This window comes from Microcebus murinus, chromosome 11, assembly GCF_040939455.1.
Source record: "Microcebus murinus isolate Inina chromosome 11, M.murinus_Inina_mat1.0, whole genome shotgun sequence".
Taxonomy (NCBI): domain Eukaryota; kingdom Metazoa; phylum Chordata; class Mammalia; order Primates; family Cheirogaleidae; genus Microcebus; species Microcebus murinus.
The window spans coordinates 58,082,041-58,226,219 of NC_134114.1; the positions used below are offsets into that span (position 1 = coordinate 58,082,041).

Consider the following 144,179-nt stretch of genomic DNA (forward strand, 5'->3'; position numbering starts at 1 on the left):
AGGAAGATTAATATTTCTGTCTTCATATTTCAGTTGGATTTACATGTTTAGTTTTAGGACTTCGTCACAAAGAAAGAAGAACCTAGGAGAAAGACTTTTGGGTATGCTTGATTCTGAAAAATATTCTAAGCAAACTGACAACCAAGATACCCTCCAAAATATCTTTAAGGTGCTAATAGATTTAATTAATATCTTTCCTTTCTTCTTGTTAGAGATTATGGCCAAATATTTTCAGCCTTGGTAGAACATCTGCTCCACCTCTATTTGCTGTCCTTGTAACTCACCTTATTCATGCCTTTATAATGGCCTTCCTTATCCCTGTGGAGATACCTTCCACCGAATTTATCTCCTCAAAATGCTGAGTGCTTTCTCTGTTTTCCAGCCAAAGTTCTGCAAGACCAGATTGAAACCTCCACATATGACAAGAGATCTTCCTTAACAAATGCCAGCTGCTCGTCTGTTAGTTATTATTGTTTTTTTTTTTTTTTTTTTTGAGACAGAGTCTCGCTTTTGTTGCCCAGGCTAGAGTGAGTGCCGTGGCGTCAGCCTAGCTCACAGCAACCTCAAACTCCTGGGCTCAAGCAATCCTCCTGCCTCAGCCTCCTGAGTAGCTGGGACTACAGGCACGCGCCACCATGCCCGGCTAATTTTATATATATATATTAGTTGGCCAATTAATTTCTTTCTATTTTTATAGTAGAGACAGGGTCTCGCTCAGGCTGGTTTTGAACTCCTAACCTTGAGCAATCCGCCTACCTCGGCCTCCCAGAGTGCTAGGATTACAAGCGTGAGCCACCACGCCCAGCCTGTTAGTTATTATTGTTACTAACTTATTCATTTATTTATTTTCAGAGACAGGCTCTCTGTCACCCAGGCTGAGGTACAGTGGTGCCATCATAGCTCACTGGTCTTGAACTCCTGGGTTCAGGAGATCCTTCTGCCTCAGCCTCCCAAGTAACTGGGACTATAGGCATGTGCCACCACATCCAGCTAATTTTCAATGTTTTTTGTAGAGACAGAGTCTCGATATGTTGCCCAGGCTGGTCTCAAACTCCTGGCCTCAAATGATCCTTCCACCTTGGCCTCCCAAAGTGCTTACAGGCATGAACCACTGCACCAGCCTGCTTGTTTATTCTTTTATTCTTTATGAAGTCATTATTTTTATACTCAACTCATAATTATACCACCTTGTTTGTCTAGCTTCTTAAAGCTTTTGAGACACTTCCACGTACACTGGTCATTTCATCTTTACAACAATCCTGTTAAGTAGGTATCATTATCCTTACTTAGCAAATGACTAAACTTAGGCACAGAAAGACTCATTATATCAACTTATACTTATCCCTAGAAGGATTCAAAGTTGCTATTTGTGCACATATAATTATATATATATTCCAGATACATGTGTAGATTTATGTATATAATTCATATATTCATTCTCCTAAACTATATTTAAGATTCACTTAATCAAAGAGATATTGTCTTTAGTTCCTTTTCTTAAATCCTTAATAATATGTAGGGATATGCCTGGGAAATACTAGATACCTAATTATTTATATTGATTGACAGTTTAAGGAATAAAAAACTAAAAATTATGATGGTAAGCTATACAATATTTTTTGTCTTAAAATGGTTGTACAGTTTATGGTTTACTGATAGGCCCATATATTTTAAAAATTTCTGTGCATGTTGATGGATAATATAGAAGGGGTTTTGGCTAATCAAAATAAGTTAGTCTTTCTTTCACTTGAATGCTTAGGCTAAAAAAAAAAGAAAATAAATATAAAAAGAAATAAAATAACTTAGTCATTTGCTCAGGCACTAAAAGAAAAATAAAATAATGCAAATAGAGTAAAGCTCAAATTGGGGCTGGGCACGGTGTCTCATGCTTTATTATTTATTTATTTTTTTTCTTTTTCTTTTTTTTTTTTTTAATGAGACAGGGTCTTGTTCTGCAACCCTGGCTAGAATGCAATGGTGTCATCATAGCTCACTGCAACCTCAAACTCGTAGGCTCAAGCCATTCTCCTGCCTCAGCCTTCAGAGTAGCTAGGACTACAGGTGTACACATTGGGTTGATTTTTCATTTTTTTGTAGAGACAGGGCCTTGCTATGTTGCTCCAGTCTCAAACTCCTGACCTCAAGTGATCCTCCCACCTAGACCTCCTTAAGTGCTGGGATTATGGGCCAGAGCCACCACACCCGGTCCCATGTAACAGTAAGTCATGTAAACCATTTATTTTGTTGTGGTGCTAAATAGACAGATATTTAATTGGCATTAATAAAAACTGAAAGCCTAGCAAATAAAATTGGCTACATAAAAATTCTCCATTAAATTGTGGAAAATAAGCTTGACTAGATATTAAACTGTAAGAATCGGTAAGTTTTTATTAATTTCAGCAGTATATCTAGCTAAATCAATGGATTAAAATATATTGTACAAGCATATACTAAAATAGTAGGAGAAATGGAAAGGTGTGGACAAGACTTAACAATAGAGTGGATGTGGGGAATGAGGCAAAGTGTACTCAAGGATAATTTCCAAGTGTCTGATTTAAAATATAAGAAGACCTAGAGGAGTTGAACAAGGGGAACAAGAGGAAATCAAGAATTTGGTCTTGTACATATTGAATTTGAGATGTGCTTAGAATGTGCAAGTAGGAACAGAATTCCTATAATTTTTCTAATCCTGAATTTTCACGTTCACTCATAGACATTCAGGCATTTAAAAGTATGATTTTGGACTGTACATATCCTTATAGGACACTGCAGGTTCTTAGCAAAAGCTTCCTTTAATCTACTCAGGCAATTTTACCTTCTTATACTGGGATTAAGAGATTTATTTCTTGTTTTACATTTTAGGAAGAGGAATCACTTGTTGATAATATAGCAATATCTGATATTTATTTTGTGTCTGCTCTCTGCTAAGTGTGATTCCTAAATGCCTTACATAGGAGAACAACACATGGGAACTGATTAGAACTGAGGCCCTGAGAAGTTAAGAGTCAGGGTCATATACCACACCTAGGATCAAAACAAATCAGTTTGACTCCAGAGCATGTGCTTTCACTACTTACATAAGTCCCAGCAATTGCTTACATTTTTCCTCTCTAGCTTGGGTTTTACCATCCACAGTTTCAAGTTGGGATATGGTTGTCAGGGAAACGGAACTTTTCAGTTTGGGGCCTCCATTTCATTTTATTATGTTACACATTTTGTTTAAGAGGATTACCCACTTCGCTAAATGTTTAATTTGGGTATATTAAACCACTTGCTTCAGCTAAATACCTTCCATTATTGTAGCAATTCAGCAAAATGAGGTAGCTTTTTGGTAACTTCTTGCAATCTGGTTTCACTTCCTTTTCTCTTCCACTAAAATTGCTCCTTTGGAGGCAGTCATGACTCTCTTCTTCACCAAACCATGTGACCATCTCTTAGAACTTCCCTGGCCCTCAGTGATCAGTCCTTTTTCCCAAAGCCCTTTCAGCCCACTCTTTCTGAGTCACAGTGTCTTAATCTGTTCCTGCTCCTATAACAAAATACTTCAGACTATTTGCTGCATACCAACAATGTCTTAGACACTATGATAGACCCTAGATAACAAAGATTAATAAGACACAGTCTCTGATCTCAAACACTTCACAGTATAGTTTGATAATAATTTAAGAGAAAAAAATACTTCAATTCCTGTAAAATTCAACCTATTTTGCCTTCTCTTGTCTCCATGACCTTATTTTATCAACTATATTCTTTATTTCCTAAACCTTAAACCTCTTCCTCTTCACTGGGTCTTATTCATTAACCCCTTAAATTATATTAACCCCTTAAATTATAAATAAACTTGTTTTTCTAGCTTTAAAAAAAAGGAAACTAAGCCTAACTGAATTTAGGAAACTAACCTAAACTAAACTAAACATCCTAAACTAAACAATCTAGCTCTATTATGAAAACAGTAATATTTGCTCAGTGTTGTTACCTTCTCACTATTTTTAAAATTAGGAAACATTTTACCAGAATAATGCACATGTATGTTAAGCAATTTAAAAAGTAGCAATATTAACAGTAGTGACTATTTATCGAGTTTTTACTTTGTACTAGGCATCGTTTTCAGCCTTTTACAGAAATTGTCTCATTCAATCCTCACAATCCTTTAAGGTAAGCACTATTATTGTAACCACTTTATCAATAAAGGAACTGAATTTAAAAAATTATAATAAAAGTAAACAGTCCTCTGCCCCAACTTTTCTAATTGCAAGCTATTCTGTCCAATACTTTTAAAGTGTCTGTCCCTTGTTAGTAACCTCCATATTCATAAATAGTATGCTTATGTCTTGATTTGTCAAATTTAGACATTGTCTTTTGACTTGATGATATGTTAGATGAGGATTTTTCTCACTTAATACCCCTGGCACAAAACTCTGTATGACCCCTTCTCCCCATCCCTGAAAATATGGTTATTCATTATTCTTAAATTTTCCACTAATGGCCTTGACAACTTCAAACGCACGTAAACCTGAATTCCTGATCCATAAACTATAAAACTATTATTTACTCCCTAGTGTGTAAGAGGAGGACTGTTGTTGTCTCTCCATCCATTTCTTACCTATTAATTTTTTAACCTACCACATTCTAGTCCCCTCTTTAAAATTCTTCTTTCTTAGGTTACCAGGGACTTCTTAGGTGTTAAATTCATAGATACTTCATAAACTTTTACAGTGTAGGTAAAAGTATAAGCTCTAGAGATCTGGCACATAGAAAGCTCCCAATATATATTAGTTCTTCTACTTATTATTGATCTCCATTCAGAGTTCAATACTGCCTATTAATTATTTTTTCCATGATTATATTGATTATATTCTTAGTCCCTTCTTCTCCTTAGGTGATTTTTTTTTTTTTTTTGAGACAGGATCTCACACTCTGTCGCCCAGGCTGGAGTGAGTGTTGTGGTTATAACTCACTGCAACCTTGAACTTCTGGGCTCAAGCAATCTTCCTGCCTCCGCCTACTGAATAGGACTACTGGTATGCACCACAATGCTCAGCTGATTTTTTATTTTTTTATAGTGATGGGGGTCTCCCAGTATTGCCTAGGCTGGTCTCAAACTCCTAACCTCAAGTTTTCCTCCCACTTTGACCTCCCAAAGTGCTGGGATTACAGGTATGGGACACCACAGTTGGCCTTCTTAGGTAATCTTATCTCCACCTAGGACTGTTGCAAACCAGATAAGATACAATGATTGTCTAAGACATATTCAGCGGTGATGCAGAATAGGACGTTTAATCATTTGACAAATATTTTTGAGTATTTACAATATGCCAGGCACCATCCTAGGTGTAAGAGAAGCAATACTTAAAAAGCAAACAAACAAAAAAACCAGACTCCTTAAAAATATCCTGCTCTTATGGAGTTTATTTTCAATTAAGGTGATGATATCAAACAAGATAAATAGGTAAAATATATAGGATGCTAGATAGTGATCTAAGGAAATAAAGAACTAAGTTGGAAAGAGATATGTACAGTGCCAGGGTTAGGGGACAAAGTTAAATTTTTAGATAAGGTGCTCAGAAAAGTCTCACTAAGAAAGTGCCTTTTTTTTTGAGACAGACTCTCACTCTGTTGCCTGGGCTAGAGTGCCGTGGCGTCAGCCTAGCTCACAGCAACCTCAAACTCCTGGGCTCGAGCGATCCTTCTGCCTCAGCCTCCCGAGTAGCTGGGACTACAGGCATGCGCCACCATGCCCGGCTGATTTTTTTTCTCTCTATATTTTTAGTTGTCCATCTAATTTCTTCCTATTTTTAGCAGAGACAGGGTCTCGCTCTTGCTCAGGCTGGTCTCGGATGCCTGAGCTCAAAGGGTCTGCCTGCCTTGGCCTCCCAGAGTGTTAGGATTACAGGCGTGAGCCACGGCGCCCAGGCAGAAAGTGACTTTTGGATTAAAAAGCCAAGAGAAAGTGGACAAGAGCATTCCAAGCAGAGGGAAGAGCAAACACAAAGGCCCTGACACTACAGAAAGACTGACCCATTTGCAGCACATGGAAACCATCCTGGCTAGAGTGGAGATGGTAACCTAGAGAGAGCAGTGAGTAGTTGAGATCTGAGAGAGAATGAGAGCTAAGAAAGCAGATCATATAGGACCATAAGCCATAGTGAGAGGGCTGGGGCCTGAGGATTTGAGAATTAATTAGAGACATGTTTAGGAGAAACTTCATAGGACTATGATGATTAAGCGCTGTGTGTGTGTGTGTGTGTGTGTGTGTGTGTGTGTGTGTGTGTATGTGTGTGCGTGTATTAGGTGCATGAGAGGTAGTTTGGGATAAGTAGGCCTAGTGGATGACTCCCAAGTTTCTGTCTTGAGCAAATGAGTACAGATCACTGATATAGTGAACACTGGAGGAAAAACTGGAAACTGGTTGGGTAAAAAAAACAATGACTTAAGATTTTGATATGGGAATTTCTTTATTTCCTTTGTGTCTCCCACAGAGCACAACGTTATTAGAGTACATAATATACACAAAAACGCTAAGTTCATAAATGAAAGGAAATTCTATGTCTATCTTTTTAATAGGACTACTTAAGTCTATTTGTCAATTAGCTCATATTTGTTGAGTTTCTATTATGTAACAGACACTGTGCTAAGAATATATTAAGTTCTTGTGACAAATATAAGTAAAAATAATCAGTAATCCATTGGATAGCTCAGAAAAGGGATCTGGGAGTCTTTTTTTTTTTTTTTTTTTTTTTTTTTTTTTTTTTTTTTTTTTTTTTTTTTTTTTTTGAGACAGAGTCTCGCTTTGTTGCCCAGGCTAGAGTGAGTGCCGTGGCGTCAGCCTAGCTCACAGCAACCTCAAACTCCTGGGCTCGAGCAATCCTTCTGCCTCAGCCTCCCTGGTAGCTGGGACTACAGGCATGTGCCACCATGCCCGGCTAATTTTTTTTATATATATATCAGTTGGCCAATTGATTTCTTTCTATTTATAGTAGAGACGGGGTCTCGCTCTTGCTCAGGCTGGTTTTGAACTCCTGACCTTGAGCAATCCACCCGCCTCGGCCTCCCAAGAGCTAGGATTACAGGCGTGAGCCACAGCGCCCGGCCAAGGGATCTGGGAGTCTTTAACACGTGGTGATAACTGAAGTCTGCAGAAGATGAAGTCATCTATGTGTAGTAGTGGTGGAGAGGAGAAGGACTTAGAACTGAGCTCCCAGGCAGAAGATCCATCACAAAAAGCTTCTGGAAGAGCCTGGTGTCACAGAATCCAATGGTAGAAAGGGTTTCAAGAAGTAGGAATTGTCAGCTTTGCCACATGCCAAGAAGCCAAGGAAGATGACAGAAATACACCCGATTAATTTAGTTTTATGTAGGTCGATGGTGTCCTTAGCAAGAGCAGTGGAGAATCCATTTTGGAGAAAGTTGAAGATGAATAGCAGGTGAGGAAATGGAATTCTCACTGATCAGTGAGAATCAGTGAGAGATTTTCTTTGTAAAATTGTGACTGTGGAGGGGAAGAGAAAAACTGATGGGAGGAGAGGGAGCTTTCTTTATTTGACTTTGAAGATTATACCCTGACAACGTAAACATCATTGGTGTGTTCAAGTGTGACTGATAAAGCAGTCTTTTTTTTTTTTTTGAGACAGAGTCTCGCTTTGTTGCCTAGGCTAGAGTGAGTGCCGTGGCGTCAGCCTAGCTCACAGCAACCTCAAACTCCTGGGCTCAAGCGATCCTTCTGTCTCAGCCTCCCAAGTAGCTGGGACTACAGGCATGAGCCACCATGCCCGGCTAATTTTTTCTATATATATTAGTTGGCCAATTAGTTTCTTTCTATTTATAGTAGAGACGGGGTCTCGCTCTTGCTCAGGCTGGTTTCGAACTCCCGACCTCGAGCAATCCGCCCGCCTCGGCCTCCCAGAGAGCTAGGATTACAGGCGTGAGCCACCGCGCCTGGCCAAAGCAGTCTTTATTTGGGAGTTGCAGAGATCATGCAGAGCCCACCCAGGTCCGTGCTATTTAGTGAAATATTACTGTGTTTTGGAACAAGAGAGCTCCTAATGACACCATGGTTCAGAAAGAGTGTGGCAGCAACTGCTATTTCCTCCCAATAACCATTCTTCCATTGGAATTCTCAGCTTGGCACAGGGCTTCTCAAAATAAAGACAATTTCTCCATCTTCCTTGTGATTATATGTGGTCATGAGAGTGAGTTCTTTTGTTGTTGTTGTTGTTGAGACAGAGTCTGGCTCTGTAGCCCAGGCTAGAGTGCTGTGGCGTCAGCCTAGCTCACAGCAACCTCAAACTCCTGGCTCAAGCAATCTTCCTGCCTCAGCCTCCTGAGTAGTTGGGACTACTCAGGCGTGTACCACCACGCCCAGCTAATTTTTCCCCCCCTACTTTTAGTTGCCCATCTATTTTTATTTTTAGTACAGACAGGTCTCACTCTTGCACAGGTTGGTCTCGAACTCCTGACCTTGAGCCCACCTCAGCCTCCCAGAGTGCTAGGATTAGAGGTGTGAGCCACCACGCCCGGCCCATGGGAATGAGTTCTGACCAAAGGATATAAGCAAGAGTGTCCTGTGACAGCTCATGCCTCTTTCCTCCTTCCTGCTGTGGAAGTATGGACATGATTGCTGGAGCTGACATAGCCATCTTGGACCATGAAGTGACCTTTAGAATAGAGGCCACAGATAATAAAGCAAAAAACTAGAAGGATCCAAAGTTTCTCTTGACTTCAGACAAAAAAGTTCTATGGCACCCTTAGATTATCTACATTTGGATATTAATGCAAAAGAAAAATAAGCATGTAGTTTAAGACTCTGATACTCTGGGATCTACTGATGTCTTTTGCCAAATCTAAAACTAACTAATACATAAAAGGATAGCAAGAAAAGTCCATATTGTAATAGATATGATAAGCCATCATTGAAATGAAAACAAATTAAGAGCACTGAAGGAAATTTGATTTAGGAAAAAAATAATAGTGTTAATTCAAGTCCAGGGATCCTGTCCAGGAGTCCTTGATGTTAGGAAGGAAATGGTCAGGAAAATAACCCATAATAAAGAGAAAATGCCATATGATGAAATGTGAAATGTGGTTCCATATTATCCAGTCCCCTTATATATCACTGGTTAACCACAGCAGACACTCTTGCAGTGGCTTAATTCAGGGGTTGGGAACCTTTTCATGCCGGAAGGCCACATTAATTTAGCTGTAATCAAATAAGGCAACATTCAAGGAACTTCAATTAGTTATAAATGTACATTGTTTTGTAAAAATCTAACTACTATGTACTTAATAATTTCAAAAAATGAAAACTATTTGTTAATTTTAAAGTTAACTAACCTTTTAATGACTTTGTTGTGTCTGCTTTTTGTTGGAAAGCATTTGAACATTTGGTTGCAGCATGGAGGTCCACAGTTTCAGTTGATCAGTCATTTGTCACCTGAAGGGCATCTTGATTTAGATGAGGTAGGAGAATGTAGATTCACAGTAATAAGTGGTTGAAGCAAGAAAGCGTTTTTTTCGAACATGTTGCCAAAGGCATGGGCATTCTACTACATTTTCCCGTATTTCAACGGACTCTTTCTTAGCATCAAACAATGACTTTAAAATGTCATCTACTGAGAGCTCAGTCAATTCCATCTGCAGTTCTTTAGGTGCCTTGAAGATATCAACTAGGTGAGTCTGAAACGTTAATTTGAGTGTATTGTCATGATTCTCAAAGTATGTGAACCTTTCGTTAACCTCCAATTAATAGGTCTATAACAGCTGCATATTCTTCAAATGATTCACATATATCATCCTGCTGATCAATGACCTTTGCTAACTGGGAAAATGTTCATCCAAAATTTTCTTTTGAAGAAGAAGGGTTTTGAAAAAAGATAGCTTTTTTCATGGATTTTTTTTTGCCACATATCATCTATAGACTTAGTTTTACCTTGCAAATAAATATTTAAGTCATTTTGATTTAACATGATATCACACAGAAATCGTGCATTCCTATAGAAATCTTCTTTCGATAATTTACATTACTGATTCTGTTCTTCATAAAATTTAACTATCTGTTCTCACAGAGGTACATTTTGGCTAGCACCTATCCCTAATATAGCTAATGCATTTTAGAATTATACTGCAAATCCACACACTGAATACGTCATCTTTCAACTTTAGCATGTCATGAAATTGAAACGCCATGTTGCATTTGCATGAATATAATTAAAAATAGGTATAACTTATTGCAAAAAGTAACTTAAAATATTAGCTTTAGCACAGATATTTTGCTGATGCAAGATACAATAAAAAGAAATGAGAGTATCTGGATCTATTAATACTTTTTAAAAAATCTGTGCAATAAACCCTTCATGTTTTCCTGTCATGGAAGGTGCAAATTTATCAAATTCAATCCAACTTCATGACATTTATCTTGAAAGTTGTTGAAGATATCTTTTCCCCATATTCTGTTCACAAGAGTACTCAAAGCAAGTAACTCTTTGTAGCTAAGAAAATATTCTGTTATGACCTGAATGAAGTAAAACCTACACTGAGTCAGTAGTATCAGTGGATTCATCCAAAGTGATTGAATAATATATATTTTCCACCTGAAGTATTGCATGTTGTTCTGTTAAGTTGAAACCTGATTCATGCTGCCAATCAGATAATGGTTCTCCTTGAAAGAAGTAGTTGTTTGTACTTTGAAATGGTGCTGGGGTCCAAGCATCCTACAACTTCAACAATGCATTTTTTCACAATTTTTACATCACTGAATGGCTTCCCTTTTTTTCCCAAGTATATAAGCTACTTTATAAGTTGCTTCAGTGGCATTAGCTCCAGATCTTACTGCTGCTTGAAAGAATTGTCTTTGCTTTTGCTTTTCACCTTTCAATTTCTTCAATATAACCTTTTGCACCTCTCTCTCTAATTCAAAATATTTGTGGTCCTTATGAGTGCTATAATGCTGATGAGCATTGAATTTCTTTAATATTGATATTTCAGCATCACAAAGCAAGCAAATCATCTTTAGCAGAAACAAGATAATATTGCAATTCTCAATCCTCATTTAAAAATGTTTTTCTCCTTCAGCATTCTCTTGGTCTTCTTTGACATGATGGGCTGTTAAGCAGACAGAATTAAAAAATAGTAACTGTGCAATTATTCACAAAATCCACTTCAAACAGAAGCACAGTGCACTGTTATCAAACGCTGATAACAGACTGGCATACTCGACCCCCATAAACTCCCTCCAACCAGCCTCATGCAGTAGGCACCAATCAGGTAGGGGGAGTTAGAATTAAATCATGAGCATAGCAGCTGTCAATTTAGCCCTATGGCTGACTCATGTTCTAATTATGCTGATCAATCTGGGAGGATTATTTCATTGAAACTTATTTTCTTCTTTGGTATTTTAAATGCACTTATTTTAAAAATAAAATAAAAATATAAAATATGAACAAAGATGTATTAATACAAATAAAAGAATTTGTTCTGTAAGATTTGGCTTCAGTCAGAAGGCTGCACTTAAGGATCTTGAAGGCCACATGTGGCCTTAAGGCAGTAGGTTCCCCACCCCTGCTTTAATTCAAGACAATAAAAGATACACATGATGATTTTTTTCTATTTTGTTCATACTTTCTTTTAACTTGTTTAACTATATATATAATTTAATGATATATGTATATATACTTTAATTTTTAAAAAACTTTTTTTTTTTTTTTAGTGATGGGAGTCTTGCTAATGCTGTCCAGGCTGGATTAGAACTAATTTCTAGGCTCAAGCAATCTCAGCCTCCCTAAGTATGTAGGACTACAGGCATGTGCCACTGTGCCCAGTTAATATACTTTAATTTTGGTTGTAAAAGTGTTAGATCCCAAATGATTCTGGGTTTTTTAAAATATTAAGGCAATTATAAAGTATACAGAAAAGATTCTTTTGGTTATCACTATTTATTCTTCTTGATTTGAAGGTATAAGTCAAATAAATTTTGTATTAAAAATTCTTTTGAACTACCAAATCTGTTACAGAAAGAGCTGATTTAAAAAAAAAGCTGATACAAAAAAGCTGATGAGAGATTTATTATGAGCTCTTATAATAGAGGACAGAATTTTCATTCTATTTACTGTACATACTTTTTATTTATTTATTTTTTGAGACAAGAGTCTCACTGTGTTGCCCTGTGTGGAGTGCCGTGGCATCAGCCTAGCTCACAGCAACCTCAAACTCCTGGGCTCAAGCAATCCTACTGCCTCAGCCTCCCGAGTACCTGGGACTACAGGCATGCACCACCACGCCCAGCTAATTTTTTCTATATATTTTTAGTTGTCCAGCTAATTTCTTTCTATTTTTAGTAGAGATGGGGTCTCGCTCTTACTCAGGCTGGTCTCGAACTCCTGAGCTCAAACGATCCTCCCGCCTCGGCCTCCCAGAGTGCTAGGATTACAGGCATGAGCCACTAGTGCCTGACCAGTACATGCTTTTTAATTGAGATATCATCATTATAAAACTACACATAATGGGCATGAATTTTATTCCACAATGTCAAGATATAAGAAATATCACATTCCCTTATTTCCTAAATCAAATATAGCCTGTTCTGAGGCTGGAGAGAAAATTCAACCAATCCTTTTTGGGACTTCCTTTTCTCCCTTGGTGGGGTCCTGCAACAATCCGGGGTTTCTGTAATGTTAAAATCAAGAGATTCAGCTGGTCCCTTGTTCTCCGTGATTGGTGCCTTTCTCATTGCTCTGTTGACTCCAGAATGCTGTTGTAGAGCCTGGAGCCTATCTCTTGGACACTGACGCTCTAGGTAGGTGCAGAAATAAACCTCTCAATAATCTTCCCACTGACTTCAGGCTGTGACAGCCACAGTCAGGTCAATAGAGGGTCACTGCATGCCTGAGAACTTGGTCTATATCACCCTGTGATGAGTTTCTTGTCTTCTTCCCAGCTGAAGAAAGCTAAAATTCTTTCTTGAGTATAGGTAAGGAAAGGAGATTATAACCCCAGTTCATTTTTTCTCCCAATTATGCACAATATTAAACTTATATAACTCAGAAATGATGTTAACGATGTTTTGAGCTTGTTCTCACAAAATATCATTGTTAAAGTGACTAACAAGTAAAATATTTAATTTCACTTCTCTGATTTGAACTTCAGTTCCCTTTCTGGCTCCAGTGTATATGCTGACAGTGGAATTAGATGACCAACAGTTGGCTCTTCTCTCTACAGATTGCCTGATATTGTGAATTCCATCTTAACACATTTGAGCTCTGGCGAGTTCCCTTGTGCCAGCTTCTAAACATAAAATCAATATATCTGTATACTAATATGACATGCTTATAACTTTGGAATTTTTATAGAGGAATTCACTTATGACAATCATTAAATATATAAAAGTAACTAATAGCTTTGCAAAGTTCTCTTATTGAAATTGTTTTATGACTCAATAGGAAAGTGGGAAAGTAGAAATCTAACATTAGAATTTTAACTAAATTCTAAACTAATCTGACTTAACTAAATCTGTCTTAAATTTAATTATGATTCCTTTGGCCATTTAAATATTTTTTTAGTGTTATGATTTTGGCAATGGATGTGACATGTTTATTACAGTATTAGACGTTTGGATGAAGAATGGTTAAGATGCTAAAATTTGTTTACAAAAATACCAAAATATCTAGAGAACTGGTTTAGTATCATAATATATACAAATGTTTAGTAATAGAGATATATGTATGTATATTTAAATTTACATATATTAACCCCACCACCATGACCATTGGTCTCTCTTGTATCCTTGGGAGGATACAAGAGCGTTAACTCATTGTTTTGAAAATTGTCAAATTGTCAATAAAAGGGTTATTTAACTTCTCTTTCTTGTGTGAACTTTATTTCAGGAAAACTAAATGGTTGTTGAAGGAATTTTTTTCTCTATAAAAGAATTCCAGTCAATGAATAAAGAAGAAATAATAGATTAGAATGTCACTATTTGCAAATCCTAAATCAAAGAATGGATCCAAATAGTGCTTATCAATGGTTGTTAATATCACTGAATGAGAGTCACAGTATCAAGTCTCGCATATGGCTACACCAGCGGGAGATTAGGCTCTGAAGGGTCTCACACTGGTTAGTAAGAATCCAGTCTGGCCAGGCCCAGTGGCTCACATCAGTAATCCCAGCCTTTTGGGAGGCAGAAGCAGGAGAATGGCTTGAGCTCAGGAGTTCAAGGCTGCAGTGAGCTACCATAGTGCCACTGTACTCCAGCCTGGGTGTCAGAGGGAGATTCCAGGAAAGGGAAGGAAAGGGAAGGGGAGGGAAGGGAAGGGAAGGGAAGGGAAGGGGAGGGAGGAAGACAGGGAGGGAGGAAGACAGGGAGGGAAGAAACAATTCATTTCCCTTAATAAGTTACATGACCCTATTCAACCATAAGGGAACCAGGAAGTACACTGTCATCATTATGCCCAGAAGAAAGGAAAAGCAAAAATATTTGGCAAACAATTCTAATGACTTCCTTAGTAAGAGAGTCTGTGGTATAATGTTGAAGATATATCATATTTAAGGCTTGAGAATGACTGTACCTTGTTGCCACCTCTAAGACAGCAAATGGACACAAGTGCTCTTCTACTCCTTTAGGTTATTTGTGCCTTGTGACTCACAGTCATGCAAAATAGTGTATGTAGAGAATGCATAATGAATGTGAGGTATTACGCTGACTTAATTATGAATTCAGCAATACTTTTTAAAAGAAAGGGTTCCATTATTAAAACATTATGTTCTCAGAAAGAAGGGGGATCATTCATAAATTACCACCCAAAGATAATCACAGTTAATATTTTAGTGGATTTCTTTTCATACATTTCTATGAATTTTTTAAAAAATTAGTTCTCATAGCCACCAAAACTGTAACTATTTTTTTCATTAGTGATTGTCTGTTTGTGCTGCTATGACAACATACCTGAGACTGGTAATTTATAAAAAACAGAAATTTGGCCAGGTGTGGTGGCTCACGCTTGTAATCCTAGCACCCTGGGAGGCTGAAGTGGGAAGATCGTTTGAGCTCAGGAGTTTCAGACCAGCCTGAACAAGAGCGAGACCCCATCTTTACTAAAAAAAATAGAAAGACATTAGCTAGACAACTAAAAGTATATATATATATTTATATATATATGTATAAAATTAGCCAGGCATAGTGGTACATGTCTGTAGTTCCAGCAACTGGGGAGGCTGAGGCAGAAGGATTGCTTGAACCCAGGAGTTTGAGGTTGCTATGAGCTGGGCTGACACCATGGCACTCTAGCCATGGGCAACAGAGTAAGACTGTCTCAAAAAAAATAATAAAAAACAGAAATTTTATTTTCTAATAGTTCTGGAGGCTAAGAAATCTATGATCAAGGTGCCAGGAGGCTTCATGTCTGATGAAGGCCTATTCCTTATAGATGGTGCCATTTTGGTGACTTCACGGCAGGTGAAGAGAGCAAACCCAAGCCCTTTTATAAGAGCCCTAATCCCATTCCATGAGGGTATACTCTCATTATTTAATCATGATATTGCTTCAAACAGCTAACCTTGATGGCCACAGACCAGCAGATAATTTTAACAAGGGTCTTACCTTCTTAACAAAATGTCTTAGTCCTTTTCCATGTAATATATGTGTTTTAACATGTTTACATAGCACTTAGATACTAATGGTTAACTAACAGTTTCAGGTCACATTCTGTGTTTGGGGACAATGAATCACTAATTCTAAGAGTGCTCGCTAGTATAAGACCAGCCAAGAAACAAGAAAGAAATGGAAACTTGTAATACTGTAGTTGAGTTTCATTTGCTTCTGGTATTTTCTCCACTCAAGTTACCTAAAGGGAACAGTTTTGGAAGTTTATATTACTGTGGAATTTAAGCCTCTTAAAATCATCAATATTCTGGTTTCCCTTCAAAATAATAAAAACTGTTGATGATTCAAGGAATGACTGGTTAGTCTAGGGAATAAAATGGCCAAACATGTTACAATTGGGATGATTACCTCAAATGCATAAACCATTTAGTTATATCCTGAGCTCTTTATAGGTCAAAGATGATACAAGGAATTTTTCAGCAATTATAACCTAAATTTGTCCAGAGATTCTTTTTCATTAATATTTTGACACTGCATATGATGTGCAGATTTCGTCTTCATTTTAATCAACAAAGGAAATCACAGCAAATTTAATTGAACAAGAATCCACACAAAGATCTTATAACTGTGTCATCTTCTATCAATCTCTCAAATATTTATGTTGGTAAATAAAAGAATGACACAGTGGATTGTGAGCTTCTTCAGGGAAAAACAATGAATTATTCTATTCACCTTTGTAATTCTTTCAGCTCCTAACATAATGCACTGCACAGAGGAAACACCCATAAACAAATAAATGTGAAACAAAGTATAATTTCATTTGTATGTGAAAGGCATTTAAGTGTTTAGTAGTTTGTTTACTTTTTATTCAGTCCAGAAGTCACAAAATAAGACAGCTACATTTCTTGAATTTAATATTGACAAAATAACATGAATTCACAAACATAGCTACATGTTACAAAATAACATGAAGCCTGAACTAACACGGCTACAGTTCTTGAATGTAATATGTTAACAAAATAACATAATCTAATATGTTAGAAAATAACAAAATTGATTTTTTAAAATAATTTTTTAAAATAATTTACCAAACATTTCTTTTTGTTTATTAAGTATATAAGTAGAGAGGAGTTAGACCAGGTTAATTGAATTAACTTTCATTTAATAGAATGGTTAAGGAAATCACCTTAATACAACACAATTTAACTCTAGAAATGTATGCAATTTTACCTCTACTTTCTTTGCCAAGTCAAAAGCACTGCAAGATCTTGAGATGAATGATCAATAGTAAAAACAATGCAATTATGTTCCATAAACAAATATTTGTTGAAATGAACATCAGTTATTTCTTTTTTTAAAGTTGTTGATATAGAAAGTTTATAAGATTTATCAACAAATAAATGTTGCTAGGAATTAATGTATTATTTGTTTCTTTGTCATAGATTTAAAAATGTACTCAGAAAAAAAATTTAGTTATCCAACTAAATTGTTTGTTTTAGAACTTTAGTTTAGTTTCGTTTTAGAACTTTAAGTAAATACAGCTACTGTGTTACATCCAAGAATCTATAGTGATTGTCTTTTGGGTACTACAATTATAACTTTCCTTAAAGAATGGAAAAGCAGCTCTCATAAGAACCAATTCTAAATTATAGCACTTGGTACAAAAGGAGAATAGGCTATTGATAGAGCGTCCTTCAGTTTGCTGTTATGATAAAGGCCTCCATCAGTAAGTGCTACTGTACTTAATAAAGTAGTTATAACAGAAGGGAGAATTCCTGAACTTCAGGTTTTGTTCATAGATGAGCAAAAATACCCATACTGCAGGAACATCTGATTTACTTATTAAATAAGGGTTGAAAAGCAGTTGGTGATCAATAAATGACAACTATTTGTAAAGTATATCTTAGTAATAAATAAGTCATTATGTGTGTGTCTGGTGGAACTAAGTCATAGTGATGAGGCACTGCTCTCTGTCAGGGTACAATTGACCAGAAGTCTGCTCCATAAAAATGGTCATTGTAGATTTCCTCTCTCTAGTTAACTGCTTTGTGTACTGCTTCCCTTATGTAGGAGTTCAAAACCTCGCCTGGAGCTTCTGAACTCATATTTGTGCTTGTGGTCATCAAAGAAAAAGGGAACTGCTTACTAGGAATTGGAAGAAATACATTATTAATAGCTTTAAACCACTCATTGACTAAATCAAGGTTTCTCAACCTTGACACTATTGATATTCTAAGCTGAAAAATTCTTTGTTGTTAGGGGCTGTCCTGTGCTTTGTAGGACATTTAGCTGCATCCCTGGCCTCTTCCTGCTAGACAATACCAGCATTCCTTCAGTTGTGAGAACCAAAAATGTCTCCAAACATTGTCAAATGTTCTCTGGGAGGCAAAATCATCCCACCACTATCAGCATTGAGAGCTACTGGGTTAAATTAGTAGTCATTAATTTAAAGTTTGGTTAGTTGGTTGATTTCATCTCCTTTTTACTACTCCATGGTTGAGAAGTTTTATGGAATCCAAATTAAATACTCTCCTAAGGCATAATTGGGAAAGGTTGCTATACTTATAAAAATCTACCAAAACTCTTGCAATTGGCTTTTGTTAGCTTCAGAACTAGATTCTCATCATTAAAAGATAATCAAAGGCTGTACATTTTATATGGAGAAATATAATACTTCTCCTTTAAAAAAAAATTGCAGGTTTTCAGAAGGCGGCAATCACATGTAGTGCCCTGTGTTTTATTCTTGGTTTAGTAGACTAAAATTTAGTTTCAAAATATATTTGAAGGTAATTGTGCTCCAGGGAACTGATGTGCATTAGCCAAATTCAGAGGATACTGATATAAAAACATGAATATAATCGATCAATTTACAAAAAGAAATACAACCATGAAGAATAACAATATTCATTTATATTGAATGCCCCATTTAAGCACTTTACGTGGATTATCTCATGCAATGTATTAGTTATCGCATCACACTATAGGAGCATCTAAGCTTAGCCAATTTTGGTCACACTGCCAGTAAGTGATGGAACTAGAATGCAAATTCAGGCAGTCTGACTCAAAGACCATATACTCTTAACAACAGGGGTACTGGAGTCTTTTTTAGGTTCACTGATCAACCTATCGTATCTGTTACATCAGAATTTTTTTTCCAGAATAAAAAGGTAATACATATGCATTGTAGAAAATTTAGAATGTCCAGGATAAAAAAAATCTATATTCTAATCAGATACACATGACCACTGTCAACATTTTAATATACTTTCTTTACTCTTTGACACATATTGTATAAGTGTAGCTGACCTTATACTACATAAGCAATGTTAAATATTTTTATTATATTTAAAATGCTTTTCATGAGGTAATTTTCTTGTCATTAAGAATTCTTTGTAAACATAATTTTAATAGTTTTAATCATATGTGTGCAATAATACTATTCTCTTAATGTTGAGTTTATATTTTTGTCCATTTAAAAAATATAAATATTGCCATAGTATCTTTTCATTTAAATCTTTGTCTTCTGTAATATCTCCTTATAATTTTCAAAAGAGAAATTATTGAATTAGATCATGTGAACATTTATAAGGTTCTTGATATCATTTGACAAATAATTTTTCAAAATCTTTGTCCTAATTTATATCCTCACCAGTATATGAGTGTCCACTCTCCTGTCACCAATGGAGTTTATTCACATTTTAAACAAATTGGCTGATTAGATCCATGGGAAATAATATCTCTTTTGTCTTCGTGTTATTATTGAGTTTGAACATTAGTAAAATGTGTAGTAGGCAATTAAATTTCATATTTTGTGAATGGACCATTCATGTGTATACTTTTTCCATTTATCTATGTTTTATTTTTCTATTTCTCTTCTCTTTGTCCTCACACTGTACTACATAATTACTTCTGTCCCCAATATGATTTTGTATACGAGTCTCTTTTACTAGACTGTGGTTCCATAGAGCAGTGGCTCCATTTTATCTGCGAACAATACCTAACACATAATGGGAAAAATGCATACTGTATTTCGTAGAATTATTCTCAGGATTAAATGACATAATGCAAGCAAAGCATCTAATGCATTGTCTGTCACATAGCACAACCTCAATAAATTACTTTAGTCAATCAAAAGTTTCGCTATTGAACTAAAAGCGCACAACTCCACATGGGAGCTTAGGAAAACCAAGATTAGAGATTAAATATCTCTGAAAGATCAGGAACTATAGTTGTAAATTACAGATTTAGGATGTGATCCCTGATTCTCAAATGTTTCAACACAAATCACATGTGACTGGAATACTCTTCTACTATAATTCTTGCAAGTTTTGAAAGATCAGTATGAACTTTGAGCTGTTAAAAACCTTTTGGGAACTGATATTTTCCCCAGTCTGTAAAAATAGCCTGATCCTACCCGGATCTCTTTCCTCATTAAATTTATAGGAAACCTGTGGTAAAATAGCAAAGCTAACGAGCACAGATGTGCATCACGTGACACGTTACGCCTCCATCAGAGAAGTTGGCTGTTGTCTTTAGACAGGGGAGGGAGCTGCTCTAGTGGCCACTGTTAGAAAAGCAGAACTAAATCCAGGAAGGGAAGGGTCGCAGGGAACGGCCAGTCGGCTGGAGGGCTTGGAGCCCAGGATTGGGATGGGAGCTTTTCATCACCGCCGGGCGGGGGAAAGGGGGTGTGTGTGGGAAATCCGGGGTAGTGTTGCAAAACCAGTTTGAAGTAAAAAGTTCGGTTTTCGGGAGGCCAGCAGCGCGGAGAACAGGCCAGGTCCGCCGCCAGGCAGACGGGCTTGCCCAGCGCAGACCCAAGGCGGGGAAGCGGCGTCTAGGTCAGCGAAGGGCAAAGGAAGCCAGACACTGACACCAGTCGCCAACCGATCCCAGCATCTCGTGGGAAACCGAGTCCCGACCCAAGGCCGAACCCTCTGGCGTCCCCGTCACCCTAGAACCTTCTCAGGCACTTCCGGTAAGAAGCCGGCGACCCGGTTCGGACGTCGCGTCGCAGCGCCAAAGCGCCCGGGGCCTGGCGGAGGCCGCGGACGCCGAGGGAGGGGGTCTGTGGGCCGAAGGGAAGCAGCCTCTGCGCCTGCGCCGTCGGCTAGTCCCGGGTAGGCGAGAGGCGGGGAAACCAACCCTGAGCCGGCGTCTCGCACTCCCGGGGCTCCCGCCCGGGGTCGCTCTTCACTCCTCAGCGTGGCGCAGCGTCGGTCCCCAGAGAGCTCTGCAGGGGCGTGGGGAGGTAAGAGCCCCCAGTGACAGGCCGTCTTGGCCTCTCCTCACCGCTCTGCCTTCACAGAGGCGGCGGGGTGGCCGCTCCGGGTCTGGCCCTCCTCTTCCTCTGGGGACCGAGCCTGGGCCCCCTACCCGTTCCTTTTCCGAGCTCCCGGCGCTGGCCGGGGAGCCCTGGCCCTCAAACCTCTTATCCCCACCGGACCGGACCGGTCCAGACCGGGCCGGGAGGGCAATCACGGCAGCTGTTTACCCGGTTCCACCCTCCCGGGTCGCCGGAGTGGCCGGCGCTGCTAGGGGAGCAACCAGGGATCGCCTGTGTCGCCTGAGGAGGGGCTGTGACTGCAGAAGGCGACTGTAGTTCCCCCGCGGTAGCCTCTGCGAGGCGAGGACTCAGTCCCCGCCTACGAGTCTGTGATCGCTGCCGGTGCTCTCGCAATGCCCATTCCCGCACCAATGCACTTTCTTACCATTAGGGACCAAAAGGATGCCGCGGCGTTCTTTCCCACTACCTTTTCTTTGATACCTTTGAGGAAACTCTAGGAGATGACCTTGCTTTTAACTCTTATTTGTTCTAACGTGATTGCAAATCTTATATTCCAGACTATAGGATGTTCTTGTTAATTTGACTTGTATAAAAACTAGCCTAGGGCCGGGCGCGGTGGCTCACGCCTGTAATCCTAGCACTCTGGGAGGCTGAGGCGGGCGGATTGCTCGAGGTCAGGAGTTCAAAACCAGCCTGAGCGAGACCCCGTCTCTACCATAAAAATAGAAAGAAATTAATTGGCCAACTAATATATATATATATATAAAAATCAGCCGGGCATGGTGGCAAATGCCTGTAGTCCCAGCTACTCGGGAGGCTGAGGCAGGAGGATCGCTTGAGCCCAGGAGTTTGAGGTTGCTGTGAGCTAGGCTGACACCACGGCACTCACTCTAGCCTAGGCAACAAAGCGAGACTCTGTCTCAAAAAAAAAAAAAAAAAAAACAAAAACAAAAACTAGCCCATATATTTGATATTAAGTTAATCTTTTTTATTAAAAAAAATAGGCAATTTGTTGATTGAATCAGATTCCTCCATTTAGTCATTTGAGTTTGTCATCTCTGGAGTAAGCAGAAGTTTAGGTGGTTTGATCCAGTAGAACTGTATATAATTTTTCACCTGATTTCTTCCCCTTTTTCTCCCCTGGATGTTAAACTTCATGCTTAGTTAGCAAAAATCTGAAAAACATAATAAAGAATGAGGAAAAATAATCAACCATAATTCCACCATGTGAAGGTAATCAACCACTGTTAATATTTTCACTTTTTTCCTTCAAGTCTTTTTTTCTCCTGTGCATTTTCTTAATTGAGATGAGATTTTATTAATAGTTGGATTGTCTGCTTTCCTTGGCTAAAATCATATTTTAAGCATTTCCCCATATTTTAAAACTTCATAAGCATAACTTTGTGACTTTTTGATTATACAAGTAATACATAAGCAAAGTATTTTTTTGAAACAGTTATATTACAGATGAAGCTAAATTCCCATTTAATTATTATCCCCAATCATAATTTTATGTGATATAATAGTAACACAGTTCCTCTAACATTATGATTGGGGATAATCATACTTAAAGTTATTGAAGACCACAACAGTTTTTGTTTTCTAATGCAGTATACTTAACCATTTTGGAAATGTAAACTCAGAAAGTTTTAAATGTTTTATTTATTTGTTGAAAAATAACATTAAAACTACTATATATTAAATAAAATAATTTTTGAGTGAAACTATTTCTAAAATAAAACTTAAGGAGAAGGGTGGCATTGTTTTACATTTTTGCAAATCACTTTAAAGTCTGGTTTTATAAAGACAGCTGGGTTTTCATATTTGCTCTTCTCCTCAGTTTGGTGTGCTATTTTGTTTAGGTTGATGCATATGAAGAAACTCCAGCTTTGCACAGATATGTTGTTTGAAAAGGGAAGATCCGGCTGGTCCGATGGTAGTGGGTTATCATAACTTATTCACATTAGTGTCACTAAAGTTGGTATTCAACCCCCCACTGCTAAATTTGACTGGCTTTTAAAAAAAAAAAAAAAAAGAAAGAAAAGGGAAGATCCTTCAGGCCCCCTAAAAGGTTCTTAGGGACATCTGGGGGTCCTCAGACCACAGTTTGACAAAGCTGATTTAACCATTCTTGGATTGATGGGCTGTTAGGTTGTTTAAGGTTTCACACTATTACAACCATTGCAACATTGACAGTTTTTTTGTGTTCTTTTATATAAGTGCTAGTGTTTTTCTATAAGGAGGATTGCTATGGCATAGAATACTTTTTTAAAAGTTTGATAAACATTACTTTTGATACCTATGTAATTTTCTATGTAATTTTCTATTGAGCACTAATGTTGGTATTAGGATTGTTTTGACTAATGATTTGGTCAAATGTCTTTGCATGTTTTTAGTTGTTTTGAATTATCTTTTTTTCTTTTTTTGGAGGCAAAAACTAGACACCTGTTAGATAAATTCTAAAAGAGCTGTAACACTGGGATTATTTTCTCAAATTTCTAAAGAGAATTGTTAGATCAAATATTATGACTCTTTTTGAGGGTATTGATACTTTGTCACATTGTTTTCCTGAGAGAGATTGTACCAGTTTGCTTTCTGTCAGCAGTGTCTGAGATGTTTTATTTAAAGTCACATTTACCAACATTTAGTACTTTTATGATTAAGAATGTTTGTTTAGATTTAATAGGCAATAAATGGTATGTGTTCATATTCTCATTGCTTGAATAGTACACTGAATATTTTTATAATCTTACCAGTTGTCTGTTGATATTATTTGCCCATTTATAACCCAAGTGTTTTTCAAACAAATTTTGATCTTTTTATAGTGTAAGGATACTGCTATAATTTTTTTTTAGGAAAAGAACAAAATTATTTTTTTCTGTTTACAGAAGTATACACTTGTTTAAAAAAAGTAAAATAGTATAAACACATAAGGTAGTACTGAAAAGCTTATGTAAACCCATTTGATGTTTGTTTCTCCATATTTTTTTTTAAACTAGGCCTTAGCTAATACTATTTTTTTACATCCTATTTGTAAAAATAGGTTTATGCTGTGTAGAAAATTTTGCGATTTGATTTTCTTTCATTTAACATTATATATTGGTTGTTTTTCTATAGAAATACATAAAATTCTGGGCAAAGTTTTATCCAGTGTTATTTTAGGAACATGAATTGTTATCTTTAGTTATCTAATGGCAGGCTCTTGTCCTCTTCTATATTCCCTTCATAGGTGATCTCATCCATTAACAGCGGTGTGTTGCCAATTCTCAAATCTTTATCTATCTCAGACTTCTCTCTGCATTCCAGATTCTTATATTCAACTGCCTATTGGATATCTCTCCCAGGATGTTCTCAAGGTACTTCAAATAGTCCAAAAGTGAATTCATGTCTTTCCTTAAACCTGCTCCTCTTTGTATTTCTTGTCATGGTCAGTAATACTACCATCTGCCAAGTTACCCATAATGGAAACCTGGTAATAATCCTAGCTTTCCCCTTTGCTTTTTCACTCTCCAAAGGTTCTCATTCTTTAGCCATTTTTATATCTATTTCCTTTTCATCTCCATTGTATTGTCTCAGCTTGGGCCCTCATCATCTCTCACCTTAACCATTTTAGGAGTCTCCTTACTATTGGTTTTGTTGGTTTTCTGATTAATCTTCCATGTTTCTGCCAGTTTTTTTTTAAATCATGAAGGTATTTTTTTTTTTTTTTTTGAGACAGAGTCTCGCTTTGTTGCCCAGGCTAGAGTGAGTGCCATGGCGTCAGCCTAGCTCACAGCAACCTCAAACTCCTGGCTCAAGGAATCCTCCTGCCTCAGCCTCCCAAGTAGCTGGGACTACAGGCATTCGCCACCATGCCCGGCTAATTTTTTGTATATATTAGTTGGCCAGTTAATTTCTTTCTATTTATAGTAGAGACGGGGTCTCGCTCTTGCTCAGGCTGGTTTCGAACTCCTGACCTTGAGCAATCCACCCGCCTCGGCCTCCCAGAGAGCTAGGATTACAGGCGTGAGCCACCGCGCCCGGCATGAAGGTATTTTTAAAAACTTTTATTGTAAAGCAAATATTGTAAAGATTTGTTTGTAAATCTAAGAGTACATAAATAGCCAAGTGAGTCAAAATACTACCTACAACAAGTTATCCTATGTGTACATGAGTAAACTTCTTTAGAACAGGTACTTTATCTTACATTTCTATTACGTTTTCTACTGAACGTGGTAGATTGCTGGCACAAAAAGTACATCTTGACTGACTGAAATGGGAAATGTATGCAGCTTAATAAGATTTTACATTAAAAGGTTTCAGTATACAGTACATTATCATACCTTTTACCAATTATTGGATTATATTATTATTATCCTACCTTATTTGTGTCTTTCTAAGCACCTTAAATAACATAATGCTTAGTAGGGCATTGCTTTACAGATATGTTTTGTAAATAGATGTTATTTAATGAATTTCATAGTTTATTTTGTAAAAATTCTCTGGCTTTTGTTAATGAGAAACTAGTTTTAGACTTTTCAGTTCCTGTGCTTTATTTTTTAAGTACATGCTGTACTCAGAGTTCCTTTAATTTAATATCATTGTTTATCAAAGGAATACCTGCACATAACGAGTCAAATAGTACAAGGTTTAGAATGAAAAACAATAATCCTCTGCCCCAGTTCTTCTCACCCTTGAATAACACTCTCAGGAAGCAACCATCCTTAATCAGCATTTCCTGTCTGAATCACTGAATACGGAAAATAATTGAGCAACTATTTTCTCAGGTTTTTTAAGGATGGATGGTACATAACTTATTAATAGTAACATACTAAATGCATAAGAGAGAAGTTAATTTATCTCATAAATTGGATGCCTTAGGGCATTAAGGAGTAATTCTCTTACTGAACCCTTATTGAGAAAGGCTCCTCCGGAGTTAGTGACTTCAACTCTTTTTCACCTCCAGTTTTTTAAATAACATGTTTAGATACACAGCTATATCTCCACTCGCACCCTACCCCAATTTTAGGTATCATTTACCAGTTTCCTATTATAGAAAATGGGAATTTTGGTTTGTTGCACCAACTCCTACCTTTAAAGACTGCACTGCCTTTCTCTTCCTCTCCATTCTATATTCTCAAATAAGTTATATGTTAACTTTTAATTATTAACTGTTTATATTGTTTTAACTGTATAAATATTGTATGCACCTGAGCCAGTTAAGTGTGGTATTATTCCCTTTTTTATATAATTTTTTGTTTTTCCTACTGTTAATAATTGTATATATACCATTCATATATCTTTATAAATACATTTTATATCTTTTTAATGTATCTTTTGTATTGTTTATTTGATCTATTAACCCTTCAGACAAGATACAGCAGTCTCCTCTTAGTAAATTCGGTTATATTTGATAATCTGTTTTGCAACATCTTCCTATGATGATCAGTTACCCTGCTTCCATCTTGATGGGATGCTCTCTGGGCCTGTTGCACAGCTCTTTTCCTCAACTGTCCTTTTATAATCACTGTGAATTCCATTCATCTCTCTCCTGTGTTGGATATCCTATTTCCTGGATTTCAGGTTTTTCTTTTTCTTGGTGCCTCCCTCATGTTGGTAGAGCGTATCTTTCAGTAGCTTCCTGAGAAAGACTGAATGGAAGGCAAATTTTGGGGGTTCTTACATGTCTAGACTTTTTTTATTCAACCCTCACATTTCATTGATAGCTAAGTATAGAATTCTAGGTTGTAAATCATTTACTTTTAGAATTTTGGAAGCATGACTCCATTGTTTTGTATTAAAGTTTCTGTTGCTATTGAGAAGTCTAACGTAGATATAATAACTAGTTCTTTGATTGTGACCTGTTATTTCTCTCTGGAAGTATTTATATTTATTCAACAAGTATGTGTTGAGCACCTTTTATGTGCCACGCACTGGTCAAGACACTTTTTTTTTTTTTTTTTTTGAGACAGAGTCTCGCTTTGTTGTCCAGGCTAGAGTGAGTGCCGTGGCATCAGCCTAGCTCACAGCAACCTCACACTCCTGGGCTCCAGTGATCCTTCTGCCTCAGCCTCCCGAGTAGCTGGGACTACAGGCATGCGCCACCATGCCCGGCTAATTTTTTATATACATATCAGTTGGCCAATTAATTTCTTTCTATTTATAGTAGAGACGGGGTCTTGCTCTTGCTCAGGCTGGTTTTGAACTCCTGACCTTGAGCAATCCGCCCACCTCGGCCTCCCAGAGAGCTAGGATTACAGGCATGAGCCACCGCGCCCAGCCTAAGACACTTTGAATATATGAATGAACAAAAATATCCTATCCTTATGGAGCTTAAATTCAGAGAAGGGGGAATTGTTACAGATGATAAACAACCAATGTAATAAATAAATTATACAAAATGTTAGAAGGTTGTAAAGTAAATAAGTACTTTAGAAAAGAGAAAAGAAAGCAGAATAGGGTGGGGAAGTCAGTAGTGAAGTTTTAGATTTACAGAATTATTGCAGGTAATAGAGTTTCTACATACCTCACAGCCAATTTATTATTAACCATATTATTTAATATGGTACATTTGTTAATGATTAGTGAACCAATATTGATACATGATTATTAACTAAAGTCCATACTCTATTCACACTTTCTCACTTTTCCCTAAAATGCCTTTTCTATTACAGGATCCCATCCAGGATACCATATTACATTGAGAAGTCATGTCTCCTTAGGTACCTCTTGGTCGTGACAGTTTCTTAAACATTTCTTGTTTTTCATGCCCTTGACAGTTTTGAGGTTTACTGGTCAGATATTTTGTAGAATGTCAATTGGGATTTGTCTCATGTTTTTCTCATAATTAGATTGGGATAATATGTTTTAGGGAGGAAGACAAGAGAGATAAAGTGCCTCTTTCATCATATCATGTCAAGCATACATGCTATCCACATGATTTATCACTTTTGATGTTAACTTTGATCACCTGGCTTGAGGTAGTGTTTGGTAGGTTTCTCCATTGTAAAGTTATTTTCTTTTTTTCTCCCTTCTGTACTCTTTAGAAGAAAGTCACTATGTATAGTGCACACTTAAGGAGTGGGGAGTTCCACTTCCTTGAGAGCAAATAATTGTCTTAAATTATTTGGAATTATTTTTGCAAGGGAAATTTGTTGCCTTCCCAAATTTTACTTATTCAGTCATTTATTTGTGTCAGGATAAACCCATGGATTTTTTTTATACTTTGGGTTATTGTACTACTACTATTTTATTTTGTTTCAGCTTTGGCCATTGGGAGCTCTTTTACTTGGCTTCTGTATCCCTCTGACATATTACCATCATGTGTGTGCACATACGTGTGTGTACATAAACTTTTACTTTCTAGCATTGCAAGATGCTCCATGCTCATCTTGCTTATTTCCTGCTCCAGTCTTAGAATCAGCCATTTCTGCAAGGAACCCTGATTACTTTTGTTGGAGAATGGTATTAGAAACCAAAACGTGGGTGCTAAGTATGCTTGTTTTCACTGGGATGCCATTGCTTCTAGGCCTTCTCATCTTACAGAACAAGGAGATATATATATTTATACTAACGTGTATTACACATTCATATAAATATTTTTACACAAAACCATTGGTATCCATATTAAGCTAAACATGAGTTTATATTGATGTCTTCAACTCAATTCCGTTACCACATAGATCATTTTAGCCACCTCTCCTTGTTATCTATAATCTTCTCCTTCAACATTGAGAACCCTGGCTTCCACCATCTGCCATGCATGTATTTAATTGTTCAATTCCAGTATACAGATATAGCAGTCTCAGAATTGTTAACTTCACCATGGAAAACACCTTTATCAACTAGAATATAGTGCCTGCTTCCCTTTGCTCTTAGTTTACTCATTTATAAAGGTCAGCACCTTATTCCTGCAGTGAGGTATTTCATACATTTGGAATAAAGTTAGGCTCTTTTGTCATGTTCTTTTATTCCATCCTGGGATCCCCTGACCTCCTACATAATTTTTTAGAATTTGCACACATTGAAGTTTATTCTTTATGGTGTAAAGTTCTGTGGGTATTGACAAGTGATTATTGTCTTAAATTCACAACTACAGTATCATACAGAATAGTGTTACTAACCTAAAAAAAAATCTATGTTTCATCTATTCAATCCTTCCCCCTCCATACCACTGGCAATCACTGATTTGTTTACTGTCTCTGTAGTTTTACCTTTTCTAGACTGTCATATAATTGGAATCATAAAGTATGTAGACTCATACACTTGTATATATTTAAGTTTCACCCATGTCTTTTTGTGGCTTGATAACTTATTACTTTATATTACTGAATAATATTCCATTGTATGGATATTCCATAGTTTTAGGACATCTTAGTTGCTTCCATCTTTTGTCAGTTATGAATAAAGTGCTTTGTATGCATTCACATCTAAGTTTGTTTGGTTTTTTTTTTTTTTGGTCTTTTTTTTTCAAGAGACGAGGTCTTACTCAGTAGCCCAGGCTGGAGTGCAGTGGTGTGATCATAGCTCACTGCAGCCTCAAACTTCTGGACTCAAGAGAGTCTGCTGTCTCAGCCTCTCAAGTGGCTGAGATTACAGGTGTGCATCACTACACCTGGCTAATTAAAACAATTTTTTTAGAGACAGGGTCTCACTGTGCGCCCAGGCTAATCTTTGAATCCTGGCCTCAATTGGTCCTCCTGCTTCAGTCTTCCTAGTTGTTGGAATTACAGGCATAAGCCACCACACCTGACTCACATCTGAGTTCTTGTGTGAACATAAATTTTCAAATTAAATAAGTTAATATCTAGTAGCATGATTACTGGATTATATGGGAAGACTATGTTTAGTTTTATAAGACTTCCAAATAGTCTTCCAGAGTGGCTGTACCATTTTGCATTACCACTAGCAATAAATGAGAGTTCCTGTTTTTTGGTATCCTTACAGCATTTGGTATTGTCATTTTTTTTTTATTTTAGATATTCTAATAGGTATGAAGTGCTATCTTGTTTTAATCCACAATTTTCTAAAGCAAATAATGTCGAACATTTTTTCATATTCTTTTTTTTTTTTTTTTTTTTTTTTTGAGACAGTCTCATTTTGTTGAGTGCTGTGGCATCAGCCTAGCTCACAGCAACCCCAAACTCCAGGGCTGAAGCAATCCTGCTGCCTCAAGTCTCCCGAGTAGCTGGGACTACAGGCATGCACCACCACGTGCGGCTAATTTTTTCTATATATACTAGTTGGCCAATTAATTTCTTTCTATTTATAGTAGAGACGGGGTCTCGCTCTTGCTCAGGCTGGTTTCAAACTCCTGACCTCGAGCAATCCACCTGCCTTGGCCTCCCAGAGTGCTAGGATTACAGGCGTGAGCCACCATGGCCGGCCACATTTTTTCATATTCTTATACTCAATTTCAAAAATAGATACAGGCTTCTGGATTATTTATTTTTCCTTGTATGAGTTTTGGTAGTTCATGTCTTTTGAGGAATTGGTCCATTTCCTCGAAATCATTAAGTTTGTGGGCATAGAGTTGTTCATAATGTTCCTTTATTATCCTTTTAGTGTCTATGGCATCAGTAGTGATGACTCTTTTATTTCTGATATTGATAATTTGTGGCTCTCTTTTCTTGATTAACCTGATTTATCAATTTTATTGATCTTTTCAAACAAATATTTTTTGTGTTATTGGTTTCCTCTATTGTTTTACTGTTTTTAATTGTATTGATTTCTGCTCTAATTTTTATTATCTTTTCTTCTAAATTTAGGCCTCTAAATTACTCTTCTTTTTCTAGTTTCCCAAAGTGGAAGCTTAAACTATTGATTTACATTTTCTTTCTTTTTCAATTTATGCATTTAATACTGTTAGTGTTCCTGTATATACTGTTTTCCTTGCATCTCACAAGCCTCCCTTGAATTTTAAGATTTCTACTATCAATTTCCCTGATTTTTTTTTGCTTTCTGTATGTTCCTTATTTATGGCTTTCTGTTCCTGTTTCATGGTTGCATTGCTTTTTTTTCTCTCTGAGAATATTAATTCATTTCTTTGAAGTTTTCTTCTGCTTCATGCATTGTCTTTTTCTCCATATTCCTTTTTTTTTTTGGTGTCTGTGTGTTTTTTACACTCTTCTATATAGAGGTTTAATCACAATTTAAAAATATAAACAAAAAAGTAATATGCTTTATTGAATTAGAATACCTTACCATTGTTATTGAAAATTTTTTTGAAATGTACTTGTTGATATTTAGTTTGTTGCCAGCATAATTATTGTTCTTTTGAAAGTGACCTCTCTCTGGCTACTCTTTAGGGTTTAAAAGTTTGACTATAGTGTGTCTAAGTGTGGATTTCTCTTTATGTTGTTTGGTATAATATGTTACCTGTGTCTGTTGAGTTGTGTTTTTTTTATCAATTCTGGAAAATTTTCTAGCATTTTCTTTTTAAATATACTTGTTTCATGCTGTCTTTTCTCTTTATGGAACTCCATTCTCATTCTATCAATATCTCTTAACCTCTTTTTCATATTTTCTTCTTCCTGCTTTCTCTGGGCTTTATTTTAGGTAATTTCTTTAGATACATCTTCCAGTCCATTCAGTTCTTTCTTAAGCTCTGTCTAATCTCTTAAATCCATCTTTAAATTGTCTCTTATTTTTTTCTGGATCTCAGGTTTCCTTAGTTCATGACACATAATCATAATTAGTTCTTGTAAAGCTCTTTCATTTGTTTGTTGTCTTTTATCCTCAATTTCCCACTCCTAATCCCCACTCCAGGCAACCATTCAAATGTGTTTAATATGTATATCTTTATGTTTGTATTTATTATTACAAAATTTGTATTATTTTATTGTGTTTTACAAAAGTAACAGTTTGTAAAAGATTGTAAGTTTTTTTTTTTTTTTTTTTTTTTTTTTGAGACAGAGTCTCGCTTTGTTGCCCAGGCTAGAGTGAGTGCCGTGGTGTCAGCCTAGCTCACAGCAACCTCAAACTCCTGGCTCAAGCAATCCTGCTGCCTCAGCCTCCCAAGTAGCTGGGACTACAGGCATTCACCACCATGCCCGGCTAATTTTTTGTATATATATTAGTTGGCCAATTAATTTCTTTCTATTTATAGTAGAGACGGGGTCTCACTCTTGCTCAGGCTGGTTTCGAACTCCTGACCTCGAGCAATCCGCCCGCCTCAGCCTCCCAGAGAGCTAGGATTACAGGCGTGAGCCACCGCACCCGGCTAAAAGATTGTAAGTTTAAAGACAGTAGTCATTCACCATAGACAGTTTGAGGAACATTGCTATAGAGTGTTCTACCTTCTGGATTAGCTTAGTTGATTGCTTTCTTTTTATGTCATTTAACTTTTCCTTTATGCTTGAATTTCCTATAAACATGAAATTAGTTCTAAAAGTTTGATTAGATTCAGGGTTCGTTTTTATAGTCAGGAATATTTTTTAGTTGATGCGATCTTCCACATTAAATGATGGTGAAATTGATTGCTGGATTCAGATGTGTTGACCTGATTCCACCATTATGAAGCTCCCTGTCAACATTTTCCTCTAACATTTTTAACATCCAGTTATAGCCATTGTGTGATCTATTTATTGCCTTAGGGATTACAAAGAGATGGTTTTTAAAAATTTTAATATCCCTCTGCATTTATTAACTGGAATTCTTATCTAAAGAATTTTCCCTCAGCAACTATTTAATATTTTGTTATTCTAAAGTATATTTTGTAAACAAAGGGCAGGGTAAATTCTTGGCTCTTTTCCTTTAATTGATCAATTTTCAGAGTAATTGGTTAATGCTTTAGCAACCCTTCAATGAGTAGTATAGTTTGTTTTTAGTGTCATTATAATCTCTTAGTTTTTTTAAATCTATTTTATTTCTGTTCAGTCCTTTTCGGTCTTCATTCATTTGATGCTCTATTGTCCCTTTAAGCCAGTGAGAATCCTTTCAACTTGGCTTATGTCTTTTTTATATTATCCTGTTAGTTATTGATAGATTCCTGCAAGATTTCTCAGGCTTATTAGGTGGAGTTTCTGCCTCAGACCAGAGGTTCATCTACTTTATTCATTTTTTCATAAAACTAACTTTTAATTTTCTTGTACCTCTCTCTTACATGCTTTTTAAAAATTTCTTTAGTTTCTGCTCTTAGCTTATTTTCAATTTTGTTTCTTTTGTAGTATAAACATCTAAGGCTGTAAGTATCCCTTGAAGTGCCACTTTTGCTGAATCCCACAAGTTTTTATATGTAGTGTTTTTATTTTTATTTATTTATTTTTAATATGAAGGGGAGTGAAGAGGGATGTTCAGTTCCCTTTTTTTTTTTTTTTTTTGTGAGACAGAGTCTCATTCTGACCCCACAAGTAGAGTTCAGAGGCATCATGGGTGCAGAGCCCAACATCCCTGGGCTCAAGCAATTCTCCTGCCTCCCTGCCTCAGCCTCTTGAGTAGCTGGAACTACAGTTGTGCACCATGACACCTGGCTAATTTTTCTATTTTTAGTAGAGACCAGGTCTCACTCTTGCTCAGACTGGTCTCAAACTCCCGAGTTCAAGCAATCCTCCTACCTCGGCCTCGGCCTCCCAGAGTGCAAGAATTATAGGCATGAGCCACTGTATCTGGCCTATCTGCATTATTTTATATATATGTAGAATAATTTATTAATATATTATTTGATATTTTGTATTTATAAGTAATTTTAGCTTTCCATTATGAATTATTTGACCCATGAGTTTAGTGTTTTAAAATTTATAATAGTTTATATTAATATATGCAAATGTTATATTGTTAGAGTTGGTTTTCATGTCATTTTTACATATAGACAGGCAATTTCCCCAACTAAACTGTAGATTCCTTAAAGAAGGATTCTGAAAGTTTATTTCTGTATCTGTTCCTTGACCATGTTTCCTGGTGTGAAATAAATGGCATAATATTTATGTTATAGAATTAAATAAAATATCCTTTTTATTTTCTAGGCATACAAGAATTAAATTCTGAATAAGTCTACAGGTAGGATGGATAGTTATTTTAAAGCAGCTGTCAGTGACTTGGACAAACTCCTTGATGATTTTGAACAGAACCCAGGTTTGTTGGTTTTTCATTTTTGCCATTAATGGAATTTTTAAATGTCTGTAATTCACTTACTTCAAGTATAGAGTAGCAAAATTTATTTCAATTTTGGTCACATTGTTATCTTCTGAAAAAAGTTCACTTATTTAATAATAACATTAATTTATTCTTATGTTGAATGGACCAATAGCTAGAGATAGAAGAAAACTAGAAGGTTTTTTCTACATGCAAATTAGCTGTAAGAAAGGCCTTTGAAACCAGTATATGAGCAAGCTAAAAGCAACTCATAAGCTCTACATAAATTGGTATTTCATTACTATGAGAGATGGTATTTTCCTCAGAATGAAGACTAGGAAACTGGAGGGCAGAACACAGAAGCTAGATCGTTTTTCAGCTCTTCCTTAGTCTGATTTTTATAGCACAACTGAGTTATTTTGAGTGGAATGTCTATCACTTTATGACATCTACATTCAAAAATGAAAAACATCAGAAACAGGGAAATTCTGAAAAAAAAAAAATGAAAAACAAAAAATATTTCAAAGCCAAATAAAAATAGTTTTAGAGGTTATTTCCATTTTGTAAAAGGGTAATTTATCTATGGTCTTTAAAAAATTTTTATTTAGTTTATAAGTCTTAGGAAATGTGATATCTTTATAACTTTTATTTGACTTGGGTTGCCTGAATAACGGTGTGTCTCTGTTTTTAATTAGATGAACAAGATTATCTCCAAGATGCAAAAAATGCATATGATTCTAACTACTGCTCAGTTTCTTCAGAGTTGGCTTTCTCACCATTAACTTCACTGCTACCAAAGGACCAACAATGCATTAGTAGCTGTGCCTCGTCAGATACATTCTATGAAACAAATGAGAGTTCCCTAAATGATAAAACACTTGGGGGACTAACTTCTATACAAAATGAAAAAAATGTAACAGGACTTGATCTCCTTTCTTCTGTGGATGGTGGTACTTCAGATGAAATCCAGCCTTTGTATATGGGACGATGTAGTAAACCTGTCTGTGATCTCATAAGTGACATGGGTAACTTAGTTCATGCAACTAATAGTGAAGAAGATATTAAAAAATTATTGCCAGATGATTTTAAGTCAGATTCTTTGATTGAATTGGATTTATCTTCAGTGTCAGATACTCTTTGTGTTTCTTCAACCGACCATGATAGTGATATTGTCAGAGAACAACAGAATGATGTCAACTCTGAATTACAAAACAGAGAAATCAGTGGAACCAAAGAATTAGGTATAAAAGTAGATACAACAATTTCAGATTCTTGTAATTATAGTGAAACAGAAAATTTAAAGGATAAAAAGATCTCTAATAAGTTGGAACCAATTGTTGATTTTAACATGTCATCTGCTTTGACTCAACAAAATTCCAAAGTGTTTGATGCCAAAAACAACTTACAACACAAGAGCCAACCATTTGAATTATTAAAAGATGATGGCTGTTTGGTAAAAGAAGAGGTCAATATGGTAGTTGTAACCGCTACAGAATGTTTAAAAGAGGGAGACAACTCAAGTGCTTTGTCTTGCAGTCTTCCAAAAAATAAAGGTTTATGCTTAAATGATTTAAATTCAAGAGATGAAAATTTCAAATTACCTGACTTTTCCTTTCAGGAAGATAAGGCTGCTGCATTTATAAAACAATCTGCAAAAGAAGACTCAAGAAATGTAGACCTTAAAGATAGTAATGATAAAATACAAGGTTCCTCTTCAACTTCACATGTTTCAAGTGAAGATGTACAGTCCTCATTGTCCTGTCTTCCAGTATCTGGGTCTTTGTGTGAATCATTAATTGAAAGTAAAGCACAAGGTGATTTTTTACCTCAGAATGAACATAAAGATAATATAAAAGAGGCAGTGACCATGCATGAAGAAATACAGAAGAGTATTATTTTAGGTGGCGAGCCATTCAAGGAGACTGATTTTTTGAAACCGGAAAAATGTAAAAACATATTTCTTCAGCCTTTAACTGAAAAGATGGAAGATACAAAGGTAGATCCTGACCAGAAAGTAATCAGTGTTGAATCTTTGGATTACCCTGATAACACCAGTTCTTCTACAGCTACAGAAGCTCAAGTGGAGGTTTCTGACACTAATGTCCCAGAGTCTCCTGGTTGTTGTGAAGGTTTCACTTTTTTAAGCAATGATATGGATGGGCAAGACTTAGGTTACTTTAATATTGATGAAGGCACCAAAAGTGGCACACTAGTTAGTGATGCTGAACTTGATGCCTTTCTGACAGAACAGTATCTTCACACCACTAACATAAAGTCTTTTGAAGAAAATGTAAGTGACTCAAAATTGCCAATGAATCAAGCAGATATAAAAGGCTTAGATGATGGAAACATCAATAATATATATTTCAATGCAGAAGTAGGAGCTACTGGGGAAAGTCATGGTATTGCTATGATTTGTGAAACAGTTGATAAACAAAATACAGTAGAAAATGGTGGCCTTTCTTTAGGGGAAACAGGCACAATTCCAATTGAACAAGGGTTACCTACTAGTAAGTCTGAGATTACAAATGAATTATCAGTCTGTGATATTAACAGTCAATCTATTCATGTTGGAGGGGCCAGACCTAAGCAATTGCTTAGCCTTTCATCAAGAGCAAGGAGTTCAAAGGACCCAAATAAGATGGAAGTCCCAAATATGCCAGAAAGTGAATCTAGCATAGCAAATACCATTGTTTCAACTACTTGTAGTACAGATTCTACAATTGATCCTCAGGTTAGCTTCAATTCTAATTACATTGATATAGAAAGTAATTTTGAAGGTGGATCCAGTTTTGTAACTGCAAATGAAGATTCTCTACCTGAAGACACTTGCAAAGAAGGGTTGGTTTTGGGCCAGAAACAACCTACATGGGTTCCTGATTCAGAAGCTCCAAACTGTATGAACTGCCAAGTCAAATTTACTTTTACAAAACGGCGACACCACTGCCGAGCATGTGGGAAAGTAAGTTATAAAGATCTTTAAGTTTTTTATTCTTTTGAGATATTCTAAACAAAATCTACTGTGACAGAAAAGATCAATGCTTTTCACCTGCCAATCATAAAAACATATAAAGGACTGTCATTTTACAGATTTCTTGATGGTTAAATAAAAGTTACATTGTCATGAGTATTAATTGCATGCTGGGAAATGAGAAACATTTAATACTTATTTTTGTGAAATTTGAGACTATGTGTTCTTATCTCTCTGATATTGACATATCCCATGTTCCAAATTCAGTTCTATCTCCCTTTGTCCTTGAATACTTAATTCCAAGACTACTATGCAGTTAGTGTTGTGATGAATGTCCAGGGAAACACTGAAAAGCAAATTGGCTTGCACAAGGTTCAGAATCCTGAAGCTGACCTCATTTGCATTCAAATTTGGTATTTTATTTTGCGTTCTTATAACAGTCAAGATAAAAAGATTGTCTATTGCTTGATACAAAAAAATAAAAGGAAAAAAAGATAGTCTACAAACTCTAAGGGTTACCTATAGAAATACTATTGCATTTTTTATTTAGAATTTTTCAGTAATATGTTAGTTTCAGATCAATTCTAATTTAGGAAAATAATCTTATGCTTTAGAAAGCTTTAAGTAAAGAGCTATAGAAGGCTTTCTAAATTATAAATTTATTCCATTAAAGAAAGTTTTTTTTCTCTTTCCAATTAACAGAATTGATTTAAAGAAATTCTCCTTATCAGAGATTTGATTTTAAATTGCAGAAACCTCATTTAAGTAAAAAAAATTGTTTAAGAACTCTACCTATGATTATGGTGATTAGGGAAATGATTTATGTAATAAGAAAAGCGAGTTTTGGTTAATTATGTTTAGGACCTCCCCTCTCCATTCCTCTAGTAGATATAAGTGTACTTGAAACAAAAAAAAATTTGATATTTTTTCTTTGTAGGTATTTTGTGGTGTCTGTTGTAATAGGAAATGTAAACTACAATATCTAGAAAAGGAAGCAAGAGTATGTGTAGTCTGCTATGAGACTATTAATAAAGGTGAGTATTGACCTGACACATTTTTTTCCAGTGATTGAATATATCTTAAAAACAATTGGATTGTGACAAAGATAAACTTCTTTATTTTCTTAAGGCAAGGACCTAGTGTTGACTTATCTGGCTTAGGTGGGACATACCAAGGCTTGGTTTCTCTTCTTTTTGTTCCACTCTCACAATTAATACTACCAGTCTGGAAAGGAAGCATTCAATTTCTGGAGTGGCAGTTCATTAACTTTTAACAGGTACCAAGTCCCTAAATGCTGCATTTCATCTGCCTATTTGTTTTTGTCATCATCATTGTCATCATCATCATTAAGATGATATCACCATCATCTTAATCTAAACATTTATAAATTACCTACCAATAAATAGTACTTAATATGATCTATTAATATCATAAGGCAAGGTAATAGTTCCTACCCTTTAGAGAATAACAACATAAAATGGCAATAAAACATAAGGTAGTAATATTTATGATTTTATAAATTCTTAGGACTGCCACACTATTTGCACATTTTTGTCTCATATATATTTTTCCCTTCTCAACTTTAGAATTTTGTATGTGTGTACTTCCCATTGTTTCTCTGGCTCTCTAGCTAGCTACAATTATTAGCAGTAGTCTTGGTGGTCATCTTTGGGTTCTCACAGGTTTGTGTGTGTGTGTGTGTGTGTGTTATGTTGTGTTTTTCCCCTCCAAATCCATGTTTGTTCTTTTGAGTCCTTATTGGCATTTTCAAAGATTTATTGGCAGTTTAATTTCTAGCAAATATTATTTGGGCCTTTTTTGACCAGACCTGTGCACTAGCTCAGGCACTGCTTCCTTTAGACAGGAGAATAAATACCTGATAATAATTTGTTTTTCTCTTTTGAATGAAGATAAATTTTTTCAGCAATTCTCCAAAAAGCTCTGATGTGAGTCTGTTAGCCTGAGGTAAGCTGCTTTTACTCCACGCTGTTGACCTCTGCTCTGGAAGATAATAGAGTGTAAATCTTTTTATATTTCCACGTTGTTTATGAAGAGGTTAGTTTAAGTGCTTATGGTCATTTTGTTTTGTTTTTTTCTTAAGTTGTTTCAGTAGCCTAGATGACTCCTGATGCTGTTAGCCAAGGCAATCTGCTAGAATTCAGAAGTTTTAGAGCAAGCTCCCACATAATTATCTCCCTCACTTTAGAAAAAATGAAACAGATATGATTTGAAATATTATTTAAGTTGACAGATCATATATTTGGGTGAGCATTCAGACATATTTTGACTATACGGGTTCAGGAGGAGAGAAGATATAGTCATTAAAGAGGCTCAGTACGGTACTAAGATCAAGGTTTGGTTTGTCAAAGAAGATATTGTAGAATGAGTTTATCTGTTTTAATTTATTTTGGTTTGATATCTCATAGCACATAGTTTCCTTTTTGATGCTATTTGTCTTTAATTTGTACACCACAAGAAAACATAAATAAAAGTTATTTTAACATCAACTTTATGGTTGAAAATGATAGAAGTGATCATTTAAAATAATGTTATCACATAAGAGGAGAAAGATGGTTCAAGATGGTGAGACACAATCCATGAAGGAATGGAAGAAAAAGATAATTTGACTAGAGATTATGGATTAGAATTTGTGCTGAGATTATATGAGTTTCAAGGAAACATGCATGTGAATGCCAATAGGTAGATTTGGGACAAGTTGGAAACTATTATGAAACCCAGAGAGTAAGATGTTTGGATTTCACTTGGTTAGTGAAAGTCATTTTATAATAGTGCCATCATTCAGTGGCACTTGAGGAAGATTATTTTAGCAGGAGCAGCAGATCAGTTTGGAGAAATGCTGAAGGAAGAGCTACCAGTGTTGTTCCTTGCTTTTTGGATGAAAAATCACTCAGCAATATTCAGGTACTATTCTGTGTAGGAGCTCAAGCTGAGAACAAAATAGATGACCTATTCTCATGGAGTTTATGAGTGGATAGTAAGCAAAGAGAATATCAGATGGTGATAATACCCTAAATGAAAATTTAAAAGTATAAAGGAGATTGTAACAGATTAGTGGCAAGAGGTTGTAATTTTTATAAGGTGGTCAAAGTAAGGCTTTATGATAATTTGACATATGAGAAGGGCCTTGAAGGAAATATGAGCATAAAGCTATGTGAGTACCTAAGGGAAGAACATTCTAGGCCAAGGGAATAATAGGAGCAAATACCCTAAACTAGGGGAGTGCTTGTTTAATTTGGTGAAGAATAAGGAGGCCTGGGTGGCTGGATCATAGAGAGCAGGTGGGATTGTAGTGAGAGATGAGGTCAAAAAGGTAACTGGGGAAGTGGAGGAGGTAGGGATGCAGATTATGTAGGGTCTTGTGAGCCATTGTAACAACTTAAATTTTCACTCCAGTTTAGGAAGCTATTAAAGGATTTCAAACAGAGGAATGATGAGATATGATTGATGTCTGAAAGAATCACTCTGAGCTATGTCAGGAGTAGACTCTTGAGGTACAAGGGCAAAAATGGAGTCATATAAAATAAGGATTATTTTCTATAATAGACACACATGTACCCCAAATATAATACTGAAATAATTCATTGGTAGCTTATCAAAGTGGAGTGCTGCCAAATAAAGTAAGGAGCCTGTGCTGACTACTCAGACAGTATCTTTGACAAGTGCCACTTCTTTTTTTTTGTTTAGTCATTTATTTCTTTCTCCTTATAACTTGAAAAATAGAGTATTTATTGTAATTTACTTTGAAGTTCAAAAACATCTGAGATTTTAATACTATTGTTTTCCCCTTTATAGCTCAGGCATTTGAAAGGATGATGAGTCCAACTGGTTCTAATCTTAAGTGTAATCATTCTGATGAGTGTGCCACTGTCCAGCCTCCTCAGGAGACCCAAACATCCAGTATACCTTCACCTACAACTTTGCCAGTCTCAGCACTTAAACATCCAAATGCTGAAGGTAACTAGAGGAAAATGCTGTGTTGTAGACTAAAGATAAATTATTGAAATAGAAGTTATCTAGTGTAGCCAGGATCTAGTCGGGAAAGAGAAACCAGACTGGATATCAGAAGGGATTTAATACAGAAAATTGGTTACACATGTATCTTGGAAGGCTGAAAGAGCAAAAAGTACATGCTTAAGTGCCTCAGAGATTACTAACTGCATGGAGCAACCACCACAGCTGGGGTTGGGGAAACAAAAGGGAAGAGGCAGTAATACTAGGGCTTGGTGTAAGGGCACCAGGAGGTGCTTGGTTCTCAGACCTGGGACTCAAATGTCGGAGCACCACATGGCTGGTGCTGTGACCTGTGGGGTAGCTCAAAGCGGCAAATACTAGAACCATCAAGTGGTCTCAGAGTTGGTGCTCAGATGACTGAAGGAGAGTTCAGGTTTGAAGTTAGGATCATTGAAAATCATGGGACAAGCAGTTATATCTGGTGGTGGTGCTGCTGCAAGGGTCCTGGCAGGAACTAGAAACTTCTGTTATCTTCCCACCTTCTGGTCTTCCCACCAGTGCCTACCATTGGCAAAACCTGAACAAAGCCAGTTAGCAAGGGAATCTGGGAATTGCATTTTCTAGACTTCTAGCCTGGCATCAAAGAGCATAATGTAGAGGGTGAACTTGGATTTGAGAGAGAATAAATAACTGACCTATCTCCTTTTCCTTAAAAATCTATTTTAATTGTATTTTTTTACTACAATAATAAAAAGTTTTTTAAATCTATTTTTAATTCTTTGAGTTATCTGTTCTTTTTTACAATCTGTTGTCATTTCAGATCTTGAGTAAAGCTCATGTACATTTTTTAAATGTAAACTATTAAGTCTGTAACGTAGAAAATAATTGTAAAGGTCAGTTAGAAGCAAATTTGGATCCTTCTGACAATTATTTTGGATTTCAGTTTATCATTCAGGAATGATTTTCCATTTATGATAATGAAAATAAGGAGAGGCCGGGCGTGGTGGCTCACGCCTGTAATCCTAGCTCTCTGGGAGGCCGAGGCGGGCGGATTGCTCGAGGTCAGGAGTTCAAAACCAGCCTGAGCAAGAGCGAGACCCCGTCTCTACTATAAATAGAAAGAAATTAATTGGCCAACTAATATATACAAAAAATTAGCCAGGCATGGTGGTGCATGCCTGTAGTCCCAGCTACTCGGGAGGCTGAGGCAGGAGGATTGCTTGAGCCAGGAGTTTGAGGTTGCTGTGAGCTAGGCTGACGCCACGGCACTCACTCTAGCCTGGGCAACAAAGTGAGACTCTGTCTAAAAAAAAAAAAAAAAAAAAAAAAGAAAATAAGGAGAGTCAGCATATATGGCTGTATATTATAGCTCCAAAGATGAATAAATTTATGTTTAAAAATATTTATGTATTTTTATGTTGACAACCTAAATGGTTAAATTACAAAATATTGCAAATACGGGAAATATATTTCATATGTCTACCTGTATTGCAAAGCTATATATATAATTCCAATTTTTTCAGTGTTATCTCTATTATGTTTTTGAAAGTAGACATCAAAGCTTTGATTTTTTTTTTTTTTTGACATTGTTCCAAAATTATCTGGCAGAGATTTTCATAACCTTTCTCTGTGGATGCTTTAATAAGAAAAAGAGAAAATTATTTATGCTGGATCTAATTATTTCCTTCAAATTTGGAAGGAAATATCAATAAAGCTCAGTATTCATATTATCAGAACAAAAAATGTTATGCTTCTCTTGTTCAGTAAAAGTAAGAAATGACCTCTGATGATGTACAAGTGACCCTGTTTCCTTTTTTTTAGGTATTTTATTTCTCTTTCTATTCTTATTTATTTATTCTGCTTATCTGCTATGCTCTGATCTACTCTACTTTTTGCTCCTGTGCCTGAGTCCTCAAATTTTATTCAGTCTCCACACTCAAAAACTTAGCTTCAATAATGTAGGCCTTAAGTTTTCCCCCAGTGTCTAAGGTGTAATCTCTCAGGTCTACTCCTTTTCAGAGTATGTGATTCCCAGGGCCACCTCTGGTCTAAAATGCTCCCTTTGTATGAATTAGATAGAAACAGACTCCACTCAAAGTAGATGAATCACAAAACAACCATTTCTTTATGCCTTTGCAGCCCTTGGAATTCAAGGCTTGCCAGTGGATAACAGAAAGCTTTGAAAAGATTTCCTGACCTATTTGGTATTAATTCGTTGTAGTATTGCCAAATTAAAATGCTTTACTTTTTCAAATGATTCTAGGACTGAGCTCCAAAGAACAAAAGAGAGTATGGTTTGCAGATGGTATATTGCCCAATGGTGAAGTTGCAGATACAACAAAATTATCATCTGGAAGTAAAAGATGTTCTGAAGACTTTAGTCCTCTCTTACCTGATATGCCTATGGTAAGGAATCTAAAAAATAACTTAATAAAATTTGGTTTTGTAGGTAATTCCTTATATGCTTGTTAGAGTAGTTATCTTTTTAATGCTTGGAGCTTCCTAAAATAAGAAATGTATTGACGTAGTGAATATATTGTAGAGTTTACTCTTAATGTCAGTTTAAGGGAATGATTCTCAAACTTTAGGTGTTGGATGCCTTTTTACTCTTAAAATCACTATTGAGAACCCCAAAGAGGTTATATGGGGTTAAAATTGAGAAATATAAAAAATATGTATTAATTACAAAATAAACACTTTACATTAGCAGAATTATTTTTATGAAAAATAATTTTTTGAAACATAAAGTTTAGTGAGAATAATGGCATTATTTTACATTTTTGCAAATGCATTTAATGTCTGATTTAATAGAAGACAGATTCTTACATCTGCTTCTACATTTAGTATATTGTGATATGTTATTTTCATTGAATTATATGAAACAAGTCTCTGGACCACATTTTGAAAAGCACTGGTATAGGAAAATGTAACTGAGATATAGTAATTTAATTTAGACTAATATTTAATGATTTTTTTTCTTTTTCTTTTTTCTGTTTATTTTGAATATCTGGGTGCAGATGGGTGGGGGCCAAAAAGGTGTCCACCTATTTAATGATTTTTAAACATTCAGAAAAGTATCTGATAATGATATTTATGTTTGCATTTATATAAACATGATAGGTGTTAAATAGAAGGTACATAATACAGAATCCCATGCCACTATGAACTCTCATTGTAAAGTAGCAAAATACTCATAGAAGCAAGAATTATTACATGAATTAGGAATGTTTTATTCATTAAACAGATGTTTATTAAGCATCTGCTCTGTGCCAGTCACCTGGCTGATCAGAGGTACTACATACATTAGACAAGATGGATACTTACCAGCTCTGTTGGAGTTCACTACTGTATAAAAATATGCTGTTTGTCAGTAAGAGTTCATGAACTAGATTTGACAAATAGCCATAATTATCAAGGGTGTGTTTCTTAGCACCTACTGTCAATCAATATTTTAACAAAATGAAAGTTCTAAACAGGTTAATAAATATTACTTGATGGCCGGCGCGGTGGCTCACGCCTGTAATCCTAGCACTCTGGGAGGCCAAGGCGGGCGGATTGCTCAAGGTCAGGAGTTCAAAACCAGCCTAGCAAGAGTGAGACCCCGTCTCTACTATAAATATAAAGAAATTAATTGGCCAACTAATATATATAGAAAAAATTAGCCGGGTATGGTGGCGCGTGCCTGTAGTCCCAGCCACTCGGGAGGCTGAGGCAGTAGGATTTCTTGAGCCCAGGAGTTTGAGGTTGCTGTAAGCTAGGCTGATGCCAGGGCACTCACTCTGGCCTGGGCAACAAAGTGAGACTCTGTCTCAAAAAAAAAAAAAAAAAAAATATTACTTGAGTTCATAAATGGTTCTCATTTAATATTGATTTTGGCTAGTCTAAAAAGAAAGGAGCTTTATTGAAGCTGACTTGATGAGCGGTTTATTCCAGGTGATTACTATTATGGAATGTATCTAATACTCTGCTTCCTAATGACTTCCCTCCCCTTCTTTCTCCCTTTTCGCTTCTCTCTACCCACCCAAGGTTATTTTGGCTGTCATAAGAAGGGGAGAGGTTTGAATTGAACTAAGCTTGCTCACTGTGGTATGGTATAGGATTCTGAAGTTCTTTTTGCCTCATTTTTTCAGTCTGTGATATTAAAGTCATTAATACCTACCTGAGCATGCAGTAAAGCTAAAGCCTTATATGCTCCTGAATTTAAAGCAAAATGATACGGGTTATTTTGTTTTTTAATTATTTTATTTATTAAAAAGATATGTTTGGCTATAGTGATCAACATTTCACAACTGAATAGAGAGTATGAACTGATCTTTTTTTATTGCATATTTTACAGACAGTAAACACAGTGGATCATTCCCATTCTACTACACTGGAAAAGCCAAACAATGAAATAGGAGATATTACAAGAAACGAAATAATTCGGAGTCCTATTTCTCAGATTTCATCAGTGGAAAAATTGCCTGTGAACACAGGAAATGAGGGGTTACCTACTTCTGGTTCTTGTACATTAGTTGATGATGTTTTTGTAGAAAATGAGGAACCATCCAGTCCTACTGGTGTCTTAGTTAACAGCAATTTACCAGTTGCTGGTATTTCAGATTATAGGTTACTGTGTGCTATTGACAAGTCTGTTTGCAATAAGATTAGTCTTCTACCTAATGATGAGGACAGTTTGCCCCCACTTCTGGTTGCATCTGGAGAAAAGGGATCAGGTAGGATAGCAGTTATTTAAATTTACAGAGAATTTTTAAAAAGAATGTACTAATGGATTTTGTCTGTGATATATGAAATGCATTTTTTAAAAACTTAGTTTGGTTGTAATATGTACTAGGGCTGGTAACTTTATTTTACAAAAAGTCTTATTTAAAAACAAATTCTAAAAAGATTGGAACTTTTATGATTTATTTATTTCATCTGTGTCCCTGATTTAGAATATGGCAAAGTCTGATGTATTAGGGAAACTCAGACTTTTAGCCCCAAGAAATGTTTCCACTGTATTAAAGTTTTGACTCTGTGTCATTTTTTTTTCAGGAACATGGTACATGAAGAAAACAGTATTAGATTTGATGGCAAAGCTAGAAATTTTAGTTCCTTATCTGCTATTTATTACATATATAACTTGCAGCACATTATTTAATCTTGTTGGCCCTTAGTTTTCTTTGAAAAGAAGAGAAACTAGGTCATCTCGGAGGTCCTTTTCAAGCTGGAGATTGATTCTATGGCTAGCTCCCACTTCAGAGTTCTTCCCCAGGATAGATACTTGTCACCCCAAGCATTATGTTGCATCCCACAACATGAAATGGTAGTTCTCTACATGATAATGTAGAGGAGTAAAGCCTAGGATCCCTGATCTATGAGTAAGAGCCATTTCATAAACCTCACTATAGTAGCAAAAATACATTAAGCCCTGTTCGTTACATGCATGCATGTTTTTCTAAGATCTTGATTTTCAAGATCTTTTTTTTCCCGCTTCTTGTCACTGATATAGGCATATGGTAGCAAGCAGCATAAATAACTAGACTATTTTCACAGACTTGTAAATTTCAGAAATTATAATTGGAATACCTGGCAAACTGGAATTCACTTTACAAAAGTGTTTGTTTTAAAACTTTGAAGGAAGGCCGGGCGCTGTGGCTCACGCCTGTAATCCTAGCTCTTGGGAGGCCGAGGTGGGCGGATTGCTCAAGGTCAGGAGTTCAAAACCAGCCTGAGCAAGAGCGAGACCCCGTCTCTACTATAAATACAAAGAAATTAATTGGCCAACTGATATATATATAAAAAATTAGCCGGGCATGGTGGCGCATGCCTGTAGTCCCAGCTACTCGGGAGGCTGAGGCAGAAGGATCACTCGAGCCCAGGAGTTTGAGGTTGCTGTGAGCTAGGCTGACGCCATGGCACTCACTCTAGCCTGGACAACAAAGCGAGACTCTGTCTCAAAAAAAAAAAAATAAATAAAACTTTGAAGGTTTAAACCTTCAAAAATACAGAAGAAAACCTTTGAAAGTTATAATATTATATAAATATGCTGCTTAATCAATATATTATATGTACTCCATGTAATATATATTGGGATTTTTATATGTTATAGTATTAATTTTTACATGGAGAGAAAAGTAAAAGTAAGTTTTCAATAGTTGTTCAGGGTGTTGATTGATTTTAGGAAACATGTTTGCTTTTGTTTTTAAATTCTGTCAGGCCATTGTGGATTTATATTTTTTTCATTATAAGTATATTTAACAGAATATTTATCCTAATATATTACTTTCATCATTTAGTGCCTGTAGTAGAAGAACACCCGTCTCATAAGCGGATCATTTTGCTTCTTGAAGGAGAAGAATTTCGTCCTGTTACATTTGTCCTAAATGCCAATCTGCTTGTGAATGTCAAATTAGTATTTTGTAAGTAATGATTTCTCTTTCTTTACTTAATTGGTAAGCAGAATTTCTGATGCAATTATATCTTCAGGTTAGATTTTGACTGACAATGGTAAAAAATAAGCAGCATTAGATATTGGTTTTTCAGCCGGATATGAGTATAAATAAATTTTGGGGATTTATATTCAGTAAGACTTGAAATATGAGTTTCCAGGTTTTTATTAGCATCTCTCATTAATCTTAGGTTAAGGTCATGGGCTTATAGCTGAGCTATATTTTGATGCTCATGATAAAATTGATTATGTCTGCTGTAAGCTTTTTGATAAATTGAAATTTGGTGATTGAAATAAGGAGGAATCCTGATTTAGTAGCAATAAAGACAATTTTAAAATAAGTGACATGTGACCTAATTAAAAGTAAAGAAGTAAATAATCCTTAATAATTAATAATCCTCACTACTCAATAGTGCATTTATCAGCTTTTCATTCTCTTTGGAACTAACCTAATTCTTACACACTACATTTCAGCATTTAATGAACCTTTTATTTTAATGTTATTTATTAATTAATTCCATAAGATAATCCTTTTTCAATTTTTATATAAATCTTATACAATTCATTTTAAAGTTTTTGTGAGGAGAATTTGGGGAAAATGAGGAATTTGAAAAGTTTTGCATCATGTAAAAACAATTATTTTTAGTTGTTTTGGTTAATAGAAGTTGAATTTATAGTTGTATGCTTTTATCACTTAAGATTCCTCAGACAAATATTGGTACTTCTCTACCAATGGATTACATGGCTTGGGACAGGCAGAAATTGTTATTCTCTTGTTACGTTTGCCAAATGAAGATACTATTCCTAAGGACATCTTCAGACTATTTATTACCATATATAAGGATGCTCTAAAAGGTAAAGCATTTTATTTTGAACTGTTCAAACTAGGAGATGGATAAATGAGTTAAAGGCATTTATGCTTTTGGTTATGCAGACTATACTAAAGATTTATTTTGTGAAGAGATTGCTGATTTCTTAAAATATCTTAATCATTTTCAGTCTTCTTAAAATCTAGCATTTTAGGTGATTAGCGTCTACACACAGATTTTTTGAATTTAAAAAATGGAAATATATTTGCCTTGATTTTTTTAATGGGTCTATATAATTTTCTTACATCTGCAAATCTCTAGGATTAACTGAGTTTTGTGTGCAGAAGATATTCATAGATGTTTCTTTAAGAGTGGAAATAAAAAAGAGTGGAAATAAGAAACAAAAATTCTACATTGCCTTTACTTAAGAAGGTTTATATTGAAATATTCAAACTCAGAACGTTTCTTCAAAACAGTAGCAAAATAATTTAACATCTTCTTATCAATGATTTTATTTCCAGGAAAATATATAGGAAACTTGGACAATATTACCTTTACTGAGAGTTTTCTCAGTAGCAAGGATCATGGAGGATTCCTATTTATTACACCTACTTTTCAGAAACTTGATGATCTCCCATTACCGAATAATCCTTTTCTGTGTGGAATTCTTATCCAGAAGCTGGAGATTCCGTGGGCAAAAGTTTTTCCTATGCGTTTAATGTTGAGATTGGGTGCAGAATATAAAAGTAAGTTTAGAATATAATAAGTTAATATAAAGATATTTATATACTTAATATAAAGGTAAGTTTTAGAATAGTAAGTTAAATTATATATTTTCAAATATATTGAATGTAAAATAAGAATTTCAGGGAAATCATTAAAATCAATTTTTTTTTCTTTTGAAACAGAGTCTCACTCTGTTGCCCAGGCTAGAGTGCCATGGCGTCAGCCTAGCTCACAGCAACCTCAAACTCCTGGGCTCAAGCAATCCTCCTGCTTCAGCCTCCCAAGTAGCTGGGCCTACAGGAATGCGCCACCAATGCCTGGCAGATTTTTTCTATGTATTTTCAGTTGTCCGGCTAATTTCTTTTTTTTTTTTTTTTTTTGAGACAGAGTCTCACTTTGTTGCCTAGGCTAGAGTGAGTGCCGTGGCGTCAGCCTAGCTTACAGCAACCTCAAACTCCTGGGCTCAAGCAATCCTGCTGCCTCAGCCTCCCAAGTAGCTGGGACTACAGGCATGTGCCACCATGCCCAGCTAATTTTTTACATATATATTAGTTGGCCAATTAATGTCTTTCTATTTATAGCAGAGACGGGGTCTTGCTCTTGCTCAGGCTGGTCTTGAACTCCTGACCTCGAGTGAACCTCCTGCCCTCGAGCGAGCTCCCACCTCGGCCGCCCAGAGTGCTAGGATTACAGGTGTGAGGCACCACGCCCCAGCCTAAAATCAATTTTTAATGGATTAATAGAGCTACTTTTGGTGAACTTTTAAAATTACAAAACAACGTTCTTCTATATACAAGTTAGTCTAGATAGCTGTGGTATGTCATGAAGTTTGTAGATGTTTATAAATTATTATATTACTTTACCTTACATTTTTTTTTTTTTTATGTCAGAACAAAATAGAAAACTTTGATAGAACCAGTTAAATAATCCCTATCTGAAATTCTTTGGAACAGAAGTTTTTTTGGAATTTAGACTTTTTTCAGATTTTAAAATATTTGCAGAATACATACCAGTTGAGTATCCCAAATCCCAAATCTGAAATGTTCCAGTGAACATTTCCTTTGAGCATGATGCTGGCATTCAAAAATTTTCAGATTTTAGTGCATTTCAGATTTTTAGAATAAGGATGCTCAACCTGTATTTTGCTAAAATTTTCTTAAAAGCATGTACTATTGGGAGTTTATTATGTTGCCTACGTATTAGGAAGGTAAATTACCGCCCCTTTCAATTTGTCTGCATCATAAAGCCAAGCATAAAGGATTTTTGGATTATCAGAGCTGCTGATTCAGTTACTGATTACAATCAAGAGTTAACTATTTTTATGTAAGGTGGTACTTAAAAATAGTGGTTGTTATTTTTCTAAGCTTGATTTTCTTATTTTTATATTCCTGATATTTATAACTCAAAAGTGATGTAGACTGTATTGCTTATGTATATGTATACATGTGTGTATTTACATATCTACCCTTGATACAACTGGAGATTTTAAAGCTGTTGTGATGGTCTAGGTTTATGTATATTGTTATTTCAAAGTCAAAATCATTTCTAGTATTAAATTCTTTTGAATTCCTCCCATGTCTTTTATCTCTGACTTTTTAAAAGAAATAATTTATTGCAAGTGAATACATCACATTTAATGAAATTTTAGGCATTTGATTCTAATACAATTTAATAGATATTTTCTTGAAGGAAAATTAAATGTAGGGAAATTTAAAAGTGTTCATTACTATTTTAGAATGAGCAAATTCAGTGAAAGATATTCATTTAAATCCCTCTACTTGGCAAATTTTATTAAACTCTGTGATTTTGTGGGGTGGTTCCTTACCATTTAAGATTTAAACATGTGATGCTATTAACTTGTATAAAAAGTAGCAAAATTTAACTTTCACCTCAGGTTTTATGCTGTGTGAACCAAAGAGCTTAAGAAGTTTCATTCTAAGCTACATTTCCTCCAGCCCAGTATTTTGTCTCTGATGTTAATATTTGAATGATGTTTTTATGGAAGATTAGGGCAATATACTAGCTAATCAAATAATTATGGAACATATAATCTGTAAATATGGCCAGTAGCATGTCTAGATAGTAAGTTTGGTTTTCTCACACTAAAGGTTGGAAAATCACAGAGCAGTATGAGGGACTTCTCAAAAGAACACAAGGGTTGAAACTGCAAAGCTCTGATAGCTGTTTGTTAGTCATAAGGGAAAATCATCAGTTATACATAGAAGTTAATTAGTCCCAGCTGTTTTCTGAATTCTTTATGTTCTGCTCTATTTTAGATAGACTGGTACCCATGCCTCTTTAGATATGAACTTGGGTGGGGGTGTGTGTGCATTTTGTTATTGATGTAATAATGTACATATGAAAAGCTAATGGCAAATGTTAAGAGTCCCAAGATTAACAACTGAAGATACCTGGCTCAAATTAGTAATTTTCAAATGTTTTTGAAAATATCTGTGCTTTAATGTTGAGACCACTTGTTTTGAATATCATTAAATGCTGGATTAGATAATTTATGAGGTCCCTTTGTAATTGCTAATATGTCATTCTAAGCTATAACCTATTGAGTGCTTTAAATAAAATTACCTCTGTCAGATTGCAAAGGATGCTCCCTCATCCATAGAAGGATGAGGTAAAAAGTTGGTATTTACCTTAATCATGTCCTTTATCATTATGATGTCTTTTAACACTAATGTCTAGACCCTCTGTCCCCCAAATAATTTAATCGCTCATTTTAGAATTACAAAATATGTTTGTACTGTTAATGTGATTACTTTGACTTAGGTCTTTAACATAGATGTTGGGTATGTGGTGTTTTCTTAGAATTTTAAGGGAGTATATTTTTATAATAGGTACTAGAGAGGTTAGTTTGCTTATGACCTAAGCTGAGAACTGAAGGTTAAAAATGTGTCTGCTCTTTATCATCATAGAAATAGTCTTGCCTCCCTTTTTTCACCTTCCTTTTCTTTCAGAGTGCCTGCTACATTGCCAGCATGGTATCTCTTTCTTTTTGGTGTCTAGTATTTATAGTGCCCTAAAGAAAGAGAAAAGTTATTAGGTAACAGACCCCACATTCCTTCCCTTATTCTACGTGGGTTTCTCTGACTCTCTATGTTCCTTTTATCATGCTGAACCAAGAACTATAAAAGTTTACTACCGTTCATAAATTAACACAATTGGATATTAACTATAAATGCCTCAAAAATCTTTAAATCTTTGTATATCTCTTTACATTATCAGAATTTTATAGGAGCCTAGCCCATTCTTGTAGTTTTCCACCCCCCCCTAATTTTATGGAAACATGTATAATGAAAAGATTAAATGCTCTGGAATCAGGGGAGCCTAGTTTCAAATCTGTTTCACCAATTATTAACTTAGATACTGTGGTCAAATTTATTAATTTTTGCATCTCACTGAGAAAGTTCTTCATTTAAGAAATAGATGTAGACACATTTACTCATTAGGTTGTTGTTGGATTTAAATGAAATAATTTATGTAAAGTTTTCTTTTCAATGTAGCATCTAGGAGATATATAGTAAGGGTTAATGCCATCTCTCACTTTTCCCTAAGAACTGTTTGGGTGGTATTTATATATAATATTTGTTTGAAAAATAAGAATTAAAGATAAATTCAAGAATTTTTTTGGTTTTTGTTGATAGTAACCAATTTTCCTTTCTTATGTATAGCATATCCTGCTCCTCTAACAAGTATCAGAGGCCGTAAACCTCTTTTTGGAGAAATAGGACACACTATTATGAACTTACTTGTTGTGAGTATTGAACTATTTTATTAAAGTATCTATTATTATGTTAGTATTATTTATACTATTTAATATAAAGTATGTTTATACCGTTACTTTAAACGTTTATTTGGCAAGTTTTACACATTTATATTTTCTTAATTTAATTTGGCATATTTAGTATTGTGAAAAGTTGATTTATAATAAATCCTAATTCATTTAACATAAATGGACTCTGTTTTTGATGAATTGCTCTTTTTTTTTTTTTTTGAGACAGAGTCTCGCTTTGTTGCCCAGGCTAGTGTGAGTGCCGTGGCGTCAGCCTAGCTCACAGCAACCTCAAATTCCTGGGCTCGAGCGATCCTTCTGTCTCAGCCTCCCGAGTAGCTGGGACTACAGGCATGCGCCACCATGCCCGGCTAATTTTTTATATATATATCAGTTGGCCAATTAGTTTCTTTCTATTTATAGTAGAGATGGGGTCTCGCTCTTGCTCAGGCTGGTTTTGAACTCCTGACCTCTTGAGCAATCCGCCCGCCTCAGCCTCCCAGAGAGCTAGGATTACAGGCGTGAGCCACCGCGCCCGGCCTGAATTGCTCTTTTAAAACATAATATCTCCTCATTTATGTATACCTGATTCTCATTGGCTTTTGATTCATTCTGCTGTAGTTCTTACATGTTTAGGTAATATAAGATGTCTAAACAGACCTCTAGTGTTGTTGAAGCTTTAGTAAAAGTGTTAGTAAAGTCAGTCTGGTGATTTTGAGCAAATTATAGCCTTAGTTTCCTCATTTATAATAGGAAGTATTGGATTAGATGATATTTGAGGTTCCCTTCCACCTATATTTTTTATAATTTCCTGTTTATCTGTTACCATAGAAAAACATTTCAGTGGATTCACTTTTATTTATCCATGTCTGTTTTGAAGATCTTTTCTATCTTGGAAGATCTGTAACTAAGAAGTAGAAATACACCCAAATACTACAAAATTCTTCCTGAGAATGATATTCTTTTTTTTTTAATTATTGATTGATTGATTGACAGAGTCTCACTCTGTTGCCCAGGCTAGAGTGCCAAGGTGTCAGCCTAGCTCACAGCAACATCAAACTCCTGGGCTCAAGCCATCCTCCTGCCTCAGCCTCCCGAGTAGCTGGGACTACAGGCATGCACCACCACACCCGGCTAATTTTTTCTCTATATATTTTTAGTTGGCCAATTAATTTCTTTCTATTTATAGTAGAGACGGAGTCTCACTCTTGCTCAGGCTGGTTTCAACTCCTGATGTTGAGTGATCTGCTCACCTCGGCCTCCCAGACTGCTAGGATTACAGGCGTGAGCCACCGTGTCGACCAATATTCTTTATTACTGTTGTGGAGGAGCTAGAAGGATTAGTTGTTCTTTTAAGGTGGTATTGGCTTTCTGGGTGGCATTTTGATGGTTATGTATCAGAACCATTAAAATGATGGATGCTCAAGCCGGGCGCGGTGGCTCACGCCTGTAATCCTAGCACTCTGGGAGGCTGAGGCGGGCGGATTGCTCGAGGTCAGGAGTTTGAAACCAGCCTGAGCAAGAGCGAGACACCGTCTCTACTATAAATAGAAAGAAATTAATTGGCCAACTAATATATAGAGAAAATTAGCCGGGCATGGTGGCGCATGCCTGTAGTCCCAGCTACTCGGGAGGCTGAGGCAGCAGGATTGCTTGAGCCCAGGAGTTTGAGGTTGCTGTGAGCTAGGCTGACGCCATGGGACTCACTCTAGCCTGGGCAACAAAGCGAGACTCTGTCTCAAAAAAAAAAAAAAAAAAAATGATGGATGCTCTTTAAAAAGGATTTAATGGATGGGTAAATGCTTATAGACAGTTTAAGGTTTATGGAAATACTATTTTTATAGGACCTTCGAAACTACCAGTATACCTTGCATAATGTAGATCAGCTATTGATTCATATGGAAATGGGGAAAAGCTGCATAAAAATACCACGGAAAAAATATAGTGATGTAAGTATAATTGTTTTATTCAAATTTTAGTGACAGTTGTTGAACATTAGAATTCCTTAGAATTGTGTCAAATTTTCTGTTTCGAATTAGGCTATCTCATGTATTATAATAAATATTGTTTTTGAAATTGTAGAATTTGTTTACTAGTAAGTAATTTATTTCATCTTATTTTTTCATCTTTTTTCTTACTGTTTTATCTATGTATTGATTGAGGTGGTTTTATTTTAAAACATTTGTTTCTATCACATTCACAGGGAATTGTCCAGACCAAAGCTTGATAATTACAAAGCTTATCAGGATTGTGGCTCTTAGAATAGGCATATAATGTTAAATGTGTTTCTAAACAAATGGTATTGTTTTCCAGGTAATGAAAGTAATAAATTCTTCTAATGAGCATGTCATTAGCATTGGAGCTAGTTTTAGTACAGAAGCAGATTCTCACCTAGTCTGTATACAGAATGATGGAGTTTATCACACACAGGCCAACAGTGCCACTGGACATCCTAGAAAAGGTGAGCATCATGGTTCCTTCTGCTAATTTATAAAACAACTTCCATTAATAACAGTTCAAAAGGAAAAATATACATATTTATTTATTTGTTGAATTGACAGTGATAAAATAGCTCTTTTTTTTTTGAGACAGAGTCTCGCTTTGTTGCCCAGGCTAGAGTGAGTGCCATGGCATCAGCCTAGCCCACAGCAACCTCAAACTCCACCATGCCCGGCTAATTTTTTCTATATATATTAGTTGGCCAATTAATTTCTTTCTATTTATAGTAGAGACGGGATCTCGCTCTTTCTCAGGCTGGTTTTGAACTCCTGGCCTCGAGCCTCCCAGAGTGCTAGGATTACAGGCGTGAGCCACCGAGCCTGGTCTGACAGTGATAAAATAGTATGCTTTAAAATTTCAACTACACAAACAACAGATTAAAAAATTGTTTTTAACTTGTGTTTTTCTCTCTAGCTACATTAGGCTTAAAAACTTGGAAACTGTGTTTTTGATATTAGGTTTAGTGCATCCCATAGGGTGTTGTGTCTTTCTTTGAGTAATTTCTCTCTGGAATGAAGTGTTTTTGTTTTTTTTTTTTGCTACATTCTTCACATTTGTAAGGAATGAAGTGTTTCTTTCACATTTGCTCCAGCTCCTCTTAGTTGGGGGAGCATAGGGTGGATAAGGACAAAGAATGATTTATAAACTGTAAGTGTCTGGGAATATAAAAATGATAAAGATGGTGGAGTGAGCAGCATCTGTAAGCAACATTACTCTCAGGTCTGGCTGAATGGCCTTAATGACTGCTGTGATTACCAAACCCTTGTAGTAGAGGGCCTAACAAATTGAAAGTGAAATGGAAGTGGTGGCTCATGCCTGTAATCCTAGCACTCTGGGAGGCAGAGGCCGGAGGATCGCTTGAGGTCAGGAGTTCGAGACCAGCCTGAGCAAGAGCGAGACCCTGTCTCTGCTAAAAAGAGAAAGAAATTAGCGGAACAACTAAAAATATATATAAAAAAAAAAAATTAGCTGGGCATGGTGGCACATGCCTGTAGTCCCAGCTACTTGAGAGGCTAAGGCAGAAGGATTGCTTGAGCCCAGGAGTTTGAGGTTGCTGTGAGTTAGGCTGATGCCACAGCACTCTAGCCTGGGCAACAGAGTGAGACTCTGTCTCAAAAAAAAAAAAATAAGGAAGTGAGAATTCCATAAAATTAATACATTATTATAGGATAACATATTTAAAATAGTTTGACTAATAAAATTTTTATTTGCTAATTTTTATTTATTTGCTAAAATTTCTATCTGCTAACAAAATTTTTACCCTGATTATAAAACTGATGTATACACATTTGTAGCAAGATTGGAAAATATGTTTTAAAAGGTAGTAAAAGAGGCCAGACATGGTGGCTCATGCCTGTAATCCTAACACTCTGGAGGCCAAGGTGGGAAGATTGCTCAAGCTTGGGAGTGTGAGACCAGCCTGAGCAAGAGTGAGACCCCATCTCTACTAAAATAGAAAGAAATTAGCTGGACAACTAAAAATATATAGAAAAAATTAGCCAAGCATGGTGGTGCATGCCTGTAGTCCCAGCTACTCAGGAGGCTGAGGCAGGAGGATCACTTGAGCCTGGGAGTTTGAGGTTGCTGTGAGCTAGGCTGACGCCATGGCACTCTAGCCTGGGCAACAGAGTGAGACTCTGTCTCAAAAAAAAAAAAAAAGTAGTAAAAGAAAAAAGTGCCAAGATATAGCCATTATTGTATTTTCTTCTCTCATTAATAGATATGTTAAATAGATGATTTTTTTACTGGATATTAACACTTTTTATTTTGCTTTTTAACTTAATGTTATTGACTTTTTGTCATTAAGATTTAATAATTTTTAAATTTTTATTTATTGAATAGGTATATAATTATGTGAGAAAATTCTAAAGATGTAAATATTTATAGTGACAAATCTCCTTTCCTCCCTTGACCACTCAGCCATCCTCTTACTCTCCCTGCAGAAGACTAAACCAGTGTCATCAGTTCTTGTATATGCTTTCAGAGACATTTTTGCTTTAGTGTATATTGAAGCTAATATATACATATATATTATAATATCTTTCTTCCACTTTTTTAGATAAGTCATAACATTTTTTCCATTTCGTACCTTGCTTTTTTGTTATTGTTGTTAACACATATTGTTGTTAACACAATATTATTCTATGTTAGAATATAAATAGCTTTTGTGTTCCATATAACTTTCCATTTTATATGTGAACATTTAACTATTATTTATTGATGGACATAAATTTTTACCAATCCTTGGGTTTTTATAAAAATGCTACTGTGAATAACCTTGTACACATTTGAACCTGTCCATAGGATATATTCCTAGAAGTAGAATTGGTGTGTCAAACAAAACATTTATTTATAACTTGAAGATAGTTGTTACATTAGTGTTCCATAAAGGCTCTTCTGATTTCTGTACTCACCAGTAGTGAAATTTTTGATTTGCTATACTGTCACTAACACAGGCACAGACATTTAAAATAGTACGATAGTCCTGCAATTATTAGATACAAACATTAAATTATTTTTATATAGCGTTTTATCTTAATTTTGCTTAATTTGTTTTTTTGTTAGCTTTCTAATGTAAGTTGTATGGGTATAACATTTACTGCGTACTTAAAATGTGCATACTCCACATTCTGCATTTAACAAATATCATATAACATAAAAATGAACAGTTTAAAACATAAATAACTGTTACATTTCTTTATCAGTGACAGGTGCAAGTTTTGTAGTATTCAATGGAGCTCTGAAAACATCTTCAGGATTTCTTGCTAAGTCCAGCATTGTTGAAGGTATGAGTTTCATTTTTAAGGTTTTAATGTAGAATTGTTTTTCCATTACTATCTAAAAATGTATTTGATACTTACAAAAGGATCTATATATAAGCTATAAAGCACAGTATCACAAATTTATGTGAAATCATCACCCAGCCTAAGATCTAGAGCGTGACCAATAATTTGGGTCCACTGATAACTTCTTCCTTCATTCCCCAAGAATTAGCTAGTAGGGCCGGGCGCAGTGGCTCACGCCAGTAATCCTGGCACTCTGGGAGGCCGAGGCGGGTGGATAGCTCGAGGTCAGGAGTTCAAAACCAGCCTGAGCAAGAGCAAGACCCCATCTCTACTATAAATAGAAAGACATTAATTGGCCAACTAATATGGATATAAAATTAGCTGGGCATGGTGGCGCATGCCTGTAGTCTCAGCCACTTGGGAGGCTGAGGCAGGAGGATTGCTTGAGCCCAGGAGTCTGAGGTTGCTGTGAGCGAGGCTGACGCCATGGCACTCACTCTAGCCTGGACAACAAAGCAAGACTCTGTCTCAAAAAAAAAAAAAAAAAAAAGAATTAGCTAGTAGACTAAATACAGTGTTTATCAGTCTCTTGCTTAATTTTTTTTTACTCTGTGTATACATATGCCTAAACAATATATTGTTTATACTTATTTAGGAGATACATATTAATCAAAGTGATACCATTCTTCACATAGTCATATGGGACTTCCAGTTTTCGCACATTAATTTCTAAACTTTATGCATATTATTGCCTACAACTATAGCTTATTCATTTTCAGTGCTATTAAATATTTTGTGAATGTGTGACAGTATATTCATCTCTTGATCATGAACTTCTGGATTTTCACTGTTATCAAAGAGTGGTGCTAATAGCATTCTCATTTCTGTATGTGGACACTGGACACGTGTCCAGGAGTTTCTATATCCAGGAGCAGAATTTCTGGGCCAATAGATTAGTAAATGTTCAACTTTACAAGATATTGCTAAGTTTTTTCCAGAGTGGTTGTGCCAATTTATATTACCATCAGAATATATAAGATTTCCCATTAATCTACATATTCTCCACTGTCATAGTATCAGGCTACTTAATTTGTGTATATCTGGTAAGTATCTCTCAATATGGTCATAATTAGTATATTCCTAGTTACTAATAAGTAGAACATCTTCTTACATATTTATTGGTCATATATGTTAATACTTCAATGAAATATCTGTTCATATCTTTTACCCATTTTTCATTGTATTGTGTTCTGTCTTTTTTTAACTGACTTTTAATTATATTATTTTATACATTTTAGATTGACCTACCCCCATTTTTATAGTATCTTTTAAAATAGAAGTTCCTATTTTAATATGGTATAATTTATTAATCTTTTATGATTAATATTTTTTATTTAAGAAATCTTTTTATTGTACCGTTAGAAAGATATTCTCCTATATTGTCCCTGAAGATTTAAAGTTTTGCCTGTCACATATAAGTCCTTAATGAATCTGGAATTTATTTTTATGTATTGTGTGAGGTAGGAATCCAGTGACATTTTTCTCCCATCTGAATAGGGATTGATCCAGCATGAGTGATTGAATAGTCCCCCAGTAATCTGTAATGCCACCTCTGTCACGTAGCACATTTTATTAAAAATCTGTTTCTGGGCTGTGTTCTTAGCCTTTTGTTATTAGTTTGGCCAGTTTGTTTAACTCTGCACTGGTACCATACTATTTTATTTTTATTTTTAACATTTACTATGGTAAACATCAAACATATAAAAGTAAAAAGAATGATATAATAAACCATATGGAACCATCATCTAATAATTATCAGCTTATGGACAAATCTTACTGTATTAATACCCTTACCTACTCTCCCCTCGTTGGATTATTTTAGTGATATCATTTCATTCACAAATAGTACATATTTTTAAAAAAAAGTCTTTTCAGAAACATAACCATAATACTATAGGTTGAACATTCCAAATCCAAAAATCCGAAATCTGAAATGCACCCAAATCCAAAACTTTTGAGAATTGACATATCACTCAAAGAAAGTGTTCATTGGAACACTTCAGATTTCACATTTTTGATTTTAGATGCTCAGCCAGTAAGTATATTGCAAATATTCCAAAATCTGAAAAATCCATAATCCGAAACACTTCTGGCCCCAAGCATTTCAGATGAAGGACACTCAACCTATATTATCACACCTACATATATTATCAATTCCTCTATTTCTAATCAGCAGTCCGATTTTCTCCATTTTTTCACCTTTTAAAAGTTTTTGCAAATCAGTATCCAAATAAGATTCAATCACTGCAAATGAGTGATTAAAATGACTACTCTTTTAATTATATCTATTTTCAGTTCTTCTTATAATTACCCTATCTTAATCAGTTTGGGCTGCCATAACAAAATACCATAGAATGGGTGGTTTAAACAACATAAATTTATTTTCTTACAGTTCTGAAGGCTAGAAGTCCAAGACCAAGGTGCCAGTGGGGTTGGCTTCTGGTGAGGCCTGTCTTCTTGGCTTGTAGGGGGCTCCTTACTGTGTCCTCACGTGCCTTTTCTCTATGTATACACTCACAAAGAGAGCAAGCTCTGGTGTCTCTCTCTTCCTCTTCTCATAAGGACACCAGTCCTTTCAGATTAAGGCCCCACCTTTATGACTTCGTTTAACCTTAATTATCTCATTAAAGGCCCAGTTCCAAAATACAGTCACATTGAGGGTTAGGACTTCAACATATGAATTTTGGGGGTAACACAGTTCAGTCCACAGCATTTAGATTTTCTAGTTCTTCTTGAATCAATTATGATAGTATGTGTCTTTCTAAAAATTTATCCATTTCATCTAGGTTATCTAATTTGTTGGTATGCAGTTCATACCATTCCCTTATAATCCTTTTTATTTTTGTAAGGTTGGTGGTAATGACCCCTCATTCATTGCTGATTTTACTAGTTTGAATCTTCTCTCTTTTTTCCTTGGTCAGTCTAGTAAAGGTTTGTCAATTATTTTTGGTTCTCTGTTTCTCTCCTGCTGCATTCTTTTGTGTTAAATAGATAATTTCTACTGTACTATTTTAATTCACTTGTCACTTCCTTTAGTATGTGTCTTTAATGTTTTTAAATTTTTTATTCAATTTTTTTGAGGAGAAGGAAAAAGGAGTTTATTAATTTGCTTGCAAATGAGGAGGTTGGCCCATCTCAAAGTACCAATGTCCTGCCTCTCAGCAGAAGTACAGAGCTTATAAAGGTTCTGATTAATCCCGTAATCCTATCTTTGTCTGCTGGCATTCATTCATCTGAACCTGCCTTTGTTTCCTTCTCATTTGTGAAGGATTTTTGCTTGATATACAATTCTGCTTTAAAAATTTAATTTTCTGTTAATATGTTAAAGATGCCATTTCATTGTCTCTGCCCTCCATTGTTTTGTTTCTTTTCTTTTTTAGTTTTATTTTATTATGATGAGAATATTTAATATGTGATCTATCCTCTTAACAAATTTTTCAGAGTGTAATACATTATTTGTTGGCAATAGGTACAATGTTGTACAACATATCTCTACAGCTTATCCATCTTGCTTTACTAAAACTTTATACCTATTGATTAGTAACTCCCATTTCCCCTCCCTCCAGCCCCTAGCAACTGCCATTCCACTCTTTGATTTTTTTTATAAATTTGACTATTTTAGATATTTCACATAAGTGGAAGCATGCAGTATTTGTCTTTCTGTGACTGGTTTACTTCACTTAGTGTCCTTAGGGTTTATCCATGTTATTACATATTGCAGTTTCCATCTTTTTTGAAGCTGAATAATACTCCATTGTATGTATACACCACATTTACTTTATTCCTCTCTCAATGGACATTTAGGTTGTTTCCACATCTTGCTTATTTTGACTAATGCTGCGGTGAACACAGGAATGCTTATATCTCTTTGAGATCCTGATTTCAGTTGTTTTGGATAAATACACAGATGTAGCATTGCTGGCTCATATGGTAGATATGTTTTTAATTTTTTGAGAAACCTCTAGACTCCAAATTATTGCTAATAAAAGTCAGCAATAACTTTATATTTGTTTCCTTGTATTTAATGTATTCTTTTCTTAGTCTGTTTTTGAGATAGCTTCTTTTTTTTTTCCTCTTTTTTTTTTCAGAGTATTATGGGAGTATAAATGTTTAGGTTACATATATTGCCTTTGCACCACCCGAGTCAGAGCTACACATGTGCCCATTTTCCAAACAATGTACACCTCACCTGTTAGGTGTGAATATACCCATCCTCTCCTCCCCCCCCCACCTGCCTGACACCCAGTGAATGTCACTTCCATATGTGCACATAAGTGTTGCTCAATTAGTACCAATTTGACAGTGAGTGTATGCGGTGCTTATTTTTCCATTCTTGTTCTACTTCACTTTGGAGAATAGTGCAAGAGGTGTTAGTTCACCATTCTCATCTTTTGTTTTTATCATCTTAACCGTGGTTATGTGGTTGTCTTTGCGTCTATCCTGATTGGCATTTATTGGGTGTCAGTATCTTTCATCAAATTTGGGGAATTTGTTACCATTACTTTTTTTTGTCCCAATCTTTGTTCTCTTTCTGGGACTGTGTGTATGTGTGTGTGTGTTAGACTTTTATATCATCTCACAGTCCTCGATGCTCTGCTCATTTTTTCTTCAGTCTTTTTTCTTTGTGTTCTTCAGATTGGATACTTTTTATTGGTCTTCAAGGTCTCTGATTCTTTCTTTTGGCATCTTCAGTCTACTATTAAGCCTATCCATTGAGTTTTCATTCAGTTAAATTGTACTTTTCAGTTCTAGAATTTATTTTTGTTTCTTATTCCAGTTTCTATTTCTCTGTTAAGATTTATTATACGTTTATTCATTTAGCCCATATTTGCTTTTTATACTTTGTATATGCTCCCTTTAGATCTTCGCATATATTTAAAATAACTGTTTTAAAATGTCTGTGTGCTTAATTGACCATCTTGTGGTTGGTTTTGGTTGCTGGGGGGAGGGGGAGGGGGATCATATTTTTCTGTTTCTAGTAATTATTGATTGTATATTTTTCATTATTGATATGCTTTAGATAACTTTAGATTCTATTAGTTTTTGCTGAAGAAGATTTACTTATGTTTTAGCGGGCAATTTCATGGTTGAACACCCTGAGCTTGTGTAGTCTTGACTTTTCACTATATTAAGATAGATCTGTGGAAATCCTAAAATATTTACCAGTCCCTTCTAATTTGTCATTACTCAATCTCCAAATCTGTTTTGCCTGCAGATTTTGTAAGGACTTTGTTTTGGCGTTGCTATAGGGCTTATTAATGAGGTGTTAATAAGGTCTCTCCACTTTGATTGGTCCAGACCACCAGTATCCCCCAATGTTGTTTGATTTCTGTTATCTCTCTTCTGTTCTCAACTCTATAATAGCTGTTCTATGTTAAGCCTCATCTAGTCTCACTCTGTTAATGTGTCCCCAGTTCTGGTGTATGGACTGAAAGTCTTACAATCTTCAGGTGCCCCTCTCTTCCGTGTCCTGACCCCAGACTCCATGCCTCACCAAACTCTTTATCTCTAAGTTCTCAGCCAAATGAGGCCACTGTAAACTTAGTGGGTCACCAGGCAGAGAGCCTGGGACATTTTGGGCTTACCTCTTGAGATTCCCTCTAAGGATCTCAGTATTGCACTGCCTGTTTCTCAGTACCTGAAAAGTTACTTCATTTTTGTTGTCTAGTTTCATGGTTGGTTGTCACAAAAGGGCTCTTTTGGTACCAGTTATTTCATCATAGCCAGGAGCAGAAATTCTCATCTTTCTTTAACCTAAAAAAAAAATCCTTAACTTTATGAAATACTTTTCTTATTTTCTAGTGGAAAACAATCATTAGGATAATTAACAAATGATTTAAAACTTGTATCTTACACAGAACATATTTTGATAGCAAATTTTATGGCTTAGACATACAAAATTGATATTTTTCCAAAGAAATGTGAAACACACTCTTATTTCTAGATGGCTTAATGGTACAAATAACTCCAGAGACTATGGATGGCTTGCGGCTAGCTCTACGAGAGCAAAAAGACTTTAAAATTACATGCGGGAAAGTTGATGCAGTGGACCTGAGAGAATATGTGGATATCTGCTGGGTAGATTCTGAAGAAAAAGGAAACAATGGGTAGGAATTTTTCATTACTAAAATGTAATTGATTTGATGGAGGGGGAAGGATAAAAACATCCTGTTAATAAAATCAAATATTTTATGAATGAATATAGACTTACATCATTAATTTAAAGGCTTATACCTACACCCCAATTAAGGAATGCAGTCTTTTTTTTCAAACATGTACCTAACCAGCCTCATGAGTGTTTTTTTGTGTTTTTTTTTTTTATGGCCAGGATACTGTAAATTATTAAAGGGTTGACTATTTGGGAGTGGGGGCCAGTGATGAAACATTCATTATGTAACATTGTGGGCTTGATGCTAGGGCTGAGAAAGGCAAGACACTTTTTCTGTTATATGGTACCTATTTTTATCAAGTAATTAAAGGATTCCTTTTGGAGGATATACTGTATTGTTTTGATTCACTATAAATATGAACAACTGGATTTAATGATATATGTACATTAGAGGCCTTAGAGATTATTTACTGCCACTCCTTCCTCTCTTCAGTTACCCATTTTTTTTTCTTATTTGGAGATTAGCTAAGGGGTTTGGAGCAAAGAAGGAAGAAGAGGGTTAATGCTGAAGGATTCCTAAATAAAGTTTTTGAGTTCATGTAGACAGCTTTTCTGTTAAGAGACTATCTAAGGTATTTTAAATCTCAGGTCTGAATTGGGCATATGAAAAAGGAAATATAATTTATTGATGTTGCCTCCTAACAGGCTCTGAAAAACATAATTTATTGATAAACAAAAAAAATTACTACACAATCAAGAAATCTTGGTAAATGAATATGAACTACAGATTTAATAATTTTGTATATAATTAAGATATCTTATAGCTGCTTTAAATTTAGAGCTTTTGTAAATTTTTCTCATTCTATTTGTTCAAATCTAATAATTCATTTCACAAAAACACTTTGTACTAATAATCCTATTATATTATGTTTATTTGGTAGTGTTGTCAGTTCAGTAGATGGAATATCATTACAAGGATTTCCAAGTGAAAAAATAAAACTGGAAACAGATTTTGAAACTGATGAGAAGATTGTAAAGTGTACTGAGGTAACGGAGAAAGAAAGACCCTTCTCTATATATGCTATGTTTTGATATGGTTTCTGTTTTTTGAACTTGGAGATTGTACATACTCAACCTCTGAATATTTAAGCATAGCTTATTACACTTTTTACATTATACTTTGAGACACACACATTTCTACCCCAGACTTTTTTTTTTTTTTTTTTTGTAGCCCAACTTCAGGTCTTTTTTATTTAAAAATATTAAGGGAGGCCAAGCGTGGTGGCTCACGCCTGTAATCCTAGCAGTCTGGGAAGCTGAGGCGGGAGGATTGCTTGAGCTCAGGAGTTCGAGACCAGCCTGAGCAAGAGTGAGACCCCATCTCTACTATAAATAGAAAGAAATTAGCCAAACAACTAGAAATAGAAAAAATTAGCTGGACCCAGTGGCACGTGCCTATAGTGCCAGCTACCCAGGAGACTGAGGCAGGAGGATCCCTTGAGCCCAGGAGTTTGAGGTTGCTATGAGCTAGGCTGATGCCATGGCACTCTAGCCTGGGCAAGAGAGTAAGACCCTGTCCCCCCCCAAAAAAATTTAAGGGATTACATATGTTTTCAGTTACATGGATCACTTTTGTAATGCTTGAGTCACAGCATTATATGTATATATATAAATGTGCCCATCATCCCTTTTGCTCATTCCCTTCTCCTCCCGTCCCCTGTTTGATTTCCACTGAGTTTTACTTCCCCCTAGACTGTCTTTTATGCACCAGATTTGGATTTCCATAAGCTTAGTGCAGGTCATATGGTGGTACTGTGTCCTTAGTGCAGGTCATATGATGGTACTGCCTGCCAGCTAACAGTTAAGTTTTGGCAGCATTGCCATATTTCTACTATAATATGTCATTTGCCCATATAATCATCATTTTCCTCTTATTTTACAAAAAATAAAATATTTTGTAATTAATGTATAATCAGTATTCACATATGAAAGTTATTTTTGCATGTTCCAATATTTTTAAAAAATAAGAGGATAGAAACTAGACTCCCAGGTCCCTTAGTCCTGCAGTCTGCATCCTCTCCGAACTCCCTAACCACCACCCCTCCCTCCCCACAGACCAGTTAGGAACCAGGCCACACAGCATGAGGTAAGTGGTGGCAGGTGAGCAAGCAAGCCAGCAAGCAGTGAGTGAAGCTTCATCTGTATTTACAGCCACTCCCCATCACTGGCATCACTATCTGAGCTCCACCTACTGTCAGATCAGCACCAGCATTAGATTCTCACAGGAGCATGAACCTGACTGTAAACTATACATACAAGTTATCTAGGTTGCATGCTCCTTATGAGAATCCAGTGCCTGATATCTGAGGCGGAGCTGAGGTGGTGATGCTAGCGCTATGGAGTGGCTGCAAATACAGATTATCATTAGCAGAGAGATTTGACTACACAATAAATGTCATGCACTTGAACCACCCTCCCCAACCACCCCCTATCCATGGAAAAATTGTCTTCCATGAAACCAGTCTCTGGTGCCAAAAAGGTTGGGGACTGCTGCCTTAGTCTCTTTATTCCTCCTCATGTTCATTTCTTATATATCCTTTGTGAGTTTATGCATGTACAAGATAAAACTGTAGAGAATATAGAAACTATAGAATATTATTTATTTGTTTTAATTTCATATGGATGTCCTTATAGGATGAATTCATTAGTATCCTTGTCTAAACTAAGTTAACAAGGCTTTCATTGCGACAAGTAGTTAACTTCCAGCAAAAATAGCTGAGCCATTCCCATGTTCCATAACCTTTGGTTTTGAGTTTTTATTTATAATATAAATAAAGCTATAGATAAAGAATTCTCTCAACAAGTGATCTTCATGGTACTTTACACTAGAATTTTATTAAAGTTGAATTGAAAGCAGCAATTTTTGCATTTTTAAAGTTACTTTTAACCTTAATCATGACTTGTTTCCTAATTGAAATACATTTCAGGTGTTCTACTTTCCAAAGGACCAGGATTTATCTATTTTACCAACTTGTTATCAGTTTGCAAAAGAAATAGCCATGGCTTGTAGTGCTGCACTGTGCCCTCACTTGAAAACTCTAAAGAGTAATGGAATGAATAAAATTGGACTCAGAGTTTCCATTGACACTGATACGGTGAGCATGTTTTTGTGATGTAGTTTTGAAATTAATGTCTTGCATATTTAAAAATGAAATATTTTTTCTTTAACCTTTTATTTTGGGATAAAAGAAGAGAGCTAAAATTTGTTGGGCATCAAATGTGTGCTGCACACACATATATATATATATATTGTATATAATAGATATATTGTTAGATATATTGTATCTGTTAATTTCCACAAGAGGGGTCAGCAAACTTTTTTTGTAAAAGGATGGACAGTAAATATTTTAGACATTGTTGGCAGTATGGTTTTTTCACCACTACTCAACTCTGCCATTATAGTGGGAAAGCAGCCATCGACATATGTAAACAGGAGTGTGGCTGAGTTTCAGTGAAACTTCATTTATCCATCAGGGCCAGAGGTGGCCTACAGGCCATAGTTTGCTGCCCCCCTGCTCCATGACTATCCTGCCTGATAGGTAGAGTTTTAAATTTACTTATTCTGAATAGATTCTATATGTACATGATTTAAAATCTTAAAAGTATAAATGTTCATGTGTAACAGGACCACCTCACTGAACATTTTCAGAGAGCAGCATTCACACTGTATTCTATGTAATTGGTAGACCTTAGAGATACTCACTCCAGGCTACAATGTAAATGGTTCCCAGTAGAGTCGTGTAAGGCACGACTCTGGAAATCATCTCTTTCCTACCCTTAACTCCCAGCCCCTCAATTTACCTCCATACCCTCCCTCATTCTCTCTCCTAGCCAAGCAATCAGTGTTACTCATTTCTCACATATTCTTGTGATTATATGCGTGTACAAGCAAATAAGTGTGTTTGTAGTTTTTGTCCCCCCTTTTATACTATGTTTTCATACATCTTTAACTTATTGTATCTTAGAGATATTATATATTAGTACATATCCTTTTTAACAGTTGCATAATAGTAGTTGATTATATAAATATACCATAATTTATTAAACTAGTCCTTTCTGCATATTTGGTATATGTTGATTGACATTTTTAGGTTGTCCACAGTAGTTTGCTTTTGCATAAAGAAAAATTCCTAGAAGTAGAATTGCCAGGTTTGAGTATGTACTCAAAAGATATTACCATATTATCCCTAATAGAAGTTATGCCAATTTATATTTCCTTCCAGCATTTGTAAGAGAGCTCTTTCCCTCACATCCTTATCAAAGAAGTATATAATCTAATTTTTGAATTTTGACAATTTGATATATGAAAAATCATATCTAAGTACTAATGTGCATTTCTCTTAACAATGAGTGATGATAATCTCACATGTGAGAGACATTTTTCTTTGAACTTTCAGTTCATATCTATTATGTAAATTTATTTTGTAACTGTTTCCAACATCAAATATAGTAGATTTTCAAAGAAGATTCTTCATTAGAATGGTTGATCTAAACATGGGTAAGTTCATATGCTGTGAAAGTTTTCTTTTCTCCAGTTAGGATATGTTACACTCATAGTCTTATTGGAAAGAGGATGTTTTGTTTTCATCTCACTGTTAAAAGTCCCCTTTTCAAGGAAGCACCTGATAGTTATTTATTTGAGTAAGCATTATTAATATTTTCTTTAGTCAAATGTATTAATATGTGATTTCTACCATCAACATTAAATCTTAATATTAAGTATTATTACAAGAGCAAATTTGAAATATTTTTAAGTGTTTTTAAATACTGTGGATTTTTTAAATTGCTTAATCTCTCTTGTTTATGTATTCATTGTGAAGAAACCTAAGTCTGACTTAGTGGCAATTTATTTTTATGATATCCATGGGAGGGACAATTATAATTTATGTAGCAAACAGATAAATATAGGAGAATGTAGAACATTTTTTATAAGTAATATATCAAGTGTTTTATTAACATGCTTAGACTGATATTTTAAAATGTTTTAATTATTTTATATTCATATTCTTAGCTAAACAAGATTGCTCATTTTCTAGGGTTGTCTTACCAAGATTTTTTTTTTTTCCAGGTTGAATTTCAGGCAGGATCTGAAGGCCAACTTCTGCCTCAGCATTATCTAAATGATCTTGATAGTGCACTGATACCTGTGATCCATGGTGGGACCTCGAACTCTAGTTTACCATTAGAAATAGAATTGGTATTTTTCATTCTAGAAAATCTTTTTTAGTGAAAGAATGTGCTATATTATATACTGCAAACTGATTTGTTAAAACTAACTCTAGCCCTAAAGCTGAAATGCCACAAACACTAAAAGTAAATATGTCTGATGTTTGAAACACATAAGCTTTGCTCTTTAGGAAGAAATGATCTTTTAAAATCATTAGCACAATATTTAAATGTCTAAAAATGTAAGAGATCACAGTTTTTGAAGCTTTACAATTAATTTAAATACTAAAAAGACAAGGATTTCTTCTATCTTTAAGAAATTTATAGCATTTACTGTGTATTGAAGTGCTAAGCCAAAGTATCTGCACTTAGGTTTACCTCTTTATGCCAAGAATGATTTTAATGAAGGCCCTTTTCAGATGTAACCTTATGAAGGAAATATCTGTTTTGTGTATATGCCGGTTAGAATACTGGTTTCTAAAGCGTTGAAAATGTATTTCAATGGCATAGGCCAGTTTTGAGATCTTAGACTTATAATTCTTTGAATAAAGCTGATAACTTATTTGTATAATTGGAATGGAGACCTATCTCCATGATTAGATAAACTGATTATCTGGATTAAAATCAGAATTTTGCCTTTTTTCTTTTCAAATTATTAATAATATATATATAAAACACACACATGTATAGTTTTTTTTGATTAAATGGGTATTCTTAAAATAATTGTGGGTGCTTCAGGATTTTGTGCTTTTATATTTAAGTATATTGTTTTTATAGCAAGAACATATGATTCTGAATGTGTTTTATAAATCTTTAATAATTTATATATACGTAATATTTTTGTATCATAGTGTATTATTTTTCCTCCTTTTCTTCCAAATTATACCACTGAATTTACCACTTCTAAGAGTGATTTGAGGACAGGCCAGATGACCTTGAAGTAGTCATCATGTAGCAATAAATGAAGCCTGAAACAGGTTTTTTTACTTCCACTTTAATTCTTAGAAATTTCATGGCAAATCTGCATATTTTCATTGACACCAATGTATTAAGAGTAAATTTTAATGAACTAATTGCTTTTGCTTATTTTAAATTCTTTATATGGTATTTTTTTTTATAACAGGATATTAACATATGTTAAATTCTATATATTTGAAATTGTTACAGAGCTCTTTCTTCTTCAACTTCAAACAGCAAAAAAAAAAACAAAATAAAAAAAACAAAAAAAAGTAAAGGGCATATTTTAGTCCTGTTGTTTAAGTTATATAAAATGTAATCATTATTTTGATACTTTTAAAATTCTTACATGAAATACATATGTTTTTGTATCAAAACCACTCATTATCTGAAGAAAAAGAAATAACACTAAATAGTCCTGTTTTAAGAAAAATATTTATGAAGCAACTCAACTTGAAGATCAAGTCAATGTTATAACTCAGGACCTGAGGTCTCAAGCTAGGAGAGACTGACAACTTTAGAAGTTTGAGCATATGGTTCCAACTGAATCACATCTGTAGTACTAGCCAAAGACACAGTTTAGAGGAGAGTATCAGCCTCTGGAAATAGCTACTCTGTGAACAATGTAAAATGTTGCATATATTAAATAAAATAGCAACATGTAATAACTTGTGAAGTTTGTTGAAATGGTGTGAGATGAAAACAATTGCATATCCAGTCCAGTTTGTTTTCTTTATATAGTGCGTGTATTTTGTAGTGTGAGTAGGTGCACAGTCTGTGAATGCTGAACTTACATTAAAATAACCAAATGGTATAGGGCTCTTCCTTGATGGGATAGCTTAGGATTTGTTTTCAAAATTCAGTAAAAATTGGAATTACGTGCCTACAGTTTGGAGGCACATTTTAAAGTATTCTTTGTCGATGTATGTTTTTAAATTCATTTGTTACTTATTTGGTCATGTTCTTCACATTGGTACTTAATTTGAAATTTTGGTTTTTTAAGGGTGAAGAAATAGAATGGTTCGTTGTACGCAGTCTGCAATTATCTATTTTTGGTCTTATGCCTTTGAATACTATTCTCTTTCTCTGAATTTCAAAACATAAAGTAAAATCTAAACTATTTGTTGTATGCAGCTATCCAACAAACTGTGTGTGTGTCTATATACTTGCTATGTGCAGAATCCTTTATTAGGTTTCTGAGTAAAAGTTTCTAAAAATGATTAATTGTTCTGACAAAATTAGACATAGTTCTTGTCAACATTTATGGATTCCATTCTATAAGTAGTATGTGCTTAGTGCAGAGAATGCCAAGAGAAAGAGTAGGATTTAGCCATGTAGGAACAAAGATGCAATTGTGGGAAACTTCCTGTTTCTGAAAATTGTGTGCTATAAGGTATTTATATCACGCTCCTGTTAAGAACAACTAAAGCTGATTAAAATACAAGAATCATCTTAAAACATCAGAGGTTTTAAGACAACAAGAGATTCCCAGTCCAAAAGTAAAAAGAAAAAGAGAAGTGAGCATGGGTTCTTATTGTGACATCCTTACAGAGTGAGGGAGATAGAAATCAAAGTTCAGGTCCCACATAAGGTGGTGAGTCTAGGCCAGGCTCGGTGGCTCACGCCTGTAACCCTAGCACTCTGGGAGGCCGAGGCGGGCGGATAGCTCGAGGTCAGGAGTTCGAAACCAGCCTGAGCAAGAGCGAGACCCCATCTCTACTATAAATAGAAAGAAATTAATTGGCCAACTAATATATATAGAAAAAATAAGCCAGGCATGGTGGCGCATGCTGTAGTCCCAGCTACTCAGGAGGCTGAGGCAGGAGGATTGCGTGAGCCCAGGAGTTTGAAGTTGCTATGAGCTAGGCTGATGCCACGGCACTCTCTAGCCTGGGCAACAAAGCGAGGCTCTGTCTCAAAAAAAAAGGTGGTGAGTCTAACATGACACTCTCCCCACAATAGGCTGAGACCCCCAAATAGTTTCACCTTTAGGGTGACAATGAACCGGAGGTGGAAGAAGCTATGTAAAATAATAGGCAAATTTAGAATTGCCTAAATAATCCAAAGAATCTTAAGTATTGAACTTATGGGTATTCCCACACTGGTGATGCTTCCATGAAAAATAAAACATAAATCCCTCCTGGTTTGCTTCTCACTAAAAAAAAAACAAAAAAAAACAAAAAAAAAACCATAAATCCTTTCCATTAGAAAGGTAATTTCATTGTAGGCCTCAAATTACTTTCCAAATATAATGTCCACTAATGCACAGTAAAAAATAAGTAAACACATAAGAAAACTAGACTCCAGAGTCAAGAATTAGTTGAAACAATGAAAACAAACTCATGTAGACTTAGCTATTAGATTTATGTTTTCTGTGTTTACAGAAATAATGTCAGATGTGAAGGTACCTGCAGAAAATGGGAAACTATAACAAGTTATGGAGCCAATTTGGAAAAGAAGTGAACACAAACATTGCAAGAAAATATAAAAACTGAATTTTAAAACTCACTAAGTAGGCTTTATGGCAGAATAGAACACAGCCAATGAGGGGAGTTTATAAACTGGAAGATAACTCAGGAGAAATTTTCTAGAGTGCAGCATGGAAAAACAGATGGAAAAAACAGAAGACCTATAGAGGAAACAGTGAGAAATTCCATGCTTAATTAGTTGCCAAAGGAGAGGCAGGAATAAAACAAAGCAATTATTTTTTAGATTAATGCAGAATTTTAAAAATGGATGAAAGACATAATGCCACAGATTCTAGAAGCCAGACAAATCTCAAACAGAATAAATGAAATCCACACATAGTCACTTAATAGTAAAACTGGAACTCCTAGCTGACAGAGAGCAAAAGAGTTGAAGGAATGATTTGCTCTCTCTAGTCAGAGAACCAGAAGAGAGTTTGGAGGATATGGGAGAGAACCCTTTTGAATGTACTTGCATTATTCCAGGAGAGCCTCAGAAATGAAGCACCACCCTACATCAGTCTAGCAACAGTAAAGAGATAGCACCCCTCTGGCACCACTGGTGCAGTGGTGGCAGACACTGGCAATGGTGTGAGGAGGCTAATGACCTGACTTTCAAGTAATAACTCCAAGAATGGGGATCTAGGAATCAGAGGGTATACGTAAGATCACAAATAGGAAGGAACTGAAGAAAAAAGTCTTTAAATCTATGTATGAAATCCTGGGATCACCCCAAACTGTGTGTATATATGAAACTGACCAGAAGCAGTTGAGCAAAGGTTCTGAACACTGATGTACAGTGTAAACAACTGTCTGATGGTACACCACGGGGGCCGTCTAGAACAGCTCCACAGAGGCAGTGAAAATTAACATTGGAACCACAGCCCACTGAAAACTGGCCAGGATATATGGTCTGAAACTAACTGGATTGATGGTCTGCTAAAACAAAACAAAAACATTTCTTGTGAATATTTATCTATCTATCTATTTTTGAGATAGATAGCTTTGTTGCCCAGGCTAGAGTGAGTGCCGTGGCATCAGCCTAGTTCACAGCAACCTCAAACTCCTGGGTTCAAGCAATCCTGCTGCTTCAGCCTCCCAAGTAGTAGCTGGGACTACAGGCATGCACCACCATGCCCGGCTAATTTTTTCTATATATATTAGTTGGCCAATTAATTTCTTTCTATTTATAGTAGAGATGGGGTCTCACTCTTGCTCAGGCTGGTTTTGAACTCCTGATCTCGAGCAATCCGCCCGCCTCAGCCTCCCAGACTGCTAGGATTACAGGCGTAAGCCACCGCACGGGGCCTTTTGTGAATATTTAAAGAGGACAGAGAGTCTCGTAATATTCAAAATATCCAGGAAAACAATACAAAATTACTTGACATACAAAGAACTAGTGAAACCTAAACAATTCTCAGGGAAAAGACAATAAACAAAAGCTAATTTTGAGGTTATCCAAATGTCAGAATTGACCAGGAAAAGACTTAAAACTAGCTATTTTAATCATGTTCCACAAAGTAAGGGTAAACACTGTTGAAAAAAGTGGAAAGCTAAAAGTCCTCAGCATAGACACTGTAAAAAGAATCAAATGGAAATTTGAGAACTGGAAATATAATAATGAAAATATGCTGGAGGGTCTCTCTCAACAACAGGATGGATATGGCCAAGGGAAGAGTCAGTGAATTTGAAGATACATCAGCAGAAATTATCCAGTTAAATAACAAACAGAAAAAGTGAAAAAAATTACCTTTGGGGATCTGTGGGACAATATCAAAAAGTCTAATATTCATGTTTTGGAGCCCAAAAATAAGAAGAAAAAGATTGGAAGAAAGAAAATATGAAGAAATAATACTTAAACTTTCCAAACATTTGGTGAAAGACAAAGATTTACATACATTTACAGAAAATTCTACTTAAAGCAAGTCTACTGACATAGCAAACCCCAAAAAGGAAAAAATGAAAACCACACCCAAGCACATAATAAGTTGATGAAACCAAGCATAAAGAAAAGATTTTGAAAGCCACCAGAGGAAAATAACACTTTGTATAGAGGAGAATAAAGATATGAATGGTGGCAGATTTGGGGCCAGAGATGGCAAAACATTTATAAAGTGCTTAAAAAAAAAAAAAAAAACAACCTGTCAACACAGACTCTATTATCCAGCAAATATATCCTTCAAGGATAAAAGTGAAATAAAGACATTGTGAGAAGGAAAACTAACAGCATTCATTGCCAGGACGCTTGCTTTAAAAGATATGCTACACTCGGCCTCCTTGGGAGGCCGAGGCGGGCAGATTGCTCGAGGTCAGGAGTTCAGAACCAGCCTGAGCAAGAATGAGACCCGTCTCTACTATAAATAGAAATTAATTGGCCAACTAATATAGATAGAAAAAATTAGCTGGGCATGGTGGTGCATGCCTGTAGTTCCAGCTACTTGGAAGGCTGAGGCAGGAGGATGGCTTGAGCCCAGGAGTGTGAGGTTGCTGTGAGCTAGGCTGACACCACGGCACTCACTCTAGCTTGGGCAACAGACTCTGTCTCAAAAAAATAAAAATAAATAAAAGATATGCTAAAGAAGTTTAGGAGGGGGGAGGGGGGCAAGGGCAATATATGTAACCCTAACATTTGTACCCCCATAATATGCTGAAAATAAATAAATAAATAAATAAATAAATAAATAAATAAATAAATAAATAAATAAATGAAGTTTATGGGGAAGGAAAATGATAGAAGATAGAGCAACAGCAATGGCAAATATAGACTATTTTTTTTACCTTATAAGTTTGTTAAAATACATATAACTGCTAAAATAAATTTAAAACATCAGCTGTGGGATTTTCAATGTGTGTAGATATAATACATAAGAGAACTGAATTTCAACTAGCGAGACAGTAAAGGGACCTAAATGGTGGCAAAATTTTCTATATTTCACTGGAAGTGATAAAAACAAATTCTAAGTAGATTGCAGAAAGTTTTGTATCTAATAATCTTGTAATAATCTCTAGAGCAAGCATTTTTAAAAACTATGCAAGGAGATATGTTTTAAAAGTCAATATATAAATTTAAATGGAATTTTAAAGAATATTCAAAATAAGATCAGAAAGGAAAACAGGAGTAAAAAACATAGAAACAGGCCAGGTGCCGTGGGTCACACCTGTAATTTTAGCACTCTGAGAAGCCAAGGAGGAAGGATTGCTTAAGCTCAGGAGTTTCAGACCAATCTGAGAAAGAGCAAGACTCCATTTCTACTAAAAATAGAAAAATTAGCCAGGCATTGTGGTGCATATCTGTAATCAACAGCTACTTGGGAGGCTGAGGCAAGAGGACTGTTTGAGCCCCTAAGTTTGAGGCTGTAGTGAGCTGTGATGACACCACTGCACTCTACCCAAGGCAACAGAGCAAGACTTTGTCTCAAAGAAAAAACAGACAAAAAAAAAAATTAAAGATAAAATGGTAGACATAATCCAGCCGCATCAAAAATTACATTAAACGTACATGGTCTAAATATGGCAATTAAAACAGACTGGATTTTTTAAACAAAACTAAATTGTACACTGTGAGAACTACTTGTAATATAGTGATACATATAGGTTAAAAAGTAAAAGATGGGGAAAGATATTCCATGCAAATGCTAAAAGGAAAAAGAAAAGCTGGAGTGGTTATGTTGCTATCAGACAAAGCAAACTTCAGAACAAAGAAAATTACCCTGTAATTTATTCATTCAAAATTTAAATTAAAAATTTATTTTCTTTTTTTAGAGAGAGTCTTGCTATGTTGCCCAGACTGGAGTGCAGTGGCTACTCACAGGCATAATCATAGTGCTCCACAGCCTAGAACTTACACCACAAATGATTCTCCATCTCAGCCTTCTGAGTAGCTGGGACTACAGGTGTGTGCCGTCACACCTGGCTCCCTTGTGATTTATTATTGCACTTCTTAGACTGGATAATAAGCTCAGAGAAAGTAATGTGCCCAAAGTCAAATAGGAACTAACTGAATTGCAATTTAAAGGAAAACTTTCTAGCAATTAGGAATGGAATAAGCTATACTTATTTATGCAGATTTTTGATGGCTCTGCTTATAATTTCAGAGCCAGAAAGAAGGGTAAAGATCATCTAGTCCAACATCCCTCCTTTTACAAATAAAATAAAGTCCTACTTCTAGGTCACAATGGCTATTTTTAAAACTAGAGTTCATATAGCTGAAACTGGAAGCTAAATCTCCTGACCAATGCTCTTCTCACTACACCCTCTTCTGATAATCTAGAAAATGTCTAAGATTCATTTTGAACCACATGATTCTGTGTTTTCACGTTTCTCTCAACATTGTAAGAAGACAGCAACAATCATGGACAGATTTATGTCAAATTTTTAAAAATTTTAAGCACCTAAAGTATTTAGCTTTAGATTTACAAAACTCTTAGACTAAGTTTTACCCTGAAGGCCATTAAAATTCATTGAATTGCATTAGTTTTGTTTTTGCTTTTATCACAACTTAAGAAATTTATAATTAGTAGGATCTATGGGGTTGGCATTAGTTATGTGCAGGAGAGAATATATTGCAATGACTAAAAATTTGGCAGATGACTTTTAGCATCTTTTGATAGGAAAATGTCCATTGAACTGCAAGATTAACCTGAGACAAGGATCAAAATAAGTGGAAGCTGAATATCAATGTAGGCATTTAAAAAAATAATTAGAAGCTGGGTATGGTGGTGTAAGCCTGTAGTCCCAGCTACTCATGAGGCTGAGGTGGGAGGATTGCTTGTGCCCAGGAGTTTGAGACTGTAGTGCACTATGATTGTGCTACAATTGAGAAAATTATATATAAAAAACAAATGCTGAAAGGAAAATAAATTCTAAGGTCAGCTACTCTCTTTACTCAAGAGTGAGTTATGTACATTGAATCAAAGGTTACCTCTTCTTATTCTACTCCTCTGATACACATAATCTCACCACTGCTATCCAGTTTGAGTCAATCAGAATTAATATTACACTATTCCTGTATAAATATCACAAAAAGCAGCCCCAGACTCAGGTTGATGCCCATCTTTCACATTCTAATCCTGGTAAAGCTCTGTATATCTGCTGTTCTTTCCCCAATACATCATATGCCCTTAGCCAATGAAACCTTTCCTTCGTGCCCCCCCTGCAAAAGAAAGTAATTAGACTTATATTTACTATAAAATTTCCAAACACTCAAAAGTAAAATAGTACAATGAAACTCTATATACATATCCAACAACAATCCTGAGAATGAACACATCAAGATTTGCTTCTTTTGCTTCATCTATCCCAGGCGTCCTCAAACTATGGCCTGCGGGCCATATGCGGGTGTTTTTGCTCATTTGTTTTTTTACTTCAAAATAAGATATGTGCAGTGTGCATAGGAATTTGTTTATAGTTTTTTTTTAAACTATAGTCTGGCCCTCCAACGGTCTGAGAGACAGTAAACTGGCCCCCTGTTTAAAAAGTTTGAGGACCCCTGATCTATCCCTTAATTTCTTTGCTGGAGAATTTTAAAGCAAGTCTCAGACATCATTTCATGCCACATACTTCAATATACAGCTCTAAGAAAATGGACAGTAATTTTGAGTTAGTTACTGTAAAATCTATAAAAATATTGAGACAATATTGTGCCCAATAGGTCATAAAAACTTTTGTACTGCAATGAATACCATCATGAAAGTGAAATTACAACCTCAAATGTGAGCAAAATGGGAGAAAATATTTGCAAATCATGTATCTGTTAAGGGACTTGTACTCAGACTATATAAAGAACTTTCACAATTCAACAAAAACAGTACAATTAAAAAATGAGCAAAGGATTTGAATAGACATTTCTCCAAAGACAATATATGAATGGGCAATAAGCACTTGAAAATATGCTCAACATTATTAAGAAAAATGCAAATCAAGACAATGATGTACTCCTGCATATCCACTAGGATGGCAATAATTTAACAAAGACATATAACAAGTACTGGTGAGGATGTGGAGAAATTGGAACCTCATCCATTGCTGTTGGAATGTAAAATGTTATAGCTTCTTGACAAAACTGGGGGTTCCTCACAAAGTTAAACATAGAGTTACAATATGAACAAGCAATTCCACTCCTAGGTATGTACACAAGAGAAATATGTCCATATGCGTCCACACAAAACTTGTCCATGATTATTCATAGCAGCATTATTTATTTGGCTATATATTTATAGCCCAAAAGTAGAAATAACCTGACTGTCCATCAACTGAAAAATGGACCAAAAAAACCCAATGTGGTACATGCAAACAATAGAGTTTATTCCAACATAAGAAGGAAGTACTGATACATATTAAAACATGAATGAACTTTGAAAATATGCTAAGTGAAAGAAGCCAGACACAAAAGGTCATATATTGTATAATTTCAGAATAGGCAAATTCATAGAAACAGAAAGATTAGTGGTTGACTAGCATTGAGGAGGAGGGAAATGGAGAGTGCTTTGGGGTGATGAAAATGTTCTAAGGTTTATTGTGGTGATGGCTGCACAACTCTATGAAAACACTATAAATAAATTATATACTTTAAATATGCAACATTAGTTTTAATAGAAAAAAAGCCAAACTCTGTAAAATAATTTTAAAGACATTTACTCTGAACCAAATTTGAGGATCATGACCTGGAGCCAGGCCCAAGAAGCCTTGAGCAAGTGGACTTACTAGGGTTGGGTTACAGTTTGGTTTTATACATTTCAGGAAGACAGGGGTTACAGGTAAAGTCATACATCAATACATGGAAAACATACATTGGTTTGGCCGGAAAAGGTGGGCCATCTTGAAGGAGGGGGTGGTTACAGGTTATGGGTGGGTTTAAAGATTCTTTGACTTGTAATTGGCTAAAAACATGAAGCTTTGGCAGGGGTTCTCAAACTACGGCCTGCGGGCCACATGAGGCCTGCCAAGGACATCCAGCACCAAGTGTTTTTGCGGCTGCCTGTCATGCTTAGCAGCCGACTAGCCCCGGAGCCCACAGTGCGCATATGTGGAATGTGCACTGCACTCTCCAATGGTCCGAGGACAGTGAACTGCCCCCCCCAAAAAAGTCTAGAGGATTGGAATGTTTTAACTTAAGCTGTTCATCAGAGATAAGCCACCTGACATATAGTTGTTGTTTAAATTGAGTATCTGCAGGTTTGTCTTGCATACCCTTAGGCCTGTTAATGGGTTACAAAGGATATACCCAAGAAAGGAAGGGGACATGATGAGGCATGTCTGATCCCCCTCCTGGCAGGCAATTTAGTTTTAGGATATTCATTTGGCCAAAAGGGGGTCCATTGAGTCGGGGCGGGGGGGGGGGGGGGGGGGGGGGCTGCCTTAAGATTTTATTTTAGTTCACATGAGTCATTAGAGAATGTAATCAAATGCAAATCAATTGTGGATCTCAAAGCTATTTTTAATTAAAATTTTTTAATAAAATCAGAAATTTTAAAAATTAAAAATGTAATGACTTGAAAACTGATGTCATTAAGATGAGTGATTTCTGAAACTCAAGAAATCTGAGCTAGAGAACATTCAAAGACTATGGAGGCCTGAGGACAGATTAAAATAATTACAACTGAAGTCCAGAAAGACTTAAAACTGCTGGGCTAGAATAGCTACCATATGTGTTACGTGTCAGGTGATGTATTATCCTAATTTTACAAATGGCAAATTAACTTGTATCAGGGTCCCAAGAGCTAAATAAAAATGGCTTCAGTCTGATTCCAAGGAACTCTTTTTCCTGCGCCAGGTTGGATTCAGAAAGTACAGAGTTATGGAAGGCCAGCTGGTCTCCTCCCCATCCCCATCCCCCAAAAAAGTTAAGGCCAAAAGGCAGTGGGTGGGTGAACCCAGTTGTTGGGAGTACCTTCTGAGTGAACACTGTCAGACAAAGACGGGTAGAGAAAACTTCCAAGTTTAACAGCTCAATTCCCTCGTGCAGAAGCACTCATTTTTGAGGAGTAATGATTCCACATCTTTTGAGGATGTTACTAAAATTAAAAAGAAGATACATCCAACTTAAGAAAGCCGTGTATGACACCAGCAACTGCTTTCAATCGTGGGACTTCATCCGCTCCCCCCCAGGAACCACGCCACCAGTTCTCCAAAAGCTTTCAGAAGAGCAGTTCGTGACGCAGGCGCGGCGGCACGCCGGGCACACGCACGCGAGACTCGGATCCCCGCCTCTGCGCGTGCGCGCCGGCCCCACGCCCCCCTCTCTTTGGGCTCCGCTTCGCAGGGAGCGCTCCAGAGGCCTTGCAGGCTGCTCTCCTGCCCGCAGCCTGCGGTCTGTGCAGGCAGGTTTCCACGCCGCCTGTGAGAGGTCTGCGGGGCGCCAGCCGCTCGGCGCCTGCGCGGACGGCGGACGTCCGCCACCATGACAGCGCCCTCTGGGGGCCCGGGTAAGCGACGGTCCCGCGGCTTCCGCTCTGCCCGGCCCGGCCCAGCCAGGCCCGGCCCGGCTTCCCTGAGGTGGCCGCCAACCCCGGCGACCCGGGGACGGAAGCGAGTCCGCACTCTCGCAGCGCGCCCAGAGGGCTGGGCGAGAAGCTTGCTTTCGGGTGGGCGTTAAGGGAAAAGCGTTTGGGAAAGCCAAGAATGGCAGGGTTATTGCCTCTTAAGGTCTTGGTTGGAAAGAAAGGAATGTGACACTTCTCTAATCCTTAATCCCAGCAGGTCAAAGGGAGAGTAGTTTGTGGTCAGTCCGGTTCCTGTTTGGGGACCGGGCGGAGGTTGAGAGTGCAGACCGAGGGACTGGCGGGCGTTACTCCAGCTGCTCAGTGCACAGCCGTCCACAGCTGGAAGTGTGTCTGGTGGTTTGACCCGTAGAGTTGCTTTAAACTGCAGCCGAACAGTTCCACTCCAGAAGGTTACAGTGTCTTTTATATAAACTTAAGTAGTCGCATGGGACAGCCTCAGTGACATTCTTTTATTAAATTTAGTTGTTTTTAAAAAATTGTACACACAATAATCAATCATATTTGCTTGTACAGAGTATAATTTATAAATGTTGACATCAAAGGATATAGGTAGTGACTGAAGAATTTTATTCATTTTTATGTTTATGGACATGATCTTTTAAATTTTAAGCTTAGCATGCAGTACATAAAGTTTATAAGAAATTAAAAAAAAATTGTACACACAATACACGCTCATAGAACATTTATAAAGCATATTGAAGTAAGGGAAAAAAATCTCCAAAATGCTGATGCTTAGAGACACCACTAGTAACTTTTTGGTATTTTCTAACAATCACTGACTCTCCTGCCTCCTTCTTTCTTTATTATTTTTAATGGCTGCATGATGTTCCATTGTATGGATATACAATAATTTACTGAATCCACTGTTGATAGACATTTAGTCATAAATAATAGTTATAGTTAAATTTGGTTATAAATAATACTGCACTAAACATCCTTGTATGAAATGTGTTGTTTTCCACATGTAAGCATATCTGTCTCTGGGGTAAATTTATAGCAGTGGAAAATATATAGATGTATTTTTTAAAACTTTTTTTTAAAAAGTCTTTATTGATGTATAATTTATATGCCATACAATTTACTCATTTAAATAATATAATTCAGTGGGTTTTAGCTTATTCACTGACTGGTACAACCATTACCACAATCAATTTTAAAACATTTTCATCTCACAAAAAGAAATACCACCCTGCCACATACACCCTTTAACAACCTCAGCCCACAACTGCTGTTCTTTCTGTCTCTATCAGTTTGCCTATTCTGGACATTTCACCTAAATGGAATCATACAACATGTGACCTCTTCTTTCACTTGGCATGATGTTTTCAAGGTTGATCCACATTATAGCATGTATCAGTACTTCATTCCTTTTTCTGTCTTAATAATATTCCATTGTATACATATACCATATCTCATTTATCTGTTCATTAGTTGATGGACATTTGAGTTGTTCCATACTTAGGCTGTTCTGAGGAATGCTAAAATTCTGTTCCAACTAATCAGCTCTGCTGTGGTGGTAGCTCAAAAACAGCCATAGATTTCACAAGGAGGGAGGTTGAGATGAATAGGTAGACCACAGATGTTTAGAACAGTGAAACTGTTATTTTGTATGATTTTGTAATGGTGGATACGAATGGTCATTGTACAGGTATACCTAATTTTATTGTGCTTCACAGAGAATGCGTTTTTTTGCAAATTCAAAGTTTGTGGCAACCCTGCATTAACAAGTCTGTCAGTGCCATTGTTTTCAACATGTGCTCACTTTGTATCTGTCACATTTTGGTAATTCTTGCAATATTTAAAACTTTTTCATCATTATTATACCTGTAATGGTGATCTGTGATCAATGAACTTTGATATTACTATTGGAATTGTTTTTGGACCCCACAAATCATGCCCATATGAGACGGCAAACTTAGTTGATAAATGTTGTGTGTGTTCTGACTGCTCTACCACCCAGCTGTACCCCCTCCCTATTCCCTGAGACACAGCAATATTGAAATCAAGGCAATTAATAACCCCATAATGGCCTGTAAGTGTTCAAGAGAAAGGAAGACTCACTAAAGACTAACTTAAAATCAAAAGCTAAAAATGATTTAGGCTTAATGAGGAAGTTGAGTGGAAAGCTGAGACAGGCCAAAAGCTAGGCCTCCCGTGTCAAACAATTTGCCAAATTGTGAAAGCAAAGGAAAAGTTCTTCTTCTTCTTCTTTTTTTTTTTTTTTTTTTTGAGACAGAGTCTCACTCTGTTGCCTGGGCTAGAGTGCCATGGCGTCAGCCTAGTTCACAGAAACCTCAAACTCCTGGACTCAAGCAATTCTTCTGCCTCAGCCTCCCAAGTAGCTGGGACTACAGGTATGCACCACCATGCCTGGCTAATTTTTTCTATATATTTTTAGTTGGCCAATTAATTTCTTTCTATGTTTAGTAGAGATGGGCTCTTGCTCTTGCTCAGGCTGGTCTCAAACTCCCGACCTTGAGCCATCCTCCCACCTCAGCCTCCCAGTGTGCTAGGATTACAGCGTGAGCCACCGTGCCTGGCCTGGAAAAGTTCTTGAAGGAAATGAAAAGTGCTACTCCTGTGAACACATAAGTGATGGGAAATCAAAATAGCCTTATTGCTGATATAGAGAAAGTTTGAGTGGGCTAGATAGAAGATTAAACCATCTACAACATTCCCTTAAGCCAAAGACTAAAGTAGAGCAAGGTCATTATTCTATGAAGCCTGAGAGATTTGAAGAAGCTGCAGAAGAGAAGTTTGAATCTAGCAAAGGTTGGTTCATGAGATTTAAGGAAAGAAGTCATCTCCAGAACATAAAAGTATGAGATGAAGCAGTAAGTGCTAATGCAGAAGCTGCAGCAAGTGGTTCAGATAATTGATGAAGGAAGTTGCACTAAATAACAGACTTTCAATAGATGAAACAGCCTTCTATCAGAAGAAAATGCCTTCTGGGACTTTCATTGTTAGAGAGGAGAAGTTAATGCTCTGGTTTCAAAGCTTCAAAGGACAGGCTGACTCTGATATTAGGGCCAGTGCAGCTGGTGATTTTAAGTTGAAGTCAGTGCTCATTTACCATTCCAAAAATCCTAGAATTCTTAAGAATTTTGCTAAATCAGCTTTTCCTGTGCTCTATAAATGGAACAGCAAAGTGTGGCTGATAGCACATCTGTTTATAGCTTGGTTTACTGAATATTTTAAGCCCATTGTTGATACCTGCTCAGGAGAAAAAGATTCCTTTAAAAATATTACTGTTCATTGACAATGCATCTGGTCACCCAAGAGCTCTGAAGGAGATACAAAAGGAGATTGATGTTGCTTTCATGCCTGCTAACACAACATTCATTGTGCAGCCCATGGATCAAGGAGTCTTTTTTACTTTCAAGTCTTATTTTTTTAAGAAATACATTTTATAAGGCTATAGCTGCCACAGATAGTAATTCCTCTGATGGATCTGGGAAAAATAAATTGAAAACCTTATGGAAAGGATTCACCATCCTAGATTCCATTAAGAACATGCCCGATTCATAGGAGGTCAAAATATTAACAGGAGTTTGGAAGAAGTTGATTCCAACCCTCATGGATGACTTTGAGGAGTTCAAGACTTAAGTGGAGGAAGTGATGGAAATAGCAAGAGAACTAGAATTAGAAGTAGAGCCTGAAGATGTGACTGAATAGCTGTAATCTCATGATAATGCATTTAGGTCTGGGACAATTATTCCTGGTTATTCAATGGGGAGACTATAAATCTGGATTGTATGACCTGTATTTACATAGCACTGCTCAGCATATAACTTATTAAAAAGCATGTACTAAGCAAAAAAAAAATAATAATAATAACTTTAATGGATGAGCAATTGCTTCTTATGGATGAGCAAAGACAGTGGTTTCATGAGATGGGATCTACTTCTTGTGAAGATGCTATGAACATTGTTGAAATGACAAAAGATTTAGAATATTATTTACACTTAGCTGATAAAGTAGAAATAGGTTTTTAGAGGATTGACTCCTATTTTGAAGGAAATTCGTGAATAAAAAATGCTATCAAACAGCATTGCATGCTACAGAGAAATCTTTCATGAAAGGAAAAATCAATCAATGTGGCGAACTTCATTGTTGTCTTATCTTAAGAAATCACCACAGCCACCCCAACCTTCAGCAACCACCACCTTAATCAGTCAGCAGCCATTAACATTGAGGCAAGACCCTCTACCAGCCAAGAATATGAGCTCAGATGATAGTATTTTTTAGCAATAAAATTTATAGAGTCTCACTCTGTTGCCCGGGCTAGGGTGTAGTGGTGTTAGCATAGCTCACAGCAATCTCAAACTCCTGAGCTCAAGTGATCCTCCTGCCTCAGCTTCCAGAGTATCTGGGACTACAGGTATGCACCACCATGCCTGGCTAATTTTTCTACTTTTTGTAGAGATGGGGGTCTTGCCATGTTGCTCAAGCTGGTCTTGAACTCCTGGCCGCAAGCGATCCCCTCGCCTCGGCCTCTTTTTTTTTTATTTGAGACAGTCTCGCTTTGATGCCCAGGCTAGAGTGAGTGCCATGGTGTCAGCCTGGCTCACAGCAACCTGAGACTCCTGGGCTCAAGCGATCCTGCTGCCTCAGCCTCCCGAGTAGCTGGGACTACAGGCATGCGCCACCATGCCCGGCTAATTTTTTCTATAAATATTAGTTGGCCAATTAATTTCTTTCTATTTATACTAGAGACAGGGTCTCGCTCTTGCTCAGGCTGGTTTCGAACTCCTGACCTCAAGCAATCCGCCCACCTCGGCCTCCCAAAGTGCTAGGATTACAGGCGTGAGCCACTGCACCTGGCCTCACCTCAGGTTCTTAAAGTGCTAAGATTACAAGTGTGAGCCACTGCACCTAGCTAGCAGTAAAATATTTTAAATTAAAGTATGCACACTGTTTGTTCAGCATATGCTATTGCATACTCAATAGGCTACAGTATACTGTAAGTATAACGTTTATATGCACTGGGAAACCAAAACATTCCTGTGACTTTTTAGCGATATTCACTTTATTGCAGTGGTCTAGAACTGAACCTGCAGTATCTCCAAGGTATGCCTGTACATTTGTCAAAACTCATAGAATGTACACCAAAAGTGAATTTGAATGTAAACTATGGATTGTAGTTAATAATAATATGTCAGAATTGGCTCATTAGTTGTTATAGACATACAACACTAATGCACAATGTTAAAAATTAGGGAGCTTCAAATAAAATTATTTTAATTATAAAAAAACAAGGAAATTGGAGGGAAAGGTTGGAATCATGTGGGAACTCTGTACTTTTTGCTCAATTTTTTCTATAAATCAAACCTTCTCAAAAAAAAAACTTATCTTAAAAAATTGAAAAGAATTTTGCCTTCCTCTTGGCCCTATTTTTAGAGTTACAGCCTATTTAGATTGTAATAGTAATACCCTAGATCATAGGTAATTGTATCTTTCTTAAATTTTAAGATATACACAGTTCCTAGCACTCTGAGAGGCCGAGGCGGGCGGATTGCTCAAAATCAGGAGTTCGAAACCAGCCTGAGCAAGAGTGAGACCCTGTCTCTACTAAAAAATAGAAAGAAATTAATTGACTAACAAAAATATATAGAAAAAAATTAACCAGGCATGGTGATGCATGCTGTAGTCCCAGCTACTTGGGAGGCTGAGACAGGAGGATTGCTTGAGCCCAGGAGTTTGAGGTTGCTGTGAGCTGGGCTGACACATTGGCACTCTAGCCCAGGCAACAGAGTGAGACTCTGTCTCAAAAAAAAAAAAAGATATACACAGTTGTGTCTTAAGTACAAACAAGCAATTTCATCCAGTAAAAGAGCAAGAAGAATTTTTACTTGAAATATTTAAAATATTTTAAAATTCTAGAGTCATGGCATTTTATTATTAATTTGTAAGTTGCCTTTATAAAAGTTCTGAATGAAGTATGTTTAGTTGAAAGGTGCTGTGGAAATGTCCAATATGCACCATTAAACATTTAGGCTTTTTCAGGTAATACACATAATTATCATTTCTCTAAGTCATTTGATGTATCTCAAAACCTTTAGGTCTAACAGCCACATTAGTCACATATTTTTTCATGACTATGTACCATGACTTAATTGTTTTTCTATTATCGGACATTTGTTATAGCCAATAATTAATGTGCCTTCTAAAATGCCTGACTTTTTTCCAGAGACAGGGTCTTGCTTTATTGCCCATGCTGGAGTGCAGTCGCTTGGTCATAGCTCACTGTAACCCTGTAACCCCTGGACTTAAGCAGTCCTCCTGCCTCAGCCTCCCAAGTAGCTGGGATTACAGGTACACACCATACCTGGCTAATTAAAAAAATATATATTTGTAGAGATGAGATCTTGCTGTGTTGCCCAGGCTGGTCTCAAACTCCTAGCCTCAAACAATCCTCCTGCCTTGGCCTCCCAAAGTGCTGGGATTACAAGCTTGAGCCCCTTTACCCAGCTGGCCTAAAATTTGAAAAATGATGGCCACATATTGCCATCTAAGTCTGAAAGGTCTGCGACTCTATTGTATATGTCAGATAGAGGTGTGTGTTTTGCTTAGGTATAGTGGATGCTCCACCTAGCTTTCCTTTTTTTTATTCTATAGTCCAGTATTCAAAGTGGTCATTAAGTCCCATGTATGATAGAATTTACCTTTGTATGCCCCTCCATTCTCTGGTTGCATTTTACTTTTTCTCAATGTTTTATTGGCAGTTTCTGATAGCCAGTTTTAGGTTTTTAACTGTTGTTAGGTAGAGTTAATAAACACATAATTAACAGAAGACAGAATTTCACACATGGGGAATTTGCAGCCACTTGGTAAAATTATGAACAACTTTTTTCACTTTTTAGCTTTGTCATTGTTATTTTAGGACATGGTAGAGTATGGAGTAAATCTGGATTCCAGTATTTTTCTACACTTACCTTAGTCTTAACTCACAAAATTTAATGCTTAATTAAGAGAAAATCTGGTACGCCAAAAAGTAGTTGGTATGAACATTATGTACATTTGTAAATGTTATATAAAATGCTATTTCAAATAAATGCAAAATACTATTTTTATAAATGCTAATTCAAAAGTTTACTAGGTTGCTCATATAAATGTTGCTGAGAATCATCTGAAGGTGAATATGCAGTAAAATGTACAATTTACATTCTAAATTGTTAATATAAATATAGAATGGAGCTTCAGGTGGAGAAAAAAAGTTGTACAAAACTTAGAATTTTAAATATAGCTTTGATTTTATGTAAATTTTGCTTGTATTTCTGGGGTCAGGCTTATAGAGAACATCATATGAAATTTCCTGCTTTTAAATATCTGCTACTTACCAGTTTTATTTTTTTCATACATACTTTCTTATGCTTCTGATTTTCAGGCTGTCTTATATGTCTACTAATTATTATTTACATAACATATAACATGTTTTTATATATATGTGATATACCTGCCACATAATAATACTTGATCTGTATTTTTAAAATCTTGTGTTTTTCCTAGTCTAATTATTTTGTTATGCTCCTTCAATATATCCTCTGTCCTTTTTTGTTAAATTTTTTTACACCATAACTCAGCAATCCCTTTTCTGGGCATATACCCAAAGGAAATGAAATCACCACTTTGTAAAGGTATCTGCACTCCCATGTTCATTGCAGTACTATTCACAATAGCCAAGGTATGGAAACAACCTAAGTGTTGATGAACAAATGGACAAAGAAATTGTGGTACATATATACAATGGAATATTATTCAGCCCTAAAAAGAAAGTGATCTTGCCATTTGCCACAACATGGGTAAGCCTGGAGGACATTATGCTAAGTGAACTATGCGAGACCCTGAAAGAAAATATTGTTGCATGATCTCACTTTTATGCAGACTCTCAGATCTAATGTGCAACATGAGGGCTATAGGTAATAAAATTGTACTGTATAGGATTCATGCTAAATTAATAGATTCTAGCTACTCTTGCCACAAAGACAAAAAAAAAAGGGTATGTAAGATGATGGATATGTTGATTTGCTTTACTGTAGTAGCCTTTTCCCTATCTATATTATGTTTAAAAGATTTTACCCCATAAAAAGCAAAATATATATATATTTTAGCAATATATTTTTTCATAAAAAACTGTTAATTTAGGATCTTGGAGTGAAAATATACTAGAGTATTTTCTGAGAAATAACCAGATTACAACAGAAGATGGTGCTGAGATCATCTGGTATCATGCAGCTAACCACAAGGCACAAATGAATGAAGCACTGAAAAGTAAGTCACTACAGTTACTTGTAATTTACTTTGGATAATAGATTAATTCAACTTCTTTTTTGATATCTAGGCCTATTTACAGGTAGGAGAGACTTAGGAGATCCAAATGGAAATTCTAGGATGACATAAACATTTTTATGAAGTGTTTCGTTTTGTTTACAAAATGAGAACAAATTGCATAATTGAAGAATTTTCTTATTTTTTAGAAGTGATTTGCCTTGACATGTCTTACTGGAACCCTCATATATTATTAAACTTTCTTACATATTGTAGTGATTTGAATATAGCTTTTAAGATCAGGATCATCATAATATCTTACATCTTTTTGTAGTATACTAATGAGCGGCTCAATAAATATTTGTAGAATGGATGGATGAAGCCATTGAATTCTAATTTATAATTAATTGCTTTGGGCAGTATTTATGACTAAGCTAGAAATCAAGCCTTTGGTTTGCTAATTGAACCTGTAATGAAATATATATATCTGTTCATTATATAGATGAACACTTTAGCAGTGCTTAGCAGTGTTTCTCAGTCTTTTCCTATGAAGTACATGTTAGCTGCAGCAGGAAAGGAGAATGAAACTATATCACTAGAGGGCTGGGGCACAGCTTACAGTATCCTGGACCAACAAGGAAACTTCTTTGAAGTCTCCTGTTTTATTGTAAAACTTTATGCATTTTTTGCACTCCATTATATATCTGGGCTTCTTTTACTATAAAAACACTGTTTTAAATTGTTTTTCTTTGCTCCTCAAAAGGAAGAACTTTGTTTTGTTTAATATTGAATTTCTAATGCCTAAAAACAGTATCTAGGATATAATAACCACACAGTGATTATTTAATAAATGAATTTTAGCAAAAGTTATCCTTCAGGAAAAAGTTGACTAGTGGTTTTCAGGAGCTGAAGGAGCAAATGCTAATGGGTACGTTTTTGGATAATAAAACTTTTCTGGAATTAGATAGTGGTAATTATTGTATTAATACAGCTTTCTGAATATACTAAAAACCACTAGTATACTTTAAAAGGGTGAATTTTACGGTATGTGAATTATAGCTCAATTTTTTTTTTTTTTTTTTTTTTTTTTTGAGGCAAAGTCTCACTTTGTTGCCCAGGCTAGAGTGAGTGCCATGGCGTCAGCCTAGCTCACAGCAACCTCAAACACCTAGGCTTAAGCAATCCTTCTGCCTCAGCCTCCCGAGCAGCTGGGACTACAGGCATGCGCCACCATGCCCAGCTAATTTTTTTTCTATATATATTAGTTGGCCAGTTAATTTGTTTCTATTTATAGTAGAGACGGGGTCTTGCTCTTGCTCAGGCTGGTTTCGAACTCCTGACCTCGAGGAACCCGCCCGCCTTGGCCTCCCAGAGTGCTAGGATTACAGGCGTGAGCCACCGCGCCCGGCCTATAGCTCAATTTTTTAAATAAAAAAATAGGAAAAGAAGAAATATAACTTATTTACAGACAATGATTGTGTATATAGAAAATGAAATAAGATTCTATAGATAAATGATCATAAATAATAGGTGAATTTAGAAAGTCTCAGGATACAAAGTCAAAATAGAAAGTCAATTGTATGTCTCTCTAACAACTGAAAATTTAGAAACGAAACTTCAAAAACTATACATTTTATAATATTAATAGTATATACAAAGCCCTTTTGATATTGCAAGTTGGGAATAGTGAAAGTTGCTTTTGCTCTGGTGAGCAGGAGTTGGTGAGGCAAGGTGAAGCAAAGCAAAGTCTGGCTGTGGTCACAATCTGGAGCTCCTGTGGTTGGGTTGACATATATCCTGATATACGCACTTCCTCTTCTGGCTCTCCCCGTTATTTGAGACTATTGTGACTAGGCAGTCTCCCAGGCAAAAGTATTCCCTGACCTTCAAAAGCCTTCTATCCAAAGGCCAGAGGGGTTGGGCAGCTCCTATGTAAATGTCTCCAGGCCAGGCCCACCTCTCTTATTAGTGTTAGTCTGTCCAACTGCTTATTGATGTTTGTGCTTAGAGATCTCACATGCATCTCTACTTTAACTTATTCAAAATGAAATTCTTGATTATATTTACTAACCTGTACTTCCTACGATCTTTCCTGTCTCAGGATTTCCTACCACAATCTACTTAGATGCTTGAATCAGAAATCTGAGAGTCTTCAATTCTCTTTATCTGATCTGTCATCCAATCATTATGATTCTGTTCCAAAATACATTTTGAATTGTTCCTCATCTCTTCATCATTTCTTATCATTATCCTAGAAGCCACCAGGATTTCTTGCCCTTACTGCTATAGTTTCCCAGTCTTTTTCTTGTAGGTGACCTTAGGAACATACTTTAAATGGGCCTATGACTCCTCAACTTGCTATTTACTGATTTTTTTTTCTATTTATGGGAAATAAATGGAATTAACAGACTATGACTATTGCTCTTAAACAAAGGATTCCATGTTGTCGTGCCCCTTCATAACTATACTGATGGAGGAGGAGATAGAATGCCTACATATCTTTTGCTACACACTTTATTGAGAAATCATGCTTGCTTTTTGTAAAAAAATCAAATTAGAATCTTGACCCATTGCATCTTAAATATGGCAGTAGAAAATTGGGTTGGATGATACCGTAGACCCACAACCCCTCTTCTGCAACCTCATCCTGGCAAAACAGTAAAAGATCAGATCATCTGTCTTTTTGCTATTCCATTTGCCTTGTTGTTCTTTTTGTGCATATGTGCTCTGTTGCCCTGGTGAGAGTGCAGTGGTATCATAATAGCTCACTGCAACCTCAAACTCCTGGGCTTCAGTGAGCTTCCTGCCTCAGCCTCTCAAATAGCTGGGACTTACAGAAGTGTGCCATCACACCTGGCTAATTTTTCTATTTTTTTGTAAAGATGAGGTCTCACCCTTGCTCAGGCTGGTCTTGAATTTCTAAGCTCAAGTGATCCTCCCACAGTGCTAAGATTACAGGCATGAGCCACCATGTCCAGCCTGTCCTGTTGTTCTTATAGAAGTTTGGCCATAAGCTGAAAGACAGAATTCTCTGCATCTGCCCTCCCCATTGCCAGGTGAGCCACCCAAACATCAGGACTTGGTCTTATATACATGGTTGAAGAATCCTACCTTTGGCCAAAGGCTGCAAGCTGTTTGGGTAGTACCTAGACAATCCTTAGAATTCCATTTGATAGAGAATAAAAGGAGTATAAAACTCTTTCATTGGTCTAGATATTTTGTTATTCTGTACTTTGCCCCACTGTAATTAAAAGAACCTAAATGCGATCTAGCTTAGGGAAGAGAAACATAGCAAACACCCATTGGCTGCCTACCCTATCACCATTCCCCTTTTCCTCCTTCCTAAAAGAAATTCACTTTTATTAAGGTGTCCATTTCTGCTCCATACAAGCACATGGAAGCTGACTGCATTTCTGGCTCCAGGGGTGGATTAAAATAAGTTAATCAGTGCTGGCTTCAGCAGCACATATACTAAAATTGGAATGATACAGTGAAGATTAGCATGGCCCCTGCACGAGGATGACTTGCAAATTCATGAAGCATTCCATATTTTTAAAAATACTTCTAGATATCGGCCTAGGCATAGAATTTATGACTAAGACCCAAAGGGCAATTACAGCAACTACAAAAAGAAATAAATGGGATTTAATTAAATTAAAAATCTTCTTTCTGCACAACTAAGGAAATAATCAGCAGAGCAAATAGACAACCTACAGAATGGGAGAAAATATTCACAACATATACATTCAATAAAGGGCTAATATCCAGAATCTACAAAGAACTCAAGCAAATCAACAAGAAAAAACAAACAACCCCATTAACATGTGAGCAGAAAACATGAACAGAAGCTTTTCAAAAGAAAGAAAAATGGCCAATAAACATGTGAAAAAATGTTCAACATCACTAATCATCAGGGAAATACAAGTTAAAACCACAGTGAGATATCACCTAATGCTAGTCAGAATGGATTTTATTAAAAAGTCCAAAAACAATAGATGCTGGCATGGATGCAGAGAGAAAAGAATGCTTATACATTGTTAGTGGGACTGCAAATTAGTACAGCCTCTATGGAAAACAGTATGGAGATTACTCAAAGAACTAGACCTGTCATTCAGTCCATCAGTCCCACTACTGGTATGTACCCAAAGGAAAAGAAATCATTTTATTGGCCGGGCGCGGTGGCTCACGCCTGTAATCCTAGCTCTCTGGGAGGCCGAGGCGGGTGGATTGCTCAAGGTCAGGAGTTCGAAACCAGCCTGAGCAAGAGCGAGACCCCGTCTCTACTATAAATACAAAAGAAATTAATTGGCCAACTAATACATATAGAAAAAATTAGCCGGGCATGGTGGCACATGCCTGTAGTCCCAGCTACTCGGGAGGCTGAGGCAGTAGGATTGCTTGAGCCCAGGAGTTTGAGGTTGCTGTGAGCTAGGCTGATGCCACGGCACTCACTCTAGCCTGGGCAACAAAGTGAGACTCTGTCTCAAAAAAAAAAAAAAAAAAAGAAATCATTTTATCAAAAAGACACCTGCACTTGAATGTTTATTGCAGCACAATCATAAAGATGTGGAATAAACCTAAGTGCCCATCAATTCATGAATGGATTAACAAAATGTGGTATATGTATACCATGGAGTTCTTCTCAGCCATAAAAAAGGATGAATTAATGCCTTTTGCAAAAATTTGGATGGAGCTAGAGACCATTATCCTAAGTGAAGTATCTAAAGAATGGAAAAACAAACACGTGTACTTGCTATTATATTGGAACTAACCCATGAGCACAAATGTGCACACAGGAAAGTAAAATTCAGTGGAAATCAAGCAGGAGGGAGGGGGAAGGAACCTAACAGGTATAATGAACATTGTTTGGGTGATGGTGACTTAAAGCCATGACTCAAGCATTACAAAAGCAATCCATGTAACCAAAAACATTTGTACCCTCTTAATATTTTGAAATAAATAAATAGGCCAGGCATGGTGGCTCATGCCTGTAATCCTAGCACTCTGGGAGGCTGAGGTGGGAGGATTGCTTAAGCTTAGGAGTTCAAGACCAGCCTGAATAAAAGCAATACCCCTTCTCTACTAAAAATAGAAAAGTTAGCCTGGTATCAAGGCTTACACCTATAGTCCCAGCTACTCGGGAGGCTGAGGCAGGGGATCACGTGAGCCCAGGAGTTTGAAGTTGCGGTGAACTATGATGACAGCACTGTGCTCTAGCCTGGGTGAGAGAGGGAGACTGAATGAATGAATGAATGAATGAATGTAAAAGTAAATAAGTAAGTTAATTAGCACTTGCAGTTTTCCTGATGATTCATATTGTTCCCCCAGTGGGCAAGTGATCTAATTAGGCTCAATCAGACCCAAGTAAAGTAATTATATCTATAATTGTTGAAGAACTTTTATGTCTTAAAACTTAAAAATGTGGCTATGAATATATGTGGCCCCAGTGGTTGCTGGTAGCTATCTTATAATCATGAGATGAAATTAGCCTTAAGATGAAGAAAATACAAAGAGAGTGAAGAAAAGAGCCATAAAAACCCTGATAACATCACTGAGTTGCCGACTGGCCCACACTTAGAGCTCACTTGACCTCTGGACTTCTAGTTATATGAGATGATAAATTTCTTTGTTAGTTTGAATCTAATTTCTGTTTATTTGCAGCCAGAAGCATCCAATAGATTTATGAGTCATCCTACTTTGACAGATTATTTTCCCTGCTTCCCCACTTGCCCCTGTCCAGTTCCTTTTCCACCCAGCATCCACAGTGGTATATTTAAACATAACTCAGTATTTTTTTTTCTTCAAGTGGTTTTCCATTTAAATTTTTTATTTATTTATTTATTTATTTTGAGACAGAGTCTCGCTTTTGTTGCCTAGGCTAGAGTGAGTGCCATGGTGTCAGCCTAGCTCACAGCAACCTCAATCTCCTGGCTCAAGCAATCCTTCTGCCTCAGCCTCCCAAGTAGCTGGGACTACAGGCATGCGCCACCATGCCCGGCTAATTTTTTTTTATATATATATATATATTAGTTAGCCAATTAATTTCTTTCTATTTATAGTAGAGACGGGGTCTCGCTCTTGCTCAGGCTGGTTTCGAACTCCTGACCTCGAGCAATCCGCCCGCCTCGGCCTCCCAGAGAGCTAGGATTACAGGCGTGAGCCACCACGCCCGGCTAAATTTTTTAATATAATCATTAGATGGAAACCCATTTGGTTCCACTACTCTAGTTTCCAAGAGGAGAGATTTTTCCCCAGATGCTTTGGCCTCTTACTTCACTCTTTATTCCTCTCAAAAGGGTGAAGAGATTCTTTTTTGGTATGTAGTTCTTCACTGGGTAGAGCTAATCTCTCAGATGTTCTAGACAAAAGAATAAGTTCTTCTCTCTTCTTCCACCTAGGCAGTGGGAAGCAGGCCAGATGGGTATTTGTATTTGATAGAACGTTGCTTTAAAGGGGCTATTCTAAAATTTGGACTAGGGAGTGACTGACAATTAGAAGTTAGCAGGCTCATCTGGCTTATTATCCGTTCGAAGGATATATGCTTTTAAACAGCAACTAAGCTGGAAGTCAAAGAAATGAATTTTTAATGTAGAATTTCAAACATAAGCAATAAATATCCATAGTTGCTAATTTGAGGAGTGAAAAGATTAAAGTACTATCTTTATTCCCAGAAAACTTCAACAAATGGGAGGCTAAGCCTCCCATTATGTACTCCCTTTGCCAGGTACTGGGAAGACATTCAGAAGTATGACAATAGCTTAAGTGCTGTGTGACCTAGGGAAAGTCATTTAACTTCTTGGCACCTGTTCATCTGTAAAAAAATAAGGATAATATCTAAGGGCCTAGTATAATACCTGGCATGTAGAAGTTACTCAATAAGTGTTTCTTTTCTTTCCTTTCTTTTATCTTCCTCAAAAGGATGCTGAGCATGGTATTTCCTATAGTTCTGCCCCCTGTTTCATTAGCATTAACTTATTTGGACAGGTACTGCTCACATGATAGAAGCTGATGTCCTTCTGCCAGATGATGGATCAGAGGACTGCCAACCAATTATGGCCCATCCTCCTGAAACAAACAGTGATAATACCCTACAGGAGTGGCTGGGTGAAGTTACGAAAAGCAATAAAGGCATCAAGCTGGATTTCAAGAGGTATTTGTACAAACATGTTCAATTTTCTGGTTGTTACAGAATAACTTTGGAGAGAAAAAATAATAGCTGCATATGCCCATGCCAGACCACCTCTTTTTGTACTTTATCCAAACTGAAAATGGATTTGTAAACTCTAATTATTGTTTCAGGAATGGATCTAAGACCCAATAAATTGTTTGCTAAAGTTGTTTTTTGGGAACCCTGAGAGGTTAAAGTTAGGTTAATTTTTATAAAGGAATTTATCATAAGTGACCATTGTGGTAACAGTTAAATTTAAAATGCTACTTTTATTAAAAGATCGTCCAGGAGAGTGAGAGTTGGGAGAATTTTTTTGAGGTTGTTAATGCATATCCTATTTGATTTATGTATTATGTTTGTAAAGGGGATTATTTAGAAGTCTTTAATAATGAACGTGTTCCTTAACTATCACATTTTGGAGGCATTAGTAATGAAGAGCAAGACTAAGTGTCATTTGTTTTGCTGTGGCCATCACAATAAATTTTTTATAGCATTTTGGCAGTGTAAATATTATAGATAAAGCCAGGAATATACTGTGACACCACAGAAGCACACCATAAGCCCCTATTATGGGTCTTAATAGCAGGCAGCTGCCATTGAAATTTAGGTTTGGCAGTAAATCTACCTCATCTTTGAGTAGTATTTTGAAATTAAATTATCTCAAGGAATTAAAGATTTGCAATCTTGTAGATTTTTTTTTTTTTTTTCCGAGACAGGGTCTTGCTCTGTTGCCCAGGCCAGAGAGCAGTGGCATGATCATAACTCACTGCAACCTCAAACTCCTGAGCTCAAGCCATCCTCCTGCCTCAGCCTCCCCAGTAGCTGGGACTACAGGTACACACCACCGTGCCTGGCTAATTTTTTTTTTTTGGTAGAGACCAGGTTTTGTTGTATTGCCCAGGCTAGTCTTGAACTCCTAGGCCTCAAGTGATCTTCCCACCTCAGTCTCCCTAATTGTAGGATTTTTAAGATGACTCTATCCATTTGTTGCAGAGCAGAACATACCAGTAAACCTCATTAAACTGTTGGCAAATGAATGGATATATAAAATCTTGACGTACAAGAGTTTTGGCTTGATAAGGGCTTAGAATTAAAGAATTATCTTAAGATCATCATTTTCAAGTGATGAATGGTTCAATTCTGTTTTGTTGACAAAGAAACTTAGTCCTAGAGAGATTCATCAAATGATTTACTTAAGGACAGCAGCTAAGCTTTGACAGGCAAGCTAGAAACAGATTCCAGGTCTCCTAGAGCCAGTCCAGTGATCTCTGCACCATGGAATAAAGCATTTGATATTTAATGCTTGGTGACTTAAACTTTCAGATCTCCTTGTCTTGTTGTGTGCTCAATTTTTCGTATGTTTATTGTAGCCCCTTGAATTGTTCTCTGTCATGTTCTTTGGCTCCTCGCCAAGCAGATCGGCTCATTCATTCCTAAATGCTAGCAGCTACCACAAAAGGGCGGATCCACTAAAACAAAGATTTTGCAAGTTTTTAAAATTATAACCTATTTGAAGAGGAATAAATATAAACGAAGTTATATGAACACCTACTGTATGTCAGATACTGTTCTAAAAGCATCACATGTGTTTTTCATTTAATTCTCCTAACAGTCCCAAGAGGTGGGGTATTACTGTCATTCTCATTTTCCAGGCAGTGGAGGCAGAGAGGGCTAAGTAGCCTGCTTATGGTCACAGAGTTGGTCATGGAGAGGCAGAGCTGTCAGCCTTGCTGGAGAGTTCACACTTAACCAGAATGCTGCACTGCCTCTGTAAGAGTACCTGAACGTTACCTTTGAGTCAAATTTTAGTAGTTCTTGTCTTGTGCTTCTAAGTAATTCTGTTTAGCACACAAATAATAAGTAATATATTTTAAAATTTTATCCATAGTTTTAGCAAACTCTCCAGTGTTTTAGCAAAGAATTGTTTCCCCTTAAAATGTAGTTTTAAACGGTTTATTACAATTTTAAGTGTGATTTTCATTATGTTATCTCCAATTTCTAAATATAATTAATAGGAAAGTAGGATAAGATATTCACAAGCTTGATTTACAGGTGATTTTTTAGGGAAAAAAAATCTATTCTATAGGCTGGGCACGGTAGCTCACGGCTGTAATCCTAGCCCTCTGGGAGGCTGAGGTGGGAGGATCGCTCGAGGTCAGGAGTTTGAGACCAACCTGACAAGATCAAGACCCTGTATCTACTAAAAATAGAAAGAAATTAGCCGGGAAACTAACAATATATATAGAAAATGAGCCAGGCATGGTGGCGCATGCCTGTAGTCCCAGCTCCTTGTGAGGCTGAGGCAGAAGGATTGCTTGAGCCCAGGAGTTTGAGGTTACTGTGAGCTAGGCTGATGCCACAGCACTCTAGCCCAGGCAACAGAGCAAGACTCTGTCTCAAAAAAAAAAAAAAAATTCTATTCTATAATAACTAAGTTTATATTCTTTTTTAGGGATTTAAATAAATATTACCAAAGAACAATTTTAGGTAGTTTTCTAATCAGGACTTTCTTCTTCAGATGATCACCCCGGCAAAGCTTTTGGCACTTACCTATAGGAAACTTAATACTAATACATGTAAGAATTGAGAGTGTTGGCCCTTGGTATTTTAAATTAGAATTACATGGAATTTATAGATTAATTTAGAAGGATGTGTCATTTTGTGATACGTACAATATTGAGTCTTCCAGTTAGGAACATGATATGTTATTTTTTTGTAATATACAGTAGTCCTCTGTTATCTGCAGTTTCTATTACCTGGAGTCTAAAAATATCAAATGAAAAATTCTAGAAATAAACAACTCATAAATTTCACAGCATTCTGCATAGCATGATGAAATCTTATACCGTCCCACTCCATCCTGCCTGGAACATGAATCATCCCTTCCCTTTATCCAGTGTATTCACACTGTGTATGCTACCCGCCTGTTAATAACTTAGTAGCCATCTAGGTTATCAGATTGACAGATCACAAAAAGAAGAAAGGTGAGTATAGTACAATAAGCTATTGTGAGAGAGATCACATTCACTTAACTTCGATTACAGTATATTATTATAATTGTTCTTCTTTATTTTTAGTTATTGTTTTTACTGTGCCTTATCTATAAATTAAACTTTATGATAGGTATATATTAATAGAAAAAAGCATAGTGTATATAGGGTTTGGTACTATCTGGTTTCAGGCATCACTGGGGGTCTTGGAATATATTCCCTGCAGATAAAGGAAGACTACTATACATTGTATTTTGTTGTTTGGAAAAATTTGTCCTCAATGTTTTTGTCAAAAATGTTACAGCTTTTCTTCCAGAAGAATTTTAGAATTATTTTGTCAAGTTCTAGAAAATAAGAGCTAAAACAACAAAAAGTTTTAGGTTTCTTAATAACATTTAGAATTTTTAAAAATATAGGTTTTGTTTTTCTTATTTAAGTTTCTAGTAAGGAAAAATGTCATTACCCTAATCTATATTAGTGATAATTAAAATATTTATATGTAAAATGGAATATATATTAAATTCTTCATTATGTTCTGTGTCATAGTTTTTATGTTTGCCAGTGCTTTGCATCTAGTAGGCACTGAATAAGCACTCGTGGAATTTCTATTTTGGGGAGAATATGCTGTTTAACACTGGATATTATCAGATGGCAAGTCAGTGTTAAACAGCCCAATGTCGGCTTATTAAATTGAGAATGCTTAAGAAGCTCCCTCCTGAAATGTAAACTGGAAATTAGTGTTTAACCTTACCTCCACGGATGCCAGTTTTCTTAAGAGATCAGAGTGCTTTCTGGAAAAAGAGAGGAGCTTGGCAATAGACATTCATGGGTTAGTTGAAGGTTTTCCCTTGCTCCACCCATGAAGAGCAAAACTCCATGGGGACTTGGCTGCTACTGTAGGACTTAAAGAGATGCAAGCTTTGGAGTCGCAGGTACAAGTTGCTTGCTACCAAAAATGGAATTTTGTAGGAAGTACATTGCCAGATCTCAGAATTGTGGTTTTATTATAATATGGCATTGATGCAGTGTGAGGCAGGAAGCATTTAAAACAGAGAAGTGACAACATCTAAATTGGAGTTTGCAAGGTCCAGCATTAGAGTTTCTTAATCCACTAAAATCTAGAGTCTTTATTTCAAGGGCAGAAGAGTGAGAAGAAAGAAATGTTCTACATGGCAGCAGAGTAAAAGGGGCTAGAGGCTGAGAGCTAGAGCCTGTTTCCTCTGGTTTTAGTGCGTAATATCCTTGCTCACTAGTAAATATAACCCAATACATCATAAGATGATTTATTTCTCCTCTTAAAGTAGGAAGCCCAAAAGGAGTAGAGAGAAGTAGAAGCATAGAAGTATTCCAGTCCCTCAAGAAGAAAGATGGAACCATGAGGAGGGGTTACTGAGTATTCTCTCCTCCAACATCCATCTCCAAAATTCTTAGCCTTTCATCACAATATTCACTACAGGCTAATTTTCTTATAAATAAACATAGGCTTTACAGGTTCAGAAGATAATCAGTTATAAGTAGTATAGTTTTCCAGCAAAGTTTCTCTATATATTTTTAAAAAGTAAAAATTATGTAGGCTGCTTAAAACCTTACTGTTTCAAAGTCTATAGGTGTCACTCTGCTCCCATGTTGGACACTTCTTTCTTCTCACTCTTCTGCCCCTGAAATGAAGACTCTAGGTTTTAGTGGATTCATAAGCTGTAAAGATGGACCAAACTCTAGGGAAGTAAAAAGAGTGAAGCTTCTTTTTAACTTAAACTAAATTATGCCGGAATCAGAGATACAGTGCTTGGGTGTACTTGGGTATTTCATAAATGTGAATTTTCAGGTTATAAGTATATTTCATTTGTTATTTATACTTTCTGTGATGAATGAACACTTGCATATTTTCTTAAATTGTTTTCACACTGAGTGATCCTAATATAGAGTTTTGAAACCTCTATTTTGTCTACAGGTAGTGACATTATTCATGTATTTATAGAATCTTTAAGGTACCTTCATGAATAATAAGAAATCAACATTTTGAGATATGGCATATATCATTAGCTTTTCCCTCTGGTACTATGTTATCTTTGATTTTATTTAATTCAGACATTATTATATTATATTTTTATTATGAATTTGAGAGCATTAAAACCACTAGTCTAAAAGAACTACTTTTTTCTTTGACTTAGGAATATGTCTCATTGACAACAAACTATGTTTTTAGTCTGGCAGCTGTAGAACCATCCATGATGCTCTTGGAAAATGTGAAGAGGCATCTGAAGTGTCCCGTATGGATTAATGCTGATATTCTTCCTGGTCCAAATGGAAATAGCAAAGTAATAGATGCAAAACCATTTATAGATACTGTGACATCCTTCTTTCCAGATGTGACATTATCTCTGGGTTGGACAACAGGATGGCATCCTGAGAAAGTCAATGAAGGTGATAATTCTAATAATGTATTTCTTGTTGGTCAAATTAAAATATCCTACAAATACAAAAATAACATCTTTAATACAAAGCCCAAACCATATCCCACAAAATCTTAAGAGCCTAACGGAGAAAAACACCTAACCCTACAGGCATGTGTAGACCCTTCTTTCTGTTATTTCAGATAGACGCTGTGTTCATTGATAACGTCTGTCACCTAGCTTCCATAGGAAAGATTTATTTGCAAGGTCTAGCATAACCAAAGCTGCCTCTTTACATACTTTGAAGAAATCCTGAGTTGGTCTTTTTGAACTGGTAAAACATTCTAGACTCTCTTTATTTTCCTTTTTGCCATACCTTAGAGCAAGCTTCTTATGACGGATGAAAGATAATAAAAATAGAAGTGCTTGAAGCGTACCAGTTTTGCTCTCTAGATATTGGTAGGGGTCCACATGTAGGTTGCTGAAACCCTGGTGCCCTCGTTATGCTTTCTTTGGCCATGAGACACTCCTCTTGGCTGGATCTCATCTTTTCCTACATCTTCCTGCAGATGCACCAGACATTCAACTTCTTCCTGGTTGAAACTTATTGTACCATTGAATTTGCCTGTCTATTTCACATATCTTTCGCATATACCTAAAGATACATATCTTTAGTTAGTGATTTCCAGGTAAACAGCCAGTAAACAGTGAAAGGCTCTAGGACATCTGACCACATGGTAAAAACAGTAAACTAAAAAGTATTTAGAGCTTTTGAAGATGCTAACCCGTATCCTACTGTGTTCAGGGAATTCATTTTTTACTCATTTGCTCGTACTGTTTTCAGATATAAAGTTTTAACATCCAACCTGAGGTCAGAGTAACTGCCATCTTGTGAGTAGCAAAGTGACATTCAAGTTATGACACCCTGGTCAAATAATTGATATAATTGAGGGGGAAAAAATAATATGCTTAACTTGTCTATTTTAATTTTCTAATCATTTAAATTTTATTAGTACTGTGTAATTTGAAATGTTTGAAGAAGGAAAACTAGAAACCAGTACCTTCCTTACTGAATCTAAACTCCATTTAGTCACTATTTAAAATGGCTTTGGCCTTAACCTCAGGCTTGAACTGAGATAAAGCAGGTCTGGGTCTTTCAGTCATGCTGGTGTTGGAGGTATCCAGGCTGCCACCACCCCCAGCGCTACCCTCAGTTTGCTTGTTATCACCAACATGTGCTTTATCCTCCCTTACTTCTTATGCTGTCAGTTTTAAAAAAGGAAGCTTATACATTTTAGTCATATAGGTATAGCTTCTATTAGGGACACCTTTTTCTAATTAAAAAATATAATTTTCCAGATTTTAAAGGAAAGTAGGTAATTCCCCTTCTTTTCCTCATTAATTTAGCTTAGGACTTCTATAAAATGTTTTTTTACTGACCAATACTTTTTATAACCTGCTTTTGATAGAGTTGAGGGTTTATATTTAAAAAAATATACACTTTTTTCCCCAAAACAAGAGTGTTTTCCACAATATCTTAATATGATTTAAAACACATAAATAGGCTGGGTGTGATGGCTCACACCTATAATCCTAGCAATCTGGGAGGCCAGGAGGGAGGATTACTTGAGGTCAGGAGTTCCAGACCAGCCTGAGCAAGAGCAAGACCTTGTCTCTACAAAAAATTGAAAAACTTGGCCGGGCGCGGTGGCTCACACCTGTAATCCTAGCTCTCTGGGAGGCCGAGGCGGGCGGATTGCTCGAGGTCAGGAGTTCGAAACCAGCCTGAGCAAGAGCGAGACTCCGTCTCTACTATAAAATAGAAGGAAATTAATTGGCCAACTAATATATATACAAAAAATTAGCCGGGCATGGTGGCGAATGCCTGTAGTCCCAGCTACTTGGGAGGCTGAGGCAGGAGGATTGCTTGAGCCAGGAGTTTGAGGTTGCTGTGAGCTAGGCTGATGCCACGGCACTCACTCTAGCCTGGGCAACAAAGCGAGACTCTGTCTCAAAAAAAAAAAAAAAAAAAAATTGAAAAACTTAACCAGGCATGGTGGCGTGAGCCTGCAGTCCTAGCTACTTGGGAGGCTGAGACAGGAGGATCCCTTGAGCCCAGGAGTTTGAGGTTGCTGTGAGCTAGGCTGACACCACACCACTCTAGCCTGGGCAACAAAGCAAGACTATTGTCTCAAAAAAACAAAACAAAACAAATATAGTCAATTTTACCACTATTTCTACTTTAGGTAAAATGTATAAGTAATTTGAACTAGCCAAAAAGAAAATTTATTTGAAGTTAATTATCACTTAAACAGCTAGTAAACACCTAGCAGCTACCTTTTCTTGAAAAAGAAAATTTAACACAAATAGAAAATCTAAGTTTACAGAGAATAATAATGATGATGTCCCTAAGAGAAGAGCCTTAGAATCTTTAAAGTAAATAAAGATATAGTAGCATCAGATTTGCTTTTTTTGTTCTTGAGAGATTAGTGACACCCTTTTAATATTTTAATTTTTTGTTAAATTAGCTCTTGGTCACTTATAACATGATTTTTTTTAATCTACATTTTCCACTCAAAGTATTTTCATGCATGAAGTTGTATTTTAATTCACTCTGAATCTAAGTAGAAAGGATTATGAATTACCTATGAATTCACCTGTGAATTTATGAATTATCTATGGATTTATCTGCTTATAGGTAATTTAGTTTTTTATTTAATTGACTTTCAGGATTTCAATCACAAAAGTTAAATTTCTTTGTTTTCATTTAAGGATACAGTTGGACAATGGTGAAAGAGATGGAATATATATGTAATGAACTAAATCAGCCTGTAACATTCCCTGTGAGAGCAGCATTAGTCAGGCAGTCTTGTTCTCAGTTACTTTGGCTGTTGAAGAAATCAAACAGGTATGTATTAGCTTAACACTATGGTGTGTACATGCAAGTGTGTATGAGAGACAGAGATAGAAGGGGCATGAAAATTGATTATGTAAGAACAGCGTGGCTGAGAAAGAGAGAAAATTAAAACTGATTATGTACGTGCACAAACTCCCTCATTAGACTGAAGCTCCTTGATGAAGTTTAACTGAGTTAACATTGGGTCTTTCACCCCTATCCCTCACAAAAGTTTTTGCACATAGTAGGTGCCCAGTAAATATTAGTCATCTTTTTCATTATGTTATACATTGTCACAAAGTTATGAGTAGATAAAATAGTTTCTCTTTAAATTTCATCAAAATTTCAGAATTCTTTTCTATATAAAAATTTTATGATTTTAATATATAATAAAAATGAGTTGGACCACCTATTAATTATTAAAATATATTATAAAAGTACAGATACTAAAACCATTTTGGTAATTTTTTTTTAAATAGACTAGTCAATAGAACCAAAGAGAAAGTCTAAAAAATAAACCCAAATCTATTATGGAACTTAGTATAGAAACAAGCTGACATTTCAATCACTGGTGTTCAGACAACAGGCTATATAGGAAAAACAAGGCTAACACTTTTCCTTATTCCTTCCTCCAAAATAAATTCCAGATGAAGTAAAGACTTGAACATCAAACAGTAAATGAATAAAGAAAAAACAAGGGATGATTTTTAAATATACTTTCAGAATGGAGAAGACTTTTCTTAGTACTAAGGCACAAAACTTAGAAACTGTAAAAGGAAATTTTGATATATTCAAAGGCATAAAAACAGGAAGATTCTGGTAATAAAAAAAAAAGGATTCTTAGTATATATGTAAGACAGATGTAAAGAATTCTAACAATTAAAGAATTTTTTACAAATCACCCAGAAAAAGGCCCAGTTTGGTAATTCACTATCTTGGAGAGAGTAGAGGAAGCAGATCCTAATACGCTGACAGGAATGTAAATAGGCCAATAATTTCCTTGGAGAGAAATTTGGTAGATACTCATAATTTCACTAATGAGGGCTTGTCTTACTAACAAAAGTTCACAGAAGGCCGGGCGCTGTGGCTCACGCCTGTAATCCTAGCTCTTGGGAGGCCGAGGCAGGCGGATTGCTCAAGGTCAGGAGTTCAAAACCAGCCTGAGCAAGAGCGAGACCCCGTCTCTACTATAAATAGAAAGAAATTAATTGGCCAACTGATATATATATAAAAAATTAGCCGGGCATGGTGGCGCATGCCTGTAGTCCCAGCTACCCGGGAGGCTGAGGCAGAAGGATCACTCGAGCCCAGGAGTTTGAGGTTGCTGTGAGCTAGGACGCCATGGCACTCACTCTAGCCTGGGCAACAAAGCGAGACTCTGTCTCAAAAAAAAAAAAAAAAAAAAAAAAAAAAAAAAAAAAAGTTCACAGAAGCACAGAGACACAGCTACAGGGATATTCTTGAAGCATTGTTTGTACTAATAAAAAACCTGAAACATTCTAAATTTCTACCAGTCAGAACTAGTTGAATAAATTATGGTACACCCATATGATGGAATATTATATACCTGTTATAGATAATGCAGTACACCCTACGTTTTAATATGGAATGATCTCTAAGATACATTGTTAATTAAATTAAGATGCAGAATGATAGGTGTATGATTCCATTTTTTTTTTTTTTTTGAGACAAAGTCTCACTTTGTTGCCCTGGCTAGAAGTGCCTTGGCATCAGCCTAGCTCACAGCACCCTTAAACTCCTGGGCTCAAGCAATCCTTCTGCCTCAGCCTCCCAAGTAGCTGGGACTACAGATATGTGCACCATGCCCAGCTTCTTATCTATCTATCTATCTATCTATCTATCTATCTATCTATCTATCTATATATATATATATATTTTTTTTTTTTAGCTGTCCAAGTAATTTCTTTTTATTTTTAGTAGAGATGGGGTCTCGGTCTTGCTCAGGCTGGTTTTCGAACTCCTGAGCTCAAGCGATCTTGCCACCTTGGCCTCCCAGAGTCCTAGGATTACAGGTGTGAGCCACTGCACCTTGTCCTGTGGCCACATTTGTGAGAAAATTCTGCCAAGGCTAAATTCCATTTGGATTTATTTTAAGTTATTTTTAATGATGTCATATTGAATTTCACATGGTCATGTTCAATCCTATTGGAACTTTCAACTCACAGAGGCACCTAGTAACCCAGGAGACCTCAGAAATAAGTCCTTTAAACATACTCCAAATGGGTCTTATAAAAACTGAATTAATGTAGACTATTTTGTGGGCATGATGAAAACCATCAACTGCTAACTGGATATTTTAGGTTGTTCAATGTAGCAAAGTTAGTCTAAGAAGTTTTAGAACATTTTTTCCCATTGAGCAGAAATTACATATTTCTTAAATATCCAGAGTTTAGGTCTTTCAAACTAAAAAATATTGGTTTATACAGAAATAACTTGTTTTCATCTATGGTCTTTCACATGTAAGTAGGCCATAACAAAGAGCTACTTAAACTGCTTAGACAAATTCTTTACAGGAAGGGCAGCCATACATGACCATGAGTGTTGGGAATGTCAGTGACATTTGTGTCTCTTCACAGTTCCCTCTCACTGTGCTTTTCACTCTGACCAGGCTACTGAACAAACCCAGATTACAGCTGTAAATTTCTGTGGGGGAACAGATTCCTTAATCAGCAACATAGTCTCTTTTTCCAAAATTAGACCCGTTTTCATTGCCACCAGTCTGGGTTTCTAAGTCCATTTAACATTCCTGGAATTAAGATAGAGCAGTTATGTAGTTTAGACAACAGCAGTGTGATTTGTTTTTGTCTTTAGTCCCTCTGATGTTGATGAAGGAATTAAATAAGAAAGTACAGTTATACTACTTCTGATTAAATTTTTCTGTGTGCATTTGGGTTAGAGACAAGTGAGAGTATTTTTAGGCTTATTGAAATTGCTCATCACTTTCTTTTATTGTTAACTATATAATTCTATTTTATTTTAATGCAGGTACAGCCTGACTATTTGGACTGGAAAAAATGATAACTATTCCATTGAAGATTTACTTTATATTAGAGACCATTTTGACAAAAACCAAGTTTTCTATGACATCTTGGAACCACAAAACCTTCAATTTAAACAAGCCATTGGAATCAAAGTTAATCTCTAAGAAGAAGAGTCTTCCAAATTATTTTCTGTGCTTTAGTTTCATAACCCTTCTCTGCATTGGTCTGAATTAATTATCATGTAAATTATGATTATAGGCTTAGGCTCCAATTCATCCAATCAGGAAACATTCATTGTGTTTTTACTCTGTGGGCATATGTTCTTATAATAGTACACATATAAAAGATTTGGAAAGGAGATTTCAGTGGCCTAGTCTAATCATAATTTAGGAAAATGATACTCTGCACCTCTTTATAAAAAGTAACTTTGAGCCTGAGCAAGAACAATATCCTGTCTTTACTAAAAATAGAAAAATTAGCTGGGCATTGTGGTGCACCCCTGTGTTCTCAGCTACTTGGGAGATGAGGCAAAAAGATGACTTGAGCCCAGGAGTTTGAGGTTGCTGTGAGCTGTGATGACCCCACTGCACTCTACCCAGGATGACAGAGGGAGATCCTGTCTCAAAAAAAAAAAGCAACTTTGATATACTGAAGACTAATGGGAGAATCCACATGTCATAAAACAGACATAAATCACATTTTGTTACCACTTACATTACAGAGATTACAAAAAATGTGGCACTCTCTTTACCTTTTTCTTGGAAAACTGGGAGATAAGAAAAAAGTAGGAGGGCTTTAAAAATGTTTTTAACTTTCACAGGGGTGAGCAGCTGTCTCATACCAAGATCTCATCTATCTCCTGAATCTATAGATTAAATTAGATGTATTTAGGATTTCCATATTGTTGAGAAATATACTGGCAGCTAAGTATATGTTTTGTATTTTTTGTTTCTATAGTATCTTATCTATGGTGAACAATATACTGTTGGAAAGCAGTTTTAAGCCTTGTAATATATCATTTGTTTTCCAAGTTTGTCGCTCTACTCAGAGATACCCCTAAGTTTTCCTGCAAAACAAAACTTTCTTGAATACCTTTTTCTTTATGCAAATAAAAAATCTTCAAGGGCTTAAATTCAGTTTTACTCAGTTTCCCTCTTTCAAGACCCTTCATAAAGTGGTCCCACCCTAAAAGTCGATTTGATGTGCTCTAGCACAGCCCTTCATTTCAAAAATTCATTCAACATCAGTGGTCTTTAGATCTTACTTTAACAGTTAATTTTGATTATTTGATTATGTTCACTAATTGTGCCATGCATGTCTCCTCAGCTAGATTGTAAATTGTTTCATGGTAAGCGTGTATAATTAAGTATCCTTTACAGCGCCTGGCATAGAGCAAAGCATTCAAAATATGTTGCTTCCTTTATTTATTAAAAGGAAATTTACCAGTGAATATGTAAGATATGTAAGATATGTAATTTTGCCTTTTGTTAATCAGCTATTTTTCTCCCAGAGAATAAAGTAGTTCTATATAGAGAAAAGAGCTTGGACTTTGAATTCAGACAGACTTCCCTCACAGCCCCACTTCTCTCCCTTACTAGCCATAGACTTTGGGAAGTCTTTAATGTCACTAACTCTGGACTTAGTGTAAAATGAGAAAAAGATGAGAATTCTCTTACAGGATACTATAAGGATTATGTGAACTTCATATGATAAGAGACCATCTAGTTCAACGACATAGCAAATGTTCAACAGATAAGGTTAGTTTCTCTTCTTTTAGACTTACCATATGATCATGTCCATTATAGATTGACAGCACTAAGAGAAACAATATGAAACATTGTAGACATATACATACTTAAAGATAACAGTTACAGTATTTCCACTTAAGTTTCAGCCCCAGTTAAATGGAGTGCTATTTGTCAAATAATACCTAAAACTTCACTTCCTATGGTTTGCCAAAGGCAAAAGGTGCAATTTTATTATAAAATTTCAATAATTGCAACAGAGAATAATTTTTAATTAATATAAAAAATATTTAACTTATATATTTTCTACATGACCATTCATTACATGCTTTACTAAAGACATTTGAGTTTATAAATGACCTGCCTTTTGTTGAAGTTTGAAATAAAATTTGTCCAGAATATTATTTTTACTATTTATCTTATCCTTGGTAATATTTTTTAAAATGTTAATATTATGGTGAAATTATTTTATATTGAGAGATCTATAAGCCTAATGTCACTTAGATTAAGATTTAATGTGTATTTTAAACTGCTCCCAGGAACAAAAACACATAAGAGAAATGTAAAGTGTATTTTGTTGAAAAGTAAATTTTTAATGGCTATCCACATGGAAAAAATAACCTACCTCACATCATACACAAATAATTTGATATGGATCTTAGGCCTAAATGTGAATGCTAAAATTATAAAGTATCTAGAAGAGAATAAGGAGAATGTTTTCATGACTTTGGAGTAGGTATTGATTTCTTATAACCCACAAAGCACTAGCCATAAAAGAAAATGTTGAGGCCGGGCGCGGTGGCTCACGCCTGTAATCCTAGCACTTTGGGAGGCCGAGGCGGGCGGATCACTCAAGGTCAGGAGTTCGAAACCAGCCTGAGCGAGACCCCGTCTCTACCAAAAATAGAAAGAAATTAATTGACCAACTAAAAATATATATACAAAAAAAATTAGCCAGGCATGGTGGCACATGCCTGTAGTCCCAGCTACTCGGGAGGCTGAGGCAGTAGGATCGCTGAGCCCAGGAGATTGAGGTTGCTGTGAGCCAGGCTGACGCCACGGCACTCACTCTAGCCTGGGCAACAAAGTGAGACTCTGTCTCAAAAAAAAAAAAAAAAAAAAAGAAAATGTTGAGAATGCACTTTATCAAAATTTAAAACTTCTCATCAAAACACACTCTTGACATATCTGACAGAGGGCTTATATTCACAATACGTAAAGAACTGTAAACTGAAAAGAAAAAAACCAAAAAAAAAACCCCTAATTTAAAATGGGCAAAAGACTTGAACAGATACTTCACACACACACACACACACACACACACACACACACACACACACACACACACAGATATTCAAATGGCTAAAAGTATAAGAAAAGGCATTCAATAGCATTATTAATCCAGGAAAGGCAAATTTAAACCATAATAAATACCAGAAATGCTAATATTATAAAAATGGATGATACCTTTTAGGGTAAGAAAGAAAGCAGTTTGGCAGTTTTTCATAAAATATATCTGTACCTTAAGACCCAGCTATGCTATCTATAGGCATGTACTCAAGAGAAAAGAGCTCATATGTTCTCATAAAAAGACTTATACACAAATATTCATAGCAACTTTATTGTTAATAACCAAAAACTGGGAACAACCCAAATTTTCATCAAGAGAATTGATAAATAATGGTAGATTCATACAATGAAATTACTACATAGCACTTAGAACAGTTTGAACTACTGATACATATAACAATATAGGTGAATATTAAAAACATTGTGCAAAAGAAGGAGACACAAATACTATGTGGATCCGTTTATATGAAGTTCAAGAGTAGCCAAAACTAACATAAAGTGCTAGAAGTGAGAATAATAATTACCATGTTTCCCCGAAAATAAGACCTACCCATAAAATAAACTCTAGCAGGATTTCTAAGCATTTGCACAATATAAGCCCTGCCCCGAAAATAAGACCTAGGGATGGGCGTGGCTACACAGCATATCTGCACAACTTATGCATTTCATTGAGTAGCGGTAAGGAAGATGAGCAGCCCTTCTCATCTGCCCCATGAGAGCTCTATTGCTCCACATGAGAGATTGGGGCCAATGGTTCTAAAGGAAATAGAGTTGCAAGAAATTCAGGATGGAATTTGGGTTTTGGAGAGTTATGATGATGTTCCAGAAGAAGACAACATAACTATATTTGAATAAATGTAGATTGTTGTACTGTACTTAAAAAAAATAACACATCCCCTGAAGATAAGCCCTAGGGTGTCTTCTTGAGGAAAAATAAATATAACACTCTGTCTTATTTTCGGGGAAACACAGTACCTATGAGGTTCTGTGGGGTATTTTCTGGAGTGGAGGATGTGGGAACTTTTTTGGGTGATGAAAATATTCTGTATCTTGTTAAACTAGTCATTCACCCCTTCTTTATCCCTTCGTTGGAGTGAAGGAATAAAACAAATTTCAAAAATTTATTAATAATTGACATATTGGGTGTGAGACCGTTGCCATTTTGTCAATCTAGGGGCTAGTATTAATAGGAAAACTCTGGACTAGAATAGAAGCACGTGAGCTCTTCAAAGAGCCTGCTGAGCTCTGTCTCCAAGCTGGGGCTCCTTCAAGGCAGGCTGTGGGCTTTCTCCTGATGGCTGTGAGCAGGTTCAGATAGTCAGGAAAGTTGAGCTAGGTGTGCTGGTGCGCGCCTGTAGTCCCAGCTACATGGGAGGCTGAGGTGTGAGGATTGCTTGAGCCCAGGAGTTTGACACCTGCCTAGGCAGTGTAGCAAGACCTTGTTACAAAAAAAAAAAAAAAAAAAAACGAGGTAGCTGGTAGTGTACCCATTCATTCTTGGGAGTTCTGAGGTTTTGATAGTCCTGCCTGTGTGGAACTGTGGTAATCTGCATTTACTACTGGCCATGATAATATCAGGAGGTGCCCCCGTGAGTTCCCCAGATTCTACCTATGCTCCTTTTAGTTCCCATTTTGTGGTTCTGAGAATCATTCTTGCCAACATCATGACCCCATTTTCTCCTGCGAAGGAATCTGGAATGACCAGGTAGTTATCGCAGCATTTCATCACTCCCTGCAGGGGAAATACTATAGTGTCCCTTGGTGGAAGTGTTCCTCCCTTGGATGCCAAATTCTTGATATCAATAGGACCCAAAGTTGCAGAAGTAGGATGGAATTTTTTTTTTTTTTTTTTTGAGACAGAGTCTTGCTCTGTCACCTTGGGTAGTCACTGCAACCTCAGACTCCTGGGCTCAAGCCATCCTCTTGCCTCAGCCTCCCAAGTAGCTGTGACTACAGGCGTGTGCCACAACACTCAGCTAATTTTTCTATTTTTAGTAGAGATGAGGTCTTGCTCTTGCTCAGGCTGCTCTTGAACTCCTGACCTCAAGCAATCCTCTGGCCTTGGGCCTCCCAAAGTGATGGGATTACAGGTGTGAGCCACCACACCCTGCATGCAATTTTGTTTTTTGAAGTAGACAGGAAGATCCTTCTTGAAATGTTTAGCCTGGCAATCAAAATTTAAATTTGTGCCACTACAACCAACACTTAATTAACATTATCATGAAAACAAAGCTAAAAAGTCATGTGGATGATTATGATTAGGCCACCAAAATCAAATTTCAATCCTTAGTTTTCAGCTTTTCCCATTACTTATAGAGCTATTTAAAATTAAAGATTATCTCAAAGAACTTTCCAGTTGAAAAGACTTTTAAAGATTATTCAATAAGTAGAATCTCTTTTGTTAAATCTCTGATCAACATCAGTCCTCTCTGCCTATTTCCAAAAATGGTGATTCATGCCTTCCTGGGACAGGCTTTTTCTCAGATAGACAGCTCCAGTAGCTGAGAGAGTGCTGAAATATTTCTGTAACTTAATTTTACAGTCCTAGTTTATCTTTATTTGAGTACGCTGGACCGAGTCATTTTATCAATCTTTTCAGTATTTAAGCCAGACATCTAATCTCAATTGGGTCTTTTTAAAGAACACCAATTCTCTCACCTATGTAAACATTTTTTCCAGACTCTATCATCTTTTTCATCTTCTTCTGTATATTCTTCAGTTTAAGATGTGGTATCTAGAATTAAGAACACTATTTCAGGTCTGATCTATGAGTGCTAAGATTCAGTAGTTGATGCTTGTTAATCTTTTAATAATGTGGTCTTAGCCCTGTTAGCAGTTTCAATAACCCTGGATTATATTAAGTTAGTAATTAACTGTCATTTTTTCCACATTGTTGTAATTTGGGATTTTTAAGAAGGAGAGCTTGCCTTCAGTGATTATGAGAGACACAGATGGAAATAAAGATTTGGGGGATGTGGAGCAAAAGAGAAAAATAAAGAAAAAATGTTGGCCGGGCGCGGTGGCTCACGCCTGTAATCCTAGCTCTCTGGGAGGCTGAGGCGGGTGGATTGCTCGAGGTCGGGAGTTCGAAACCAGCCTGAGCAAGAGCGAGACCCCGTCTCTACTATAAATAGAAAGAAACTAATAGGCCAACTAATATATATAAAAAAAATTAGCCGGGCATGGTGGCCCATGCCTGTAGTCCCAGCTACTTGGGAGGCTGAGACAGAAGGATCGCTTGAGCCGGGGAGTTTGAGGTTTCTGTGAGCTAGGCTGACACCACGGCACTCACTCTAGCCTAGGCAACAAAGCGAGACTCTGTCTCAAAAAAAAAAAAAAAAAAAAGAAAAAATGTTTAACAAAAGATTTTATTACTTACAGGTCCTGGGGGTACACAGCACACCTGGAGGCGACATGCAAGGATGTCATGGAGCTCATGGAAAGAGAGGAAGGGACTGTGGGCCTGTGCCTCCGGGGCATTATCTAAACGTGTTTCCCATGGGGAGTTTTAATTTGTGTGTTTAAAGCAAGCAGGTGCAAGTTCCAGGAGGTCACAAGGTGACTGGGAGATGGTCACTTAGGCACATATGCATAGTCCAAGTGGGGTGCGAGGGTCAGTGGGGCCAGTCAAACAGACTGCATCTGGCAGTTCCATACCAGGAAGCAGCTGTATAAGCCAGATACCAGGACTGACCACACTGAGGACCTGGGAGAGGTGTAGAACTGGTAACTGTGTCAAAGGTGACTGAGCCTTGCTTCTGGTAGCAGACAGTCCAATTTGTATTCAAAATGGATGCTAAGGCAACATAAAAATTCACTATATACATAAATTGCTGATTATCCTAATCTTATGCAACTGATTTCAAAACCTAAATATAAGTCTTCATGATCATTAAGCTTTAGGTTATTGGTTTTGATCTATTGTTTCAGCTAGTTTATATTCTTTTAAATTGTTTTTGTTATTCATTTTGTTAACTATTCTTCCCAGCTTTTCCTTTCCTGGCCTTCCCTTTAAGAATGGTAGACATTCAAAGATGGTATACAAAGAGACAGGATGCCACCTTGGAGAAGGTGGACAGCTCCAGCAAATCTGGTGGATTTATAATGGTCTATGATCTGGGCCTCTTGGAGACTTAGATATGTGATCTAAGGAATATTGGCACAAGGCTATATAAACTCCAATATTAACTTACTAAGAATTATGACTTCCAATTAGACAGTCTTCTTGCTTTAAAGTATATGTTTTAGGCCAGGCATGGTGGCTCATGCCTTGTAATCCTAGCACTCTGGGAGGCCGAGGCTGGCGGATCGCTCAAGGTCAGGAGTTTGAAACCACCCTGAGCAAGAGTGAGACCCCCGTGTCTACTAAAATAGAAAGAAATTAATTGTCCAACTAAAAATATATAGAAAAAATTAGCTGGGCATGGTGGCGCATGCTGTAGTCACAGCTACTCAGGAGGCTGAGGCCGAAGGATCTCTTGAGCCCAGGAGTTTGAGGTTGCTGTGAGCTAGGCTGATGCCATAGCACTCTAGCCTGGGCAACAAAGTGAGACTCTGTCTCAAAAAAAAAAAAATGTACGTTTTATTATTATTCAGGTATGGGGAGGCCAACAGATCAGGAGACAATTGATACTGAAAAGACATTTGTTACTCTCAGCTCCGGAGAGGAGACAGGGTGGGGGACACACCACACTCTGCAGCACCACGTGGGGAAGGACCAGGGTCTCTTGGGAGGCAGAAGGAGCAAGGTGGGCAAGAGCCTTTATTGTGGTGTCTGTGGGAAGAAATAGGCAGGCAGCTCGGCAGGTGGGCTCTGGGGTGCAGGGGGCTGTCTCTAGCTGTCTGGTACCCGGCCTTGGGGTGATCAGGGCAGGGGAGAGTGGCCCCAGGTGTGAGAGCCCCAGAAAGGAGGTGGTTGGGCTCTGGGCGTTGGATTGGTGGTTTGCATATGAAAGGCCTGTTTCCTGGGGGAGGTGTTTTCTACCTCTAGGAATTAGTTAACCCTGGGAGGGGCTATCCCTCTAGAGTCAGCGAGGCCCCAGAGTGTCAAAGCATCGGAAAATAAAAAAATTTAAAAACATGATGAATATATTTCTCATCACCCTGACAAGTTTATTCTCTCCTTTAAGCAAACTATATGGGAGTCAAAATTATTAAAAGGCTACACAGTATTTAATCGGAATAAGGGTAGTTTTATCATTTGAAAATTTAAAAGGTTCAAGATGAGATGCCTGATGGGTGCGTTGTCACCAAGGAATATGCCAGGCAGGTGTTCACCACTTTCCCTGGGCACCACCTTTATGGGCCCTGTCAACACACTCTCAGTAACTGGGGTGGCCCCATGTCCACAAAATGACTCCTGCCATGAATCAGTACTAGCTGTACTCTGAAAATCTTAGTCCCAGGTAACTGTAAAATGGTCTAATCATACCTTTAAGTAAAAGTTAAATCATACTCTTACATGAAGTTAAAATATAACCAAATGCATTAAAAAATATATACATATATACATATCTGATTTCTGTTGCAAACATCTGTGACTCACCATTTAGATCACAATGATTCATTTACTTAATGGAGTGAAAAGTCCCATGGGATGACTTTACAACCATACACAAACACCAGTAATGTTCTTAGGATTGCCAGCAGGTTAAAAACTCTTCCAAATATGGCCCCAAAAGTTTTAATCCTATTAAATATCTTTTTCATGTTGGGATGAGAACAGCAATAAAAGTTATTCTTTCCTCATTTTCTATTTATTCAAAGTAACCTTTGACACAATTTCTCTTGACACATTACGTTAAAATAGTCTTAGTATTTGAGAGATAAATAAAAATCAGCAATAATAAAAATGATATTTTAAATCTTTATTGGTATCATTTTATGAACTAATCCATTTACATATTCTTCCAAACTGTATCCTTACAACTTGAAATTAACTGTTTTTCTCAATATTAAACTTGCAGAAGGCATTTAGCTACCCATATAAACATCAGATACAATTCTAAGTTATGAATCAAAAAATATTTCCAATGTAATTAATATTATGTTCTTCAAAACATTAAATGGAAAAACCTGCAATTACTTTTTAAAATAAAAGCCACAAATAATTAAATAATTACTATGTACATTACAACTTATATCAAATAACTAGGAAAAGCATTACACCAAATATTAGGATCACCTCTACTCACAGAAGGCAAAAAATATTATATATGACAATCATCAAATTAATACACTCAGGATTTATATAGTCTGATTTATTCTTTGTTGAGAAACTGCTAGGTTGAAATAAGGATTCTTTGTATAAACACCATACCTTGAAGTTATATAGATAATTTAGTTATTTTATATTTTATAATAGTAGCATGGTATTCATTTATTTTGTTAGAAGTTATTCACAGGTCCTAAAATACTAGATGATTGGAATGTCACATTAAGGAAATTATCATTATATATCCTTATTATATAAATGTCTAATAACTACATATCCAAAATAAAAAGATATCACTTAATATTGACTGAATATTTTGTGATTTTCTATTGGCTTTTTAAATTTTAGCTAAACTAATCAGTTTTACTTTTAAAAGCAAAGCAAGCACTTAGTTTCTATTTGTGATAAATCTCAAACTTTTTTTGATTGTTTCTTTTGAAAGACAAGAATAATTTGATATAAGTAAAGAGGAATGCTTTTTAACTTTTGTATTATATTACCTTGCTACTGGAAACCTATGGATTGTTTTTCAAAAGTAATAATAGGAATTAAAAGATATGGAGAAAGAATAATTCCATATGATAACCTTATAGGTGAGTTTATTTAAAACAACAACAAAAAAAGCAAAAAACAGCATACAAACAATAGGACTAGGCACATATTATTAGTAGCTTGTAAAACTCTGACCTGCCAGTTTGACACTGATTAAGCTGATACCACGAATATTGTAGTTGTCCATTCTACTATGGCGTTTAAACTTTAAAAATTTTAATTAGATTTTTACCTACCTGCAGTCAACATTTTTTAAGAATTAGTTCATTCTTTCTTTGGAGCTTAGGTTTATAGATCCTAGAACATTTTATCGCTGTTAGAGTTTTCTGTTATGCTTTTGGGATCATAGTAAATTACAATCTTATTTATTGACTTGAAATGTTAAAAAAAATTATTGACTTAAAAACTGTTTCCTAATAAAATATGTAGCCAATCTGAAATTAAAAAAAAATTATCTCCAACATATGTGGCCTTCTTTCTTTGCTGACTTTTGTTTACTTATTTATTTTTTTAAAGAGACAGGGTTTTCGCTCTTGCTCAGGCTAGTCTCAAACTCCTGAGCTCAAGCAATCCTCCTGCCTTGGCCTCCCAGAGTGGATTACTGGCATAAGCCAACTTGCCTGGACATGATTTTTGCTTAAATGACAAATTTGGACCACATGAAGGTTGTTAAATATTGGAGGTTTTAAGAAAAATAGCTGTCATTTCGCTTGAGATAATTTCCTTAGCAGAAATTAGATATTATTTGTGTGTTCATGGTGACAATATAACACACATTACATTTTGATCTGCCTAACCATTATGGACTAACCAATTAAAAGATTTAAAAGGATGAACATTTATGATTTCTTCTCTAATTCCATATTTCTCTGATACAGCCATTTGAAGAAAACATGTTTTCTATCCATCTCTTAAAAATTTACTAATTGCTTAATTTGTTCTGTTTGCAATGATTGTCTCCTCAACAACATTTTTTTACTTTTCAATTCTTTAGGGAAAATAGGAACTGTTGGAACAAACACTTTTTGGCCACAAGAAAGAAGGCTGCAAATCTTGTTGTTGACATTGATATCTGATATGGGAGGGTGAGGATTTACATTTAAGGGTGGCAGGAATCCTGGTCTGATTTGAGTAATATTGTGATCTAATGGGAAAGCTCCCGAACCCCGCCTTTCTAGAACTGCGTGATTTCTCCTGCTCAGGACACCTGGAGGCACATTCTCCAGCAATTCTTTGGAGCCTGACACTTGTGAAGGAGATGGCGAAAGGATCTTTTTCTTTCCTGTAAGTGCTTTGCCATCTTCTAAAGGGGTAAGACCCGCTGAGAGCTGGGAATCAGAGCTGTAGTGATTTGCCCCCGAGTTTCTTTTTTGAACTATACTTCTTAAGGTGGAAGTAAATATTGTCTGGGTAGAATCTGGGTCCTGGTCAATAGGGATTTCAATGCATTGCTGATTTCCTTCTGAAAAAGGAGACTGATAATTTATTTCATCATATGACATCTTCCTTGAGCTGGCCTGATCAAAGGCTCTCAGCAAATGTGCAGTGTCTTTTACATCAATGCTTTGGTGCCTAGTGATGAATCGCTTGGAAAATGCCAGCGCATTGGTTTTATAGGATAATTCTTCCTCTGGAGTAATATCCTGGAGCTCCTCTTGCAATGAGGCCACTCTGTTCTGGTGCATTAAGGATGGGGTATTCTTGAGCCACAGCGGAGCCTGGGGTAGCTTGGACCCATTAAGGGCCACAGCAGCCTTCCTCCCAGGGGAGCTTGGGTCCCAGGGATCATCACTGCTTCCAGAGAGCTCACGATCCTTAAAGCCATAAAGTGTCAGTTCAGCTTCAGAAGAATGTGAACGTGACAACGAGGCTGTTTTGATGTCTACTTCTGAAGGAGTGGTGCAGGAGGCTGGGGAGTGACTCCCATCTATGTCCACAGGTGGCATATTTAAGTACTGTTTGGTAGTGTGCTTCCCAGAGGGCGATTTTGCTGTCGTGATGATGATGACCTCTTTCCCTTTTGCTTTGCAAGCACTAAGCAGAACTTTCAGAGTCTCTCTATCTTCCGAATTTATAGCATAAACAAGAGCCGAGTAACTAGAATGGTCTTGCAAGCTGAGGTCAGCCCCGCTCTTGAGGAGCAAAGAAACAACTTCGGGACCAGCTTTTTCTAAGCAAGCATGCATCAGAGCAGTTTTCCCAGACTTGTCCTGTATGTTGGGATCAGCATTGTTCTCTAACAGGTATTTAACCATTTTGGCTTTACTGACACTCTGGTGATCAACATGTTTGGTCTTACAAGCGATCATTAAAGGTGTTTCCCCACGGTCGTTGCTCTCATTAATGTAGGCACCGCCTTCTAGCAAAAGTCTTGTGAGGCGAAGCCGGCTCTGATGGACTGCTTTGATCAAGGAATTTCCATCACTTGAAATTTCTATACTTTCATCCATCTTCAAAAATAAAAAATCAATGCCTGGTTATCAGAGAAGATGAAAACCAAACGATTAGCCAGAATCAATACCCCAATTTATATTCATTTTGTCACTCATAATTAATTTCTCAAATATGTACAAATAGGACATAAATGGGATTATGCTATTGATAAATGCGGAACAAAATAGTGAATTGCAAAATAAAAGTTTTAGCATAGTAATAACCTTTAGGGAGTGTAACAAACTAAAATTTATTTTCAAAATCTTCATTTAATATTTATGATGTAACACCAACACAGTACTTTCCTAAATCCCATATTAAACAATAATCCACTTATTTTCTACTTGTGAAAAATATTTTTAAAATTAATATTGGCTGGCCTAGGTGGCTCATGCCTGTAATCTTAGCACTTTGGGAGACCGAGGCAGGAGGATTGCTTAAAGTCAGGAGTTTGAGACCAGCTGGAGACCCCACTTTACAAAAATTAGCCAGGCATGGTGGTGCATACCTGTAGTCTCAGCTACTAAGGAGGCTGAGGAAGGAGGATCGTTTTAGCCCGGGAGTTTCAGGTTGTAGTGAGCTATGATGATACCACTGCACTCTAGCTCTGGGCGACAGAGTAAGACCCTGTCTCAAAAAACAAACAAAAAAACCAAATATGGTAACTTAATGTAAAGACTTTAGTATTAAATTACTTACACATGCTCTTCAATTAGATAATGCAAGTGATATTTAGATTTTCAATTTGAGGGGTATTTTTATGTTTCTTTCAAAGGATGGAAAATTGTTCGGACCATGAAACATTAAAATAACTGACACAATGTCTGAAATTCACACTGAGATTGGAATGGTGAGCATGTGATTATGCATTTTTCTTGATTCCATTATTTAAATCATATACTGACTAGATTATGGGGTTAGCAACAACTACTGGGTAAAATTCTGACAGCAGTACATTTGCGCTGAAAAAGGAGTATTATAGGCAAGAAAGAAGAAAGGAGCCATGCAGACTTTGTAAATACTTTAATTTTTATCACTGAAACTAAAAAAAAATTTATGTTTAATTTATTTAAATATTTTAGATTCAAAATCCTTTAACAGATAAGCCCATTAGGTGGTAAGAATTACATCTTCATCTAGAGCTAAGGACAGTTTTGTCTTTTAACAGTCCTTAGAGTAGGGGAGAAAAATCAGATAAAGAAATTTTAGAAATTGAAAAACATTTATTCTACCCATTTACTTATTAAATTAAGATTATGGGACATGAATTTCTATTTGATACTAGAATAGATAACAAATCTGGGGGAGGGGGCTGTAAAAAAACACAACAAATCTAATAACCTCTTAACAGAAAGAAGAGAGTAGATAGAAAGTGAAGAGAAGGAGAAAAGTAGGCATGCACACAGAAATTAATTCCATTGTTAAAACATCTAAAAGATCTTGATATGTGCTAGGCACTGAGCTACAAATACAAGCCCTACCCATGAGGCGCTCACAGTCTTTCAGAAGAGATGTTGTATAGGCAGCTGGTTATAGTAAGAATCATGAGAACACAGAGCTTTAACAACTTACGGACTGAAAAGGACTTCACAAAAGCTGGATCTTGAAGACTGTATAAGAATTTGGCAGGCAGACAAAGGGGGAAGGAAGAAGGGAGAGCACTCCTCATGCAAAGACTTAGAGGCATAAAATAGCAGTTTGTTTATAAAATGAAACAGGCTCTATTTACCCAGATATAACCGAACTTCAAGAAAATATTTCAGCAGATGGTTAGAGTTAGGGTTAATATGGCAGAACACACACATCTAATTTTGTTCCGTCTTGAAACCCCCTAAAACTAAAAAAAAAAAAAAAAATGTTGAAAGGACATAAATTCATACCAATAGAGGGAAAAGGAGGGAAGATGGCAGCAACAACATTTTGGAAACCAGAAAGCAGATAGGCCAGTAGTAACTGACTCAGCCAACTTGAGAAATCCTTTAGAACTGGAGGTGGGAGCAGGGAGTGAAGAATACAGCTAAAATAAGGAGGACTAGGTGAAAAGCTGTTAGAGAAGCAGTTAGATTCCTACATCCTTGCTACTCGAAGTGTGATCCTACCCTGGACCAGCAGCTGCAGCGGCAGCCCCCGGGGAAACACCATCATCAGAAAGCTCATTGGGTGTGCACAATCTCAGTCTCCATCCCAGAGCTGCTGAATCAGAGCCTACATTTTCACCAGATGCCCAGGTGATTTGTTTGCCCATTAAAGTTCGAGAAGCACTGTCCTAGGTCATTCCTCCAACTCCAAGCCACTAGGAGATAGAGACTACCCTTCTCCCACCCTAAGGGATGTCCAGAGGTTTATTCTCTGAAAATGTGAAACAGAGGGCATATAGACTGGACACCAGGCATATTTGAGAACAGGACAATAGGGGAAGAAGAGATTGTTTCCTTGTTTGCTTACTGGCCACTGCTGAAGAAACGGATAGCCTACTTCCCCAGCTCGGTTCCAAGAAGGCTGGCAGCTATACACTTAGTGCTCAGGCAAAAATCGCTGCCCACTCTCTCAAGAATCTGACCTGCCTAAGAGAAAACAATGAAGAGTACTGACCACAGGATTCCCCTACGTGCCACTCACATCATCCTACAGTGAGCCTTACAGGTGACAAGCCTCACTTGTGTGCTCAAGGCTTCTCATCATTTTTAAAAATCCCAACCCTTTAATCATGAGTGGATGGCTCAAACAAAAGTCAAAAAACAAAAATGCCTCCTACATTAAAGATTAGAACAAATAGGAAAAAGCAACTTGGAGGAAACCGATGTTAGCCAGGAAAATGAAAATTTCAAAAACACATCATCCTCAAAGTGCATAAGAGGATGTAACTGTGAAACAAGAATAAGTTTTTATGATAAAGGAGTATTCAGAGACCATAAAGAGAGCTTCCAAAAGGTAAAGGTAAAAATATGATACAAGCCTGAAAAACTCAATAGAAAGGTTGGATGATAACATTAATAAAATCTCTAACATAGTAAAAACAACAACAAAAACCCAAGACAATTAGAGGACTAGACCAGGAACTCCAACATCCAAATAATAGAATTTTCAACAGTAGTGGGGGTGGGAGGAGAAAGGGGCAAGCAGAAGAGGAAATCACCAATGAGATCAAGAAAAATTTCTACCCCTGAGGGACTTGAGTTACCAAACTGAAATGGACCAATTAGAACATAGCGAAATGAATGAAAACAGACCCTGACCATGGTGCATGGTTGTAAATTTCCAGAACATTGAGAACAGAGAACATTCCACAAGCTAGGAGTTAGGGGTATGGGCCTGGGGGGTGGGAGTAATTCACACACTAAAGCAGGAGGCCCCCACCTTTTTGGCACCAGGGAAAGTTTCATGGAAGACAATTTTTCCACAGATGGAGGTGGGGTAGGCAGAGCTCAGGTAGTGATGCCAGCAGCGATGGGGAGCGGCTGTAGTACAGACGAAGCTTTGCTCACTCGCTGCTGCTCACCTCCTGTTGTGCTCCCCACGCCTAAGCTTCAAGAAAGACAATTTTTCCATGGATGGGGCGTGGGGTGAAAGAAGGAGACAGACAGAGCTCTGAAGCCCCGTTCCTCACAGTCCACAGACCAGTCAGTACCAGTCCAAGGCCCAGAGGTTGGGGACACAGCACTGAAGGATCCAGAATTAATATAGATTCCGATAAATCAACAATGAAAGACAATGAAGGAATGTCTTTAAAAATCTGAAGAAAAATTATTCTCAGCTTAGAATTCTATATTTAACAAAATCATCACGCAAGAATTGGGATATACGCTCACGAACTCACTGGAGGATGTAATCTATAAAGATGAAATAATAGAATAAGAAAAAAGAAAACCTGAGATACCAGGGGCTGGAGAGCATCACAGGCTCTGAACTCCTCCGGAAAATGGTGAAGGGGGACGCCGGGATGATGGCTGTGCACAGACATCCTCTCTGAGATCAGGCTGCCATATTATTATCTTGTTAGACAAGAACCAAACGCCCAGAGGACCCTGCCCTCAATTCTTGTCTCTAACTTGTGTTGTCCTGGCCACATCTCTGCTCGCTCCTCCATGTCTGCTTCCTGAGGCAGCCAACGGCACTCAGGTCAGCTCTGTCGAATTGCTCTGCTCTGACTGCGGGTGGTCTGACCTGGTGGGCTTAGGAGGAGAAAGACTGAACAGCACATTCCCTTCGGATATCCAGTCCCTAGTCTACACTGCAGCCCTGCCAGAAGCTGTGTAACAGTGACGCCACGTTTCCCAGGACTCACTTGTGACCTGGCCTGGAGGGGCTCATGAACAGCCTTGAGCCGATTGAGACCCAGAGACAGACAGCTCAGCTCGTCTTCTCCTGAGAGCTCCCATCAAGTTCAGGCAATACTGCCCTTTCTTTATTCATCTAATTTTGTGCCTGCTACCAGTTTTTTAAAAATAAGCATTCTACTTAGGGATCATACAGAAGCAAGAAACTGAAAAAAAAAAAAAAAGAGATAGAGCAAAGGGAATGATTAATACAAAAGTCAAGAAAAAGCTCCCTCTTGGTGGGGACTGGGAGAACAATGCCATTTGGGAGGGACACGAGGAGGCCTCCAAGGTTCAGGTGATGTTCTGTTTCTCAGTCTGGATGGTGTGGGCGCGTGTCCGTTTTATTATTATTCTTTAAACAGTTTGTATTTCACACACTCTTCTGTACAATACCACTCTTATCTATTTATTGTAAAACAGAACGTGTACACAGAAAAGCACATAGCATATAGGAAGATATATTTCGATATTAAAATTTACAAATAGTCATATTAGGTCTTCCTTTTCACAACACAATTCTGTTCTCATGGTATCATCAATCATATTTGTGCCTAAGCTTTCAGTTGGAGTTTCAACTAACTTGTAGTAAGCTCCCGAAAGGCAATGTTCAAAAGAACATACTTGTTCATCTCTACTTTGGTATTATTTGTAATGCAAAGCAAAGAACTGCTACTCCACATATACAAGCACAGATACAATGAAAGTGGGTGCTGTGGTTTTATGTTCCCTGTGCCACATTCTATAAAAGCTATTCCAGAGCCAGACATACCTGCAACTCAGGATTTTAGGAATGTAGGATCCGTTGACAGCTTGGGTCCCAACTTGGAGGTCTATTGTGAATGCAAACCATCTGAAAAGAGCTCATGTGAGACAGTGTGAACCCAAAAGAAACCCTCTTTTAGCATTTTTCATATACAAATGAGTTTAATAGAGCAAAGAAACTTAGAGAAACAAGCTAGAACATAGTATCAAATATAGAAACCACTTATAACGACAATTCAGGAAACTATACAGTATCAATCATAAAAAAAAAAAAAGCAAACCTTTGACCAAAATTAGCATTTGAGAAACAGATATTCAAAGAAGAACAAGTTGCTAGATAACAGATTTCAATATTATACTTTCATATAGTTTCTATTATTTGAGGCAATCTTTTCTTTCTTTTTTCTTTTAAAGTCTTACAAGGATCTTTTGGGAAAGACTTTCTACTTTCATCCATCCTCAGGTAAAGGCCTTTCTCTGCAACACTAAACCTGAGCACCAAACCTGACAGCATTTTCTGTCACAACTTTTCTGTCACCAAGGCTGGCATCAGGAAGTGCTGGGAGAAGGGGGCCGGCAATGTCCTTGTGACTGGTGTGCCAGAGGAGGACAGTGGCCCCGTGGTGCCCTGTGGGAAGGGAGGGTGCTGTGGGCTCCAGCATCTCCAAGAAGCTGCCTAATCTGCCCACCGTGTGGACGCAGGCAGACCTCTCCCCTGAAGACTAGAGGAAAATGACCCCATGAGGTTTACTCTTTCCTCATTACAAAGACTTTTTTTTTTTTTTTGAGACAGAGTCTCACTCTGTTGCCCAGGCTAGAGTGCGGTGGTGTCAGCCTAGCTCACAGCAACCTCACACTCCTGGGCTCAAGCAATCCTGCTGCCTCAGTCTCCCAAGTAGCTGGGACTACAGGCATGCGCCACCATGGCCCGCTAATTTTTTCTATATATTTTTAGTTGGCCAATTAATTTCTTTCTATTTTCAGTAGAGACAGGGTCTCACTCTTGCTCAGGCTGGGTTCAAACTCCTGACCTTGAGTGAGCCTCCCGCCTCGGCCTCCCAGAGTGCTAGGATTACAGGCATGAGCCACCAAACCCTGGCCTACAAAGACTTTTAAAGCCACTTGGCTTTTTAAAATTTAGTAGAGCAATTTTGGAAGTTGTTTAAACACTAAATTTTTCAGGGAAAAAAGTTGTGAAATATTTTATTCTCCAAATGTCTAATACATGTTTGGGTTCTTGTTTTGTTATCAGGACCTTAATGGAATAATCCCTTCTTTAGGCCTTCATCCTTTTCAGTTGCTTCTTTTATCTTGCCCAACAATTTGTACATCAAAAATGCCAGTATTTGGCAGGGCGCGGTGGCTCACGCCTGTAATCCTAGCACTCTGGGAGGCCGAGGCAGGCGGATTGCTTGAGGCCAGGAGTTCAAAACCAGCCTGAGCAACAGCGAGACCCCGTCTCTACTATAAATAGAAAGAAATTAATTGGCCAACTAATATATATAGAAAAAATTAGCCGGGCATGGTGGCGCATGCCTGTAGTCCCAGCTACTTGGGAGGCTGAGGCAGCAAGATTGCTTGAGCCCAGGAGTTTGAGGTTGCTGTGGGCTAGCTGATGCCATGGCACTCACTCTAGCCTGGGCAATAAAGCGAGACTCTGTCTCAAAAAAAAAAAAAAATGCCAGTATTTAAGTCTTAAACTCCCTTTTGATGAAGAACACTTCTCCTGCCTAGAATGCCCTTTCCTCCTGCGAAACATCCTGACTGAAGGTCCTGTGCTGACATCTGTCACATTAACATTCAGTCAGACCCTTTGTTCTAGCTAGCTCACAAGCAATTCCCAAATTCAGTTACATCTTCCATGCAGATGACAGTTCACCTGGAGAGAGTTCAGGGACCAGACAGACCCAGGTCTCAATCCTGACTCTCTAGCTCTCCTACTTATTAGCTGTATGCCCTGGTCAAGTCTCTCAGCCTGTCAGAGTCTTGGGTTTCTCATGTGTGGAACAAAAACCATATAACATTCATTCCACAGATGTGTGGTAATGAAATCAGACCATGTCTAGAAAAGTATTTTTTTGTTGTGCCTTCCTACTCACTGCATTCTTCTTTTTAAACATTTTATCTCAAGATTAGCTTTCTTTTACTTATTTATGTATTTGCTTATTTTTTGAGACAGGGTCTCACTCTTTTGCCCAAGCTAGAGTACAGTGGCATCATCATAGCTCACTGCAACCTCCAATGCCTGGGCTCAAGCGATCCTCCTGCATCAGCCTCCTGAGTAGCTGAGACTACAGGCCCACACCACCACACTTGCCTGGTTTTTAAATTTTTTTGTAGAGACAGAGTCTTGCTATGTTGCATAGGCTGCTCCCCTGGCCTCAAGTAATCCTCCCACTTCAGCCTCCCAAAGTGCTAGGGTTGCAGATGTAAGCCTGGCCTTTTGTGCCTGGCCTTCTTTTATTTTTGTCATGTCGCTAATCCACAACCTATTTAAGTAACAGATAAAATCTTGAAAATGTATTTTTTAGGATTTGTAAGTAATGTTTTATAAACATAACTGGAATTTAATAAATGAAATATGGAAAGACTATATCCTCTAAATATGTTTTCCTTATAATTTCAAATATAATAATTTCAACATTATAAGATATTAATTATTAATATCTTATCAATTAAGCAGCTGGATAAATATATTTTTATTTTAAAATTAGAATGTCTTTAACATCACTTGCAATTCATCATGGCATATTTACCATGCTCCTTTAGTGCCTCTCTCTATGCCTAAGACCTCACCAAAATTATAGTTTAGTTATCTTAAAAAATATTTTAAAAATATGTATTTTCAGCTGGATGTAGTGGTGCATGCCTGTAATCCCAACACTTTGGGAGGCTGAGGTGGGAGGATCACATGAGGCCAGGAGTTTGAGACCAGCCTGGGAACATAGCAAGACCTCATCTCTACAAAAGAAATGTAAAGGATCCTGGACTTTTGGCCTCCAGAACTATGAAAAAATAAATTCCTATAGTATAAGACAAAAAAGAAATTTTTTTTTTAATTAGCCGGGCATGGTGGTGCGTGCCTGTAGTCCCAGCTACTCGAGAAGCTGAGGCAGGAAGATCACTTGAACCCAGAAGTCTAAGGCTGCAATGAGCTATGACCGCATTACTGCACTCCAGCCTGAACGACAAAGTGAGACTCCATCTCTAATATATATATATTTTTTTTTCAAGAAAAAAATGGGAGAGAAATATCATCAGATGAGTGATTTCAAACAACCTGTAGGAGCAGAGGGGATAGTGGAGTGGCAAATGGCCTTCGCATAGCCGAAGAGTCTGCAAGATAAAGAGCCAGGGAAGATGGTCCCAGGTGGGAAGAAAAGCATGAAATTTAGGACTTGGAGGTCCCAAGCACCACTGAAAGTGGCGATGAGTAACAGGGCTGTAAAAAAGAGGATGGCTGAAAGTCTGTGGACAGAACAACTTGGCGCCCAGCTATTTTACCTTACCCCAAGTAGCAGGCGATAACTTTTCTAGGCAAGAAAATGAAGATTCTTCTCTGAACAAATTGATCAGAAAAGCTACAAACTTAACAGGCAGCATGCTGAAAACGTGGGTTGATGAGGGTCCGCTGGCTGAATGGTGGCTTCCCTAGCCCCCTGCCATGCTACCGAGGGACTGGAAGCCAGGACAAAGAGGTAAAAAGCACTGCATCTTAGAATTATGAGCTCTATTAAAAATATATGGTGATAAATGAAGCAATTCAAACCATAACTTCACTCACCCTTCCAGACACCCACTCTAAATGGAAATAGAAAGTTACCTGAAAACATTATTCAAAATTTCATACTTCACTCTTGTCTCTTCTCTCCCTGGATGAGTTCTCCGCCAGCCAGCTGTCAGTGCCTACTGAAGGAAATCAAAGCTATTCAGAGTTACATAAACACCGATAATTTGTTGCACGCATCTTTCCCATTTGGAGTCTAGGTTTTTAATTCCTTGTTAAGAAATCCCTACAGTGTTTGTTCAGTTCATCATATTTCACTGATTATGAGTTTGTAAAGTGTTTGGAGTAGATCCTATGTATGGCAAGCCAGCTCGCGTCTGTCTGCCAGATGGTGCCAGTCCTGCCGGGGCCGGAGAGGCCTCACCTGGCCCGGCCCCCATTTCGTTCAGATGAGGCAGGTGGAGAAGGAAAGGTCACTCAGCTCACTTATTTGCTTACCAGGGTTCAATTACACATGTGTGTCCTTTATCTTCCTACCTCCCTGCCTCTGGGCTGGCCAGCTTCCCACACAGCTGGGTTCTGTTTCGAGTACCTGATTTGTGTAGCATCTTACATGGTAGTGCCACATGGACAAGCCATCTTGGGGATGCCAGGCTGGGCCTTTCCCGTGGCGTTTTCTCCCCATGCCGCCCCCAGCTTTCCTTTCATTAGGACCAAAACATGACTTTCTTTTGTGCTTTTTTACTCTACTGCCAAATAGGACCCATGCTCCTGCCTATAAAGTTCATTGTCTGGGCAGGAAACGGGTTAGAAGTTAACAAATGGGTTTGAAGCTCAAAATCTGGCCCCTCACCCTGGCCCAAGTCCCTGCCCTTGTGCTAGTCCCCCACAGGGGACTAAAGCGTGCTTGGAGGATGCAGCCAGGTGTATATCAGGGACCTGGGCTCTGTCTCTCTCCAAGTTACCAAACTCTGAAAAGCCACTCCTTTGAGCCTTAGTTCCCTCATCACTAAAATGGGGATAATGTCTCCTTTACAGTAGATGATTGTGAGGATTTTTGAAGCTCTTGATGCACTTGCTACTTAGGCATTCAATAAATGTCAGTTTCTAAACACGATTCACCAAATACAGGTACTGCATATATGCCTCTTCTGGGCTGGTGGGGTCTAATGATTGGAGGCCAAGTTCCTGACCCCAGTGGGCGTTCCTCTGTTTGTAGGCACAGGAATCACATGAAGAGCCTGTTAAAAATAAAATTCCAGGCTCCACTCCCAGATATTCAATAGGAGGTGCTTCCTATGCACACTTGGAGAAAATCTGAGGCAAACTCTTCATTTCTCATTCCAGGCCCGCTTCCTGTGTGCTACCAACCCCTGCCTCAGCGTCATACAGCCTGTCTCCACCACCACTTCCCAGTGGTTCTAGCTCAGCTCCCTGCAGGAGTGAAGGCCAGGGATGGCTGCTACAGCAGAGACAGGGGTAAAGGGAGCCCATAGGTCCAAGAGAAGAGGACAGCCTTGAGTTAGAACCCGCCAGAGACTGAAGGTGTGCTGCCCTGCGTTTCCCAGACAGGTCTGAAAAAGTCCAGAGTCCCAGTGGGCAGCCCAAGGCCACGATGCAGGGCCGGCTGCACTGGGAATGAGGCAAACCTGCCGGCCACAGGCAAAATATGTCTCCTCCAAACAAGGAAAGGGGCAGAGCCAGAATAAAAGAGATTGCATCTGAGACTGTCCCAGGAAGTGTAAGGACTGGCCAGGAAAAGGGTTCTTGCCTGGCTCCGTCTTGTAAGAAATATTTAGAAACTGCCCAAGGAGAGGAGTAGCTGGTAAGGTCCGCTGTGTTTCCCACACACACCACCACAGGACTGGCCGTCTTCTCGCAGGCCTCTAGGGCTGGGCCCTGGGGCATCCACACCCCGACCTCTGTCAGTAGATTTCCCTACCCCCCAACACACACACACAAACACAGAGAGAGAGAGAGAGAGAGAGAGAGAGAGAGGGAGAGACCAACCTGCACCTCCAAGTCTCAGGGAAGACTGGGGAACCAAGGATGTCCAAGCTGTTGAGGATGCTGGCAGCGTCTCCACGGTCCCCGCCGGCTCCTGGAACCGAGCGCAGTTACTTAATTTTTCCCGAGAGCGGGAGGAAGTGAGCCCAAGGTGCTGTCGGAGAAGGGCAAAGGAAGGTGACTGGGGCGACAGCGCCAGGGCACCGATGGGGGCGGGGTGCGCGTTTCGTCGCCTCATCTCTAAGCCAGGGCGGGCAGCTGGCAGGCTGAGGCGATCGCCATCCGCGAAAACGGGCAATGCCCAGAGCCGCTGCGGAGCGGTCCCTGTGCCGCCCACCCGCCCGGAGGACGCGGCCCTCTCTCGGACAATGGCGCGTCCGAGGGGAGCATCCACGGCCCCCATCCCGGAGCAGGCGCACCTCCGCACCCCTGCTCTCCGCTACAGGCGTCCGGCATCCTGGTGCCAACGCTGTGCGCACCGGAGAGGCGCTGGGACCCGGCTGTCCACCCCTGCGTGGCTGCGGCTTCCGGAGCCAGCGGCTGCAAACGGCTCCGCAGCCCCCAGCCCGCCCTCCGCGCCCAGCCGGCACCTCCCGCCGCCCCGCGGCCGCGGCACCTGCGGAGACGCGCCCAAGTCGGACCGTGCGACCCGCGCGCTTCTGCGGCCGGGCGCGCGCCGCTTCAGCTGCGGCGCCGACCTGCGCCCCCGAAGCCCCTGCCTCTACATCCCGCGGCCGGGCAGCCCGGGTCCGTCCCCGCAGCGCGGCTGGGCCGAGAAGGAGGCGGAACCCGCATCCCGGCGGGGTCCAAGTCCAAGCCGCCGCAAAGCCGGAGCCGACCACGGGAGTGGGGAGACTGCGGGAGGCGCGAGGGGGAACTCGAGTGGAGCGCGCCCCGGGGTGGCGGGGCAGAGTCTCTGGAGAGGCCCCTGCAGCCCAATGGTCCTCGGTTGGCGCTGTGTCTCGAACCCCGCTCAGGGCACTGCAGTGTCAGGGTTCGCGGGAGGTGCGGGCTCCCAGGGCCTGCGCGCACCCAGCGGGGCGCACGGAGGTCGCGTGGCCGCAGGGCCCCGGGCTGCGCCCTCGGTGCCCTCCTCCCGGCGGCCGCCACTGCTAACCAAAGTTTCCCCAAGTGCAACGGGCGAGACGGCGCCGCACACCGACCTGGGACGCGCTGTCGAGTCGGCAGCGGCGCTGACAGCCTCCCCGGGGCTGCCCGACCCTTCGTGCGTTGGCCCTAGGGCCCCGTCCGAGCTGGGTTGTTACCTTCCGCTCCTCGGCGGCTCGAGTCTCAGATCTCCGTAGATGCCGCCCTGTCCCCGCCCCTGCTCGGCGGAGAGAGGCGGGCGGCGGGCGGCGAAGTGCTGGAGCGGGGCCGGGGGCGCGCACCTACCTCGCCACACGCCCGGGCGGCGCGGCGCTTCCGCTGCGAGTGACGCCGGCTCCCTGCTGCGCCGCAGGTGAGGGCGGCGGGGCCGGTCCGGACTCCAGGGGCCAGAAGCTGTTTCCCGAAGCTCCGCCTCCTGTCCCCACAAGCGCCACCCCCGTCGCCTCCTGCGGCCACCGCGCTTTGGCGTAGGCGACTTGGCTGAGAACTGGGGCGGCGGGGTCTCCCCATTGCGGAGACATACAGCATGGCCCCTGGGCGCTGCCTTCCGTGTCCCTCCCCTCAGCGCGTATCCGCCCTGCCGGTCCTCGGGTCCGGACCCACCTGCCCGTCCTCGTCCCTGTCCCCCCACTAGGTAAAGCCAGAGCCTCACCTCAGTTTGCGGTGTTAGCGGGAGCAACCGTTCTTCTTCTTCTTTTTAGAAGTTTAGAACTTTATTACACTGTTATTAGAACATTAATAGAACATTTTAACAAAATTTCACAAAATACATTTCATGTATTAAACTCCACTGACAGATAAAGAAAGGGGAAATCAAGCAGAAGCAACTTTTTAAAACTCTTCATTTATCCTGGAGGATCTTGTGGAAAAATGACCATCACTATCTTTCGTTATTCAGGTAACGTCCATCAAAACTAGTCTGTAGTTTTGAGTCCTCAAAGAGGGAAAGTAGATTGATCTCTGGACAGGCTTCCTTTATTAAGGAAAATAACCCGCCGAAATGGGCTCTTTAGTAAACACACGTAAAGCAAGTTCACAGGATATTTGACCCCAGAGTTGGGCTCTAGGGGGTTGGCGTCCTGGAGGTGGGTTGCCCTTTGCCTACACTCACTGCCTGCAGGTTACCAGGAAGGACTGGGCAACTCCCCCTTTACCAGCTCGTTTTGTTTTGTTTGTTCGTTTTTATCAATGCAGAGTGTACGTATTAAAAGCTGCATATTTCACAAGTTCAATGGTTTTGCACAAACTGAAGCATTATCCAGATCAGGAAACATTACCAGCTCCCCAGAAGCCTCCCTCAAATCCCCCAGTGGAGGGAGAAGCGGCTTCAAACAGCATGTATTAGCTGTGCTCGTATTTTGCACTTTACAGCGATTGAATCATACAGCAGATACTCTTGTTGTTTTGCTTCTTTCACTCAACATCATGTTTAAGAGATGTACACTGTGTGTGGTGGTTTGTTGATTCTTTTTTGCTGCATAGCATTCCACTGTGTGAATGCACCTCAATTCTCAAGTTGGGGACATTGCAAATAATGCTGCTATGAACATTATAGTAGATGTCTTTTGGTGCACATATGTAGGTATTTCTGTTGGGTACATACCTAGGAGTGGAGCTGTGAGTCATGACGTAGGCATATGTTCGGCTTCGGCCGATATTCCCAGACAGCTTCCCAAAGTAGATGATCCAGTTTTCACTCCTACTTTATTAGTGTTCTATTGCTGCTTGTTACGGCAAACATCACCACGAATTTAGTGGCTTAAAGTAATACAAATTTATTGTCTTACAATTCTGGAGGTCAGAAGTCCAAAGTGGGTTTCATGTGGCTAAAATCGAAGTGTTCCCAGGTCTGCATTACTTCTGGAGGCTCTAGGGGAAAATCTGTTTCCTCACCTTTCTAGCTTTCAGAGGCTGCCTGCATTCCTTGGCTGTTGGCCCCTTCCTCCATTTTCAAATATCCTCTCTCTCTCTCTCTCTCTCTCTCTCTTTCTCTCTGTCACTCAGCTCTGTTTCTGTTATCACATGTCCTTTTCTCCCTCTGTCTCTCCTGCCTCACTTTTTTTTTTTTTTTTTTTGAGACAGGGTATTGTTCTATCCCCCCAGCTAAAGTGCAGTGGCATCATCATAGCTCACTGCAACCTCCAACTCCTGGGCTCAAATGATCCTCCTGCCTCAGCCTTCCGAGTAACTGGGACTACAGGTGTGCGCCACCACAGCTGGCTAATTTTCCTACTTTTTGTGGAGACAGGTTCTCACTCATGCTCAGGCTGGTCTGAAACTCCTGGCCTCAAGCAATCCTCCTGCCTTGGCCTCCCAAAGTGCCAAAGTGCTAGGATTAAAGGCATGAGACATTGTGCCTGGCCCTGCCTCACTTTTATTAGGACCTTTGTGATTATACTAGACCCACTTGGATAATCTAGGACTATCTTCCATCTCGAGATCCATCCTTTAATCACACCTGCAAAATTCCTTTTGCCATGTAGAATAATATATTCATAGGTTCCAGGCATTAGGACGTGAACCTCTTTGGCAGTCCATTATTTTGCCCACCACACCTATCAGCAGGGTACTGGACATGCTGCATGTCCACAAAAAGGACAATGGAACCTCAAGGTACAGTTTACCTAGAGCGTTTTCCCTGTTGACCTGGGTGCTGTGCCAGGACTGGTGGGCAGGAGAGGGGGGTGATAAAAGAACACCACTTCTGGCCACCACATGTCTGGGACAAGGGGCTTTCCTATAGAGGATGAGAATCTGGATTGATTTGTGCCGGGGGCACCTGTGCTGAGTAAAACATTAAAGAAGGCAGACCCTCCTTCACGGAGGTTGGTGACAGCAGGAAAACAGTGGTGGACACGGCACATCACATTTTGCTCTGTGAACAAGGCCCTGTGGTCAGGGGACAGTGCCCCCGTCCTGTGCCATACCCCTTTCCATTCTCCAGCTGTGAGGACGAATCTGTCCAGGGTTGATGGTGTAATTGTGGAGACCGACTTCCCACAGTAGGACAGGTACGGTTGGATGAGGCTGCAAAGTCTGTGTCCTCCTAATCTGGGAAGGTGTGTCCTGCCATTATTGTAACTTAATGTTAAAGGAAGATAATTTTAACCTTCAAAATTTGAGAAGGAGAATATCTAGATTATACCTGCTTCTGGTCTCATTTTAGTCTAGCAGCCACACCCTTGAAGGAGATAGGACAGATATTTTTATCCCTATTTTACCAATGAGACCACCAGGGCTCCAAGAGCCTCTTTGACTCCCTTAAGGAGGCTCAGGAGTGGCACCAAGAGCAGAATGAGCCTCATAGCTCTTTCCGCTGTCCTGTGTCCTGTCCCACTTCCCTGGTGTGTAGATTCACTGACCCAAGGTGTTCAAGCCAAACTGGATATATCCCATGTCATGGGTGATAAAGTGAGCTTACCTGGAATGTGGGACTCCCTGTCACCATGGTTTTATGCCATTGAAAATATGATTTAGGAAGAAGTAAAAGTAGATGCATATGCCTGATAAACATCTTAATCAGAAACCCCCCCATCTATTTTCTGTGGTCTAGAAATATGCTGAAATTTCTGGTCTACTGATGAAATCACCCCAGTTCTCTTCATGATTGTGGTTTATACTCCAGTTCATTTGCTCTCAATTTAATTCAGATCTCAAGACAGAGAGATGTGTGGTTAGTCTGCCATCATGAATTTAAAATCCCATCATAGTCTGCATCATTGATATTTTACTAAAGAAGATAGAATCCTAAGCTTACAGTGAAGACATCTAGAAACCGTAAAATACTCAGAAATTGGTAGGATTAGTTACCTTAGAATTGGGAGTGAGAAGGGAATTACAATAAGAATGGTTAAAACTCTTTTTTACCCACAGTAAACATAATACTTAAGGGTGGAAGGCTAAAAGCTTTCCCCCTAAGATTAGGAACAAGATAAGTACACCAAACAAATAAACAAACGGAAATAGAAAATTTTGAAGGAAACAGACAATGCAGGGAGAAGAAAACACCAAAAACCATCATTAATATAATAGACGCAGTATTTCAACCATAAAATAAGAACAGAATATTATAAAAAAGAAATCAGGAAATAAGAAAAGTCTTTTGAAATTTCAAAATTAAAAGCAGATATGAAAAACCTGAAGTAGATAACCTCAAAAGAAGGATTAGATGATGATAATAATCTCTGAGGAAGTACAGCCCTCCCCCAAGAAAAGCGAGAAAACAATAAGAGAAAAATGAAAGCCAAGGAGGACCAATTTAAAATGTCCAACATCTGACCATAAGTTCCAGAGAGGGCAGGGGAGATATAGGAGAAAATCATCAACACAACATTTTAAGAAAATTTCCCAAAACTGAACATGAGTTCCTGTGTGTAATTTACTAAGTGCCTAAAACATTACAAAAAATTGACTTAGACTAAGGCAAATAATAGTGAAATCTGAGACCACCGTAGAAAAAGAATAAATACCACATGTTTCCAAAGGGGGGGAGAAATGTCAGAAATAAAAAATTATAATAGGAATAAGAATGGCTTTAGATTTTCCCTGAATAACTCTCGGAACTAGAAAACAGAGAAGAAATGCCTTCAGATTTCTGAAGGATAATTATTTTCAGTCTAGAATTCTATACCCGAAAAACTATCAAACAAGTGTTAGGATAGAATAAAGCCATTTTCAGATATGCAAGAACTGAAAAATTTACCTTCCACGTGCCCTTTCTCCTTTCTCAGGAGATGTGCACTAACAAATAGAGGACATGAATTATGAAAGAGGAAGACACAGGACTATCCAACTGAGTCCACCCAGGACAACCACTGAACAAGGTCTTGGAGGCAACAGCAGAGCAGCATTCTCGGAAAGTAGTCAATCAACGTCAGAACAAGGGCGGGAAAGGGGGATTCCAAAGATTCGATACTATCCTTAGGCATGTGGAACAACTTAGGTAAGCAGTAAAGGCAGACAAACTTAACGGAGGGGGTGGAAGGGAAGACAAAAAAGTTCCGGTTGGAGCAAAAGCTGTTCAAGAAAAGAAAGCAGTTATTATGCAGCGCAGTGAGCAACGCATACACAGTCACAGTGGTACGAGCTCTTGACAAAGCACTGACGACTTAATCAGGATTGCAGAAGAGGATAACCTTTTATTAACCTTAATGATATAAAAATAAAAGTATAGATGACAGAGCAGGAAGTTAGGAGAGAGGAAGTGAGAGAAAAGGCAGGGTCTCTGATGTCCTCATCTTACAAAGTAGGGGGTGGCAGAGAACTATTGGCATCATCACCAATACTTCTTTTCTTTCTTTCTGTTTTTAAATTATACCCATCCTAATGGGTATGAATCTAATAACTTTTAAGCGTAGTTTCAATAATTGAGATGCTGAGAGGGCAGCATCTTTCCAGAAAGCTGTTGCAAGGGGGCCCCTTTGGAAGGATGTGCTGTCTTCCCTCCACCCCTAACTCGGGTGGCTTTCAGGATGGGCGATGATGGAAGTGAGCAAAAGCTCATCTGTCATTGCAGGAAGTCAAGAAATAAATGTTTAAAATTGATAACTCATAAAGTAACGGTATAAGCACATTATTAGGAATATAGAGTCATGACAAGAAGAACTGAAAACAGACACGATTAAAAGAGCTTAAATAGTCCCATCTGGGGAGTGGTGCTGGGGTGGAGAGGGGCAGTGCAAGGGTTAGTAGTGCTTTTCATAGTGCCAGTATTTGGTTTCTAAAAATCATATACATTTATTACTTTAATAAAAAATTAATTTAAAAATTAATGATAGCGGCCGCGGTGGCTCACGCCTATAATCCTAGCACTCTGGGAGGCCGAGGCGGGAGGATTGTTTGAGCTCAGGAGTTTGTCAGCCTAGCTCACAGCAACCTCAAACTCCTGGGCTCAAGTGATCCTCCTGTCTCAGCCTCCTGCCACCCTGCTCAGCTAATTTGTTTCTATTTTTAGTTGTTTGGCTAATTTCTTTCTATTTATAGTAGAGACAGGGTCTCTGTGCGGTGACTCATGCCTGTAATCCTAGTACTCTGGGAGGCCGAGGCAGGAGGATTGTTTGAGGCCAGGAGTTTGAGACCAGCCAGAGCAAGAGGAAGACCCCATCTCTACTACTAAGAAGAGAAAAAATTAGCTGGGCATGGTGGCACATGCCTGTAGTCCCAGCTACTCGGGAGTCTGAGGCAGAAGGATCGCTTGAGCCCAGGAGTTTGAGGTTGCTGTGAGCTAGGCTGACGCCACGGCAGTCTAGCCTGGGCAACAGAGCAAGACTCTGTCTCAAAAAATCCCAAACAAACAAAACACACACCCACACACACACCCCAAAAAATAAAAAACAAAAAGCAGAAGGCTCAGAGGCAGTTTTTGCAAATTTTATGGGGTGCATCCCGGAGCAGCGGGGCCCACACGGCCGTTCCTGCTCTTGGTGGCCGCAGCGCCCCTCTCTCCCCGCTCAGCTGGCCGTGGCCCCTGATGTCTTCATCTTTCAAACACAGGAAAATATTTTGCTTCAGCTCTTGAGGTGCAAATACGTTTTTCAAGGCCTTTTTCATTTAAGGAAAGATTCGAATACAGTGAATATTATCTTTCTGGAGGGGGTTCTCTCTAGGACAGGAGAGGCCGCAGGGAAACGGTGAACACAGCCGGTCACACTGAGCCACAGAGAGCGTGCTTTACTGCTCACAGTCAGAATCTCCCTCTTCCCGGTTTCTTCCCCTTCGTTTCTTCTCGTCTCCCCCTTTCTCCTCGCTGCTCTGATCTTTTGGATGAACCTTTCCCCAACATTTTCTAAACCTTAACAGCTCAGAGTGGGGATGGGCTGCTGTTTCTAAGCTGCCAGCAGTTTTCTGATTCATCTTTGGGAGATAATTGCTTCCCTGTTAACGGCAAAGGAAAATGTGCTCCTGATGTGTTAGGAAGATCAGGAGTGAGGGTGAACGCCTCCACGTGCGAGTCCGCGCTGACAGCCGTGAGCCTTAAACGGGGATGTGCTCGGTCTTCCAAAACCCCCAGCTGCCTCCGCACCTCGGTCCCCTCACGTCCTCTGCTGATAGGAGAGAAGAGAAGCTTCCTCCCACCCTTTGAGAGGTTCCCAGACAGCAATCAAATATCGATTTGATGTCCAACCTTGGTCCGTAGGCCGCAGTCATCGTGCCAGGCCGTCTCCCCTGCGGTGGGAGCCGCCCACCAACCTGGAACATCTATTCTGGACTGTTATTTGAGAAAGAAAAAAAAAATGTCTATTTTGTTTGGATTTTGCATTTTGGAACTCTTCATTCTAGCCTTTTATCTCAACCAATACAATTAGTTTCATAATTGAAAAATGTGTTTTAAAATTTTGCTTATATATATATATGCGTATGTTTCTGAAAGGGTATTTCGGAAACATAATAACATAGGCTACCTATAGAGAGGGAAACCGAATGCATGGTAGATAGTGGCCGGAAGGAGTCTTGTTTTGTTTTTACTCCATGTCTATTTATAAGTGTTGAAATTTGTATCATATAAATGCAATATTTATTCAAGAAATGCAAATAAAATAGATTAATAAATTTGAAGTTTTGATTGTACACCGCTGTAGTTTGTTCAGATTCATGACTGATCAGCACTCGGCCTGCACGTGAGTCTCTTATCCACTAATCTACGAGCAGGGCGAGGAGAGGAGTGATGGATGACGCTGGCAGAGGAGCAGCAGGGCGAATGCCCGAGTGGAAGGGGAGCTGCCACACTCTGGCTGAGCACCCACCCGACACAGCTCCTGGGGCACCAGCGGCTGGACTGCTCATCTCCCCTCACACAGTGTGTGTGTTGGCGTGTGGGAGGTGATCCCTGAATGCAGATTAATTTCACTTCCGTTCCCTGAGCATCCTCTGTCCCAAGATGGTATCTTTTAATCTGAGGCACTGGAAGAGAGCCATCCTGAATTTTTGGTTGGCTGAGCAACATGACATTTTGCAACCGACTGAAGGAAAATTCAGTTTTCATTGTTGCAACATGAGTTGATTTTTCCTGCCTCCTGTATTTTATGTTGGAATGAGTGATTTATTATTTTCCTATGCATGGTTTCCAACCAAAGCCAAAAGAAAAGAAACAATACAATATTGAGTCATTTTCTCCTGTAGCACACAATGAGGGTTTCTTATTTAATATGGATCAAGGTTGGGCATTGTGTGATTGAGAGGAGTTCAGAGTTTTCCCGAAATCGAATGTATATTTCAAAGCATCATTTTATTCTTGCTTCCGTACAATGGCTGCTTTTGTAAAGTGTGGCCCCCGAGAGAACACGACTCCCTCTGCTGCAGTGCACCGATGGCACTGTCCCCGCTTAGGCTTCCCGGAACGCAAGCTATTTTTCCCGGAGAGTATGCCAGGTGGATTGTTTGGTACACTAACAACAGGAAAAGATTCAAATAGCTTCAGAAGCCACTTTTTACTGTTGTGAAAGTTAGAACATCAAAGAACTGATACATTGGCCGGTTGCGGTGGCTCACGCCTGTAATCCTAGCACTCGGGGAGGCCGAGGCAGGCGGATTGCTCGAGGTCAGGAGTTCGAAACCAGCCTGAGCAAGAGCGAGACCCTGTCTCTACTATAAATAAAAAGAAATTAGCTGGACAACTAATATATACAGAAAAAGTTAGCCGGGCATGTCATGCCTGTAGTCCCAGCTACTCGGGAGGCTGAGGCAGCAGGATCTCTTGAGCCCAGGAGTTTGAGGTTGCTGTGAGCTGCTAGGCTGACGCCATGGCACTCACTCTAGCCTGAGCAACAAAGTGAGACTCTGTCTCAAAAAAAAAAAAAAAAAAAAAGAACTGATACATTGTTGGGAGTTCCTGGCTGAATTGTCCCCATTGGTCCTGGGCTGCCCACAAGACCGTGATCTCTGCTTCTCTGTGGGCCCTGGCACCGCAGGCCCAGGCCTTCCCATCATTCCCCGCAGCCCTCTGTGGGATTCATCTTGGGCCACACCCGGCTTGGATGCCGCAGATCCCACAAGGCACTTGATTTGATTCATACACGGTCAGGTACTGCCTTGCCGTGAAGTGTTTTCCCATCCCCTCAACTACGGGCTGCGAGTACAGCTTGTGGGTTCCCTAGGGCATGTGTCACTGCCAGCCCTATACACAGATATTAAGGTCCACGGCGCCTGAAGTTGGAGGCAGAGAGCAGGTCTTGGCTGTCTTTGCCATCTGGCCCAGGGCCAGGCACACAGTAGGTGTCTATGAACATAAATTGCACCGAATAGGTAGAGGGACTAAAGAAAGAAACCAAAGGCAGAGATTCTTCTTTGCCAAAAATGTGCTTTCTAACAGGGATCAGAGAACTATAGCCCACGGGCCAAGTTCAGCCTCTGCTTGTTTTTGCAGAGCCCATGAGCTAAGAATGTGTTTGCATTTTTAAATGGTTGAAAAAAATCAAAAGAAGAATAATATTTCATGACACATGAAAATTATATAAAGTTCAAATTTCAGTGTCGGTAAATAAAGTTTTATTGAAACACAGCCACACCCGTTAGTTTACATATTGTCTGTTGTGGCTTTTACACTGCCAAGAGTTGAATAGTTTGCAACAGTGATTGTGTAGCCTAAAATACTTACTATCTGTCGTTTTACATAAAAAGTTTGTTCACTCCTGCCCTGTAAGCTAAGGTCTTTCAGATGGAAATATTTGTTCTTGCTCTCTTCCAAATCTTCAGTTATACTAGGGGCATTAATGGTTACTATTTCACTGGTTTTTAAAAAAATACTATTTCTTCTTTAAAAGTCTTCTGGGCCACAGCCCTCCATTTGATAAACCAGGAATATTCAATTCTTGCCACCCTTGAGAACAGTCAGCCAATTAAATGCCTGTGATGTGCAGGTGGGAGGCAGGAACAAGGTAAACACAGCCTCTATTCTTGTGTTGCTCATTCTAATGTGGGGAAAAATTAAACAATCCATAACAAAAAATAAGATTTTTGTTTCCATAGAGAAGCTAGAAGGTGCTCAGAGAACAGAGTGGGAATGCCTTACCTTGTGTAGATGGCATCACAGAGGGCTTCTCAGAGGAGGTGACATTTCCAGTGAGACCTTAAGGACAAGTAGGTATCATATCAGTGAAGCGTGAGGTGACATTTACTCGGAAAGAAACAAACTTCTCTATCTTATTTAAGATGTTGTTGCTTGAGAGTCTTTGTTATATACATTGAAATCTGTATGATGATTAACGCATTCTTTTGTACCCAAACTGCATGACCTACTTCCTCCTGTGGAGCTGGGAGTCAGAACCACTGTGCAGACTGGTATAGGGAGGAACTTGAAGTTCTAGGGGCCTGGGCATGGTGGCTCATGCTTATAATCTCAGCACTTTCAGGAGGCTAAGGCGGGAGGATTGCTTGAGGCCATGAGTTCTAGACCAGCCTGGGTAATATAGTGAGACTCCCATCTCTAGAAAAAAAAATTTTTTTTAATTAGCTAGATTTGGTGGGAGGATCGCTTGAGCCCAGGACTTGAAGGTTACAGTGAGCTACAATTGTGCCACTGCATTCTAGACTGGATAACAGAGCAAGACCCTGTCTAAAAAAAAAAGTCAATGACTGCCTGTGCTCAGAATGAAGATGTGTTCTTTTCCGGTGATTCATTATTAGTGAATACTCATTAGTGAATACTTTAATACTCGTTTTCTCATTCAGAGGAGTCATGTACATATGAAAAGCTAGCCCAATAAATTAGTCAGTGTACTGATGAATATATTTTCACTAAGTGGAGCAACAACTGATTCATGTAAATCAGTGAAGAGATAAAGTAATATTGGGATAATTGATCAGATACAAACCAGTCCATAGCATAGTGAAACCTCTTACCTAGGCCTCCAGGATGTGTTAAATTTATAATCACAAGCAAGAAAATTGTGCAGTGAATATTTGTCAGTTTTGCTTGTCCAGCATCCAAACACTCCTATTCTGATGAATCCCAAAATGAGTGAAGTCCAGGATCTTACTTCCTACTCCGGAAGCTGGAGAGAAATGAATAATCTCCCTCCAGATCCCTTGAACCTGTGTTTGGACATTTGACCAAGACTTTGTCAATCAGATGCTCTTTCCTGGGACTTTGGATCTTCTGGGTGTGATACCAAGGCTAGAGATGCTCAGAGACCACTCAGAGTGGCTGGATGGAACTGAGACTGCAGGGGAAGGTGACAAGTGTCCAGGGCTGATGATGTTAGGGCTGGCACCCTTTTCTGATTGAACCTCAGGTGAGATCCTGATTGTGCCACGTGTCCCTGAGTTCCTGTCTCCAAAGCTAATTATCCAATCTTCCTGAAATTTTTTTGAGACATCCAAAAGGACATTATTTGTCCTTCCAATACATTTCTTTTCTGTATATGTTAGCCACGGTTGGTTTCATTATTTGCAGAAACACTGGCTGCTTCATACTCTATGTGAGAATAAGAATATATGGCATTACGTAAGAAGAAAACTTTATTTTATATCTGGTCCAATTCTAGACAAAGAAGAATTAATTTAAAAATTGCAGTTACTTTAAGGATCCAACTAACAGGAAAGCATATATATTACAAAGAATGTTGTGCTGTAACATGTTTGTTCAATGCACTTAATTGCCACTCACCCTTTCTATGGACAAAGGACTAATCAGGGACAGACCACAGTCTCCAGGATCCTGACAGAGAGGCAGTGGTATTCTAGAATTCAAGGAGATCTTTGAAACTATTTCATCTAAACACCTCATTTTACAATAAGAAAATTGAGGTTCTGAATGGCTGACTGATTTACCCCAAATTGCGCAGCCAATTAGTGAAAAAGCAGGGATTATAATCAGACACCACTCCTAGGGAACTGTGGTATTTGGCAGGGAAGACAGGCAGGATAAGGAAGGGAAGGGGTGTGGCAAAGACGGGTATCGTTCACAGAACTGAGATCACAAAGTGTCCATTTGGTTTAGAGGCCAAGGTGGTCACAGAACCAGGTGCCAAGGTCAGAGCATGGCCGCACAGAAACTCTGGGCAGGTGCTGACGTGCCGCTGCACAGCAG

The 144,179-nt window shown here is 37.8% G+C and overlaps 3 protein-coding genes, 1 non-coding gene and 1 pseudogene across 11 annotated transcripts; 3 read left to right on the top strand and 2 right to left on the bottom strand.

Moving 5' to 3' along the window:
• Positions 1 to 20,276: 20,276 nt before the first annotated feature.
• ZFYVE16 (zinc finger FYVE-type containing 16) lies at positions 20,277 to 72,881 on the top strand. Of its 5 annotated transcripts, none has more exons than XM_076008145.1 (19): positions 20,672 to 20,840; positions 22,041 to 22,109; positions 33,818 to 33,926; positions 34,622 to 36,888; positions 37,835 to 37,931; positions 40,711 to 40,872; positions 43,133 to 43,275; positions 45,206 to 45,584; positions 47,148 to 47,270; positions 47,999 to 48,154; positions 48,630 to 48,854; positions 52,518 to 52,600; positions 54,463 to 54,567; positions 54,932 to 55,079; positions 57,823 to 57,903; positions 63,908 to 64,070; positions 65,014 to 65,119; positions 67,060 to 67,227; positions 69,201 to 72,881. In XM_076008145.1, the coding sequence occupies exons 3-19, from the start codon at positions 33,857 to 33,859 to the stop codon at positions 69,357 to 69,359; spliced, it is 4,635 nt and encodes a 1,544-aa protein (XP_075864260.1). In that variant the 5' UTR covers positions 20,672 to 20,840; positions 22,041 to 22,109; positions 33,818 to 33,856; the 3' UTR covers positions 69,360 to 72,881. The 5 variants fall into 5 exon arrangements, with proteins under 5 accessions (XP_012622253.1, XP_075864260.1, XP_012622251.1 ...); XM_012766797.3 differs by lacking the exon at positions 22,041 to 22,109 and adding an exon at positions 24,106 to 24,232; XM_076008144.1 differs by lacking the exon at positions 22,041 to 22,109 and adding an exon at positions 31,963 to 32,086.
• Positions 23,303 to 23,355, bottom strand: LOC142874195 (uncharacterized; annotated as a pseudogene).
• An 8,075-nt stretch (positions 72,882 to 80,956) lies between the features above and the next one.
• FAM151B (family with sequence similarity 151 member B) lies at positions 80,957 to 108,296 on the top strand. Its single transcript, XM_012766800.3, has 6 exons — positions 80,957 to 81,143; positions 89,367 to 89,492; positions 96,474 to 96,639; positions 101,854 to 102,071; positions 104,813 to 104,948; positions 107,943 to 108,296. Exons 1-6 carry the CDS (start codon positions 81,119 to 81,121, stop codon positions 108,100 to 108,102), a joined length of 831 nt encoding a protein of 276 aa, XP_012622254.1. The 5' UTR covers positions 80,957 to 81,118; the 3' UTR covers positions 108,103 to 108,296.
• LOC142874155 (U6 spliceosomal RNA) lies at positions 92,937 to 93,043 on the top strand. Its single transcript, XR_012921979.1, has one exon. It is a non-coding gene; the product is annotated as a U6 spliceosomal RNA (small nuclear RNA).
• A 7,569-nt stretch (positions 108,297 to 115,865) lies between the features above and the next one.
• ANKRD34B (ankyrin repeat domain 34B) lies at positions 115,866 to 131,348 on the bottom strand. Of its 4 annotated transcripts, none has more exons than XM_076008149.1 (5): positions 131,051 to 131,347; positions 129,137 to 129,219; positions 125,321 to 125,401; positions 120,741 to 120,859; positions 115,866 to 120,272 (listed from the first exon to the last, which is right to left on the bottom strand). In XM_076008149.1, exon 5 carries the CDS (start codon positions 120,247 to 120,249, stop codon positions 118,711 to 118,713), a length of 1,539 nt encoding a protein of 512 aa, XP_075864264.1. In that variant the 5' UTR covers positions 120,250 to 120,272; positions 120,741 to 120,859; positions 125,321 to 125,401; positions 129,137 to 129,219; positions 131,051 to 131,347; the 3' UTR covers positions 115,866 to 118,710. The 4 variants fall into 4 exon arrangements, with proteins under 4 accessions (XP_075864264.1, XP_075864263.1, XP_075864262.1 ...); XM_076008148.1 differs by having other exon boundaries at positions 125,321 to 125,381; positions 129,137 to 129,222; XM_076008147.1 differs by having other exon boundaries at positions 129,137 to 129,222.
• Between the last annotated feature and the right edge of the window lie 12,831 nt (positions 131,349 to 144,179).

Bases quoted from the DNA above. Each gene is read 5' to 3' on its own strand.
- ZFYVE16 (XM_012766799.3), top strand. From the start codon at position 33,857: ATGGATAGTTATTTTAAAGCAGCTGTCAGTGACTTGGACAAACTCCTT. The intron at 43,276-45,205 runs GTAAGGAATCTA...CATATTTTACAG, and splicing joins TCTTACCTGATATGCCTATG to ACAGTAAACACAGTGGATCA. The intron at 55,080-57,822 runs GTGAGCATCATG...TTTCTTTATCAG, and splicing joins CACTGGACATCCTAGAAAAG to TGACAGGTGCAAGTTTTGTA.
- FAM151B (XM_012766800.3), top strand. From the start codon at position 81,119: ATGACAGCGCCCTCTGGGGGCCCGG. The intron at 96,640-101,853 runs GTATTTGTACAA...CTATGTTTTTAG, and splicing joins ATCAAGCTGGATTTCAAGAG to TCTGGCAGCTGTAGAACCAT. The intron at 104,949-107,942 runs GTATGTATTAGC...ATTTTAATGCAG, and splicing joins CTGTTGAAGAAATCAAACAG to GTACAGCCTGACTATTTGGA.
- ANKRD34B (XM_012766803.3), bottom strand. From the start codon at position 120,249: ATGGATGAAAGTATAGAAATTTCAAGTGATGGAAATTCCTTGATCAAA.